At 41.1% G+C, this 124,379-nt stretch overlaps 2 protein-coding genes and 2 long non-coding RNA genes across 6 annotated transcripts; 2 read left to right on the forward strand and 2 right to left on the reverse strand.

Moving 5' to 3' along the window:
* The first annotated feature begins 9,638 nt into the window (after positions 1–9,638).
* Positions 9,639–11,319, forward strand: LOC139434125 (uncharacterized). The gene is made up of 2 exons (XR_011643555.1): positions 9,639–9,727; positions 11,005–11,319. It is a non-coding gene; the product is annotated as an uncharacterized lncRNA (long non-coding RNA).
* A 359-nt stretch (positions 11,320–11,678) lies between these two features.
* On the reverse strand, positions 11,679–13,210 carry LOC139434124 (uncharacterized). Its single transcript, XR_011643554.1, has 3 exons — positions 13,123–13,210; positions 12,315–12,393; positions 11,679–11,776 (listed from the first exon to the last, which is right to left on the reverse strand). It is a non-coding gene; the product is annotated as an uncharacterized lncRNA (long non-coding RNA).
* Positions 13,211–40,652: 27,442 nt separating this feature from the next.
* hdac7a (histone deacetylase 7a) lies at positions 40,653–109,042 on the forward strand. 3 transcript variants are annotated; one of them, XM_034086533.1, is made up of 26 exons: positions 40,653–40,843; positions 60,292–60,360; positions 81,428–81,618; positions 81,724–81,814; positions 83,015–83,132; positions 83,672–83,769; positions 84,083–84,205; positions 84,383–84,492; positions 85,784–85,885; positions 86,169–86,340; positions 86,830–87,026; positions 88,613–88,816; positions 90,188–90,413; positions 90,786–90,919; positions 91,094–91,214; positions 91,720–91,769; positions 92,290–92,397; positions 94,203–94,258; positions 96,479–96,566; positions 98,465–98,584; positions 98,711–98,808; positions 104,754–104,872; positions 105,281–105,414; positions 105,815–105,896; positions 106,098–106,236; positions 106,459–109,042. In XM_034086533.1, exons 1-26 carry the CDS (start codon positions 40,825–40,827, stop codon positions 106,499–106,501), a joined length of 3,012 nt encoding a protein of 1,003 aa, XP_033942424.1. In that variant the 5' UTR covers positions 40,653–40,824; the 3' UTR covers positions 106,502–109,042. The 3 variants fall into 3 exon arrangements, with proteins under 3 accessions (XP_033942424.1, XP_033942425.1, XP_033942427.1); XM_034086534.2 differs by lacking the exon at positions 40,653–40,843 and adding an exon at positions 59,053–59,286; XM_034086536.1 differs by lacking the exons at positions 40,653–40,843; positions 60,292–60,360 and adding an exon at positions 73,037–73,706.
* A 3,139-nt stretch (positions 109,043–112,181) lies between these two features.
* On the reverse strand, positions 112,182–115,611 carry LOC117449775 (twist-related protein 2-like). The gene is made up of 2 exons (XM_034087647.1): positions 113,532–115,611; positions 112,182–112,674 (listed from the first exon to the last, which is right to left on the reverse strand). Exon 1 carries the CDS (start codon positions 115,249–115,251, stop codon positions 114,625–114,627), a length of 627 nt encoding a protein of 208 aa, XP_033943538.1. The 5' UTR covers positions 115,252–115,611; the 3' UTR covers positions 112,182–112,674; positions 113,532–114,624.
* Between the last annotated feature and the right edge of the window lie 8,768 nt (positions 115,612–124,379).

Genomic DNA, 124,379 nt, shown 5'->3' on the forward strand with positions numbered 1-124,379 from the left:
CCGTTTTTTGGGGGGTCGAATATACATTTGCTTTCAAATTCCCATCCCTACTATCCAGACTGTACTCTCCTGACTCTCCCGAGTCCTCTGCTGTTTCAATCCTGCCCAATAGTTGTGTTGTAGGCGCCCTCTCTTGGGAGATTGATAACACCATCCAGGAGTCGTTGAGAGAGCAACCAGACCCGGTTAACGGTCCTCCGAACCGTCAGTTCGTTCCCGATGCTGCTCGCTCCAAGGTCCTACAGTGGGTCCACAGTTCCCGGTTCTCCATCCATCCCGGAGTAAACCGCACATGTTCCTTTCTTAAGAGACACTTCTGGTGTTTGGCTCTACGCTCTGCATCAGCCAAACGACTCGCTGCACCCTCGCTGCGAGGGGGACCCAAGTTCCCATCAGCAAAAACACGTGGGTTTGCTATCCTGGCTCCAAAATGGTGGAATGAGCTCCCCATTGACATCAGGACGGCAGAAAGCTTACACACCTTCCGGCGCAGACTGAAAACTCATCTCTTTCGACTCCACCTCGAGCGATAGAATTACTAACAAAGAACTGCTAACAGAGCACTTATATACTAATAAAGGACTGGCTTATCTATAGCCAGTTGAGTAGCACTTGAAATGCTTGGCTCTTTGAAACCTGATGTACTTATATGATTCTGTTTTCTTCAAGGTTCTGTCTTCCTGGTCGAATGTACTTATTGTAAGTCGCTTTGGATAAAAGCGTCAGCTAAATGCAATGTAATGTAATGTAATGGTGGACAACTGTCAACAAGGACACTCAGGATTTTGTTTCTTCCTGTCCCACGTGTGCTAGGAGTAAGTCCTCCCACCAAACACCTGCAGGATTGCTCCAGCCTCTACCCATCCCTAGTCGTCCCTGGTCACATATCGCCTTGGACTTTGTTACCGGCCTGCCTCCCTCCCAGGGTAACACCACACTTCTCACCATTGTCGACAGGTTCTCTAAATCTGCCCACTTTGTAGTTCTTCTTAAGCTCCCTGGAGACCTCCCAACTCCTCTCTGTACACGTTTTCCGGCTACATGGAATCCCTTCTGACATAGTCTCTGACCTCGGCCCTCAATTCACCTCTCGAGTAGTGTTGTCACGATACCAACATTTTGGTTTCGATACCGATACCAAGTCAAGAATTGCGATTTCAATACTTTTCTTAAAAAAAGGGAAACAGTCTTAAATGTAATTATTGTGCTTTATTTCACACCAGAACCATAACCGTAACACAAACTTTTAAACAATGAGACCAATAAACGAAATAAATGACAAGAATTCGTATTAAATCCAATTAAGCATCATCTCAAACAACTTTTTTGTTTTATAAAATATAATTTTTTTTATATTTTATTAACATGTAATATAAATAATTATTGACAAAATGTATATTGCAGATGTTAGCCACATTGGTGTTAGCTAAAAATATAGCCATATTAGACAGTTATCATTTCCATTAATTGCCTCGTCAAACTACGAAAACGTTCGTTTGTCACAAAATAAATTACACTTGTTTGACTTAGATTTGAAGGCATGATGTAATTATGTTATCTATCACATTCGCTAACCTGTCTGTCTTTAAATTCTTTAAACAGCTCTGGATGTCGGTCGGCGAGGTGCTTAGCCAAGTTTGATGTGTTGGCTCCCTTGGTTTGCAGGGATCTAAAACATTTCTCACGTGGTGTCCGTAGGCTTGCCCTCACTGTCAGAGATATAGCTCAAATACTTCCAAATTTCGCTTCTGGCGTCTTTTTTGTACAAGCCGAGGCGCAGCGGCAGCTGCACTCCCACTTGCAGCCATGCTTCTCGTTTTCTCACATGCTCTGGCAGCTAGTGCGTGGCCGCGTACACGAGAGAGGGGAGGCACTTAGAGCTTGCTTGAGAGGGGCAGGACTGCAGGCACGGCTGCAGTGCAGGGAGTGGAAGCAGAGCGCTGGACACACACGGCTCTTATTAAAATGGCGCTTTCTCACCGGAGTACTTTTCCCCGTCATTCTGAAAGTACCGATACTAATGAAACGGAGGAATCTTGCCGTTTTTAACGGCAGGGTATCGCGGTACCTTTCATGTATCGGTACACCGTGCAACACTACTCTCGAGTGTGGAAGGAGTTCTGTCAATCCCTGGGAGCTTCTGTCAGTTTAACATCCGGATATCATCCCCAGTCAAACTGAGCGAACCAACCAGGACCTGGAATTAGCCCTCCGCTGCATCGTTGACCGTAACCCCTCTACCTGGAGCACCCATCTTCCCTGGGTTGAGTACTCTCATAATGCCCTAACCTGTTCTGCTACTGGTCTCTCCCCGTTTGAGGCCTCTTTAGGGTACCAGCCGCCACTGTTCCCTGAAGAGGAAAGAGAACTAGCAGTCTCCTCGGTCCAGCAGCATGGTCGTCGTTGTCAGAAGATCTGGAGAGACACTCGCTCTGCTCTCCTCCTGACTTCAGCTCGGAACCAACGGTCAGCCAACCGCCACAGACAAGCTGCCCCTCCTTACGTCCCAGGTCACTCTGTCTGGTTATCTTCCAGGAACATTCCTCTCCTCTCTGAATCTAAGAAGCTGTCCCCACGCTTTATTGGTCCCTTCTCCATTCAAAGGATTATTAACCCCTCTGCAGTTCGGCTGAAGCTTCCCAGAACATTGAGAATCCATCCCACCTTTCATGTCTCCCAGATTAAGCCTGTTCACACCAGTGACCTGAGCCATCCAACCGTTCCCCCTCCTCCCCCCCGTATCATTGATGACCATCCTGCCTACACGGTGCACCGTGTCATGGACGTCAGGCGTCAGGGTAGGGGCTTACAATATCTGGTGGACTGGGAGGGCTACGGCCTCGAGGAGTGATGCTGGGTCCCTCGCTCCCGAGTCCTGGACCCTGTGATGATAATGGGGGGGGGGGGGGGGGGGGGTACTGTGAGGATCTGCAGTACTTCCTCCTTCTTTTCCCCCTTCTGTTTGATTTGTCTGTGTCTGTCTTCCTGGCTGGGCATGTCTGTCCTACTTTCGATTCCCGCCAACTCACCTCCTCAGCTGCTGCTTGCCACTACTCACCTGCACCTGCTTAAAACCCTGGTTCCCATCCTCAGACTTCGCCAGCTCTTCGTTTATTCTTCAGTGGTAAACTATCGTCCAGGCCTACTAGTGTTTTTCCTAGTGACTTTTTGATGCTCCTTGTGAAAGGAAATTCTTTCCTAATCCTGCTTGTTTTTCCTGTTCCAGATCCACATACTCCAGCCGCTCTGCCTGCCAATTCCAGCCCTCCCTCCTGGTCAGCCCAGCTCCACGTCTCCCCTCTATGTGCTCACGTCAACTCCTTGCCAGTGTCGTGGACAAAATAAAGCCTTTTTTTGACACTTCGCCACTGTCTCAGTTTTAGTGCTTGCATAGCGCGTTCTCATCTCCAGTCACTTTTCGGGAAGCCTAACACTATGCATTGGTGTGTAAATGGTCTTCAAAGGATATAGTGACATCACAATATAACACTCGCTCTTCTATTGGCTATAGCCCTCCAGTGGGGCTCTGGTTTCAGACAGAGGGTGACAAGAGGTGCTGCAGCACAGGCAGTATGACAAAAATAAAGACCTTTTTGAACATTAAAGCATAGCAACATGTCACAGTAGAGGCACAAAATACAAATACACACCTGAAAATGAGCATAATGGGCCCCTTTAAGTTATGTTTTGTGTATCACTGCCCCTGCTCTTCAAATTACACATTTCTAAAAGGGTGAACTAGTCTTTAAGGTATTGTAGACCAGTGGTTCGCAAACTTTTTTCAATAATGTACCCCCTTTGAAAAAAAAATTCAGTGAGGTACCCCCTGATCAGCGCCAAAAAAATTGTTAGGGAAAAAATGCCTATATAAAGAGGTACAGTACAGCGCTGCACCATCAGTGTCTGATTTATTAAAACAACAACCTTGTTAAACAGCATTAACATATGCATAATGCTATACTTTGCGGCCACACGCCATTGCCAAGCAACGCTTATTGTTTAGGTCCTTTGATAAGCAGGCAGTCATATCATTAACCAGAATTAGCTAGATCTGATAGATTTGGACATAAACGCGAGTATAACCGGACTCTCGAGAGAGATATCAGAGATCAGATCAGCTGCTGCTGACGGAGAACACGCAGCTCTGCTGTGACGGACCGTTGAGCGGAGCAAAATACACTAAGAGTTACACCTAACACACTTAGCTAGTGTTTCTACTCTGGAACTAGCTAAACTTGTTATACATATATTTATTCTTTACTGTCGGGTCACTTATTACAGGTTCAGCGATCTGCACGAGACTGACGAGCTGTCAGGAGAGGGAGAGGAAAAGAGAGCGCCCCGTTTATTGTTCCCATTTTATTATCCAGAATTACTGTAAACCTTTGAATAAAGTAGTTAATCTTCTATTAGTACTTTGTTTAAATGCATTAATTACGTTTTTTCCATTAACATAAAATAAATCTCACGTACCCCCTGCAGTACTCCAACATACCCCTAGGGGTCCGCATACACCCATTTGAAAACCACTGTTGTAGACCCTCACTCAACATATGCACAGACCCCAATCATTATTTGGTTCAGGTCTCTTGGCTTGATTTCCATAGTGTCTTCACCAGTTCTGATAACAGCTGCAAAACATTTCCCAAAAAACTACTGTTCACCCCAGATTTCAGGCTCAGTGTCATTGCATAATCTCTCTATAAATCCCCCCACGGGTGTCGTGACTGCAGTGACAGAGCTGCTTTACAGCCCTGTCATTTTAATGGACTATCTCAAATGTGCATGTCATATCCAGATGTCTAAATTCACACATGCAAATGAAATGTAGCTTAACACAGTTAGTGCACAATGCAGCAGCACACACTTGAATGCCCATTTCTCATTTGACACTTTGGTTTATAAATACTCAGCTGTTATAAGCTCTACAGGTAATAAGTTAATAGCTATCACCTCATGGTGATAGCTATTAACTTTGAATGCCATTTAAAAACATGCGCTTCCTGGATTTGCTTGTTTTCTTTAAATATTGAATTAATTTCATCCACTTTTGTTCATTCAGTCTTCCTTATGCAGAGGGTTGTAACTTTTATTTGTCAGTTTAGTCATTTCTGACACTGCCGTATGACTGTGTGGCTGTTATAAACAGTTTTAATGAGCTGTACACAATGAACTGTCTACACTGAGGCTTGTATACTTCACTGGCAGCATCATGTACACACTGATGTTTGGACGAAACCAGGATTTATTTACAGTCAAGTAAATCCGTAAACACAAGCTGTTAAACCGTCTGAAATATGACTGTTTATGCAGGAAGTGCACTCCTAATGATGTGCTGTTAGGGGCTGCATCATAGCTGTTTTGATCAGATCGTCATGCTGGTAAATTAGCTTTTTTTTGTAGTATAGCAGATTGGCACATAAATAAAAATGATATCAACTAATATGATCAAGCATAATCAGCTGGATATCATAAGGCTGTAGTTGACATTCTTAAAGGTCCCACACTGTTACAAATGATTTGTTGACTCAACTTGACTAAGTCAAGTCATCTTGTTGCTTTGACTGAGTTAAGTTGTGTCAAGTTGATTCAACATTTATTGTCAAGTCTATTACTGTACACTTCAATACATTAGTTGATACAACTTGTAGTCTGTTGACTCAACTTCATGTGTCAAGTTATTTGGACTAGAACATATTAGTTAAGATAACTTAAGAAGATGTTGGTTAAACTTATTTGATTGAGTTCTTAAAAATGTGTTAATAAAGTTGACTCAACATGTACAACTGTGTTTGTTCAACTTCTAGTACCAAGTTAACTTACCAGGACAAGCAAAGTAATAGCTACAAAGTTATACTATACATCAACATGAGAACTAGCTTAGTCTAAACTGTATTAACACGTGAAAAAATAGCTGAAAAGACATTTCAATCAGGACTGTTATTACAATATCAATAACTGAAGAAATGAAGAACTCTAACCCACACACTCATTAACTGTTCAGTGTTGCTTTTTAATTCAAATAAGTGTGTCAATGGATGTCAACATATCATAAAGACCTTCCTTGGGACATGCAGACCAAACAAAAAACACCCTCTAACACACCATTGTTCTTGCTCTGGGCTGCTCAAAAACTGAAATTACACTGTCCCATAGATACAACTGATTGAGTGACTTGTTAAACAGAGTCCATTCTGAGGAGTAAGTTTTCAGGGTTGCTGCAGTAAAATGCATATAAAATGGTATCTCTCTTAACTTAACTGTCAGTCAGAAAATTCAAACATTCAAACAGTACTGAAATATCCACTCTGTTCATGGTTGCTGTACAACATAAAATACACACTAGTGTCTCTCAGAGACTTCCTCAAAATAGAGCAATATAAAATGAAAATAAACGGGTGTGACCCACAGAGGGGCTATACATCTTAGAACAGTGGACAAATGACAAAAAATGAAAATGCATCCTTTGGGACGGATGCAGAGACATCTTCCTAGGCCATCTCTCTAACTGAGCAATATATTCTTTAGAGAGTGGACCCTGGGAGTGCACGAGTCCAACCCAATTCCCATGAACAGGCGCTGAATCACCTCAAAGGTGTATTTCAAGTCTTTTGGATAGTCAAGGTTCTGCATGTACTGCAATCCCATCAGGTTCACAAAAGCATTGGGTACATCACCAAGGTAACGTATGACTATCCTTTCCTCGATCACGAGGGCGACATCGTTGTAGGAAGCTGGAAGAGGTTCCTTCACATCTTCAACGACTGAAAGGACTCCAATCACCATTCCCTTGATGACGTCCTCTTCAGGATCCGTTGGCTTCAAGCAAAAAGAAACAAAAAACAACAACGAAAGTGCTTTAGAGATGCTTTGTCATATGTGCATACACAGACGAAGCCTGAAACGACTAGTGTCACCATGTTCATTGTGAACTCGTTTTTGTATCATCTTGAACGACATTTCAGCGCTTACCTCACACATCTTCATGATAGTTGAAGGATTCTCCCTCATGTACCATGGTAGGCCCTGCAACACTGCCGTCCTCTTCCTTTGGTTTGATGCCTGCCAAAACACATGATAAATTAATATTGCTCGTTGCTATCAGAATTATATAACCGCCTCACAGCTAACTTAATAGATTCCTTCATAGTCCATGTCCGTGTGTGGCCTGCCTTCTCTGACCCTTGCTTGCCTCACTATCCCTTAAGCCTTTGTACCACGATGTTGTTTATTAAATCATTGAACTGCATCAGGAGCCTGCTTTTGGGTCCTTCCCCTGTATCCCGTCGTAACAATTACATTGAGTTTACACGAGAACAAATGAATGAATGTGGAAAGGCAGCTCTATTGCCTCAAAGTACTTTAAATTAAAGAACTGTACTTACATCCTTGTCGAGGCTCTCCATTAAGGATGTAATTTATTTGATCCCCTCAAAGCGCTTTGACCTGAACAACTGAAGGAATTTCTGCAGGTGGCTGTCCAGACCCTCATAGAGCGAATTGAGGTCCATCGACATCAGCCTGGTGAAGTCCTTGACGATCTATATGAAGAAGTGACATTACATCATTTTAGTCCAAGTTAAAAGTGACCTACGTTTTCACATTTCACAAGCTGCCCAGATGTAATATTTGGTATTGCACAAGCATATATATTTCAAACCATATACAAATGTTGAACATGCCAGTGGCGAGCCGTGACTTTTATACCTAGGCCCTCTGACCCCCCTTCCTTAAAAAAAAAGAAGAGATATTACGTCTCAACGTCGACTTCAGCGGAATATCAAAACAGTGGCCCGGGGTGCAAAACGCATCAATGACAGCGACCCTCTACCATACAGAACAACACCATTTATATAAACACCTATCATGACAGGGCACCCACAGCCAAGTAACAATTACAAATGAATTAAGTCGGCACGGCGGCCCACATTGAAAATGACTTAGGCCTACCTTTGATGATCAAATCACTGAAACACAAAGTCCATCCTCCTTTCCTTTTGGATGAAGCACTTGATGGCGGGTCATTCAGCTGATCCTTTGCCACTCCAGTTTATCATTGTAACTCAATCTTGAAAATGACTCGGTTAATAATTTCGCAACGATGTAATCCCTATCACTGAAGTGAGCCATCATGAACGAACTTATGCTAATCATAAATCGATCGATCATAAATCTATCGTTTAGATTTATGATTCGAAAATAATAAAAGTAGGGTAGACATGTGGATATTATCCGTCTGAACAAAACGTGCATTTATCTAACAGGTTCGTTTTCCACAGACCTTATTTCGAGCTATTTTCCAAAACCTTATGGAGAAATCCAACTGCTTTCTGTCGAGGGAATCCGAGCGCAGCTTACTTCCGGGTTTTAGGACGCGTCACTGCACCACTTGCATAGACCTCACAGCGGCGGAACTTGTCATAAAGTCCGCGAAAAGAAAGCCCGCCCATTTAGAGGGAAGATATGATTGGTCAATTGTACTGTCATTTGACATTACTCTCTCATTGAGTTACTATAGCGGGCCCTCTGTGAATGTAGAGAGGGACCAACAAGCTCTCCCGTCTTCACATAACTCGCAGAGACGGCATTTAACCCTTCACATTCCAACAGAAACTGAACAGGCAGATTCGAAGGATTTATTTCTTTGGAAATATTATTTTACATACAATTAAATAAAGTTATTTTAGTAAAACTAATGAAAAATATAACAACAAAAACAAATATAAAAAAATATTTTTAAAAAAATGTTTTTTTTTAATGTTTTCAAATATTATTTCTTAGAATATCTTAGGCCCTCACAGAGGGCCTAGAGGGCCCTGACGGCTCGCCACTGGAACATGCAATACATGAAATAGAAGAACATTATTACGATTTAACAGCTCTGTCAAGACTTTCAGAATTGGAATGTAAACAAATGTACGTCTGGAAGATGCATCTAAAACATATTCAATCGGCTCAATCACTTTAAAATTATTCTTGTAAAAAGTTTCTCTTTTGTATTCAGAGCCAAAAGGTCCTCCCTTTGACAGGAAATGTAGGGCGTTTGCTTTTTTAACTATCTCTGTTATAGCAGTGGTGACTGCACTATTTACTGCACAATTGTGTTTGATCAGTACACGTCCAATTATTTTTGGTGTGCACTCTTCCACAACTGAGCTAATACTATGAAGGTAGATATGGTGCAAAATGTGAGAGCGTGTAAAACCTGATGTGAGCATTGCAGAAAAAAAATCTGAGCTTTTGTGCATACATTTACACTTGTATAAAATATCCACGTAACTGTGAACCAAATTTACACTTGTAAAAAATATCCACGTAACTGTGAACCAAATTTGAAGTCACAGAAGAAAAAAAAAAGTTTTGTAGCTTGTAGAAAAAAAATGAATTTAGTGATGAAATGTTCACTTGCAGAAAAATACATATTTTTGAAATATATTTTCCATTACAACTGCAACTTTATTTATTACAACCTCTCAAATCAGTCATTACAACCTGACGAATCTGCTCTGTGGCAGTATAAATCGACGAATCTGTGGTCTTGACTTTTGCTACACTTCTTGCGATAAATGTGTCGCAAAAGTCATTTTCACCTGTATATGTGGGGGGAGGGAGGGGGGTTGGAGCGAAGGGGCGGAGCTATCAGAAGGACCAGGCTCGGGTGACTGGAGACTGCAGGGCTAACGGTTCGTGTCGCTACCAGTCCGCTGACATGGCGCATCAATCAATGGTAAATTTTGCCCATTACTTGCCCAGTATTACTTTGAATATTATTATTGTGATTGAGGATTAAATCCGCTTTGAAGACCACCGTTTTATATCGTGCAGTTTAGCGGCAAAATAACGTCAGTTAGCCAGCTAACGATAGCTTTGTTGAGTTTATGTTAGCTAAACAAGTAGTGGTTGTAGTCTATACAGCAGTAATTCATATATTATAGCCTACTGCTTTGGCACTAACGGTTGATAACCGTTTATGAAAATAAAACCAATTGAACTGTACTGAAATAATGACAAGTTTTATAATTGTCTTGGGCTCCTGCTGTGTTTTTAAAGCCTTTGTAAATTATCCATGCTATTTTATATTTAGAACGAAGACTTCAGAATCTTAAAATCCCTTAACGTTTGTATGCAATTGTGCTAAATTCAACTCTGGAATCAAGCAAATATTAATATGTTTGGATGACATTAGTTATTTATATTTTGCCATCACTGAACTATACGTTTAATACATTTAAGTCAAGGTAAGGTACATGTTGGAGCTATATATCTTTATATTATTTAATAGTTTAAACATTTATTTTCTTGCTGTTTATAGTGTTTATTATTATCATTTATATGTATTCTTAATTAGCGTCATAAGTTAAAGTAGTTTCTATGCTTTTATTTTGAAGGCATGTTTTGGGCACTGGGTGATTAGAGCACCTGGTGTAATTGTATATATTGGAGACAGGTGGAGGTGGGGGCAGAGCACTAGTAGGCAAACGGTTTTTTACCAGGGTTTTTCCAACCACAAGATAGGAAAGCCATAGGAAAGGCTTAAAGGAACCAACCATAGGAAACCTGTTCATTGTCAATGATATTGGATCATAATAAATGCACAAAGGAGAATCTTGTCTGGACCTGGATCATTGCCCTGCGTAATATCCGCTAACTAGTGCCTCAGCGGCTGTTTTAGTTCTATATGATTTTGGCCGCTACAGTACATGTGTTACATGTGTACAGCTAGTTAGTGCTCTTACCTGTGAGGCCTCCTCCAAACAGCATAATAACCAGACTGTATCATTAAAACTAAGTACCAGTTCTAGATCCTTGACTTTAGACAAACAATTCAAAAGACAAAATGTATTTAAAGACCAATCTTTATTTGAAGGTGCCTCTTAACCTGAGATATTAGTTATACAGTAATAGTATTGACAATCTAAAAAAACGGAGCAACTCAACAGTCAACTTTATATTTCTTATTGTCTAAAGCATTTATTATTTTCATTTTTCCCCTCTCATATTCAGTGTGGACGGATTGAGACAGCGCGGTGTCCAGAGAGCTGCAGAGACTTCAGGGAGAAACCTCCGTGTGATGGACGTCCTGTCTGTTGGTTAGGAGAGGACTGAGGGTCTTTCCTCAGCGAGGAGGACCAGGGCTGATGAAGGAGCCCATGCTGGGCACAGCTGATACCAACTGCACAGGCCTAGTCTGTCACATTATTTGACTAAATGTGTTTACTTATACATGTAATAGGTTTACACCTTCTGTCCATATGTGCTTTTTATTTAAAACATTTGATTAACTTTTGGTTCACATTTCAATAAATTGTATTTGCATTCCTTTTGTCCATTATTCTTACTGAAAATGTTAGATTACACATTCCCATCTGACTGAAGATTGGCCCCATTTATTTGTGACGTTGCAAACTCTGCGGTACAAGGCACAAGTGATGTGAAGCTCATAAAGCGAGGCAAATAGAAATAATCAGCTGATGGAGTATAGATGTGGAAATAGGTGCATTCGATCAGCTGACTATTTTTTTCGCACACTTTATAAGCCTGACTATAACCACCCCTTCTCTGAGGTGCAGGCAGCGTCACAAACAAATGATGGTCCTGATAGACTACAAAAATATTCGGTGTGCAGATCTTTGTTTTCACAATAAAAGTAGTTTCTTAGTGAATGTCCTGTACTGGTCTTAAAATCTCATAACATCAGCTTTTAATGTTCCTCTTGGATGTTCTTCTTGACCCTCAGAGAAGGACAAGATGTCGTATCTTTCGGGCATGTCCTTTCCTAACAAAAATTACAGGAAACATAAAACATTATTGCAGCACAAGTGTGTTATTTATGAAAGAGGTGTGTTTGTGTGTTATGGGGCTGTTGATATAATTATTTTTTAATTGTAATCAGATTATGAATGAACAGTATGAAATTCATCAACATTGAAATATGTTATTATCAAAATAATATTTAACTGTTATCAAAACGTAGTGCAACTGTAGAAGCTTGCTCTGTTGTCTCTGAAAGAATAACCTTTACCACGTGTTTTACAGACAATATTGAGAGATAAATAGTAGCAGTTCTCACTATGTGTTAAATATCTTTGCCTTCAATACATTCAATTAGAAAGCTGACAAAGTCATATTGCTTGTTAACATCTAAATGTGACTTTTTGCATGGAAAAAACCCTCAACTTCACTGATGTGTAGGTGATCTAGTATTTAGTATTGTTTAATGGAATGTATATCAGTGTATTAAAGTCAATACTTCATTCATTTAAACCAATATCTTTCTTGATTCTTTGTACAGTATGAAAAAATAGTCTTAGTACCTGTGCTGAAGTTCACTGCTGTGAGGAGTCCAGTTCTGTCTCTCACTCTCTGGTCCAGCCTGTCTGCATCACCTGGACACTTTAAACAAACAGATATATATATATGTAAAGTACCATGTGTACAAACAATATAACTGATTCTCTTCTGTTGAACATGTTTTGTGTATTGTCCGAGTCAGGGTCCTTTTTATTTTACTGTAACTTTGGAAATTGTGTTACCAATGCTTACTGTTTATTTGATATCAATTTGTAATACAATTAATAAAAACAACAAGGTTTGGGTTCGTTCTTCAGATGACTGTGACGTTAACTTGTAAGCTCAATAATGAACTCCAGCTCAACCAACCATATTGTAATATCTAAGTAATCATCTTGAAATATGACATTAATAATTGTAATATACACACATCTTATTGTGAGGTTGATTTCACATACACTAGTTCGACGTTAGCTAAATAGAAAATAGCATGGATAATTTACAAAGGCTTTAAAAACACAGCAGGAGCCCAAGACAATTATAAAACTTGTCATTATTTCAGTACAGTTCAATTGGTTTTATTTTCATAAACGGTTATCAACCGTTAGTGCCAAAGCAGTAGGCTATAATATATGAATTACTGCTGTATAGACTACAACCACTACTTGTTTAGCTAGCATAAACTCAACAAAGCTAGCGTTAGCTGGCTGACTGACGTTATTTCGCCGCTAAACTGCACGATATAAAACGGTGGTCTTCAAAGCGGATTTAATCCTCAATCACAATAATAATATTCAAAGTAATACTGGGCAAGTAATGGGCAAAACTTACCGTTGATTGACGCGCCATGTCAGCGAACTGGTAGCGACACGAACCGTTAGCGAACAGTTAGCCCCGCTGTCATCCGGTTCGACCTGACTGTGACTGTGACTGACCCAAGCCTCGTTGTTCTGATAGCTCCGCCCCGTCGCTCCAACCCCCCTCCCTTCCCCCACATCTACAGGTGAAAATTACTTTTGCGACACATTTATCGCAAGAAGTGTAGCAAAAGTCAAGACCGCAGATTCGTCGATTTATACTGCCACAGAGCATATTCGTCAAGTTGTAATGACTGATTTGAGAGGTTGTAATAAATAAAGTTGCAGTTGTAATGGAAAATATATTTAAAAAATATGTATTTTTCTGCAAGTGAACATTTCATCTCTAAATTCATTTTTTTTTCTACAAGCTACAACACTTTTTTTTTTCTTCTGTGACTTCAAATTTGGTTCACAGTTACGTGGATATTTTTTACAAGTGTACATTTGATTCGCAGTTACGTGGATATTTTATACAAGTGTACATTTGGTTCACAGTTACGTGGATATTTTATACAAGTGTAAATCTAAGCACACAAACTCAGATTTTTTTTCTGCAAGTGCTCACACCAGGTTTTACACGCTCTCACATTTTGCACCATATCTACCTTCATATCTAACCGCCTTCTGGAAAAGCTTCACAAGTACGTCGGTACGCAAATGCGCTTTGTGACACAAGTGCCGGTGCGCATTTCAGATTACGCACATAACCTGCACCAGTTATGTGCACCCCTGTACTATAGCAAAAGTATTCTCCGTATTCTTCCTGCAACAACACCACGCCGTTATCTTGATTCTGATTGGCCAGAAGACATTATCAAAGATGTTCTATTGAGAAGACGATCACTACGTGACAAAAGTTTTCAAAACCGTGGCTACTGAAATCAATCTTACTAACTGCTGTCTGTGCAATTTACTCCGTGCGAGTTGGCAGACTTTATTTTGCTTATTTTAACATCATTTTTCATGGTGGGGCTAAGCCATTTGTTGGTATGGGTGTAGCCTACCCCAGCCATACCCTGGCGCTGCCACTGGTGGCACGTATGGGGCGGGCCATTCTGCACATGCACAATGTGTTAAATATTTTAACGCAATTAATTCAAAAAATTAATTACCGCCGTTAACGCGATAATTTTGACAGCACTAATATTATTATACAGTTCCTACTGACCTTACTGTTTAAATCAGATGTATATTATACAGAAAGTTCCTACTGACCCTATACTGTTTAAATCAGATGTATCTTTATACAGAAAGTTCCTACTGACCTATAGGCCTACTGTTTACAAAAGATGCCTGATGGCCGCGATGTCTATCCCATGTCACTCTATTATTGATTTAGGGGAGGGGGCGGGGCCCCATGGTCCAACCTGCGGGGGAGCCCCGAAATATTGCGCAACGCCACTGATCACTGCACGTGTGTGTGCTTGCGCTTTCGACTTTTTACTCGTGAAAAGTACATTATCCGTATCGGATACTCATTTTAGCCGAGTTTTAGGCTCAACCCTCCTTCGCTATACACTATATACTTGCTATTTCACTCGGGCAGCTCTTAAGTTCCAACCCACTGCTAGCTAGCTAGCTCGCTAACATGCTAACGTTTTTCCTAAAACTAACTAACGTTAAATATGAAATATGCATCAAAAAGTGTGGCGACAGTCAGTCTGAGACAGAGACTAACGTTAGAGGATTAATTTGCATTGTCTGCTGATGAACTAGATTACATTTGAATGTACTTACTTGATAACTCCAGTCCGGGCTCTGAGAGAGGAAGAAAGATGGCAGCCAACTCGGATTTCAAATTCATTTCAGTTTTGGGACACTGTGTGTGACGTCATATTGTGGGCGCATGCATGATACATACAATGCCGAGGCTGACTCATGTTATCAATTTAATGCAACGGATTATTCTGAGTTTACAAATATTTTTCAAATTGAAGTTTTTGTAACTCGTCTTAATGAGTTGTAATGGGCAGTGGGTTCACTCAGCATGATAACATTTGCCCATCTGACTAAAAACCAATATCCTTTTTAACAGTGCATGTCATGCTTTTCCGGTTATTACCCGTCCCCTTGTGTGCTATGTAGCTTTTTATGCATGTAAACGGTCTGTAAAATCACAAACCCTCAAAGTACACCCTGTAGCGAGTAAAACACAGAAAAGACCTGTCTATGCTGCCTCAGAACGCCTCGTTGGAGATTTTTCTTTTTCCATTTTCTTCTTCCTGGGTATAGTGATGTAACCATACCGAGGTCCAAATGGACCAATCCGTAGAGCTCCTCACACACACACACTCACTCACTCAGCCTTATCTTTTCTCAGCCGCAGCTCCGTGGATCTCCACTCACAGTTCGCCACACACTCACGTGTGTGTGCTCAGGCTGAGTTCCGCGGTGTCTCGCTGTCTCACAGTCTCGCAGACCCCACGCAGCAACCAGGAAACAACACCAGTATCCAGCTCACACTGTCCGCTCCACGAGCCCTACAGGGCGGAGCAGCGAGCCCCGCACCCAGACCCCATGCACATCAGAGAGCACAGTGGGATCATGGGGGGGGAGTGAATACACATGCTACAGAGATGCTGTATGAGAAACCAATGTGATTTTGGAACATTGTAAATCTATTCTAGTGGACCTCAACAATGGAATTATGATCAGTAGAAATGACCATGACATGGGACCTTTAATATACTACTAAAACAATGCAAGCATATCCATAATCAATATTTCACATAGTCAGCAATTCACATTATGTATCAGCAATTTTTTTGCTCAACCATTTACCCAAATGCATGCGCATTAACAGCGTAGTTTATCATCTCATGACCAAAATAAAGCAATATCAACACACTTTCACAGCTTTATTTTAACATCTTAATGGGAAAAAAAGAGACAGTTGGTACAGGAGTCAGGCTTTGATCGCGGCCAAAACACACTTTTACTCAGACTTGTCATCCAAGGGTGGGTGGATTGGTCACTGCTATTTGTGTCCCATGTGAAACCAAAGTCAACTTATTTGAACTACAATACGTTGCTTAAATTAGGTCACATGGATAACATACCTAAAGGAGCCTAATTAGGCTCATTTTCAGGTTCATATTTCATTTTTACATGCTTTAATGTTCAAAAACACTGCCTGTGCTGCAGCACCTCTTTTCACCCTCTGTGTGAAACCAGAGCCCCACTGGAGGGCTATAGCCAATAGAAGCGCAAGTGTTACATTTGCGGCTTTCACACCAGCGCTTTTCAGTTTCTAGCTCCGAGCGGGAGCTTTTCTGGTTCAGCTCCGGTTTCCCTTTTCAGCTCCCGCTCTGTGCACACCGCCCACCTGCGCCCCAGAGCTGCCCCTGCTGCGTCATGACGTCACCGTTTACATCGCTGATGTGCCCCCCAAACGGCAGCCATTACGGCGCTCACAACAACAACAACAACTGCGTCGGGTCGATGATCGTGTTGCTTTTAATCACACGAAGCCAGAATAAATTGAATAACGACTTCTCCAACCTTATACTTTGCTCCAGAGTGCCGTGGTTCATTGTTTATTAATGTGTTTTTGCAGCATTTACCGACCGCTGCAGTGCTGGCTGCTCTTCCACGGGAGTGTATTCTCCCGTTAGCTCCCGGTTAGCTCACACTGCAGCGGCCGCTCTAAAGTATTCACTGTCCGACTCACACAAGCAGATGATGCATATCCCCAGTTCCCCTTAGCCTAAGTGAATGTGTGTCAGTCTGAATTGACACTGTTTGGTATCACAACGCTGTTATGAAAGTTTCTCTGGTATAAAACGGGTGATGTTGGCATAGCAACCGAAGCTAAACTGACTACTTGCATCCGATAGCTGCAATAATACAAAACAACACGTCTGCCTCTCTCCACAATGATCGATAACAGTGAACGGATGGTCAAAGTAAGGCACAAATAAACAGAATCACACGAAGCCTGGTTAGTGTTGCCTGACTTTATAAAGTGTGTTTATAGGCACTACTGCTTGTAGGCAGGCATAACAGTCGACCCATGTTCAAGGGAGGTGGGTTTAGTTTCCTGCACGCCTCGACGTAAGAGAGACGTAAGCGACGTCACCTCTTAGCTCCAAAGCTCTTGCCTCTGGACCGACAATTTTTTGGAGCTGAAAATGAAGCGGATTCCGGAGCTAAGAGCCGGCGCCGCTGCGGTGTGAACAGGAAAATCCGGCGCTTTTCAGGCTCTAGCTCCGAGCCGGAGCTGAAAAGGCGCTGGTGTGAAAGGGGCAATTGTGATGTCACTATATCCTTTGAAGACCATTTACACACCAAAGCATAGGGCCCCTTTTATGGTCTCTGTCTGTCACAATGGAATCGGTGTTTGCCCCAGCGCACAGGTTTACCCAGCAAGCCTATTGTATTGCATTCAGATGTAAACAGATAAAAGTGACAGACATTGTGTGTGGAGTCCATTGGTGGCGTTTTAGGCAGAGAGGAGTGTGTTGGGGAGAAACTCCCTCTGAAAGGACACAGGGATTTTAGCCTTTGCAGATCATTTACATGCACAAAAACCTATAGAACACACTACAGGAAAGGGTAAACCTGAAAAAGCACAATAGATTATCTTTAATTTACATACATAACATAAGTAAGGTCAGAAATGATTTGACCTAACCCCAACCTAAATGATCTTAAAATCAAATCAAGTTTTATTTATATAACACATTTTTTAAACGATTTTTGGTCGAGCCAAAGTGCAAAGTACATACAGTAAAAATACTTTGCAATAAGGACACTTTACAACAAACACAACAGCACAGTTTGTACAGAATATCAGTATGACAATACGACACCCTCTGTCCTTAGACCCTCACATCGTACAAGGAAAGACTTCCGGAGAAAACCCAGTTTAAAGGGAAAAATGGGAGAAACCTCAGGGAGAGCAACAGAGGAGGGATCCCTCTCCCAGGACGGACAGACGTGCAATAGATGCTGTGTGTAAATCGAAGAGATAATACATTTACAACATAGGTAGACCAAATGTTTGGAAATGCACATGTCTATAATAAGAAGATGAATCCACGAGGATGTCAACAATCCTGTGGAAGCCATCAGGGAAGTAGTATGATGAGAGTCAGACAGGACCGCAGAGACAGGTTCAGCCACGACTCGAAGTCCAGGACTCAATCCAGAACTCAGGATAGAGGATCCAGGACCACAGCAAGAGGATCAGCCTCGACTCAGGATCCCGGCGTAGATATAGACACAAAAAAAGAAATTGGGGGGAGGCTGGGTTAATCGGAACATGAGAGTGCACAGGTACAGACAGAGAGAAGGAAGAAGCAAGGTGTCCCCCGACAGTGTGAGCCTATAATAATAATAACAATAATAATAAATGGAATTTACAAAGCGCCTTTCACGGGACCCAAGGTCGCTGTACATGATGGACAGACAAAACAAAACAGACAATGAGGAGCGAACAAAACAAGAAAAAAAATTACAAAGGAAGCCAGGGGACCAGTAAAGGACTAGGGTCCGAAGGCCATGGTGAACAGGTGCGTTTTTAGTGAGGATTTGAAGATGTCCAGTGAGGCAGCGTTCTGGATCTCGGGAGGAAGTGCATTCCAGAGGGTGGGGGCCGCAACACTGAACGCCCTGTCACCAACAGTACGAAGGCGAGAGCGGGGGATGGAGAGCAGGCCTGTGTTTGAGGACCGCAGACTCCGAGAGGGGGTGTAGGGATGTAGGAGGTCAGAAGTACTGGGGGGCGAGGGTATGGAGGGACTTGTACGTGAGGAGGAGTGTTTTATAGTGAATCCGGGACTTGACTGGCAGCCAGTGGAGGTGGATGAGGGTGGGGGTAGCAAGTAAGAAGTAAGAAACAGAGGTGGAGAGGCACACGCAGGGAACAAGGTCCCCGCTGGAACCTTAATTGGAATTGGTGAGAGGTAAGGAGGTACGCTGTGACTACGGTCATAACACTCCCCGGCCGGAATAGGCCTCTCTGCAACCTGTTACCCTCTAATAGAACCTCGAGAGGTCAGAGAGGGGAAAGGTGACCTAAATCTTGACCTAAACAGGAAGTTACACAATAAAAAAAACACGTTTCAAAGTCCATCAGCCTACCCTAGCCTGCACATTAAAGAGAAAAGTGACGACAGGAGGGACCTGACCAAGCTGCCGTGTGTGACGAGTTCAGAGTGTGAACATGTTGCAGGGACAGCCTTTTCTTTATGATGTCATCAGGAGATTAATCCTGGGAACGCCTCATTAGAGGTGTATGAATGAGTGTACCGCAGCTTTGTTGCTACAGCAACAGCACCCATGGGTGTTTTGGACACACCCTTTGTTTCATAATTCACAGTCAAGCAGTTACTGGCGTTGCATAGCAGCTTTACATTCTTGATGATCTCATAGGTGTGTGTGTTTGTGTGTGAGCAGCAAGTGTGTGTGCCCTATGTGAAGAAAAAGACATGACCTGTGTTGGAGGGCTGCTGTATGAGAGGCCGTCTAGCTTACAACTCATACTTGGTCTTACAAACAATATCAGAATCTCACACATACACCATTAAACTCTTTTATACATATAGCTAAACACTTTTACACACACAATCATGCTCTCTTTCACACACTTTTGTCTGGGCCATAAATCAAACTTACTTACATACCAAACTGTACTTTCTTAGAAACACTATTATTCCCACTTACAGACAATATCATACTACAATATAATAATCTAGTAGTGTATGCAAGATAGAAAACTTTGTGTCTGAGAAAGAATGATAGTGTATAAGAGAGAGGAATTGTAGTATGTACGAGGGTATAGTAGTGTGTATATGAAAGACAATGCTTGTGTTTTTGAGAGCTTATGAGAGGACATTGTACTGGTTCCAGTTTGTGTTCGGGCGGCAGACACCCTATCCGTTTTTAAGAGTGCGCTTAAGACCTTCGTTTTTGATAAAGCTTATAGTTAGGGCTGATTAGATTCAGCCCCTAGTTTTGCTGATATAGGCTTAGTCTGTCGGGGGACATCTTACTTCTCTCTGTCTATACCCGTGTACCCTCATGTTCCGATTAACCCAGCTTCCCCAAATGTCTTTCTTTTTGGTGTCTATATACGCTAGGATCCGGAGTCATGGATGATCCTGCGGTCCTGGATCGCGAGCGCTGGATCTTGAGTCATGGCTGTGGTCCTGGATGGATATCCTCGTGGATTCATCTTCTTATTATACACACATGCATTTCCAAACATTTGGACTACCTATGTTGTAAATGTATTATCTTTTCAATTTACACACGGCATCTATTGCACGTCTGTCCGTCCTGGGAGAGGGATCCCTCCTCTGTTGCTCTCCCTGAGGTTTCTCCCATTTTTCCCTTTAAACTGTGGGTTTTCTTTGGAAGTTTTTCCTTGTACGATGTGAGGGTCTAAGGACAGAGGGTGTCGTATTGTCATACTGATATTCTGTACACACTGTGAAGACCACTGAGACAAATGTAACATTTGTGATATTGGGCTATATAAATAAACATTGATTGATTGATTGATTTTCATTTCATTTCATTTCAAACCTTTATTTAACCAGATTGGTCCCATTGAGATCATAGATCTCTTTTTCAAGGGAGACCTGCAGCATATAGGTTCCACATGAAACATAAAACAATAAAGGACATTATACATTATATTTACAGGATACATAGTTATAGACATTTACAAGTGCCCATTGTATCGGCAAGCATTTCATTTACCCTAGCTTTAAAAACATGCAGAGGAATGAGATTGCTCAGTTTCAATTCTTGCTGAAGATTGTTCCAAGCAAGTGGAGCTGCGCACATAAAAGCTGTCTTACCTGAGACAGTCCTTGCTCTTGGCACATCCAACAAGACTACATCATGTGACCTCAGACAATAGCTGCTTGCAACTCTCTGTGTTATCAGCGAGCAGATATAATACGGGAGTTTACCCAACAAAGCTTTATAGATAAAAGTGTACCAGTGACTGAGCCTCCGTACAGAGAGTGATGGTAAACCTGCCTTGGTATACAGTGTACAGTGATGTGTAAGCGCTTTACAATTTGTGACAAATCTCAGAGCACTGTGATACGCAGCATCCAATTTGCTCAGGTAATTGGCAGGTGCATTCATATACAACAAATCCCCATAGTCCAGCACAGGTAAAAAGGTCACAGTGACTAGCCTTTTCCTGGCCTCAAGCGAGAAACAGGACTTGTTTCTGAAAAAGAACCCTAGCCTAACCCTCAGTTTTTTTAGCAGGTTATTGACATGAAGTTTAAAAGAGAGACAATCATCAAGCCAGATACCCAGGTATTTGTAACAGGCAACAACTTCAAGTTTTGTTCCTTGCGTAGTTACAATATCTAAAACAGGCTCTGGAGTCTTTTTAGCTTTTGAAAAGAGCATTACCTTGGTTTTCTCAACATTTAAAAGAAGCTTTAGTTCAGAGAGCTGAGTCTGAATAGTGTTAAAAACAGCTTGTAATTTAACAACAGCCTCTTTAATGGAGGGACCTGCACAATACATTACAGTATCGTCCGCATAAAAATGTAAAGTAGCTTCATCCACATCATCACCTACACTGTTAATATATATGGAGAATAAAAGTGGTCCTAAAACAGAACCTTGTGGTACACCATTAGAAATGTTTAACCACTCAGAAGACAGCCCATCAAAGTGAACACATTGGGACCTTTCAGAGAGGTAGTTCACAAACCACCCCACTGCATGGCTGGATATGCCTATACTGAGTAGCCTCTGCTTTAAGATGCGATGATCAACGGTGTCAAACGCTTTGGAAAGGTCAATAAACAGAGCTGCACAACTCTGCTTATTATCTAAAATAGTAGTAATGTCATTTACCACTTTCATCGTGGCAGTGATGGTGCTGTGTTTCTTTCTGAATCCTGACTGATGTTTAGACAGGATATCATTTATACATAAAAACTCCTTTACCTGTTCACTCACTAGGCGTTCGAGCACCTTAGCCAGAACTGACAATTTAGAGATTGGCCTATAGTTATTTAAAATAGTTGCCTCCCCTCCTTTCAGTAAAGGCAAGACGTAAGCAGACTTCCATACTTTTGGAATTGTGTTCGTGCTGAGGGAGAGGTTAAAAAGAGAAGTAAGAGGTGGAGCAATAAAATCTGCAGCTATCTTTAAAAAGAAAGGTTCTACGTTGTCCGGGCCAGCCGGTTTCCTAGGATCTAACTTGGATAATGCTTCATGAACAATACCAACAGTTAAAGGAGTAAAACTGAAAGGGTTTTCCAGACCACATTGTTCAGAGTCAAGGATTGGAGCGTTCACAGGAGCCACACAGCCAAACAGAGAGCCACAAGACACAAAATGCTTATTAAAGCAATTTAGCATAGTAGCCCTGTCTGATATAGTGCCAGATGCTGTGGTAAGGCACGGAGGTAGCTCATTTGGGATATCACCAGTGGAAATCGATTTTATGGCTTTCCAAAATTTCCTAGGATTATTCAGGTTTTCTGTGGTAACCGACAAATAGTACTTTGATTTAGCACTTTTTATTTGGGATGTGAAGCTATTTCTTAGCTGCCTAAAACGTAGCCATTCTACCTCTGAGCCTGATTTCCTAGCCTTAGCCCAAGCATTATTTCTCTCATGAAGGAGACTGGACAGCTCAGCAGAAAACCAGGGATTGTTTCGTCCCTTCACTCTAAATTTACGCAGAGGTGCATGTCTATCTATAATTTTCATAAAACCAAGATAAAAATAAGACTTGCAGTTTCTACATCAGCACACAAATTGATTCTACCCCAATCAAAATCAAACAGATCATGTAAAAAACCCTGCTCCACAAAGTGTTTTTTGTCTCTCTTTGTGATGACACGTGGTTTCACCTTTTGGACCTTAGTGTCCCTAATTGTGGCTACAACACAGTGGTCACTCACATCATTAGCAAATACTCCCACAGATGAGTATTTATGTGGAACATTTGTTAAAATTAGATCAATTAAGGAGGATTTATTTGGGGACTTAATATTTGGGCGAGTAGGACTGTCTATAATCTGGGTAAAATTCAAAGAGGTACACAGGTTTTTAAAATCCTCTGACACAGAAGTTAACCAGTCCCAATTAAAATCACCAAGCAGCACTATTTCCTTGTAGGAAAGTTGCGATAACAGTTTTGCCAATGACGATAAAGAGTCCTTGACAGCCGAAGGGGCCCTGTAGCAGCCCACCACCATGAGCTGTTGACCCTTTGTTACCTCAATATTCACGGCTAAAAATTCTAGCTGTTTACTAACAGATTTGGAAACCATATTAGTTACACAAAACTTATTTTTCACATAAATGGCAACGCCACCACCTTTTTTAGGCCGGTCAGTACGATATACACTGTAACCATTTATGTAAATGTCAGAGGCCAAAATGGATTTATCTAGCCACGTTTCTGATAAGACAATGACATCAGCATCAGTAGAACTCGCCCAAAATCTAATTTAGGTAACAGACTACGCACATTTAAATGAATTAAACCTAGCCCAGATCTAGATATAAAATCAGCAGGAGTAGCTATTTGACTAATACTGCTCGGTGGACCTGGATTTGGCTGTACATTTCCTGATGGTAACAACAATAAAAATACCAAGCACCTTTTCCTCTTAATCAACACACATACATTGTCAGCTGTTCTAGAGTCACCAGCAAACTTCGCGAAAGTGAGATTAGAGTTTAAAAAACAATTCTGAAGGACCATCGTGGCAGGCATGTGAGAAAGACAAACATTTTCCGAAATGAATGTCCGCGACAGTGCAACCAGCAATTGTTTGTGCAACACCTCCGAAACTGTACAGGGGATGTCCACAGCGGGCGGCAGAACATACCCGTATCCAGTAGATTGTTCAGGACGACTAGCGATCTTCTCCTTGTCCAGCACAGCCAAGAAAAGGCACAGCAGAAACACGACACCCGCCATTCTCCCAGTCCAGCACAACAGTATCCACGCTGTTCCCGGAGCAAGGTGGAGCAGGCCTCAGCTACAGCAGCACAGCACAGCAGAGCAGAGCAGGTGGAACCAGGCCTCAGCGGGCGGCAGCACAGCAGAGCAGGTGAAACCAGGCCTCAGCGGGCGGCAGCACAGCAGAGCAGAGCAGGTGAAACCAGGCCTCAGCTACAGCAGCACAGCAGAGTAGAGAAGGTAATCCCACCGCGTTACACCGGCTATTTAATCCACTTTACATCTCCGCCGGTAGCACAGGCTCGGAGAGGAGCGGCGATACGCGGTGTGAGTAGCGGCGAGAGGAGCAGCAAGAGGAGCGGCAAGAGGAGCGGCAAGAGGAGCGGCGAGAAGGGCAGCGAGAGATGATTGATTGGTTGTGAGAGAGTATACTTTAAAAGGAAGTCAGGTTGATCCAACAGGAAGCCAGTTTAAATATTCATTCCTTGACTGGTTTACAGCCTTGAAAACAAAGCCTGAAGCTGCTCAGAGCACTGCTAGCTAAATTTGAGCTGCAATAATAACTTTTGTTAACACTTTATATTAAGGTACACAAATTCACCATCAACTAGTTCTTAATTAACATGCTTATTAGCAGTATATTGGCTCTTTATTAGTCATTATAAAACACTTATTAATGCCTTATTCTGCATGACCATATTCTACAAGTAATAGGCCATTAGTTGCGAGTTTTTCCTCAATAACCCTCTAATTGGTGCTTATTTATTGCAAGGAAGGAAGTTGTTTGGTCTTATTATGCTCAATATGTGCCTAATAAGGCAGTAGTACCACAAGAATAGTAATTCTCCCATAATAACACTTAACAAATATGATCTATCCTTATGTAACAAGACATGAAACTATAAGTGTTAATTAAGTCTAAATAACTGGGGGGGGGGGGGGGGGGTGGGTAACATTTAAACATACTCTTCTTTACTTTCTCCATCTTTATAGATGAGAGTAACACCTACGTCACTTCCGGGCGTAAATTACGGCCCCGCCCACTTATGGGGGAAAACAACGCTGTCATTTGAATACAAATTACATTAGCATCTGCAATCTTTTCTACGTCATGCTATCTATACAAATGCTGGTTACATTGAACATTAAAAAGATCAGGGAGTTCAGGGAGAATCGAAGGAAGGCAGGCAGCTTTGCATGACATTCTTCTGGACGTGTTTCATTGTGGTGATAGTGAGGGTAGTCAATTGTTTTGTTGACAAGACAGTAGTGACGGCCATCTTGGTGACGTCTGTTGTTGTGCGAGACCAGAAATGTAGTTCATTGAGCGGTTTCACACAAAAAAAGTCTTACTTCAAAGTTTTACGGCAAAACCTTCTTTTAAAAATTATCTTTTAAATTGACAAACATCATATTTGTAATTCATGGCACAATTCAAACGGGATCGAAAGATAACTTTTCTCTCGCCATTGACTTCAATACATAATCTTTCCGAAATAAGGTCCCATGGAGGTCCACCGGAAGGGGAGGGACTTCGCCTCTCTATAGAGGATATTTATTTTCGCAGTCATGTTTTTTCCCAAGCAACAACAACTTCCTGTCAACAGCGTAAACTCGCCTTCATCTAAATAAAACAAGAAGTTAACCTAAATTACATTTAAGACATATATAAAACTGCAACGAAAGCAACAAAAACAATGCAACATCCCCTTCAGTCTCACAGAATACAAATGGGGTTATTTACAAATGGGGTTATTTACGATAGCTGCGCAATAAGCATGTGTACGGTCTAGTAAGGCTAACGCTCAGAGACGTGCACACATAGACTCTAGGTAGTGCTTGAGCACTTGCCCGTTTTGCCCTCTGGACAGCAATGTGCCCTTTTGAAAGTTCGTTTTTTACAGTTTTTTATTTTATTTTTGTACAGTGTACTGTATGTGGCTCATGGTAACATCGATCAATTCTGGATTAAAAGCTTCTAATATATACAGCAATGCCCCAAATGCGCGTTGTAATTTTGTCAGACATCCCCACACGTGCCCCGCGGCACTCCCGTACGTGCCCTGGCTGCAGCCCCTCCCTTCCCTGCTCTCAACGTGAACGCGCAGCGCGCAGAGCATAGTCACTCAGGCTGCGGCCCCACGAGGACGAAAACGGCTAAACGCATAGGATTAACGCAAACGCAATCGCAAACGGCTTCCGTCCACATGCAATAATTATCTGGATAGTGTCTGCCCACACGAGACCGCTCCGTTTAGCTCCAACCGCTGGAGAAGCTGCAGTACATATGCCGAGCCTGTACGTGGCGCTGTAACTTCCTCCACAAAAGCAGCGAAGAAGCATGGTTGTCATGGTTGCCCTTCTGTTTATTCTCCGCGGTGGGGGCCGAGGGAACCGGGCAGAGTTTTTCGCCAGTCAGCGTGTATTAAAGTTGAAATCTTCCGGGGGCGGAAAATGTAGCGTTGTACCCTGTACCCATAGATATATATATAAACACGTGTTTATATCATAGGTTTATATATATATCTATGGTTGTACCTACACTTCCTACAGCGTAACCTGAGACCAGGGCCGGCCCGTCGCACTGGCGTTATAGATCTGTGGAGGCGCCGCGCTGACAGCTCTGGGAGGAAAAAAAAATGTTTTGACCGTTGGTGCTCATCCTAATTTTCGGCCTTGATGTAACAACATTCATAATTAAGTAAATGTAGCACCCTTTTCATCCCGGTTACACTTTTCATTTGCCCTGTACGATGGGCGCTGTAAGTGATGAAAATGGGGGATGTTGGCTTATCTGGCACCCGCAGCTCACAGCCAAAGTGCGAGGGAGAAAGGGAGGGCGCTGTTGTTATTAGCATCTGGTGTTAGCTGCTCTAACGGAAGAAGAAGATGTTTCTACAATGATGTGGAGGGAGAGTCCTCTCTAGTCAGACTGAGGCTGATAACTACAGCTCAGTGAGGTAAAGGACTCTTGAGTGTTAGTTAACTTTAGTCTAAGTTATCTCAGTTGGTCTCAAACGTTTTGATCACAATTTATGTAAACACATATTTCCAAGGCACTCCTTTATAATTATTGGGATAAAACAGGTTTGAAATCATTCCAATGTAAACTATAGGACAGTAAACCAGACATATCGTTTTAAACTGAAGAGATAAAAAAATATGCATAAATAAAATAGTAAAATAAGATATGAATGAACAATAAACATAAAATACGTTACATGTAGTTGTTATTGGCTATGGGTTATTGGTTATGTTCACATACTTATTTAATTCTGCTTAAAGTGCACCAGATTGAAGCATTTTACTTTAAAATGTTCAAACATTTCTTCCCGGTATCCCTGAGAAGGCAGATATGCTTGTTTTTCTCAACAAGAACTGTTTTTAAATGGGGGGGGGGGGGTTCCTTTAAAAGTTGGACTGTTGCACTGTTGTAGCTTCAGTGGTTCTCAGGTTACAGTTACATAGCAGTGAATATAAACCGACTGATTAATGTGAATATTACTGTAAACTAACCTGTGTAAAAGTTTCTCGATTAAATGTAATTTTTTTGGTGGAAGAAGCAATTTATAATATTTTCCCCTGCCCTTCAAAGAATCGGAATTGAGAACCATTAAGAACCGGATTCGAAAAGTAGAATCGGAATCGGAATCAGAATTGTGGAAATTCAAACGATACCCAACCCTACTCATAACTATTCTTATGCACACACCCTATCATTCTGTTTTATACACCTATATAGTCATTCACATGAACTATTATTACCTCTTATAAGCTATTATTCGGCCTTTCATTCACTGCTATTCTGTTTTACATATATGACTATTATTATTAACATGAAATACTATTCCCTCTTATAGCCTATAGGTTATTATTCTGTTTTACATAGATTGTTTACCGATTACACACATACTACTATCCTCTTTCACATACACTATTATAATGTTCTATTAGATTATAGTTGTTTGTGAAAGACGATAGTGGTGTGTACGAGAGTATGATGGTGTGTTTACGATTTTGTTTTTGTGTGTGAGAGAGAATAGATATTTATGTATGATAGTATGATAGTAAATTAATAATTTACAGTATGACAGTACGTTAAAGACGGTATGATACTGTGTGTGAAAGAATCTGGTGGTGTACATGTGAGATTCTGATATTGTTTGTAAAAGCGCGTTTCCACTACACGGCCTCGCTCGTTAGGACTGGCTCACTTCGTTAGGACTGGCTCGCTCGTAGGACTGGCTAACTTTATGGCGCGTCTCCATTACAGTTTAGGAACTGGGGTAGTATCTATAGTAACGCAGTGTAAACAATAGCTCTAGCTAATGCTATCTGCCTAGCTAGCTAGCTAGCCTTCGGTGCTCCATACAAGCATGGGTTGTCGAACATAAATGTAAGGATAAAATAGACTTCTTTGTTAGAAGTGAGCTTTAGAACAGATAGGGACACAATGCTTTCAAGCAAATAACAGAGTGTTAGCAACAACTTACCACGCAGAGCCTCCAGTAACGCCGTTGCTGAGTCCAGACCTCCCTCCCTCCCAATCAAGGGGCAAACTCTGGGGTAGAGCCGGGACGCCAATACGGAAGTGCCACACACTGCAGTTCATATATTGGCCGACAGGCGATGGCTGCAGAAAGGAGCAATTTCCATAGACCCCAGAAAAAAACATGTTTCTACCCCTGGCTCCATACATTTGATTATCGATATAGTTAGATTCCACCTTCATGATTATGGATCTGTGAGTGAATTGTTTTCTAACACGACCCTGCTCCGTGAAGCTAGCTACAGGGACTCTGCCTGCTCAGCTCATCCAGGAAACACAACTTGAAGCGTTAAGTGGGATAATACTGTTGAACAAACGGCTTCTGTTTGAGGTTGATAAAATAAGGTCATCCTTGTAACTTAGAGATATTTTATTATATATGTAGGAACTGAATGCATCGCTAAGGTTAATTTAAATTGGCTATGCTCAAGTATGTAGACAAGCTAATGTCGAAGTAGTATATGTGAAATCAACCTCACAATAAGATGTGTGTATATTACAATTATTAATGTCATATTTCAAGATGATTACTTAGATATTACAATATGGTTGGTTGAGCTGGAGTTCATTATTGAGCTTACACCTTAACGTCACAGTCATCTGAAGAAAGAACCCAAACCTTGTTGTTTTTATTAATTGCATTACCAAATGGGTATCAAATAAACAGTAAGCATTGGTAACACAACTTCCAAAGTTACAGTAAAATAAAAAGGACCCTGACTCGGACAATACACAATCCAACATGTTCAACAGAAGAGAATAAGTTATATTGTTTGTACACATGGTACTTTACATATATATCTGTTTGTTTAAGGTGCCCAGGTGATGCAGACAGGCTGGACCAGAGAGTGAGAGACAGAACTGGACTCCTCACAGCAGTGCACTTCAGCACAGGTACAAAGACTCTTTTTTTCGTACTTTACAAATAATCAAGAAAGATATTGGTTTAAATAAATGAAGTATTGACTTGAATACACTGATATACATTCCATTAAACAATACTAAATACTAGATCACCTACACATCAGTTAAGTTGACGGTTTTTTCCATGCAAAAAGTTACATTTAGATGTTAACAAGCACTATGATTTTGTCAGCTTTCTAATTTAATGTATTGAAGGCAAAGATATTTAACACATAGTGAGAACTGCTACTATTTATCTTTCAATATTTTCCGTAAAAAACGTGGTAAAAGTTATTCTTTCAGTGAGACAACAGAGCAAGCTTCTACAGTTGCACTACGTTTTGATAACAGTTCAATATTATTTTGATAATAACATATATTTCAATGTTGATGAACTTCATACTTTTTATTCATAATCTGATTGTCTTTGTAGCTCACTGTTGAAATAAAAAAAAAAACATTACAATTTCAAAATAATTATATCTACAGCCCCTAAACACACCGCTTTCATAAATAACACACTTGTTCTGCAATAATATGTTTTATGTTTCCTGTCATTTTTGTTAGGAAAGGACATGCCTGAAAGACACGACATTTTCTCCTTCTCTGAGGGTCAAGAAGAACATCCAAGAGGAACATTAAAAGCCGATGTTATGAGATTTTAAGACCAGTACAGGACATTCACTAAGAAACTACTTTTATTGTGAAAACACAGTCAGCTGATCGAATGCACCTATTTCCACATCTACACTCCATCCGCTGATTATTTCTATTTGCCTCACTTTATGAGCTTCACATCGCCTGTGCCTTGTACCGCAGAGTTTGCAACGTCACAAATAAATGCGGCCAATCTTCAGTCCGATGTGAATGTGTAATCTAACATTTTCAGTAAGAATAATGGACAATAGGAGTGCAAATACAAATACAATTTATTGAAATGTGAACCAAAAGTTAAATAAATGTTTTAAATAAAAAGCACATATGGACAGAAGGTGTAAACCTATTACATGTATAAGTAAACACATTTAGTCAAATAAAGTGACAGACTAGGCCTGTGCAGTTGGTATCAGCTGTGCCCAGCATGGGCTCCTCCATCAGGCCTGGTCCTCCTCGCTGAGGAAAGACCAAATCAACAGACTGGACGTCCATCACACAGAGGTTTCTCCCTGAAGTCTCTGCAGCTCTCTGGACACCACGTTGTCTCAATCCGTCCACACTGAATATGAGAGGAGGAAAATGAAAATAATAAATGCTTTAGACAATAAGAAACATAAAGTCGACTGTTGAGTTGCTCCGTTTTTTTATATTGTCAATACTATTACTGAATAACTAATATCTCAGGTTAAGAGGCACCTTCAAATAAAGATTGGTCTTTAAATACATTTTGTCTTTTGAATTGTATGTCTAAAGTCAAGGATCTAGAACTGGTACTTAGTTTTAATGATACAGTCTGGTTATTATGCTGTTTGGAGGAGGCCTCACAGGTAAGAGCACTAACTAGCTACCATCACATGTACCTTAGCTTGACTTAAATGTATTAAACGTATAGTTAAGTGATATCAAAATATAAATAATGTCATGCAAACATATTAATATGTGCTTGATTCCAGTGTTGAATTTAGCACAATTGCATACACACATTAAGGGATTTTAAGATTCTGAAGTATTATGCTAAAAACTCAATAACTGAGATTATTATTTATAGTTTTGCTGAATAGTTTCATGTCCGCTTACCTTAGAAACGTAAAATGCCACGGCAGTGTGCAGATGGGGAGCATGATAGCTTAGCTTGGTAGCTTCAGCTAGCTCTGGAACTTCCAGCTTGGTGGCAGCAGGTCCCGCCTCGGCTCCGCCTCTTTGCCCTTATTTGGAGTAGGCGGGATTTGAACTCTGACGTCACTGTCGAGCCGTTAGTGGCCGACTCCGCCTAGGGCTTCTCGGCAACTCTGCAGAATCCTATGGGTTACGTCACGGACCCTACGTCCATTTATATATACAGTCTATGCTCTCAATGCTAGCCGGTCTTTGGCCATAAATGGTGTCCATTAGGTCAAACCACTTCCAGTTTTTCCTACTGGCACCACTCGTGTTGTTGTTGTCCTTCACTATGCGATAATCACTCTTCATCTTTTTCAGTTTTTCCCCTACACTGCAAGACAGTCCTCGAGTAACCGCTTCCGCACATCAGTGTAGAGACCTCCTGAAATACTTTCATATTGCGAGTTGTCCCGTCGAGCTCCCGCTGGATCTTGTCATCTGCAATAAAGTGTAGGAACGTCGTAACTTCCTCGGCGGACCACGGTGTGCTTTTCTTTGCCATTTTTGTTGATCATCTGTTAACAAAAATGCTGTTTATAAAAATGCTGCAAGCTTCGCTATATATATATACATATATATATATGCGACGAGTCGCATATATTGCGACGATTCTCTCTGACCAATCAGCAGTCGAGAGTGACGTCACAGCCTGGTTGTTCCTGGCCCTAGAACCCCGATTTTATGGGGCCAGAAAAACTGTGAATTAGGACCCGCTAGCCGGTACTAGGCCAAGTGGAAACGCAACCAAAAGCGGGCCGCTGACGTCACAGCCCTCTTAAACGGGGCTCCGCGCTGTAGTGGAAATGCGCCATAAGACCAAGTATGAGTTGTGAGCTAGACGGCCTCTCATACTGCTGCTTTAGAGGCCAGAACCACACCACTTAACCTCTGCACACACACACACACACACACACACACACACACACACACACACACACACACACACACACACACACACACACACACACACACACACACACACACACACACACACACACACACACACACACACACACACACACACACACACACACATTCATTCACTGTTAAAGCCCCAACATATGGATGCTATAAATTCAACAGACCCATAAATTCTTGAGCAACCTTCTTCAATGTTTCAGTAGAACAATTTGGCCTCCTTTGGGTTTGATGCTGGTTTAGAAGTTAAAACCATAACTCTTAACTAAAAGACAGCTGGTGTGTTAAATTGACCATGATATTGCCGAGCCGTCCACTCTACCGGCTGGGGGGGGGGCTCTGTTACATTTTTGATAAGAAGTTTGAAGTGTGGGCTGAGATATTTTTTAAACAGGAAAAACACTGTGAACTGTGTTGCTTTTTTTGAATGAATACATCAATGACATTTCGCCCTTTTAATAATAACAATAATGTGGCTATAATAAAACTGCTGGAATAAAAAAGTTTAGAAACTCAAAACAATTCACCCCGCCAAAGTCTGGAGAAATGTTAAGGCCCTGCTTCCTAAATTACAACTGCAACTACAATTAGCAACTGCTAATAAAACAAGATGACAAAACAAAATGCGTTGCTGAAAATCGGTTAGGAAGTGAGTGAGTGAGTGAGTGCTGGCAAGCCGGGGAGTATTGCATGTCATCTAACACTAACATTCTTTAAGTAGGTCAAGTAGAGAAGTGATTCCCAGCCTTTTCCGTAAACCTACTGATGTAATGCTGACCTACAAAACAGCAGCAGCTGCTGGGATCAGGGGTCTGGACCCCATCTTTCCCCTCCTTCCTCCTCCTGCCCCTCCTACTTTTTCTCCTCCTTTCATTTCCTTCTATTAGTAACACCTTTGCTCCTAAAAGTAGCCACGTGATTTTGCTGTCAACATATGTTTGCCTTAATCTCAACTTTTACCAACTTGACTTATCTTAACACTAAACATTATATTTACTCGTCTAAACTTCAACTTAAGCAGCAAACATATGTTTAGCTTCCATATTTTACTCCTGCAGAGTTGGCTATAAGTGAAGTTTACATGTGTCTGTGTAATGTTGATAGCTTAACAAAATGAAGCCTCAATGTTGACTTCTGGGTTTCATTGCAGTGATTATGTAGAGGAGCCTCCCATCTCTTCATAGAGTGGTGCAGTGATGATGTATTGTCGTAGGCCGACCCTGAAGTTAGCATGGCAAATTGTTCCCTCGACAGAGAGCAGTGGGATTTTCTCATTGGATTTCGGTATATTGCAGGATATAAGCTCTATGGCAAACATGCATGATACTTAACACGTTTTGTTCAGCAGGATAATCTCCACATAGTCATGCTCAATTGCCAGAAGTAAAAAGCTAACGCAAGGCTATAAATGAACTACATCACAGTCGCATGGCTGCACATCATCACCGCTAAGCTAAAGGCTAATATCTGGCGTGTTGACGTGTTGTAGTCTCTGCAGTTTGTATGTCACTTAAAAACGTTGGATATTCACGAGTGGGGTAATTACTGACGTATTATATATCAGAGAACAAAACAGGAACATTTCTTAGACTTGTTTTAACCACAGTCCTTATTTCAGGATTCTATTGTCAAAAAGTGTCGAGTAGCACTGTGCTCAAAGTTCAAATTATATCAACTTTGACCTTGATTGCCACTAAAAGTCCTGTTCCTCTTTTGAATCCAACTACATTAGCCAATCTGTTGTTTTGTGGAGGATTGTCTAACCCTGCAAATACTACTTAGGGCTGAAAAAAGCACTTCACCACCTTGCATGTTTTATGTGTTTAAAGCTCAAGGAAAGTAAACACACAGTATGTACAATATTGTGTGTGTAGGTGTGTGTGCTCGTGTAATGGGTCACAACCGTAAGCGACCTGTTATCGATCAGGAAACGACAGCGAAGCATCTGGGTATCTTTTCTGGCATTTATTCTGAGAACAAAAATAATATTCTCTTTACATCCGCGTTGCAAATCCTCAGCAGTGATCACTTCAATGTCTTCTAGTATTTATTTATACATTGAGAAATTATTAAATTACCAAGAAAATCTTATTTATAAGTAATAATGCAAAATAGAAACATACCTGAGAACAAAAATAATATTCTCTTTACATCCGCGTTGCACATCTTTACAAAAGAAAATAAAGAAAACTCAGAAAGTGTTGACATGTAAACAAAGAAAATGACACAGATCGCGTCTATTTCCCGCCAAAACCACACCGTTGGGTATCACTCAAAAATACAATTTCTTTCGGTGGAAACTTAACAAAAACGGGTTAATAATATACCCAAATTGACACTTAACAACATACGTCACTTTCATAAATTTAAATAGCCGGTTTACCACACAAAATTGTAATGAACTATAACACAATTCCTAGCACAGCTTACCCTCAGCACGCAGTGATCACTTCAATGTGAGGAGAAAGCAGAAATGACATACAGGAAATGGGAAAAGATGTGCAACGGGAAAGTGTTCCCACCAGAAACATAACTCAAAAATATCAAAAGGAAATTCACAACCTATTATAAATCTTAATTTATAACTAATAATTATGTCTACACATTTTTAACTCCGTTACACCCGTACCAAACCTACAGCCATGTCTTATATTTTGATGTCATTTTCTCACATTATTGAGAAAACCCTTGGACTTCAGGCTTCGCATGTTTCCAATAAAAACAATCAGACATGGCTGTAAAATGTAAAGCCTTGACCTCGCTGAATAAGTCCTCTTGTTTCAGTTTGAACCACCACTGTGCCAAATTAAATCTGATCTTCTTTCCAGAAAATGTCATCAACAAGCCGAAGCCCATAGTTTTCTCAATCACTGGCAACTCCACACGGCTGACCGTAAATCTGAACAAACATTTCTTACTGTAACTGATTTGATTTACTGAAAACTCATGGTTAGCCTGTATCCTGAACAGTAGCTGATCATGTAACGTAAAATAAAAAAGTAAATCATCACATATTCTAGTAACCTAATTGTATAAATACCTAACTAAAGTAATAATCAAGTACATTTTCTCCGGGGTTGTGATTTTACTGCACTTGTTACACTCTTTGGGTACTCTTGTGATTAACAGGCTAGTCCATTGTATGTGATTGTTCTGCATGTGTGTGTTTCTTCTGTTGACTAATTAGTAAGGCATAGCAGAGACGCTGGTAACTAAAACAGAGGAGGGGAGGTGGAAACACACAGCACGCTCACTGATAGTACCAACATCACACCCACATCTGGAGACATCTTCCCACGTGTGAGTGAGAGACTGCGAGTGTGAACAGGAGTTTAGTCACAGAAAGAATAACAGATAAGGTGTGTGTGTAGGACAAATACTTATGTGTTATTGCTGTTACACAGAAGTCAAAGGGGTTGCTGGTTTGATTCTAAGTAGTGACGTTTCCAAAGGCAGATGAGGACAGATGAGGCCTTGTGTGTGCTCTTATCTTGTGTGTGCTCTTATTGTGTGTGTGTGTGTGTGTGTGTGTGTGTGGTGTGTGTGTGTGTGTGTGTGTGTGTGTGTGTGTGTGTGTGTGTGTGTGTGTGTGTGTGTGTGTGTGTGTGTGTGTGTGTGTGTGTGTGTGTGTGTGTGTGTGTAGATGGAGCTACCCACCCCTCTAGAGGGACCTCGCCCTTGTATTCAGTCATTTTAATGATAAACATATTATCTGTTTTTGGATACAAACACATACTTTCTTATTTTGCCACACACACTCATTTTCACACACATGGACAGACACTCCTTATGTTTGCCATGCATTTGACAGTGATGCACGCAATTGTTTTCATTGGCTGAAATGAGACTCAGATGTGTTGAACTGGTCCGATAAACAACTTGCAGCGAGCCAGCCGCTTCATCATGTGCACATCTGACCTTTTGCTTCAAATTAAATATTATTAAAATGTTCATCCCCGGGATCTAAATGAGAATTTTGTGTCTTACTGCCGGACCCCGGGTTGAATATTGCTAGCTTGTGTTCTGGTGGGATCTGCCAGAAAAAAGCTCTGTAACCTATTTTGGGTCCATGCCCCCAGTTTATGAAACCTGGGAGGGGAACATAATAGTACCACAACTGATTCTCATCATAAAAAACTGATGTTCCTCTGCATCTCAATTTGACCTCTGATTTGAGTAATTTAGACTCATAGTTTTCTTTGGATGCTTGAAGAAAAACCTCCACAGAGAGCTCCACATGAGAAAAAAGTTCTGCTTTAATTAGTGTTTTTACAACGGGACCGTAATGCTAGATTTGAGTGTTGATGTAATTTGTATCTATGGTTTTAATATATATGTATCCAGCTCACAACAAGGCTATGCAATACTTCCCATACTTGTCACAAAAGAGCTTGCAAAAATATATCAGTTAGAGCATAATCAGTTTAACAAGAGATCTGTCATAATCTCAAACATCAAACTCAAGAGTATTCAAGAGAAAAGGCAACATGTAGTGCAGTTAGACTTTTGGCTCAACATTGGATATTTGGAACGTCCACCCTACTTGAGCAACAGTGGACTGCATTGTTACGTTACAGTATGTGCAATAGAAACGTAGTTAAAACGTATTTTAGGCTAATTTGTTTTAGGGTTATTCTCATCATCTTAACACCAAAATTAGTATATTTTGACGCTTAAATATAAATGGCAGTTAATGAAAAATAGAAGCCTTGATATATATGTTTCATCGCTTTCGAGCCACAATGCTTAAAGGACACAAAAGTGAAGTATTATTTGAAATTATGTTAGCATAAGAAGCCAATGTTGAAGCGTGTCAAACTTGCATTCCTCCTAATGGCCAAGACTCTACTCGTTGCAAAAAGAAGGTTGTATAGAAGTCTAGCAGATACAAAACCTCTTCTCACTTAATTTAGCACTTCTGTTAACATCTTCCTGATGGGATGTCGATCTCAATCAATCGCTGCAGAAAAGTGACTGCAGAAAAGCCTCTTCGTTGTGGCACTGCGAAAACGTATATTATATTTAGGTTATTTTGATGCGCTAACCGAGTAGTTCCAGTTGCTGACCAGTCTGAAATGTGTAAACAACTTTTGGATTAGGCTGTTCACAGCAGTTTAAAGTCAAATCTCCAGATAGAAAGGATGATGAGTGCTGAAACAGGAACATGTAGAGTTAGTACGGCAATGTGTACATCAAGGTCTTACATCAAACTGTTCAAATACGGCAGCTTGGCCTGTTGCCCTTTGCGTCAAATTGTGATGTTTGAGTAGCGCTCTAACATCAGTTTGAATGTTCAAGCCTGCCTCTAGTGGCCGTAGTGATTATAATGGGAATAAACGGAGTCAATGTAGTTTAACGAGAGACAAACATCGCATCAGCAGGAAATGGGCAAAAACCAAAGTCAACATTGACTTATTTCAACTTGCATTACAAAATTACCCTTACTTACGTTAGTTATTTACAATAGCTACGTAGTAGTTTTGTTTGATTCGGTACGTTTCAGGTAGTCTCAATCATCAATCATCCTTATGTGACAAGTTTGCAGTGAGGATATTTTACAACTATTGTACCTGAAATATGTTTCCATACATCCCTCATAACCAGAGTTGGGTGTTACTATAATAATATTACTTTTGTCGGTAACGGAGTAGTGTAACGCGCTACTTTTATAATTCAGTAATCACACTACAGTTACTAACATTGCCCCGATACGCGTTACTTCGTTACTTACTAAAATCACACTGACAGACAAGAGGGGTTTTCGCCGCAGGTTATATGGTTTATATGTACGTAATCTTCGCGATTTGCGCGTCCACATCTCCACGTGCAGTGCGAAATACACATGGCTGAGTCAGCGATAACTTTCGAGGGGTGGAGGGTGCTAGGGTGACCAGACGTCCCCGTTTTCCGGGGAGAGTCCCCGTTTGTATAGGCCTGTCCCCGGTTGAAACTGTCCCCGGAAATGTCCCCGTTTTTTTAATATACGTTAAAAACACATAGCAAGGTGAAATAAAACGTTTCATGTCAGGAAACACTGGGTAAACAGACTGTGGTCAAGCCAGCCCCCACTTCGGAAAACACAGTCAAGCCAGCCCGCACGTTGTATTGCGGTGCGCGAATATCCTATGCATTACGGCCCGTCCACACAGCGGCGTGCGTTGACGCTGAAGCTTGGGGATTTTTTGCGAGCAACACGACCAACAACCAATTCTTCAGCTCTTTCTCTGAAGCACACAAATAAACGATGTAAGCATTGTGGCTAGTTAGCATGTCCAATTCATATCTATATGCAGTGCCAAACTGCACAGCTAGCAACAGCTAGCAACAAGATAACAACAAAACACAAGGTTGAAATAACAAATTACATTTAACGTTAACGTCACTGTACGCTGGCAAACAATAAAAAGCCAACAGTATCTGCTAAAGAGCTCAATTGATGAAAAAGATATTCTTATCCGAGAAACCAAGTTGCGTTTCAATCTCTCGCCAGAGTCCGGTTTTCACTACTCGGTTCGAGTACCTTTTCTCTGTGATGTCGTACAGAGCTGGCCTCTCCTGGATCAAGGTGATGAGCAGGTCTTCGTTTGCGTCATTCCAGATCGCCATGATTAGATGAAAATGAATAGCAGTCTGTGTGTGCCTTCTTAAATCGTTTGTTTACGTCCCTCACTTCCGTTTCGCTTCTCATGCACTGATTCGCTAGCTGAACAGCCAATCAGAGTGATTGTTTGGTCCGACTGCCTGACCCGATGCATGGCCGATTCAACATGTTGAATCGGCCATGCATCGGGTCAGGCAGTCCAAATAAGGCGTGTCACGGTCGACGGTGCGGGACACACCAAATTGAGTTTGGGCGACAGGACAAGCTTCGTCTTCCGACTTACGAAAACAGCCGAAATCGGCCTGGTGTGTCAGGGCCTTTAAGTAGCGAGTAAAGTAACGAGTAAAATAACGAGTAAAGTAACAAGTAAAATAACGAGTAAAGTAACGCGTTGTGTTTCGTTTCGTTATTGCAGCACATGAAATGTTACTTCCCAGAAAGAACAGCCAGAAACCTGAAGAACTCAACAAACAACTCCAGTATTGATTGACTATATCAACCCCCCACCGATTATTACAGTCAGCTTTTGTACAAGCAGCTTGTTCCCTTCAACAACTGCTTAATCAGTTCCTCCTTACACACACACACACACACACACACACACACACACACACACACACACAGGTTGACCCAGAGGGGAGGAAATTGAATTAGCGGGGTGTAATGCAGCTTCTTGTGTGTGTAATCAGAGCAGGCTTAGAATACAGAGCCATTGTAAGTCACTGTGGTCGAGTCTGAGAGCCAGCGACCGCTGGGGGAAGCTGCCCTTATCACTAGATATGATTACAGCTGGGGGGAGTGTGTGTGTGTGTGTGTGTGTGTGTGTGTGTGGTGTGTGTGTGTGTGTGTGTGTGTGGTGTGTGTGTGTGTGTGTGTGTGTGGGTGTGTGTGTGTGTGTGTGTGTGTGTGTGTGTGTGTGTGTGTGTGTGTGTGTGTGTGTGTGTGTGTGTGTGTGTGTGTGTGTGTGTGTGTGTGTGTGTGTGTGTGTGTGTGTGTGTGTGTGGGAGTCATTGCTGACTGATTGCATGGGGAATGTGCGTCTACATGCTTGTGATCATGGGTATGAGAGAATATGTTGAAATCGTGAAGTTTGCCAAAAAAGGTCAACGCTTTTCTTTTTGGCACTTACAAAAATAATCATCACTAAGTCCTCAGATCTTTCTGGATTTGGGGTTTTTATATCTTGTTGTAACAACAAGAAAAAAGCTTTTTCTGCGCGTTGTTTCCACTATCATTGTTCGCCGCAGGCTGCAGCCTGTATTTTCCACGGTGGATGGCATTGTTTTTCGCTGTCTGTTAATAATGTTTGTGCTGGTATTTTGCCTCCTCCTGATATAGTGTTTCCTGCTATTGTCTTGTTTTTCTATCAGGCTGGCTGCCTCTGGACTTGAGCCAGCCGGTCCCTCCTATACACACACACACACACACACACACACACACACACACACACACACACACACACACACACACACACACACACACACACACACACACACACACACACACACACACACACACACACACTTCCATGTCCATGAATACACACTTTTCTCTCCCTTCCTCCTCCTGGCACTTGAGAGAAAACACAAAAAGTCAGTGATACGGCAAACCAACTGTGTGTGTGTGTGTGTGTGTGTGTGTGTGTGTGTGTGTGTGTGTGTGTGTGTGTGTGTGTGTGTGTGTGTGTGTGTGTGTGTGTGTGTGTAACAGAGGGAGAGAGTCCACCAGTCAATTCAGAGGGGTTAATCTCTCTCTCCCTCCCTCCCTCTCCCCCTCTGTTGCCTTTTGTTGCGGCCCCTCACTTTCTCAACACTTGGACAGAGGGAACTGATACTGTGCCTGCGTTTGAGTGTGTTTTATGTGTGTGTGTTTGTGTGTGTGTGTGTGTGTAGTTTGGGCATCCTCACCACTCTCAATCTTTCTGGACTGAACTGTACGTGAACATGACTGACGGGACTTCCTATCACACTGCTCATTCTGAATGTTCACACTACAGACTGGTAAGACAGCGCTTGGCTTTGGAAATGTGTCTGACTTCATGTGGGAGTGTGTTGCAGAGGGCTGAGTGTGTGTGAGAAAATGCCACTTTGTGTGGCAAATGCTGTCTGGAATGCAACAGGTTGTCAGTAAATATGCGTTTCTTTATTCCATTTCAAATGTCAAGATGTGGGGACATGAAGATGTGAAACTCTGTCTTTTTCCTGCGCTCCCCGTTCCACTTCTCCTCCTCATCCCCCCTCTCCCTGCCCGGCTCGGAGTTACTCAAGTTACCGGCTTCCTCCTGTTGTTATGAGCCCTGTGGTTTCTGTGCAGCACTCTGAGGGCGCTCCCACGCTCTCCCAAAGAGAAAGAAAGGAAGGAAAACAGGGATAACCATTTCAGAGCCACAAAGGGAGTGGGAGAAGCATTTGCTCTGTTTCTTCCCGTGTCTCCCCTCGGCATCTGCATGCACGCTTTGGTCCCTTTAACACTTAGCAACTCGGAACAAATGTCTTTGCCCTTTTGCTCGTCTGGTTGTCTTCTTTTTTTGGTTTGTTTTTTGGACCTGAGTTTTCTCTTTTCTTCAGAGGTGGTGAGAAAATTGGAAACAGAGCCACCCACAGTGGAAGTGAGTCAGCCAGGCATTTAGTGCAGTGTTGACTTTGGAAATGGCAGAGATGTGGGGGGTGATATAGCTGCTGGGGACACATGAAATTGTCAGAAGAAAAACAGTAAAGTGTCAGTTTGTTCGTATTTTCTGCTGAGGGTCCCAGAATCCCTGCGAAGAAGAAGAAGAAGAAGAAGAAGAAGAAGAAGAAGAAGAAGAAGAAGAAGAAGAAGAAGAAGAAGAAGAAGAAGAAGAAGAAGAAGAAGAAGAAGAAGAAGAGGTTGAGTGGTAGAAGCCAGAGGCTGATAATAAAGGGAGGGAGCGGCTTGTGTCCATCTGGGACAATCCCAAGTGCTGAAAGCTTCCCCACCCAGATCCCAAACAACCCTCTCCCCCCCTCCCTCTCTGTCTTGCTCCTCGTCTTCCTCTTTTGCTCCTTCACAACAACGTGCAAGTGGCTACATTTTGATCAGCAACATGTTTCTAACTTGTTGCATGTGTTCTTTTTACAGATACATTCTGCGTACTTTCCTGACATTAGTTGTCACTTTTCCCTTATCTATTTGTGCATGCTGCTCATCTGTAGCCGTATGCAGGCACATGCACACAAAAAACACAAGTTCATGTCTGAGTGCCCTATGAATATAGAATAATTGTAGTCCTTAATGTGTGTTATTTCAAACATAAATAGCTAGTGTGACGTGTGGCTAGTTTAAACTACAAAAAGGATGCAACAAAGCGTTGATTACGTTTTCGATTGAAGTTCCCCACTGAATACTCAATATTTTCTCCTGGATTTTGGTCCCAGTTTTTTAACACGTGGTTAGGGTTGGTCATTGAAACATATTTACTTATTTAGATTAAGGCAACAAACCTACTTTTAGTAAGGTTTAGGATCATAAAAATATATTTGTTTTTTAACTCAAACACATAGTTAACAATAACTTTTCGGACATGAACAGTGATCTATTGGATACAAATCTGGTGTTTATTAGACGTTTTTTCCATCTCTTACACTTTACGCTTTTACTTTTTTGTGATGTCTCAACACATGCATGTCTGATGCTTTGTTTTCTCGCAGAATACATTTCACCCATGTTCTCGACCTCCTAGTCTTTGCCTTTTTTAACTAGAAACCAGAAAATCAAAAAACAACAACTGGTGAACACAGCCATATCTGCCTTCAGTCCTCTCCCTTTGTCTAGCCTGTTTGACCATCCTCCATCTCCTTCTCCTCTTCCTCTACCCTCCCTCCCTGTCTTCCTCTCTCGCGCTGCCCGCCTGTGTATCCAGCGATAAGGGGACAGCGACGGTAGCACTTCCTCTCGCCACAGGAAGCAGGAAGTGTTTATTTCCACCGCTGCTTTCCTGGGCAAACTCAGCGCTCAGTCCGCTGGGATCCTCACCGCTAGCACACATGCACACTGTGACATGTAAGTGCATGTGTGTGTGTCACCTGTCTGCAGACAATGACTCCACTATATCTGCACTGCATGGTGGTTTTCATGGGAAAGCACCTGGGAAGCAGCCCACTCTGTGTCTCTTTGACCTTGGGGTTGCCTCGCAGGTCAGAGGATGATTGGGTAATTATTCCTCTAATCACTGCCAATGTTTTGATATTACCCTATTTGGCCACACAGGCCGTGGGTGGCGCTGTTGAGCTTAAAAAAAGACAAACAACCATTCATCAGCTAATGGATTCCAGTTACAGTGCTGGGTGGGTGTTGGTGGAAAGAGGGAGGGAGAGAGGCTGACATTAAGAGAAAGACGGGAAAGACAAAGAATAGGGAGAGCAGAGAGCATGAAACGCTATATGATGGATTAGAACATCGAACATAAGATTTAAAAATGGTTGTGGTTGGTTTTGCCACTTTGAAAAAAAGAGCTGTAACATTGTGTTCAGTACCATGACACTTGTTGCAAATGATGGCAGAACACACCATAAAAAATGACTTTATACCAGAAAAATGTGGAAAATAGTAGGGCTTCCTAGTTCAGCTCATGACGCACATGAACTCAGCACGGTCAGAAACATACGAGTGAAGGCAGGATGGATGGAACTCAGTTAAAAATAGAGGGATTAAGAGAAGAAGTCTGAAAGCAGGAGTGGGACAGTCAGAGCGAAGAAGAAGGAACAGGGTTAGAAGGAAAGTGACAAAGAGGATATGCAAACATTTTCAACACATTTCTTTTCAATCCTGTTTTACGCCTCTGGCTGAGACATTTCTGAAATGTCTCAGCTGTCATTGAACACCCCTTGTATGTTGAAAGAGTAGTCGGTCACAAAAACAACAGATCTCAGCGTGTTTTCTTTGACCAATTGTACAATGCACTTAAAGTTCATAGTTATCAAGTGTGATGTTTACTCAACTTAGCCATATGTAAATAATGTGTACAAAAGTCAAGTCAAACTTATAAGTGATAGCTGTTCGAGAGCATTTGAAGACAAATATGTTGGTTATTAAATATACTGTTTTTGTTTAAACAAATTAAAAAAAAACAACGATTACATATCTGCATCAAATTTCAAAACAATCATGTTTGCTCAAACCTTTTTTAAATTAAATATAATAGAATGATTTTAACATATTACTAGAATGAAATGTTTTCAGAATTGATAAATATCTGAAAACACTTTCAGATAAATTGTTGAATCTATTAAACACATCGGAATATTCGAATCGTAATTTTGCAAGGCCAACGTTGATCAAATCAAATGTCTTATTATGTTTAAGTGAATATCCAAGACCCTCAGACATTACATTTGGTATGGAGTAAATTCAAGCAAAGGTGGCTCATTTTCAGATTTGAAAAGCTGTATCTATTTTTTATACAATATACTATATTTTATTAATAATAATGAATGTTATTTGTATAGCACACTTTAAAAACAACGTCATCTCTAGGCGCTTCACAAGTCGATGAAAAAACAAGATATCTGAAACAGACTTGCAAAGAAAAGGTTCATATCTTTCAGAACAACGGACTTCATGACTCACCCTTAAAGAGGTCTATCGCTGGCACTTGACTGGCTATTGCTATTAGGCCAATTTCTTTAGAAAAGAGAAAACCACATAAATAAATGAGGACGGCACTTCATTGAGTAGCTGAGGAGATTAAAAATGACACCTGTGAGTATGACAGAGGACTGGGGTGAGGAGAGAAAGGAAAGGGGACTATGGGAAATTGAAAGAACACGGAGAGATTTGGGGCGATTAAGAGATGTGAGCCTAAACTCTGAGCGGGTCAGGGGTCAAGAGGGGTGAGGAGGTCAGAGTGGGCCCAGCAGCTCTACTTAGAACAGGATATCCTGCGAGGAAAAAGCCATCTGTCTCCCCCTCTTTCTCTCGCTTCGTCTCCTAAATTCCCACAGAGGGCACAGCGGAGAGGAGAGGTGTAACCTTTCACTCCAAACACCAGAGAAAACACACGTTCCCCTCCGAGGGGCTTCACTTTCATCAATCATCGTGACTGAGACAGATAGCAGATATAATGCACGCCCGATGTGTCTTGACCTGGCAGGCTGAGAGTGTATGAAGTGTGTGTGTGTGTGTTTGTGAACAGCTGTATGATGTTTCCATCCTGTGCTGCTGTTTGTTGCTGTTCGCTCCAACTCGCTCCAACTCGCCGTAGGGGCGACAACCACCAAGATCAAGTTCCCTGCAGGGACAATACAGTTTATCTTACTAGGTCTTATCTTAGCCAGGCAGACAGTTTGTAAGGATTATGCAACTTTTTATTTTAAATATAATGAGGGTTATTGTTAATATTAGCTGGACGATGTAAAAACCTTAGAATTGGTGGTATTGGACCTTATGTAAGATATGTATGCAACAATTAGGGTTATTCATACAATAATGCCGTTTGAGGTTCAAGTTTGGGTTTCCAGGTATAGGGTTAAGCAAAATATGTGATTGCTATACGCTAACTCCAAGTTTAATAATTCAACAGAATAAACCTCAAAGGATGTCAAGAAAGCAAGTATTTTTACACCAATTCTCACCAAACTAGGATTGGCTGTAAAGCATTGTTTTCTTCATAAACAGACTATTAAATTAGGAATACAAATTAGAAAATTGTACTCAGCCAATTACCGATAGCCAATACATTTATCCATTCGTCCAGAGTTGCCTAAAGGTTTCATAGTCTCTATTGTAATTCTCTTTTCCATGTAACCTGTTCTCAGAGCGATGCCTTGACTACCTGTGGCAGAGGGTTACGTTATTAGGGGAAACAGATCAGGTTCTTATCTAGATGTGATTGTACGCTGTAGTCGAGGAATGAAGTGCCTTTGACATGGTATCAAACCAATTTTAATTAAGTTGTCTATTTCACTTGGCCCTTTTGAGAACAAAAACATTTAAACTCAAATGTCACAAAATCATAGTACAAAGAAGGCAGAAATGGTTCGGCTCTATAAGGAAACTGTGCTGTGGTCTTTCAAAACTGAAAATAATGTCACCTTATAATTGAAATGACCCATAGAACAATTTGTTGTGTTGTAGGTGTGGACATCTGAGAGCCAACTTCTCTGTCACATGTGGCTGTGAACACTACGCAGTGGATGTGTCAACGACTATTCTTGCATACTACCAGATTGATCTCATGGTTGTGTTGATTCAACGTATCAAAAGAAACTTGACTGTTATACCGTCAATTTCTGCTGACTACTCACTCCTCTTACCTCGAAGGTAGGGGCAACAGCTTTTTGGAATTTTGTTTCTGTTAGGGATTAAGAATTGTTCCTGTCCAGATTTACTTGCAAAGTTAGGACAGTGATGGTTTGTATCCATTTAATCAAACAGTATAGGAGTGGTCAGCCAAAACAGACCTTGTTGACTTTTCTATTCACAAAGAGAGTTTATTTTTGCCATCATTTCAGTCAGTAAACCCTCCTTATTTACTCAGTATAACTCTTTTTGGAAATTCAAGGTTTGATTGTTGCCATCATTCCTACAGTATAAGTAAAGGTACCAGCACATCAAAAAAGCTGAATTTGTATTTACTGTCCAAAGTTGTTGCTTTAAAGCAGTCAGACAAGACAAGAACACCTAGACCATAGAGATGAACAGTACCATTACTACCCAAACTGCAAACATCCGTAACAGTTTACAGACTTTGCTGAAGGGGTGTCGACTCATTCCCAGATATCAGCAATTACTTGAGTGAATGCAATGTTATTGTTACCGTACTGCAAAAACTATGAGAAACAGATCCTTAAAGCACACACTCAGTCTTAATATAGCTCAGGTTGATATTGCCAAGTCCATGCCAATATGCTTTGCTTATTCAACTGCAATTACATTTGTTTAAAAATCTCAAACCTTTCAGGATGACAGGTTACTAAGACCGTCCAGTAAACACGCTCTGTGTGAGTCCATGGACTTCTGTTTTGAAGCCCTGCTTCACTTGTAATTGGGGATTTCGGAGCTAAACAAACTGACAAAGTTGGCACCATGGTTTGGACCCAGGCAAAACATCTGTGGGTGTGACAGGGTCGTAAAGACGGAAAAAGATGCAGGACACTGAAACGTGTTGGCGGTATTTTCATTTGATTTTAAAGGAATTTTATTTAGATGTAAAAACCGGTGTTACAATTGTCTCAAGGACTGTCTTATTTCTCTCATCGCCTCTATGTTTCAGCTACATTTCAACCTACTAATGTTTCCCCTTGTGCAACGGTTCTGCCAACATATTAATTATTCTCTCCATACACTCAGTCATATACTCAGATTTTCTCACATTAATGTGTGGTCGTAAGTGGGTAATATTTTCCGTATAGGATGTATTTTTGTTCCTACCAGTGGTACATACAAGCGAGACATATTGAGAGAGAAAGAAAAAAAGAGCGCGAGGCATTGAAAGCGAGAGATGAGGAACGAGTGTTGAGCTATTTTTGGCTTGTCTGGGTGTTTCCTACAAACACACACACACTCACGCTTCTCCGCTTGTTGTTGTTCAGACTAGTGGGTGTTGATAGGGTGAGTTTTGATTTGATTCGTCTTTAAGTTTCGATTAGTTCTTATGTGTGCACTGTTGATGTCGCTGGAATTTCCCTCTGCTTCTTATGGTTTCTTGCTGTGTTTTGAACAACTTGCCACAACTCCAAACATCCTTGGGGGTGTAAAGATCCGTAGCCCATCATTACACACTTTGATAGCCCTGTCGCCGGGGTTGACCTCAGCTCACTTTCAATTTAAGATCAAACGTCCAGAAGAGGCTGCATTTCATGTTGATACGACCATCTTTGAATTGAAGTCTCAATCTCTGTATTTGCTGTGGCGTTTCTGCATAACACTTCCCATAATCCCACTGTCTGGAAAACTGTTTTGATTTGTCTAAAGACTGGTTCATAGAAAAGTGTTTTGAACTTTTGGATCAGTGCTGCCGTCTGCAGTTACATTTCTTAAAAGCAATACAGTCATTTATAAAACACCATTCTTAGTAATGAGTCGTGTAAAAGCGGGATCCTGATTGCCCTGTCAAGTTATTTTATTAGTAATAACCCACTTGCTACACATTATCTCTTAATTGTTGTACTTGTTTTTAGGGGGAAATGTCCAAATATTTAACCTCTCTTTAGACCTGTGTAGTGATGACTGCACACATGACACCTTTGCTCTGTTGTGGAAAATGTCTGTCAGCGATCCATTGTGTTTCTGAAGACTGCACATGTCACTGAGACTTTCTGTGAAGCTCTGTCTCTCTCACTCACATACCGGGGAAACATTGTGATCATGTGTACGGTCTGTAAGGGAACTTTGTGTTCCCATTCTATATGCAGTGAAGCGTTGTGTGATTGTGTGCGATATAACAGTATTTATTAGGTTATCATGCAGGCATATGATGTGTGGGACATTGAATCCTATTCAGACAGTATTAAGTCAAAGCTAACATGTATCAATATGATCTTTAAAATAAACTCATATAACTGACAACATTGTGCATAAAAAATGCAGGATTTTATACTGGGAGTAATCATTAAATACAGAAGCTTTTCTTATTAATCAAGAAAAAAATTCTAAAATGTACCCACTGACGCTTCCCTTGTTGTGAAGTCGATGTTTTTTTAACAGGTTTTTGACTAGACGGCGGAAAAACATTTCTGTGTTTCGCACAAGCCATGAGAATTTCACATTTTGTTATACGACATTGAATCAGCCTGTCCTCCTCCAAAAAACGACCAAATAGGTCGATTGTTCAGCAGCTTATTACGACCTATAGTCACGTTTTGAAAGTTTAGCACCTCTAGTGGTTGTGTAAGAAACAACAATTTTGCGGCATATGGGCTGATGCTCCCGTTGATTGCAAACGCTCCGGAGGGTCGTATATTCACAAATAACCCTCTCTGAAAAATCCTAAATTGTAGAATAGTTTGGCCATTAAAATGCTTAGATTTCTATCAAGAAGTGTGTATTGTACTTTTAGAATCCACGCCCAGAGGATTCATTTCTGTTGACGGCAGCGTCCATGTAAAGTTGGCGTCAACCCTCACGGGGTGAAAACAGTATTTCCGGTCCCAAAATGTTCATAATAAAACCGGAAGTATTCCCCTCACTGTCAAATGATTACACAGTTATATCTGCACTACTCATCCACTAAAGAACATCAGTTTATCCTTGTTAATTACACAACATTGATTGGTTTAAATTGTGTACAATGCTTTTGTGTTTTTAACCTTCGATTCGGAGAAACAAATAGTTTTTTCGGAGTTTAGGATGGCCGAAGACACTACACTACCCATAATCCTCAGCTATCGTTTGGGACTACAACATCCGCTTTGCTTGACAAACCCCGTGATTAGTCCTCAAGCTCTGTGATTGGATGTTGGAGTGGCAGTGCACCAAGGTTACGCCAAGCGTCAAACTGCTCTTTGAAATGGAATGGAACCACGGCAGACTATCCAAAACTGGACTCGAACGGGTCCAGCCCCACCCCCCACCCTCCAGAACAACACATGCTGGCTAATTGTGTTTCGCAACATGTTCTATGGCACGTCTCTACTGGGAATTGTAGTTTTAAAAGACGTTTTCGTATTTCCCACAATTAGAAGTTGCCAGTATTAAACTGTGTACATCCCTGGAGGTTTAGGGGATACGAAACACAGTGGTGTTATCACATTTAAAACTAAATTAATAAATGGGTGAAAATTGCTTGCGTCCATAATGGACAGCATTAATACTGTATATACCCACATGACAGCTAAGGTCAGAATAGCTTTATTTAACAGCTGGTCTTATGTCTGTGACCCCTCCTGTTGTAAATTGATGAGCCTGCCCTGAAACATGTACTTGTCAAGGTTCAGAGGCAATTTTTTCAAATATGGTAGTAGCCATCGATCATCTTAAGATAAGATATACTTTATTGATCCCAAGTTGGGAAATGTTTTTGTTACAGCAGCATGTACTACTTTGTTCTACTCCACTACAATTCAGAGGTTAACCTGGTATTTTTACTCCACTACATTTATTTTAGTACTTTTCAGATTCTGATTAATGATGTGAAATATATACAACCCTTAAATCAGACTTTAGTTACACCTGAGTCAAATTCAGGGAAGGTGATTGTCAAGTGCCAAAATAAACTATGCAATATATTCAGTGTTGGGCAAGTTACTTTTAAAAAGTAACTAGTAATAGTTATAGTTACTGCTCTCAAACAGTAACTAGTTTTAGATGGTGTTGCTCCATCTGGGTCACTGCCGGTGGTTGAGACGGTGGGGTCTTTGGCGACTAGTTTTATAGCCCCATGTACATTACTTAGGTACTTCAGGAGATTGGCATTGCTGTTTTTCGATTTGGACAATGCTTTCTGTCCTGCACACAGTTTACATTTTACCGTAATATTTTTTGCATCCTTTATCCCCACAAATTGAAAATAGTGGTTATCAATCAATCAATGTTTATTTATAGCTTTCTGTCCCCAGAGTCAGAACTAAACATGGTAAAGCAGCGTTCGGTTATTATGCTCCAAATATCTGGAACAAACTCCCAGAAACCTGCAGGTCCGCTGCAACTCTGACTACTTTTAAATCCAGACTGAAGACTTTTCTTTTTGTCGCTGCTTTTAATTGAACTATCCATATCTTAAACTGCACTGTAACTTTTATCCATGTATTTTTCCTTTTAATGTTTATTTTATTAGCTATTCTTTTTTAATGCTTAATGTCTTTCATTTTTTGTAAAGCACTTTGAATTGCCTTGCGTTGAAAAGTGCTATATAAATAAACTTGCCTTGCCTTGCCTTGCCTTGCCTATATAGCCCAATATCACAAATGTTACATTTGTCTCAGTGGTCTTCACAGTGTGTACAGAATATCAGTATGACAATACGACACCCTCTGTCCTTAGACCCTCACATCGTACAAGGAAAAACTTCCAAAGAAAACCCAGTTTAAAGGGAAAAATGGGAGAAACCTCAGGGAGAGCAACAGAGGAGGGATCCCTCTCCCAGGACGGACAGACGTGCAATAGATGCCGTGTGTAAATTGAAAAGATAATACATTTGCAACATAGGTAGTCCAAATGTTTGGAAATGCAGGTGTGTATAATAGGAACATGAATCCACGAGGATATCCATCCAGGACCTATGATCCAGGACCACAGCCACGACTCAAGATCCAGCGCTCGCGATCCAGGACACAGGACCGCAGGATCATCCATGACTCCGGATCCCGGCGTATATAGACACCAAAAGAAAGACATTTGGGGAAGCTGGGTTAATCGGAACATGAGAGTACACAGGTATAGACAGAGAGAAGGAAGAAGTAAGATGACCCCCGACAAACTAAGCCTATATCAGCAAAACTAGGGGCTGAATCTAATCAGCCCTAACTATAAGCTTTATCAAAAAGGAAGGTCTTAAGCGCACTCTTAAAAACGGATAGGGTGTCTGCCGCCCGAACACAAACTGGAAGCTGATTCCACAAATGTGGAGCTTGATAAGAAAAGGCTCTGGCTCCCATTGTACTTTTAGAGACTCTAGGAACAACCAACAACCCTGCATTCTTGGAACGCAATGCCCTAGTAGGCCAGTAGGGTATAATGAGTTATTTAAGGTAAGATGGCGCCTGCCCATTAAGGGCTTTGTAGGCGAGAAGAAGCATTTTAAATTCTATCCTGTGTTCTATAGGGAGCCAGTGTAAGGCAGCCAGAACAGGAGTAATGTGGTCCCTTTTCCTAACTCTGGTTAGTACACGAGCTGCAGCATTTTGAATCAGCTGAAGCGACTTGACTGACTTCTTGGTACTCCCTGATAATAAAGAGTTACAATAATCCAGCCTAGAAGTAACAAATGCATGGACTAGTTTATTGCAAATGTGACTACTTTCACAAAATGTAAAGTTTCCATAAAAAATGTTGATATGCTAAAGGCAATCCCAACGATAGGCCTACTGATCCTGACCCGATGTGTTGTGGTTGTAGGGCAGTAGCCTACCATATCTTCACTGAGCTCAGTCTCTGGAGGATAAATGGAGTTCAGTAATGCAGCTGACCACACCCTGATTCTTTCTCTCACGTATACATATGCAAACACATGGATATCCGCACACGCAAAAATAAAAACACGCTTTTCCTCCCAAATATTTTCCAGCCTTATTATTTGTATCCTCTTTGTTCTGGTTTTTAATCCGCCTGCTAAAGATAATAACCCTTTTCCACAGTGTCTCGTATTTCTCCCTGCCTTCATCTCCCCATCTCCCTCTTTCTATTTTCATCTCGCTTCCCCACTCTCCTTCCTCCTCCTCCTCCTCCTCCTCCTCCTCCTCCTCCTCCTCCTCCTCCTCCTCCTCCTCCTCCTCCTCCTCCTCCTCGGCCTTTCTTTCTTTCCCATCACCCTCCCCTGTTTCTCCTCCGCTCCTTCCTTTTTCTTCTTAGAAGCATTCCTCACATTCCTGCTGGCTTCTTAAGGGGAAGGACCCCGCTGGCAGCACAAGGCCAAACATTATTACAGCGCTCTCAGCTTCTCTTCTCTCATCCCCTCTTCTTCTGAGTGATCCTCCATTCACCTTCTCTTTCTGACTTTACTCTTCCTCAGTCACTTTTATCTTTCAAACCCCCCTTGTTCTTTCACTCGTTCATTTCTCCCCTCTTAAACCTCAATCCCCTCTAATTCCATGTGAGTATGCTTGAGACCACTGTGTTTCATAATTAGTGGAAACACAGGTCATACCCTTGTCTGTTACGTAAAACTCATTCATGTTTATACAAGCGTGTGTGCTGTGTTTCTTTCACAATGACACACGCTGCGCACATAGGAGATAAAGAATCATACACAAACTTGCTTTCAGAAAAGTCACAGTGACACTATAAAAGTGGATTGAGCATATCGAATCTTCCATAGTGTCTGAATGCATGTGAATGTGTCATGAATGAACTTAGATACCGACATTACATTTCCAAATTGTGTTTTGATTTGTATTCTAAGAGGTACCACCTCATTCATCAGCTCAGTAATATCTTATTAATACTGACACCACTGTGTATAATCTGATATACAGTACAATTTACTTTAGTTTATTTCGTTTTTTGAATTCAGTTTTATTTTTACATTAAGAAAACGTAAGTATTCTTAATGTAATTGATTAAAACATACACGGATGAATACGTTTATTTGGAGTCAATATTTTGATCATGAATTAGATAACTGACTTTCTCTATGTGGATCAATAAAGGGTTCTTCTTATCTTATCTCATTGAAACAAATCTTAAGCCCGCTGATCATGTGCAATGTATCATGGGACTGGGAATCTCTTTAATGCTCCAATGTATGTGAAAATGTCCTTGTTTATGTGAGAAGAAACACACACACATGTATGCAACTGGTTGGAACTCAAAATCTAAAAGATATATTGGCATCTTCTTTTTTTTAATATATATTACTTTAATCAACATTTCCAATGTAATGTGGCGCAGTGGGCTACCGGCACTGCAGTTAACATGTCGTTGTGTCCTTGGGCAAGACACTCCACCCTAATTTGCTCCCGTGGGTATTGTCCACAGTGTTGATCCCATTACATTACAAAAAATATATAATATTACCATTGTGATTTAATAAAAAATATTTAACGATCTGTTACTCACCTTTGTACCACATACATAAAGACATTAAAAGAAAACACGGGTTATATAATGTTTTGGTAGTATTTCTACCAAATTCGACACCTTTGTTTTGATATGACACCTAATTTTGGGTACTGATACCAAAATAATACTTTATTTCAATAGCTTACTTTCATAAATATGATCTCCAAAACATTTGTATTCATATATTCAATTTCAGCTGTCTTGTGAGTATGTCAGTTTCGTTTTGTGAACCTTTTCTTACGGGGAATTCTTGTGTCTAATGTTGTGTTGTAACAGAAGTACGTCTCTGCAGGTGGGAGGCAACTGCTAAGCATACAGTTGACCACATCCTGCCCATATAGCACTGACACGTCGCACTGACACGTCACACTGACTGTTTTTAACTGTGTCATTTCAGCATGATTTACATTAATTTACACTGGTTGTTTTTCTGAACACTTTATTTTGGCTCTGAGAAACGTTCTATACTGGCCTCACTTCCTTTTTATAAAGTTTTGAATTAGCAGCACTATATTTGTATTTGCAGTGCACACTCACAGCAGACATTTGATGTATCATTAAAGGTCAATAGCCTCATAAAAAACGAACCTATATAATGAGGTGGAAGAAGTACTCAGATAAGTAAGTAGAACAAATGTGGTCTTAGAATACTCAATTACAGGTAAAAGTCCTGAATTTAAAGTGTTACTTACACTAACTATGTGTTTAATAAATGTAGTGGAGGAAAGAGTATAATATTTGCCTCTTACATGTAGTAGAAGTCTAAAGTACCATCAAATAAAAATACTCAATCAATATGTCAAATAACTACATTTTTGTCACAGTTGACTACTGCCAATATTAATTTGCCTAAAAAAGCATTTCTACAGGGTAGAAATTGTGTGTTTGTTTGCCAATTCATACAGATTTGCTCCAAATTGGTGTGTTCCTTCGCCCTTCTTCCAAGATCATGAAAATCAAGCCAAAAATGTGTTTGTGATTCCGAAATATACCTTTTCTCAGTTTCGGATAACATTTAGTACTTTTATGTTTTTAGTATATTCGGGGGTAAGGGTTTGATTACTAAGGGTTGTTAGTGAAGCCCAAAATACAAAATATCTGCCAATGGTGGCAGCTGCACTGTTGTTAGTTCTGTGTGGAAATGACAATGAATGTAAAAAACAACATAACCACCTAAATAAAAAGACTGAACGGCGACTCAAACTGTATAATGCCGATTTAAAATGTCCTAGACCATGTATTAATGTGTGGCTTTAAGTATACTTTAAGTACCAAAACTCATTATGCAGAATGGCCATTTTCAGAATGATATATTATATCACTCAAGTATAACTTGTGATCCATTAACATGTTCCTCATTTACATTTTGCAGAGTTACTTTTTATCATGCCACTTAATCCATAGTGTATGAAAATTAGATTTTCGATTTTTGTGTTTTATGTAAATATAATATGTTGAAATGAACCCAGGAAGCTTTGGAGAGGATTTTTTTTATATATAAAATAGAAGTTTGCGGATAGTACTGACCAGCTCCTAGACTGTGTGTGTGTGTGTGTGTGTGTGTGTGTGTGTGTGTGTGTGGTGTGTGGTGTGTGTGTGTGTGTGTGTGTGTGTGTGTGTGTGTGTGTGTGTGTGTGTGTGTGTATATGTATGTGTGTGTGTATATGTATGTGTGTGTGTGTTCCTCTCTCCTGTGGGCGGTTGCCTGCTGCGCTGCTTTTCTGTCACCCTGTGGTTTTGTTATTTTCAGCTCGAAACCGGATGTGATTCATACACACGCACACACGCACGCACGCACGCACGCACGCACACACACACACACACACACACACATACACACTCATACAGACACACAAAATATCTTGCACACACACACTTTATGTCAAGGCACATAGCTATCACACACACACACACACACACACACACACACACACACACACACACACACACACACACACACACACACACACACACACACACACACACACACACACAGTTATGTAGCTTGTGCGCCCACACACTGAGGGTTTCTGGGAACGGCGCTGGGCTCCCCCCTGTTCAAAGAGGCACCCGAGGGTGAGCGAGCGTACGATGGAGCAGCAGCAGCAGAAGACACACACGCATGCTTCTTGGTTTCAATATTCGTCTGAAACATCAGTCATTGACCTGGCTGATGCCGAGATCGGAAAAAAGGAGAAAACGCACAAACATGCTTGTGTTCCGTGGAAACAAGCAGACAGTTGAAAGTGGGGGGAAACACTTAAAAATACTTCTGTGATAAATACAAAATAGATTATAAAAAGGCCTTTTGTTAAGAATGTAGCAACGAACTTGAGCCTTTAGCCATTTCCCGTCTTTTTTATAATTGCGAATGAATTGCAGCACGTATATATATTTTTTATTTGATGTTGGAGATGGGTATCATTACAGAGACTTTTAGCATGCTCACCTTACTAAGGTATATTCGACGTGTTAATAAAGGATGTACATGACTCAGATCATTCTAGGAAGGCCATAGACCAGAAAACTGACAAAGCCATGGTCCTGCGTCATGCGAGATACAACATTAACGTATGTGCTGTAGGTGTGTGTGTAAAAACGTGTGTGAAAACGTTCATAGGCAGGAGGGTCTGCTTCCTCATGGTGCACATGGTCAGAGAAATGAAGAGAATTAACTAGCGTTTATGCCCGTACAAAGTAGTTACAACCAGTATAACATAAAAAAGTGTTACATGTATTTGACCTCCAGTCTGTCCTTATGACAAGGAAAGGAAAAACCATAACCATATTATGAAAAGCATCCAATTCAAATTTCTTTCCACAGGATCAACTGCTATTACTATTATAACTTAAAGGGTCCTCATTATGCTAATTCGCCCGTTCATTTAAGTATTTTATGCCTCCACTGTGACATGTTTACATGCTTTATAGTTCAAAAAGGTCTTTCTGCCTTTACTGCAGCACCTCTTTTCACCCTCTGTCTGAAACAAGAGCCCAGTCTGCTCTGATTGGTTAGCTGGCCGGCTCTGTGGTGATTGGCTTAGAGATGTCCCGCCCCTTAGCCTATCACTTAAAATGTGTTGGAGTGCTATACTGTATAAGCGAGGTTGTTACAGAGTGATATCATTTTGTTACGGAAGCAAATCTTCTCAAGCAAATCACCTCAGAGGTTTCTCGTATTGTTGAGTAGATTTAGTTAAAATATTGTACTGCTAGATATCTGTTGATTTTCACAGCAATTAACAGGTAGTAATGTACTAATACAAACATTTAAAGTAGGTTTACTGTGTTTATTATTTACAGTGGTAACCAAAAGGCACTCGGAGAGAACGCAAACCTCTGCCAAGGCTGCTACCATAAATGAATGAATGTATCCACCCTCTTATTAGGATCCTCTCCAAAATGTAATTGGTTAATTCTTGGCTCTTGCTACGTCATTCAACCAAGTTATATAAAAAATAAGACCTATATTTATTTCTGAATCTAGCTGACAACAAACCAAAACCCAACATAACCTCCATTTGCGGAAAATTGGAAACACAATAATGTTATTGTGTTTAAAAGTATAGTAACAGGGTGTCCGCGGGGTCTTAAAAAGTATTGAAAGTTGATAAATCAATTAAGTGAAAATTAGGGCTATTAAAAAGTATTAAACGGCATTTTCCAAGGTATTACATTTTGTAGCTTGTTTTCAATAAGTATATCCATTGTCCAAAGAGGTTGTGTTCTACAGTCTGCCTGAATGTAATCATTGCGTAGGTGTGTAGTGTGATTCTGTGGAGTTTATTTATGGCATCCCGTTGGGTTTGACGTCATCTGAACAGGACATGGCACGCTCACTGCTTGATAGCGGGCGAAGGCCCGTTTACGCCGGTTGTTAAACATCGTTATGGCGAAATGCAAGTCTGCGTCCAAATGGTTGGAAGATAAGGAGGAAGGACAATCAATACTGAATATAGTCAATGTGAGGTAAAGTGTGTCGCCAATGTAACCGGTTAAAACTGAAAGTGTCGATGAGGTCTTAAAATGTATGGAAAGGGTCTTAAAAGGTCTTACATTTGACTTCAGGATTCCTGCATATACCCTGAGTAAGGATATTAAACATTTTTCAGGAAATCTACAATGCTGATGTGGTACTGTAAAATACATTCTGATAAAAATGTAAAAGCAACAAAAGACGTATTGCTGTACAATACAACAGCTATTCCCCTGTGGGTTTCCAATATTTAAAACTAGTCTGCTAACCAAAGAGCGTAAAAATGCCCATGTGTTGCTTTGAAGAATGTTTTGGTTTCATAACACACTTAAACTAGCTTTGATTCTATGCTGATATCATCTTTATCCTAAATATGATCAAATCAGTTGCACTTTTAATCTGATGCATTACAACTGCACGGTTGCGTATTGTAGTGTAGGCCTTTCAGTGAATGAAGAGTACAGTAGGGAGTAAAGCTGTTTGTATAATCTGCTCAACAATATATGACATTGTTGCCCACAGAAGGTATTTCCTCACAAAAGCCCACCCAACAGATTTTCTTCTTCTGTTGTTGTTGACGACATAAACACATTGTTCCAGAGTGCGGTTGTCAATCAAATTATTGAAGTTGAAGCATACACACCTATATAATAAAGGTAAATGTGTTGTAAAAGGCTTATAAGGTTAGGCTTTAAAGTGAACAAATATTGCCGAAACATTCAAGATAACAACCAAAGGCACTAAAACATGTTCACTGCAAGACATTCAAATTAGAAAAGGTTTATAGACTAGATACATGGTTTTGTGCCAGAAACCTCATTATCTTTCCCAAAATATTTAGGATAGAATATATTCTAGTATTTTTTAGTTGTTCCTCATTGTTCTCAAGGTTGGCCCCCAACAAAATGTAAATGTTTTAAAGGTTACATTAGACATTTGGTAGACATGTGACTCCCTTAAGAGATTTTCTTGTCAAAACCTACATTACAGTGAGGAGTAGTATTTCATATGCATACTTTCAGACTTATGCATTATGTTATTTAGAATGTCACAAGCTCAGGAACCAATACAATGGACACATCATGGGAACGTTACATTTCCAGGTGAGAGCCACATGCTGGTCTAAAAGATACTGTTTCGACCTTAAACAGTGAACACACTGAGTGTAACAGTAGCCTATAGGTTGTTTGTAATCTTTGGAAACATTTCTCTACTAAAAACGCTTGCATATCAGCACTTTAAGAGAGCCTGTGCAAAAGGAGAAGTTGAGCATTCAAGGGCTTAAAAAAGTGAAACCAAACTTGCTCACAACATTTATGTGCCTGGTGCTGTTGGTGGTTTTGAGTGGTTTGACAGCAGATGGAGCCACAGTGTAGGGGCCATTTTCTTTAATTGAATCAAGTTAACGTTTTAAGAAGCCAAGCGCTGATTGGCTGCAGAATTCACCCAATGGCAGTGAGTCGCTGCGGGAAAACAATAGTTCTGAAGGTCCGTGTGAAGTCAAGGCTATTTTTGGTGGAGCCCGCCTAGCTTGCTATTTCTGTCAGAAGGAGAGCGGAGGGGGCAGGACTTGAGGGGCCGGACTTTTCTTTTCTGCAACTTGCCTCTGAGAAGTCTCTTTTCGTTTCCTCCTCCTCTGTACTGTCTGCTGACAACCCCAGCGGAATTCACCATCACCTCCAGTCGGCTTTTCGCAGCTCTTTTCGGATGTACGAGGTCTTGTTTGGCTGGATTATTTTCAAGATTTTGGACTTTTAAGAAGCAGTTAGGTGTTGCTGTGTTGTGTCTTACAAGGTAGGAACACGATGTGTGTAGGAAACAGCTGGGAGTTCGTTCTTTGCTCTTTACTTGTTAATGTTAATGTGCTGTTTTTGTATGGGACTTTTGAATTGCTACGTTAAAATATGCTTGCGCAGGTGTTTTAATTGCTCAGGAGCGCACCGAAGTGAAACGTTTAATTGCGTCAGAAAAAAAGAACTCCGAAGAAAATGGCACATAATATCTCATTTGTATTAATATAATTGTTTAAGTGTTTTTATTGTGATAAATGGGTGTACAACTACCGGAAAGTCACGATTAACAATGTATAACAGACATGATGTTACCACTGCAATATTAGGGTAGAACATTAAAGAAATTATAGAAATGAAATAACCCTATCCAGTTTGGATTTGGATTAAGTCACCGGAGACACTCCGTAGGTCCCAGTAGAAATATCTTTATTTTGTGGTTTGGTCCCTTAGCAGAAAACTTGTTGTTGAAATAGCTTTAAGTGCTAGCTCCAACGCTGTCATTTTTAATCAATGACATAGAAGATAAGATACTTTAGTTACATTATTATTATTACACACACACACACACGCACGCGCACGCACGCACACGCACACACAGGCATGCACTAGTTGCCTACTTTTCTACTTTCTTTGACTCAATTGTGTGTGTTAAGTTCTGCCAAGCCACCTTTTCCACACACATTTTGTGATCCTTCTATACAGATCCGTGTGAAATATTAGGGATTAATCACGAGATTGTGCCCAGCCGCACCCATCAGGTGGCCAAGTCTGCTAATACAAACATTAAAGCAGTATTGAGTCATCTATGACTTGTATCTGCCTCTGTTGGCCACTAGCAAGAATTACAGCAACTTCTCTGGGATAGTTTATGTTGTTGAAATGAGAATTCTAGACATGCAACAGCATTGTTTTGTAACTCAGAGCTAACACGTTTGCTTGTTTTATTCATAAAGTGTTATGTTGTTTATTTTTGCAGCATTTCACTCTTTTATTTTTGTCTCCACAGATGGAATCAGCACCGACAGGAACATCATAAAGACAGACATACAGAACAACATATTTCTTGCAGTGGCAGGTAGGACTGTTAAGCTCTAAAGATAGCACACTAAATACCAACTAGGGCTGCTCGATTATGGCAAACATCATAATCTCCATTATTTGGGTCAATAATTGATATCACGATTATTAAAAACGATTATCCATTTACTTTGAAAACATCCATTTATTGAAAAAAAACATTTGAACAGTATGTTTTGAACAGTTGATTACCCTGAACTTGAAGTATAATTCAACTGAAAAACCAATAAAAAAAAAAAAGAATTCAAATAAATAATCGTTTTATTTCGATTATGTTGTTTTCATAATCGGTGCAAGCTAAAATCATAATTGCGATTAAAATACGATTAATTGAGCAGCCCTAATACCAACTGGAACTACATGAGTAGTTGTGTTTAGGTTAGTAGGTTTTTTATATTTGACATGTTAAAGTTAGACCACCGTCCACCGCCAGTAGCTCTGAAACATTCGTATTGAAAAATGCTGCTAGTCTACAATCAACCCCCTCAGGACTACATCTTGTCCTCTTTACAACATGTTTACAGCGAACACACATAGACATTACACAGCCTTGGTGACAGAAGTTTTTCCAGTGAGAATGATCTAAGCTAAAGAAGTGCAGTAAAGTGCAGAACAGGTGTTGGCCTAGTTGGAAAGACGTACTCGGCCCGCTGTGTTTCTTTACGTGTGGGTTTAGAAATGCTGCGGGTCATGCATAAGTGTGGTAATAAATGATGTGTCAGACTTCACATTTATGTTCAACGTAAGATCTTTTCCGTTAAACGTGTTCGGTAAAAAACACATCCTGTTTTAAAAAGTGATGTAATCCTGAGTTCTGATAAGTCATGTGGGAAATGATGCTGATATGTATGTAGGATTAACTTCAAAATAACTTTCCGATTTCTTCCTTGTGGTCTGGTATACTTCAAATCCTGGCATTTCATCTTTCAAATGTGTTCTTGTGCAATTGGAACAGACATTAGATCTGGAAACATAGAAACCTATTTCCTGCAAATATTCCCCCAAAAATGTCCAGTTGCGAGTGTTTTTCATTTGTCACGTAACTGCTGTGTTTCCATTAGGATGATGTTATGGTTAGACAATAAAGATGTCTACTCTACATTGATAACCGGTATGACGCAGGGTGTAAAGACCCTTTGGTAACCCCCAAACATTTCAACTTATTATGAAACTTAGCGCTGACTCTTCCACCTGAGATAAACATGTATTTGATCCGCTGCTCCACCCATCAGGAACAAGTCACCCGGCTGTTTCTTTGTGTCCTGCCTTTTTAGTTTAGATTAGCATTCTCCACTGTGTGATCACACTGTGTAGGATTACAATGCATGACTCTCTGAATGGGAGCCGGCTCGCGCTGTGCCAGGCTCCGCTGACTGTATGCTAACCAAGGCCCCGCTATGTGCCCTGTGTGTGTACGTGTGTGTGCGGAAAAACCCGGTGAGGTCATGGCCGTGGCTGTAGGGTCTGGTTACATGTGTGTTGTCCACGCAGGGCAACTGACACTGGCTCTTTCTCCTTTTGTCTTCCTTTCTAATCTGTCTCTCCTGACTCCATATAACCTCACATTAAAGGTGGGGTAGGTACGTTTCAGAAACCGGCTCGAGTGCACTAACATTTGAAAGTACACAGCCGAAAAGAATCCGCCCCTTCCTTCAGACTTCCTTCCAGAGCACCTCCTCCAACACACATGAACGCGCACATGACGTCAGCAGACTGGTGAAAGTGGCCGCCTGTTGCTGGCGAGTCATTGAAGTACTGCTGCAATGCACGCCCAATGACGGCACGCCCAATGAGGGCACGAGATACATTTGTGGGTGCACGAGATGGAAGGCTGACAGACAGGGCGGCAACCAATCCGTTTAGCCGGGCCGGCTAAACGGATTGGTTGTACTTTTTACAGTATTACGGCTTCCACAGATGACATTTTTTTTATGGATTTTTTGTCAAAGCACTTCAGATATTCATTGCTATCGGGATTTTAAGAGCATTCCATGGAATATAAGAAAAAGTGTATCTCGAGCCGGTTTCTCAAACTTACCTACCCCACCTTTAAAGCTTCTATTAACTAGTGCCGGGCGCAGCCGTCTCTGAAGTTGTAGACTGGTTATCAGTCTAAGGAAGCAGCAGTCTGGGCCAGATGTGTTTTTTTAAAAGCTTCTACAGCCTTTTAAATTACCCAGACTGCTATAATAGTCCTGCAGGCCACCAGGATTTGCAGTAACCGCAAAACTCTTCCCAAAAAAGACTCAAACACATGTGTTTTCAGGAAGTGTGCACACTAACAGTACCTGTCTGGCTCACTTAAGTAGGGAGAAACTGTGGGGCCAGATAACAATATCACATATCCTCTCCCTGGTCTTGCTTTCCAACCACTTGGGTCAGCTGATTCAGGCTCTTTGTTTTTCTTTGTCACTGATTCGTGCTAAATGTGAGAGCTGAGGAAGTGTTAGTTACAGTCGATGAAGTGGAAATGCTGGGGAAAAAGAAAACCAAACAACTATTGATTATTTAAATAGTCAAAATGTAAGTTCATTAAAACCTACATGAGTTGACTTATTGTTTCCAGATTTACATACATTCTTTTTTTTCTTACAAATGTTCGAGGCAGAGCTTCTATGTTAAATGATTTTCATATGTCACTATTGTGCAGGATTGACCAAAGATTATTACTTTTTTGTGGAAGTATCAACATTTAATCATAAAGAGTTGATGAAGTGACAAAGCTTTATTCAACAAATCTCCTGTAAAACTTTTTTCTTCCTCCTGCCACTTCTCTTCCTCCTGCCACTTCTCTTCCTCACTGCTTTTATACGTTGCAGTAACCTGACCACACTTCAACAGTGTTGCTCTTTATTGAGCGCTGCTGTTATATATATATATATATATATATCACTGAACAGCATACAGGAATGGTAACACTGCTGCTACTACTATCCTGTTTATCCAACACTAAATAACGCTCCATATTAAATTCCTTGTGTGCGTAGTGTTTTTGTTCCACAAGTCATTAAATTCCATCTGCGGCCCCCTCCCCCGAAAAGAAAATCACCTATTTGTACTGATCAACAACCACAATGACCTCTGAAGAAATATTGTGGTGCTTTTTGACCTATGGGACCCCCTAAAGCCAAAAAGCAGTGCAGACGCAAGCTGTGCTGCAGTTGTGGTAGTAATGGTAGTAATAGTAGACGGCAGGGAAGGACGGGGTTATTTCTGACTCGCTGAACAAATGGCTCGATTGTCCTGCCTCGAGGTGCATGAAATCACTTGATATGTCAGGGGTAATGTAATATAATGCGCTCCAAGGGGGCCCATGGCACTGTTTGTGTGTATGTGTGTTATTTTCATTGCGGTTTATTGTGTGTCTTTTTCTGTCTCTCTGCACGTATAACTGGGACACAGAGGCTTGTGTGTAAGTGTATGCGGTGTGGCCTGAGGTAACATTGTCCTTAACATTTTAGTAGTGTGTCAAATCAATTTATGTTGCGTTAACCTTTGAGCTACAGGCTCCTTGCTGTGGTCAGCTGGGTAATTGGTGTGCTGTTGGCCTCCAGCTGCAGTCTGCATCCAACTCGCTCTCTGGCTCTCTCACACACACAGGACCATCACGTAGACAGTGACACACGTCATCCTAAGGATTTATTCCTGTGGCATTTGGGGGGGGGTGGGCTTTAATTTTCACCCACTGCTCGAACCAGAAACCTTGGACAAAAGTTCCCACGGTCATGGAAAGCTTGGGAGAGTCATTGAATTTAAAACTCATATTCCAGGTCAATAAATGTCATGGAATTCTGTTATGCTTAATGTAAATAATTGTTACAGTTATCTCCCTTGGGGTTTGAATCTGAAATGTTAAATAATGTAGAGCAAGTGGTTATTACATTTGAGTACATGTTTAATATTATGCATTATGTAGGCTACTTGTGGTGCTGCATTGCTTCTCAGATGTTCATTCTAAATTAGTTTGTAATCAAGTGCACTAAGTGTACACAGGAAGTATAACCAGATGACATTTAGCTTATGCTTGATACTCGTTCTTGATAATAAAGGGAATCTGCTTTTAGTTTACAGTATTTTAAATACATAGGAACATAACTGACTATAAGAAATTTGAGAAGTTTGCAGGATATGTTTTAAACAGTTAGGATTTGAAATACAATATACCATGCAGTTCTGATGTGTAATTATATGATGGTCATGGACATTTTGATAATCGGTCCTCGAAAAGTCATGGAATCATTTTGAAAATCTTTTAGAAAACCTGCATGGATCCAAAACAGCATTTTGAGTCTCAGGTTATACACTTCAATCCGATTTTTTTTTGTATTTTTGTATAGCTTAATTCCACCAAACTATGTGAGGCCGCAATGTTGAGTAGCTCACGATTGGTATTCTGACCAAACCGTATTCATTCAGTGACGGGATCATGTTGGGTGCCTAAATAGAAAGAAAACATCTTTTAAATTAAAATCCTAATTGAATTTGAATCATTTATGAAGCTTAGTTTTTCTATGTTAAGCATCAAGCTCTGTGAGGAATGCACATCCGGTATTATGCATGCTTGAATGCTTCCATTGATGTAATGATATCTAATTTAAAGCCTGCCCTATATATCAGTCTAGCTTCAATCACAAGTTTTCCAACCAGACACCTCGCAGAGAGTAATGGACGGCTCACATTCACTCCAGAGCACTGAGGTTACTGCCACTGACCTCGGATCAGATAGCTTGTCGTTGGCACAGAGGCAATAAGATCCTGTCTTGTCTCAACGGGACCCTGCCTTTAGATTAGACTGTGAGTGTGTTGATGGGGAATCGCATCCAGTTATGTTTGCAGATTCAAGCTGATCTCAACAGCCAGGTGACGTGAAGGAGGAGAGACACCATGCATGTTTATTTCATTATGTATTGTCTGTCTGGGTGTGTGCACACCACTTTGCAGAACACAGACAACACTACTGCAGAAAGCTGGAAATATGAGGGAATAGTGAATATGTTCAATATCACAAGGAGGTGGTGTAATAGATAGCACAATGCATGCAGCGATTTATCAGCATGCATGTTTGGTATCATATTTTTATCATATTCAGATATGTTGATGTGGTCATTTCACTTATTACCATGTGTTACATTATATTTAATGTATGACATTTCTAACTAATGTATGCCACATGAGCTCACTGTAAAACAGAACTATCATCAGCTTCAAACATGAACTGTTCACTACCAAATAGTGCCATTAATAGAACCATTTAATATGGTGAAAACAACTTATCTGAAATCTCAAGAACCAACCTAATGCTACTGTTTTCTGCTCATATCATTGTAACTTCTGTCACGGCATAGCTCTAGGAAACATCAACAGCCTCTTAATTTATCCGATTACACAATCAGAAAAAAACACTTTGAGACTCTTAGCTGAAGTTTTTCAACTCGAGGTAGCGTGCTCCTGCAAATACACAAGGCATTGAAAAGAAAATGAGAAGCGATCAGGAAGCAAACGCTGGGGTCGAATTCTTTACTCATATTGAAAACATTTACTTAAAAGTTGCCCTAAGCTGCTAAAACACGCTCTGTCTGATATATATAGCAAGTGGTGTTGGTCTACCATAAACCAGAGCGCAAACCATTTTCTCTTCTGCTTCTCTTTCTATCAAGCCTCTTAAAAGTTCATAATGGCTAAGGATTTCACAGAAATGTAACTTCTTAGAAAACCAATCCCTTGGTTTTCTTAGAGTTATGTCACGGGTAACAACTCAGTGAACAAGGAAACATAGTGCACAGGGCCCCAGGCCATTACAACTCATGTGCTGAGTTATGGTTGTTGTGAAGTCTGGGAGAGTGTTATTTATGTTACTATAAGCTAACTCTCACATGAAAAAGACGTTCAGATTGAAAACGACTTGATTTATCCGAGCAACAGTCCAAAAACTCAAAGAAATGTAGTTTGCTATCATCTACGAAGACACATAACAAAAACACCAAATAATCACATTTCAGATATAAATGATAAATCATTTAGCAATAGCTGTTTACCAACCTGTCGCTGAATCAAAAGAAAATTGTGAATAGTGTTTAAACTCTGTTACAAATCAAAACTAGAATGGCACTCGACCACAGACCTCCACCAAGCCAATTCACACCCTAAATTGGCCTTCAAATTCTGATGTTCTCCACAATTGATATGTTTTCCCTTGGCCCACGCTACATCCTTCCACTTAGATTCATGAACATTGGGCCATTAGCTTTTCCGCTGACGGACAGACAAATAGAAAAAACCGAGCCAAAACATATCCGCCTTGGCAAGGTAACTATTGATTTTCCAGCTACTTGAAGCCTTCCTAAATGCAGATAATGTTATTTCTGCTCAAAGCCCTTCACATCTTGTGTGTGTGTTTTCACCCCTGACCAGAGTGCAGAGCATGTGCAGGAATGTTAATGTCTTCTGCCTTTGTTGTCCGTGCAGACAGCCGAGTGTGACTGTGCATATTCATGAAGCTTCCTTCCTGGAACACGTTCACTTTTACCGAGGAATGAAAAATAAGATGAGAACAGTTGAACAAAAGGCAGAGAGTACAGAGATAGATTCCCAGTGTGTATGTTTATATAGATGAAATGTAGATTAAAATAACAACAGGAAGTAAGTAACAGAGGCAGATCAAAGACTAATGTTGATTCATTCTACATCAACACTTGAGATCATTCATGTTTTGCAATTGCAAGAGGAACATTGTTTTTCCGTTGTCTGAGAATGTGTTGTCCCAAAAACAAAATCGCCATGTGATAAGGTCATACTCTACAGCGAATACATCATAAGTTATTGGAGTTTCTTGCCCCTTTTTGAGCGGGGAGGTCAAGGTGCAGGTCTTTACTGTTAGTGATTTCTCTTTTGCATTTATTAAATTCCATCCATCCATCTTCTCCCGCTTATCCGTGGTCGGGTCGCGGGGGTAGCAGTTCCAGTAGAGAGCCCCAAACTTTCTTTTCCCTGGCGACATCAACCAGCTCTGACTGGGGGATCCCAAGGCGCTCCCAGGCCAGCGAAGAGATATAATCCCTCCACCTGGTCCTAGGTCTACCCCTTGGTTTCTTCCCAGCTGGACGTGCCTGGAACACCTCCCTAGGGAGGCGCCCAGGTGGCATCCTAACTAGGTGCCCGAACCACCTCAACTGGCTCCTTTCGACGCGAAGGAGGAGCGGCTCAATTCCGAGTCCCTCCCTGATGACCGAACTTCTCACCTTATCCCTAAGGGAGACACCAGCCACCCGGCGGAGGAAACCCATCTCGGCCGCTTGTATCGGCGATCTCGTTCTTTCGTTCTTTATTAAATTACATTTTTTAAATATTTGAAACCAGTTTATTGAAATGAAAGGGAAATGGGGAACTTGTCTTTGTTTCATAGCACAATTTATAACCAAAGTTGTGTTCAACTTGACCAATGTTTTAATATGAGCTTGTGCTAGGCTAGGCTAGGCTAGGCTAGGCTAAGACCTAGCTGCTCTGGTTGTTATCAGCAGAAAGGCCTGTGCTGCTGATTGTAGTCTTTGTAGCTACCAATCTCTCCTCCACTCACACAGGCTATCAGTGTGTCAGTCACCAAGTCACCACTGTTTTCATGACTCACGGTTTTCACCACTGATAACAGCAAGATCATTCAGCCCATTGGAAATCTTTTCCCTTTCAGCTTTGCAATACATATGTGTGAAGAGCTTAAGCAATGAACACTGAATCATGGTGTGGCATTTGTCTGTGTAATCCAGTATTTTGTTTTCAAGTGTCAGTGTGAGTATCCCGTGTGTTTGAGTGTGTGTTATACAAGACAAAGGGGGGGAGCATCCCTTTCAGTGAGCTGCTGTTGCGTTGAGCGGCTTTATCTGTGTTTGGAAATGTGGAGAATGTGTTTGATGTTAAAAGCAGAAGTTCGTGTTCAGGTAAAGTGCGACACTGCAGTGATTATAAAAATGTTTTGAGACCTGGGAGAAAGTGAATCGGGAGTTTGACTAAGCACATACATTTGAAGCAAGTGTATTTTTAATGTGTAATGTGGAAAATACTGGAAACGTAATGCAAATGATGTTTGGTTGAAGCGAGGTGTGGTGCATGAGTCAATATACCGTCACACAATGTTTCTTATAATTCTAACGGAAAGATTTTCCTGCTGTCAATTCGCTGCGTGTTGCATGCATACAGAAATAAACTACTTCTCTCTTTACTTGAAACAACATGTTATGGAAAAAAGTGGGATTTGGTTAAAGTAAAAAAAGTGGTAAAGTTTAGTCAACATGTTGTTTATAATAAGTGTATCTCTTGCGTTTGAATTGACAACTTTGGTTACTTACAGACAGATCCTTAGTCCGGTCGTCTCATCAATCAGACGCTCTTACTGCCTTGTAAACAACCAATCTCCTTCACTCACTGATGCTTGTTGTCCTCTAGTTCCACCAAGCCTAGAAACATTAGAATGATCCCAACAATGCGCCCATACACGGACTAGAAAGCTAACGGGGTATTGTCAGTTTAGTATCTGGCCTGAATGCTTTGGACATGTGCACTCTCACATCTCTTAAAAATGTTTTCAGAAATGCAATGCATGTGTGAAAGAGGCTTTGCAGATCACTTCAGACACAGAACACCGCCTCCTTTTTGACACTGCTGAAGTGTCCACGGGCCAAACAGTGAATGCCATCTGTTTGTAACCAATCCAATAGATCACTTGTCAATCAGACATGGTGCTCATGTCCCTGTCTGTGTAGTAACGTTACCGTCAAGGCTAATGTTCCACCGCTTCTTCTGTTCACTCTCAACACACGAGAACCACCATGTCTCATTGTATTTTCCCTTGAGGATTGTTCCCAACTGATAATAGAGATATGTTTGTTGACTGGAGTAACACCAGATTGCCGAGCAGTGACTGAGTGGTGACTCTTAGAAGGTGCCTTTGAAGTCGGTGCAGGAGGAGCATTGTCCGTCATGTGTCAAGCTGCACAATACACCTGGTGTCTCCTCTCTCCGACAGACATTCACTTATTACCTGGGTGTAAGGAATGAGTCCTTCTAAACGTCCAGCTTCAGGCCAGACGCAACACCAAGTGGAGCTAAAGATGACAGACAAGCGAGGAATGTTAATGCGTGCGTGCGTGCGTGCGTGCGTGTGTGTGTGTGTGTGTGTGCGTTGTGACCTGTGTGTGAGTTATGTAAATAGCTTTATTATTGGCATGCAGACCTAAGGCACTTGTTTATTTGAAGCAGAGCAGGATGCAACCGCTTACTAGGATTCCTCTTGAACGAGCTCGCACCACGTTCATAAATCTCTCTGAAACGACCAACAGGCAGCCACATATAGAAGCCCGTCGTTTGGTAACATTGTTTCCTGTGATCACTTTTTGTCAAAACATAGATTTTCTCCAGATGTTTAGAATGACCCTAAACAAAAGCTCTATTTGAATTTGATAAGACACCAAAAATAAAAATGACATCATTTCTGATTCTTCTATGACTATTGTGCATTTCTAACATTTCAACAACACGCTAATTCTTGGTAATGTCTAGCTTCTTAAAATGGAGTACTGTTGGTGCAGAATCTGAAAGTCAAGCATTAAAACAAGTACATTTCATTGTAAGTGATAATATATGGCTTATGCGTTGCCATTGTCCCAGTGTTCAGTCCTTCTGATTGCAGACTGTAAACATCAGTATACAGAGTGCTGATGTGGCATAAATGGTGATAATGGTGCTCGTTAAAAGTGCATCGTTGAGTCATCAAGGAATAACTCATCAATCAGTTTGACTTACTTTGCATACATACATCCTACTGTTGCTCTCTCCCGACACATTAACACCCATTGCGTTTCTGCAAAAATCTCCACATGTCAGTATAAAGAAAATGGGGAGAAGAACATCATGTCATCCTTCCTTTGAGCAAGGCTTTCATAAAGGGGGACATACATATTACAAGAAACACGTGGATGCTGTAGGTGTCCTCACTTAACCCTCCGAGATGTGAAGGCCAGCTAAATGTTCCCACTTAAGAGGGTCATCTACATCTCGCTACCCTTGTTACACACACAGACACACACACACACCCTACAGAGACTGGTTGTTAGACTTGTCAACAGCCACACACACTACCATTTACACTTGAACACACTCAAGTATGCACCAGCGGAGCAACAACACAAATATAGACATAGTTGGGTGACAGCTGTAGGCAGTCAAGCCGTCACACGCACGCACGCACGCAGGCACACACACACACACACACACACACACACACACACACACACACACACACACACACACACACACACACACACACACACACACACACACACACACACACACACACACACACACACACACACACACACACACACACACACACACACACACACACACACACACACACACACACACACACACCACACACACACACACACACACACACACACACACACACACACACACACACACACACCGCAGTCAGGCCAGCTGCTATGGGCAGAGGAGAGGTTCTGAATGGGAGTGACAGCTGTGGATTCCTCAGACTGAGGGAGGGGGGGAGAGAGATTGGAGATAGAAAGAGCAAGTGAGCGGGATAGTCTGCAAAAGGAATGAGTGAGGGTCAGCGGGAGGTAGAGTGAAAGCAACAATGAGAAAGAAAGAAAGAGCATATTTAGAAGTGAAGTATAGGAGAGGGAACACTAAGGATATATTCTTCTTGTCTCTATGTAAAAAGAGATGTAGACTTATTTCATGCAATAAAGTGGATTGAAATACTTTTATTTCAACTGATACAAAGAAAGGGTTTATGACAGGAAGTAGGACTGGTTTTCAACACACACACATACATACACACACACACACACACACACACACACACACACACACACGACAAAAAACCCTTTGCTTTCCCTTTCAACAAATGAATTGAATGTAGATACTGCATACAATTAACAAAGTTATGATTTAAGTCAATACATATTTGATGTTAGAGTGACTGGCGTTGTGTTGGCTCTGGATGTTACACACACACAGTTGAGTTATGTGGAAGTGTTGAGGTCTGATGACAGAGAGCTCCCAGAGTAACAAGCATGTGATCCTAACTGTCAGTCCCACACTATTCATAGAGATCCTGTGTTGCGCAACGCGGATTTAGCAACTCTGTGGAATAGTTTTTTAGTTCGTGCACCCGTACCTCCTGCCCCATTTATGCTAGAGTCATCACTTTTTCACTGAATCATGCATTTAGCCCTACAGGACACACTTGTTGCGAAACACATGAGGTCAACCTATGACATTCCAGATGGAGGGACTGTGTGTTTGGGGAAAGCTGTGTGTTATCGTGAGCTGCTACACCCTACGTGGTTAAACAGAGACATACTCACAGAGCACCACCTACCTGCATCAACAGGAAGCCTGGCAGAGAGCTGTCGATTTGATTGACTGGTGGTCGCTGCAGGAACATCGCACCACTACACTTCCCCAAAACTCAACTATGAATACTGTAGCGTTACAAATCAGTCAGTCAGCTGGAATGACCCATGCTGGGAAATTCTAACTGACCATAGACTTACAGTAATGTGTGTCTTCACGCAGCTTTGTATTAGAGAAAACACAGTTGACGTTGTTATGTAATGGCACATTTACTGTAAAGGAATAGTTTGAGAAATACATTCATCCTCTTACAGGAGCTCACCTTAGCTCGCTCAATTGCATGTTAGGCTGTAGCAGCATATTTTAATCAAATTGCTTGTAGGTAAATGATCAATTGGCAATACTGCTTCTTATTCTCATTTGTTGTACAGACATTTTCAATATACTTTTAACGTAAGATTTTTGAAATGTTAACATTGAGGCCATAACAATTAAATGGTTTAATACAAGATAAATACAACATGGCTGTAACATCAAAAGAAAACATCTACGTGGCTGGCAGCAGAGGACTGCATACCAGCTAACAATCATTTCAATATAACATGTGTTTTTATTTCAATACAATTATTATTGAGGTTTTGCACATATTTAAGAGCCCCTTACATAACAAAATAAAAGAGAGTTGATAATTATTATAATTTATAGAAACCCATTGTTGTAATCAGGTTCCTTTGTTTTTTGCAGGTGCTAGCATCAAAACTGTGTTCCGCTAAGAATGATTATTTACGACCGATGCATATTCAGAAATGTTTGTTTTTTATAACATGAATTCTCATGTAACGAATACCAAAAAAAGCCAATACGCTTGTTTTCCCAAAATGATCTGTTATCACTTTCGATACAGTAAAAAGAGAGATGTTAAATGACATTATCCTAAGCCTCAATCCTCTCAGCTTTGGTTCTTTTGTGTGTTTTACTCGCAAACAAGTTGTCTAACGTGCCTCCATGTGTTGCAAAGTTATACTGCATCTATTCTTGGAACTTGTTTTAAATATACAAACAATCACAACAGAATAGACACACTATAACTGGATTGTCAATAGTTTACTCAGTAGTTTTCCATGTCCCTGTAAAGCCTGTTTGTGTGTGTTGCCTTCAGGGCCACAGTGTTAGTCATTCATCTGACGTGTTAATAGATGACAAGCCCTCAGCTGCTCACTAAAGCCATACATTGAGAGGAACAGTGATTTGGGAGTGTGCGAGGGATAGAAGCTGCAGTTGTTTTGGTTTGACCGTCCGAACGTTTAGTCCGGTGGGGGAACTTTACTGCCCCGGGGCTCAAGGGCACTGCGGCAGCAGCGTCACAACAGCAGCAGGGGGGGGCAGGGGGAGGAAATGGGAGTCTAAACTCAGCTCCTAAACAGGAAGCCACCCTGGTTCTCTCATTGTCGTGTTTTTATAGACTCAACTTCCTGCAAGCCTGTCCACCCCTGTTACCATGGTTACGATCCCTGTTGTTTATGGGATGGATTGTAAAGATCCCGCACTGGGAAAGACTGAGGCACTGGGCAGAGTGTGACAGATTTGTAATGTCAGGGAAGACACATGTTCGTGTAGTGCTGAAAGTGTAAAGGCGTGTGCAGTGTTTTCATTGGCCTGCATTGTTCTTAATTCAGCTTTGATTGTCTTACATGTGAGCGGTGTCATGTGTGCAGTCAGCAGATTCCTTCATCGACAAGGTGCTTCTACGAAATGAAATGCTGCAATCGACAAACAGCCACAGAGATAGAAAGAGGCTGGAAGATGAAGAAAGAGAAGGAGTTAAAGAAAAGAGGATGTGGCCGACAGTACAAAGATGACTGGAGGGGAGTGGAGCTCTCTGTCTAATTATAGCTCCCGCTGTGAGCTGGCCGAGGCAGAAGTGCTACTCGGGGGTTTCACAGAGCTGGATATTGACAAATACAAACACGGGTATGTGCTTTGACTTTATTTCGTGTGTCCCTGGGTGTGCAGAGCATTGCTTTGGTGGACTTTAAGAATGTGTGAATGAGAGATGAAACCTGCTGTGTCAAACTCCTTGGAACTTACCGCTGCGGTGGGTGCTTTGAGAATCTGTGAGGCTGATTGGAGCAGAGGGGCGGAGAGAAGTAGAAAGAAACTACTTCTGTTCATTATTTAGTGTGCTAATTATTTCCTCCTTTGTCCATCTCACTACTGCTTCTATTGCTATAGTACAGTAGCTTAAACATCTGATACACTGTGTGTGTGTAAAAGACAACGACCTCGGATGTTTATGGAAACTTAGTGAGGACTAAGGAAACTGGACCCACGCTGCATTATATATCAACCTAACCCTGATGCTTTCACAAACACACACACTCCCATTCATCTCCGTCTGTGATACACACACACACACACACACACACACACATGCAAACACAATTTAAACATCTACACAAGCATCTTTAACACTCTTATCCTTTACTCTCACGCACGTGCTCGTTTGCAAAGTCTATCTGCTAATTCATTTGAAAACTAAACTAATCCAGTTTTTAGCAGTCACCTCAATTGTTGCCCAAATAGTTGTCACGTGAGCCCTATGCAGTTATTTAGGAGTTGTCTGTTCTTTATTCAGATCCATGAACACTTCCTGCTTCCAGGATTAATAGAGGCGGTATTTTAGTCACCGGTCTTGAAAACAAATGAGGTTAAAAATGCCCTTTACGGAATGGTTTTGGTATTTGTTTCACATTTCTAATTCAGGAAGTGCGGGTTATTAACGTCTTGACAATATCCAACAATTAGTCCCATGAATATTTCGTTATTGGCTCTGTTGCCCTCCTAGTCTTGTAATACTTAGTGCTATTTGCTTCCTTTGTCCAACCAATACCTTGGGCTTCAGGACAATAATAACAGTGCTTTCGCAATCCTTAAAAACTCTAATATTGAATTGTTTTAAATGTAGGCCTTTAAAAGTCTAAAACTGGTCTGAAACCTGATTGTTGGAATTAAAAAATGTTTGTGCTCATCGAAAATAAAGTTAACCCTAACCCTAACCCTAACCCTAACCCTTCCGTTGGCATTTCCATTATATGGTCTAACCCTAATATATTCATTGCTATTTCACATTTAACTAATGTATTGTTTAAACATGTCCTTTTATATTTTATGTAAAGTGAGCATTAGGAAAAGCGCTATAAAAATCCAATGTATTATTATTATTTCTAAATGTATGACCGCAAGATGCATGAAAATAAATAAATCGCTGAATCTAATCTCGATAATGAAAGGTTGCTTTCAAGAATCTTTCTGTTACTTAACTCATTTGCCCAAACTGTCTTGCGTAATGTGGGTCCACGAGAGCTGAGGATCTCACATCAAGCCCTATCATTCCTGCTACTTGTTTTCTTTTTCTTTTTCTTTTGGAGATCTGCTTGCTTAAGAAAAGCCAGACGTGAACCTGCGGCTTTGACCCGGCGTTTGTTTGCTTGAAATGAAATGGGAACTGTTTTCTTTGGCAAAGAGCTGGGAAGACATGCCATAAACTTGGATCAGTCATTATTTTGAACACACACACAAACACCCACACACATAGTGATTTGTAATGTGTTCCAAGTATGTGCAATCTTTTTTTAATTGAATCTACTAGGAAAAAAAGCTGATGTTTTTCTTGCCGGGGAACACGTGGAAAGATAAGAACGAGACGAGTCGGGTGTAGTCGCAGTTCATTCTATGCAAATAAGCTTTTCAACACACACACACATACCCCGTAGTAACACAGCTGCATTCTACTCCAAGCAGGAGGAGACATGGATGAAGGGAGGGATGGAGATGGAGTCAAGAGGAGAATGCTTGACTTTCTCAGCAGTGTCAGGTTGTCCAGTCCTTTCCACTCTGTCTCCTGCTAAATCCTTTACCCTTTTTCTTGTCTTGTTATTTTGGTCTGACTTTCCGCTGCCTAAAACAGCCTTCATTTGCATCCGACTGTTATTGTACTCACAGACCCCCCGAGGTAACAACATCTTTATCTCCTGAAAGTATCTTAAGCCTCTAAAAGGTGTCGTGTGATTTTGACACACTGGTGGACACGGTACAGTCAAAACAGAAGCAGCTATATTTGGACCTGTGAGAAGACACTGAGTGGTGGCGTCTGCACGGTGGGTTGTTGACTTTGAACAGCCTGAGTGTCTACACCAGTAGACACTAAGCTCGCTGTCAGCTCCCCTTCACGTAGAGAGAGGGACTTATCTGCAGGTCGATGCAAGGTTGCTGACCGACAGGACTTTCTTGTTTTTTTTATGATGGTCTGTCCATTTTTTTCCAACCAGATTGTGCATTATGGAAAAACTACTGGATCGCTTTGTATGAAACTTAAAGGTGGGGTAGGTAAGTTTGAGAAACCGGCTTGAGATACACTTTGTTATATTCCATGGAATGCTCTTAACATCCCGATAGCAATGAATATCTGAAGTGCTTTGACAAAAAATCCATTCAAAAAGTGTCATCTGTGGAAGCCGTAATACTGTAAAAAGCACGACCAATCATCTGAGCCGGCCCGGCTAAAGTAACTGGATGGCCTACCTGCCTGTCAGCCTTCCATCTGGGCACAAACTTATCTCGTGCCCTCATTGGTCATGTGCGTGTTCGTGTGTGTTGGAGGAGGGGCTCTGTGAGGAAGTGGCAGATTTTTTCCTGCTGTGTATTTTCAAATTCTAGCGCATTACTTACCCCACCTTTAATGGAAGGGTGTTGCATGGGCCAAGGAAGAACCCGTTGCAGATGATGGCGTTGATGCACAAATGATGATTAACTTGTGTAATCATTGGTCAACATTCAAAAGTGTTGAAATAGTTAATGACACTAGAAACACTCAGTTTAAGAAGCAACACAGACTCGAGGAGCTATCAACGTCTGTTAGCAACAAAATACAACTTGAATTCATTGTAGCTTTTTTGTTCGCACAGAAGTCAGAAAGCACTCTTAATCTAACTCTGGAGATGGAACCCTCGCTCCCTCAGTGCCATTCTAGTTTTTTAGTTCATTATTATTGGGTATTTTTTTGCAGTTATTTTGCCCTTGTTCTCTTAACCTTCATCCTGTCAACATCTGTCCATATAAGGGAATAAAGGGAGTGAGAGATAGAGGAAAATAGAAGAACTTTGTATATCCTCGTCTTACCTGTCGAACGAGTCCTGACTAAGCAGATGACAAGTTACAAATAAAAGAATGGAAAGGGGAGGAATCCGTATGAAGGGATTACCTAATGTCTGGCCGCTCTGTCAGTCAACACACACACACACACACACACACACACACACACACACACACACACACACACACACACACACACAAGAACATGCACAATTATTTCATGTAGTCTGTATGGAGAACATGTTCCTAATCTACCTAATCTTTCCGATAAATCGGCAACTTCCCAACGGTCTCGTTAACAACTGCACGCTTTATCTCAGTGCGTCGTTGGTGATTTCCATAATGATGCATTGAAAGACACACACACACACACACACACACACACACACACACACACACACACACACACACACACACACACACACACACACACACACACACATCGCATTTTGATAACACAACGCACAGCACCTAAAAGGACCAAAAGGACACACCTTGAGCAGCTAACACTTGAACAGTCTCTCTAATTAACTGTTGTTTACATTGCTTTAGCGTTACAACAATGTTTTTGTATATTATAGCAACTCTAGTGAAGTTCTATGAGTCTCTATACCCACTTGTATATGGTGGTCAAAAACAAAAATGAATACATGTAATTCTATGCACACTCCTTTTGTTGCTGTGACATACTGCTTTTGAAAATGTATGAAATAATGTCATAATGAAAAACAAACGCCATTTTTAAAGAATACATCTTAAACGCATACTAATGTAACTTAATGAAACCTTTCTTTGTTAATGTTATCTCCATTATTTTGCCAAGCAGGTCTGTGTTGTTATAAAGCTAATCTATTGTCGATTTCACCGCAGAATAGTTGTGTACAAATGATTACATTATCATCAAGAACATTACCAAGGGAAATGAAGGGACAGCTGGTTCTCAAGCCCGAGAAGCAGTGTAAAAACTCCCATCACAGAAAGTAGTCACGGACTTGGTCTGTGTCTGCACTCTGCACGTGCACGCATGCTTGTGTGTGTTATTCCAGTACATGCCTTCCCACATTTTCTTTCTGCACATGAAAACAGTGCTATTTAAATGCAAGCAACACAGAATCACAACCACAGGGTCAAAATGTGTTATTCTTCCCGGAGTATGGCACGCAGATGTAATGAACCTTGACATAATATCCTTGTTTAACAGAACTAAAAACATTACAGCCTCACATTACTCGGAGAGACCCAAGAGAGGAAGACTGTGAGGGATTAAATGCGGTCGCAAAGGTCCAGAGACCTAACCGCTACACTGTTGCTGGACTTAAAGTCATGCTGGCTACATGGGAACCTTGTTATTATCAGTTATTCTGAAAGACCTCATGCTTCCACTGACGGGGCAGCAGGGTGGCTCTGCGGTCAGACGCGCTGTTTCTCTATTGAAGGACCCAGTTTTATGTACAGCAAAGAATCATTTGCAAAAGTATCAGAACACACAGTGTTAAGTGAGAAACCTCTTTACAGCAGTGTTACATTTGTGAATGGTAAATGGACTGTACTTATATAGCGCTTTATCCAGTCTTTAAGACCCCTCAAAGCGCTTTACATACTACATGTCGTTCACCCATTCATACTGAGCAGTGTATGTTAGGACAAGCACTAACATACACACACATTCACACACACCGTTGGCCATCGGGAGCAACTCAGGGTTAAGTATCTTGCTCAAGGATACATCGACATGTTGACTGCGTGGGCTGGGATCGAACCCACAACCTTCTGGTTGAAAGACGACCGCACTCCCTCGCAGCCACAGTCTCCCTCGCAGCCACAGTCGTGAAGACAAACTATGACTAAGTTTGTCTTCACACATTTATTCCAAGATGAAGCTATTATGACATTAAATCCACTGAAATTAGAAGACACGTAATACTCTGTATAATCAGATGAATAAATATCAACAGTTTCCATCAAGATAGTCCTCAAATGCCAAGACATTATTAACAACTTAAAAAACAGGACTATTGTACTAGTGATGATCAAAACTACCAAGTACAAGCACCAAAGGACTAAGTCACTAAGACTTAAAAAGAAATAGGAAACTGGTGTTTCGTCTATACCGTAACTCACGCTCTCACCTTTGTGGACATATTAGAGCCCTCCTCAACACAATACATTCTTAGTTGACTAACATACCAATTTGTTAACTTTAATCAATTATTTACAGAAATGTAAAACGGAGTCTCTTCACAAAGAATCACGAAAAGAAAACCAACATGACCTATTTAAAAAAAGGGGGCACCCATATGACATACTTAATAATATTACTGCTAAGTCCTTGTACCCTGCTTCCTCAGCACTTCCATTATTACATCCATTTCTGTCGGCTTAGCTGCAAACTGCAGGTGACATTACTGGGTTGCTCCAAAGTGTGTGCTTTCCCCTGGAGAAACAAAAGGCCCTGTGTAGGTAAATGTTGGACTGGTGTATGTTTTGCTATTTATAACCCCTGGGAGGCAAGGCATAAGATACTGGTGTTCCCGACTGTGTGTGTTTGTCTGTACTGTAGCAGCCTTTGTTTCCTTGTATAAGCATGTTCTCCTCTCCTCTTCCTCCGAATAATAGCTTTGTTATTCCTTACTGTCATTCTGGAGAATGTGTGTACATAGCTGCTGGTGTGTGTGTGTGTGTGTGTGTTTGCCAGAGGATTTCTGTCATTCCTGCCACGGCCGGCATTCAGACTGTCTCTGTGAATTCGTACCTCCTAATATGGAGGAGGAGTTTTGACACTGCACACACACGCTGCCGTGTCACATGACCCAAAGCAGGGATGCTAATGACACCAGTAACTCAAGCTCATTGTGTGTTTCCACAGGTGGAAGCAACACACACATCCCTCTTTTGTATATTCTATTCTTTTATTTTCTATCCCCTCTCAGCCATGTCCAGTGCTGCTGTTGGCATCAGGCCGAGCCCCTCAGTGAGTGACATGTACTTCGCACACTGCAGCCTGACATCTGAGCGCCAGGCACAGCAGCACGGAGATGATGTCACACAGAGTTATTTCAAGGCCCGCTCTGTGTGTGTTGTAACGTGTTGGTTTGAGGCAGGTTTGTGCAATAGGTGTTTGCTCAAGCCTGTCTTGGGTGTGCAGCTGTGTATAATGTAACACATGTGGAAGTGTGCAAGTGTTTGAAGGTTTATTGTAGTGTGTGTGTGTGTGTGTGTGTGTGTGTGTGTGTGTGTGTGTGTGTGTGTGTGTGTGTGTGTGTGTGTGTGTGTGTGTGTGTGTGTGTGTGTGTGTGTGTGTGTGTGTTGTGTGTGTGTGTGTGTGTGTGTGTGTGTGTGTGTGTGTGTGTGTGTGTGTGTGTGTGTGTGTGGTGTGTGTGTGTGTGTGTGTGTGTGTGTGTGTGTGTGTGTGTGTGTGTGTGTGTGTGTGTGTGTGTGTGTGTGTGTGTGTGTGTGTGTGTGTGTGTGTGTGTGTGTGTGTGTGTGTGTGTGTGTGTGTGTGTCTCAGAAACCACCCTCAGCCTTTTCCCAAGCTGTCCCCTTCCTGGATCCTGTTTTTAGCACTGGATGAGGCAATATTTCCCATTGACTCAGACATGCGATGCAAATCACCCCAAGAGCATGCAAAACACATGGAAGTGTGTGTGTGTGTGTGTGTGTGTGTGTGTGTGTCAGACGGAGTTAACGATAGAGTTTCTCACACAAGGAAAAGAAAGAGAGAACTTCTCAATGTGTAGCTGTTCTCTGTCTCAACATGTACATTTCCATTTGATCTCTTTTGGTTTGATCTGCAGTTTGTAATTGCTGTCAGGAAGTTACTTTGTTGGTTTGAAATCATTTTGAGCTAATAATGTTGCAAATGTGTGTCATGGTTTTTCTATTGCAGAAGGAACAACACCAAATAAAAAAATATATATTTTTAGACCTTATATTTTTTACAACTGTTTCATATATTTAAACAAATGTTTTTTAAGCACACAATATAAATGAAAAGAAAAATACTACACCAAATAGAAACCTTAAACAAAACAGGAAATGAACAATGAATACACAAGCAACCACGACAGAGGAGACAACACAGTGTGACAAAACAGTTAAGGAGATTTTGGGAATTAAGAAAACATAAAAGCACCGGAAAAAATCACATTCATGGATTTCCTTTACGTGACAATGGCAGGGATATTATTCTCCATCATTCTGAATGTATTGTAATCATGATGACTGAAACATAGTTGACCCAGTAAACTGTCTTAAGTAAGGTCACAGTATATTCAATTGAAAGTCTACTGTGTCAGATCATTCACTGATCTTCAATTGTTTTGGATCTACAACAATAACACAACATTTTGAATGAGCTTTGTCTCCTTATATACTTGTTCTATTAGTTATTTATCACATCATTCTGTTGTACTCAACTGTGGTTTGTTTAGCCTCTGTTTACATTGTTTCTCAGGTGGGGCTTCCCTCGGAGTGTTGTGTATATCCACCGCTCTTTGTTAGGGATGAATCAACTTGACACCACCCTCTCCTTCTGTCCCCAGACTCCCCGGTAGCAGTGCCGGTGTCGTGTGCGGCCTTGTTTCCCATGGACCTCAGGGTGGGAGAGCGGGGGATGCGCCCTGGATCGGACACGGCGCTCCTCACCCCTCTGCACCCGCCTCTACTCCTCACCCCCTTCTCCCCTCAGCCCCGCACCTCCTTCTCACAACAGCAACTGCACCAGCACATTCGGGTAAAGGATGTAAAAGATAACATACCCTATTCTGAATAAAGACCCATTAGTTTGGAAAAGGTCCAGAGATGATGTTGCTATAAATGAACGTGTGTTTCTTTTCAGTTTAATATGGAGCAGAGGAGGCGAGAGCAGGAGCACCACGAGAAACAGCACGAGCTTCAGCAGCTCAAGCACAAAGACAAGAGTCAACAGAGTGAGTCACACACGTATTTGACGTTGAGTATGTTACTACGCCTTTCAGTTTACATCTCAAGTTGTAATTTAATATCCACTGCACGCTATATAAAGCTATTTCCATGGTTTTAAAAGTCATCATGGCCCAGAGTGCTAATCTTAACCTCAGAGGAAAGTCCCCGTAAGAGTTCATGTTCATCTTTATTTAACGGTGGTACTCCACTTTCAACCGGCTTTGCTTTGAGATGAGACCCAAACGTAACCTGACAAGTGGAGCTCCAACAGTGGAGTTAAATTTAGCGCTAGGTCTGGGCAAATAATGTCACTGGGTCAATATTGACTTGATCACTCCTAGCACCTCCTGTCACCTCCGTGTGCACACAACGGCTCACACAGAAATGGCAGCAAACATAAAGTCCCTTCCGCACTGACATTTCCTGCTTGGGGTCATGTGTGAGTACGAGCAGGGATTCATATTCAGAGAAATCCTGTGCTGCCAATTTCCCACCTCAAGACCTGGTCACCTCAGCCAGTGCAATACAACAGTGACATGACAGAGACGTGCACTTAAAGGTCTTCGTCACATGGAGCAAGCAAACCAATCACAACATGCCAGTACTTGTTAATTGTCTTATGATGAAATAAATAAATGACAAGAGCATTGCTAGCCATGTTCCTGAAAGTAATAAGAGACAGCTTCCTTAGTCACTGCTGAGTCTCGCATTGGCCCGTTGGCCATTGGCCCTGATTGAGAGATGCAGACTACAAATCAACAATCAAACCAATGTCACATGATCTTGTGCTGACATGTGACATGTAGCATTGGCCATACATACACATACATCTTCTCCTTCTCTTTCTTCTTTTTCTTCTACTACTACTACTTTTCTTCTAATGATTTTTAGTACAGACTTCTACTGGTTGTACTGCCATGGCATGTGTTGAAAGGCACATGAAGGACATGTTCCTGAATATAGGGCATCTGTGAGTAGTGGAAATCCCCAACGCTGCCCTAGAGGTGATCCCAGTCATTGACAGGGACACATGTGTGATAGGCTTCAGAGGTGGCAGTGACCGAACCCTTCATCCAACACTAATGTATCCATACTCTGCATAAGCTCTCCCTAAGTATTGTTCTTGTGATCTTTGACCTGTGTTTTATAACTGTGATGAAGCAGTAGGTGCGTCCTTCGTCTGAGTGTGTGTTTGTGATTGACAGGTGCAGTCGCTAGTTCCCTGGTGAAACAGAAGCTGCAGGAAGTGATTCTTAAGAAGCAGAAACAAGCGCTGGAGAGAACAACCTCCAACACGCTAAATGGAACTCCTATTGCTTACAGGTAACACACAATGCACATCAACTGAGCATTATCAAAACACTACTCACAAAGACATCACGAACACATTGATTATAACACAAGTCTGAATCGACACTCCACACTCTGATCATTCTTACATTTCCCTTTGATTCCTTGTCAACTCTAAAATCTGAATTTAAAGATTTTTCACTTGGAAAGTACTTGGATGTTTGCCTATATCTGATACGCCTGGATTTTGCAACTTGTTTTAGGCGATTGCCAATACTGATGCAAATATACATACTTTTGTTCCACCTAATTGCAGAGAACAGGAATTCTCACTTTTCAAAATATACACTTTCACCGAACAAATAAAGAAAAATAACCTAAACGTAGGTAAAATGATGACATGCTGCAATTATGTGTATGCAACAAACCAAAGGCCCTGCTCATGTTTGGCCAATATTGATATTTCCTTTTAAAGCCTTCTTCTACCAATGCCTTGCTGATATCCTCATGCGCCCCTGTGTCTACGCCCTAATGGTTGTATGTTCAATTGTGTGTGTGCCTTGTGTTTTCAGAAAGCTGGGCCCAGACCCCAGTTTGTCCTCCCAGGGTCCGGGCTCCTCTCCATCTCAGCCTTCTGAGGGATCCGAACGGACGCCACTGCGCAGAGCAGGTACACATCTAACATCCAACTGTGACTGAATCAGACTGAATGTTCAGGATAGACATTTAAAAAGTATGAATTGAAAATGTTATTATTCAAATGGGAAATCTCAGTCTTTGCCAACCGACTTGTTACTGTGTTTGAGAAGTTGTTCAGGAACCTTTCGTCCCCCTCCCTACTTCATACTAAAGGGTTGCAGCATGGATAAACTAACCAAAACACAAGACACATTTTTCTTGCGTAATCACATCTTTTTAGGGTCAACTTTATGGTTGGCAAGAAATTCAAAGTAACATTCCCCCTGTTGCTTTACTTTGTTTAGCGTCAGAGCCCAATCTGAAGGTGAAACACAAGCTGAAGAAACACCTGAACACACGCAAGAGCCCGCTCACCCGCAAAGAGAGCGCCCCGGCCACTGTGAGGCACCGAGTGCCTGACACACTGGGTAAATACACTCACACACATCGGAGGGCTGATGCACGGATGTGTTATTGTTCAGTGACTTTTCCTTTGTTCCTCCTATTATTTGAAGACACGATGTGCTGATCTGATCAAATGTAATTGAATGGAAATATGATAAAGATGCAGACCCATATTGTCCACGCCGCCTGTCTCCCTGCAGACTCGTCCCCCAGCAGCAGCAGCACTCCGGCCTCCGGCTGCAGCTCCCCCAACGACAGCCTGCCCCATGAGAACGGGATGCTGCCCTCTGCAGGCGGCCTCTCGCATGAGGTGAGCAGCAAACATGTTGTTGTTAATACAATACAACCAACTAAAACACAGTGATGGACAGTAACTACGTATATTTACTCAAGTATTCTACTGACGTTCACATTTGAGGTACTTTACTTGAGTATTTCCTTTCCATGCCACTAAATACTCCTACAATTCAAAGGATAATGATGGACATGTCCTGCACTATATTTATCTTACAGCTGTATTTACTAGTTACTTTAATAATTAAGAGTTTTTGCATAAAAAACATTGTTGTTATGTATTTAAATATCCAACAGTGTATACAGTTAAAGCTACATGATTAGACATATGATCAGTTGGCAGACTGAGTTGTAGTTTATTGGAATCTATTTACATTTAGGTATTTTTTTGCATGAAGTACATTTTGCAGATTATGCTTAATTACCTTTACTTAAGTAACATATTAAATGCAGGATCTTTAATTGTAAGAGAGTATTTTTACACTGTGGTATTAGTACTTTTACTTAATACCTTGAAGTCCATGCGTATAGTGTTAGAAGATAAAGTCATCTTTACCTGAGCCAGATGCATCCTGCTCTCAGTTTCTCCTTGCCTATTTTAGTTTACATGTGTAGGCAGTTAGTAGTGCAGAGCACACCTCGAAACATTGCATTTACTAAGGATTCTTTACCGGAAACAAGAAAGGTACATCACTCAAATAGAAGTTTCTCTTTCAATAGTTACGAAATCAGAGGAAATGGATAGATACAAAGAAAAATCTAATAATCGGACAGACTTTTTATTAAACAACGATTTAAGTAAGTAAGTACACGGTGTGACCATGCCAATGAGCTGCACCCAGATGCTGAGTAATGACATGTTTAAAACTACGACATTGGAGCACATTGAGTTTGTCAGCTGTTCATACATTATTCATGTAATCACAACCAGTCCACCTGCTGTGTCACACCTGCCGCAGATTGCTGACTCGTCATTCTACAGTGTCGAGACAGCCCACCCCGTTCAATGCAATAGGCTCTATCACATGACATTTGACACATGTGGCCGTGCTATTAAACAAACTAATGGAGCAATATGGCCAAATAATTATTTAATGCTTTAAACAATAAAAACTAAATGAGAAGTTTAAATTGAATATTTCTTTATTTTAAGATTTTATAATTTACCTTTACAGTTTAGCGTAACACGATTTAAATGTAATTATGTAAATGAGTTTAACATCTTTTTTATAGGATACATAACCAGCTCATGTCTTTAATGCTAAGTTTGGATTTGAAGATAAAGGTTGGATGTTTGTCATCTGCAGGCGCAGAGGCTGCTGCTCAGAGACGGCACTCTGGCTAACTTCACCATCCAGAGTCCCTCCACCCTGCCCACCATCACACTGGGACTGCCAGCCAATGCCCGGGTAAACACTCAACTGAAACTAATGTGTATAGTTGTTTCGTAAAAGTGATTTATTTCATGATATGTTTACTAGACTAACGCAGTGATCTGCTCCATTTAAGGTTTGGATACTACAGGCAAAACAATGTTTTTTCCAACACAAATCCATTAAGCCACGCATTTAAAAAAAAAATCTTCATTCACAAATTTGAGAGTCTCAGTCCCAGACCAACTGAAGATCGTCCATCAAAGCTCAAATCAGGAAGTTATCTGTTGCTATAAAAGCTGTCTATCTGTGTGTGCAGGCTGAAGGAGAGATGTCCTCTCTCAGGCTGGGCCGGGTGCCCGTAGTTACAGCCGGGGGCTCAACGGTCTACCTCCCCCTGAGCAGAGAGGACCAGGCTGGGCAGCTGAACCCTCACCTGCCTGTCATCATCCTGGAGTCCTCGGGGCTGGTACACACTCCGCTTCTCACAGGTGAGACAACACACACACATACAGTCTACTGCACACCACATACTGTATGTATACTGCCAGAAGCTCACCAGTTTAGGATGTCGGAACTCTGATAAGGAAACCATATGTTTGCATTCTATAACAGATGTTAATATCAGAGTAGGATTAAGTGCACATGAAAAAGATACAATACAAAATGTTAATAGCCACAAAGGGAAAGTTATGAGTCAACTCTCACTATTGTCTCCGGTTTTAGAGCACTGTCTAGTGGTTACTAGTGGTAACTACTTTTTGACAAAGCAACACATAAGTAAAATGATCTGTTATATTTTGAAATAAATGATATTGAAAGGTAAGTATAGAAGATTCAATTCAATTGATTTACAAGGCAGCAGGTGCAATGTTTACATTGCTATAGCTATTGGTTGTTCATGTCTGTGTACATACATGTTACTCTGTTTCCATTTGCAGAAACTGATTTGGTTTCTTCTCCTTTTTGTCTGCAACCAGTTCAAGGCTTAGACTCCGTCCCACTACAGTTCGCCCCCCAGTTAGATCACATGGGCTCTGGAGGCGCTCATCCTCACAAGCCACTGAGCCGAACACGCTCGGAGCCCCTCCCCCAGAGCACGCGGACCCTTCACTCACATCTCCTCCAACAGCAGCACAACACACAACTACTGGAGAGGCTATCTCACCTGGGCAAGGTATGGAGTAGTGAATACACAAACTCATGAAGAATAATCAAAAAATCCTTTTAAGAAATAGTCTTTATTGTCCCAGAGGGTAATTAGTTTTCCCACCTTTTACAAATTCCATACAGAAATACGTAAAACATGCACATGGTCAAATCTACACATATCAATGAATGTCCCTCACACTTGCACTCACACACATTAGGCAAGGCAAGTTGATTTATATAGCACCTTTCAACACAAGGCAATTCAAAGTGCTTTACAAAAATGAAAGACATTAAGAGCATTAAGAAACATATTATAAAATGATATCTAGAAACACTCTTTTAAAAGTAATGATATAAAATGACATTTAAAAACACACAAAGATAATAAAAGTTTCAGTGCAGTTTAAGATGTGAATAGTTCAATTAAAAGCAGCGGCAAAAAGAAAAGTCTTCAGCCTGGATTTAAAAGTAGTAAGAGTTGCAGCGGACCTGCAGGTTTCTGGGAGTTGGTTCCAGATATTTGGAGCATAATAACTGAACGCTGCTTCTCCAGGTTTAGTTCTGACTCTGGGGACAGAAAGCTGACCAGTCCCTGAAGACCTGAGAGATCTGGATGGTTCATAATTTAGCAGGAGGTCAGAAATGTATTTTAGGTCTAAACAATTCAATGCTTTATAAACCAGCAGCAGTATTTTTGAAATAAATTATTTGACACACATTAAGATGGATTCATCTTCTTATTATACACACATGCATTTCCAAACATTTGGACTACCTATGTTGCAAATGTATTATCTTTTCAATTTACACACGACATCTATTGCACGTCTGTCCGTCCTGGGAGAGGGATCCCTCCTCTGTGGCTCTCCCTGAGGTTTCTCCCATGTTCCCTTTAAACTGTGGGTTTTCTCCGGAAGTTTTTCCTTGTACGATGTGAGGGTCTAAGGACAGAGGGTGTCGTATTGTCATACTGATATTCTGTACACACTGTGAAGACCACTGAGACAAATGTAACATGTGTGATATTGGGCTATATAAATAAACATTGATTGATTGATTGAAGATATCTTCAGAGGGTCCTGTATCTATGACCCAATGGCATTAATGGGAAATGTGTTTATTTATTACTATTATTCGTAGGGACTGGGAGGCAAATTAATAATTTTCAAATTGTAACCCTTTAACTGGCAGTTTGTTTACATATATCACTGTGGTTATTGGTTAAACATTTTTTTTTTATAAATATTAAATGCCAGTATTGTAATTGGAAAAAATCTGGAAATGGCCGACTATAAGTTTGAAGCCAGGACACTGTAATAATAAAATGCATAATTGTTAAGCTGCAATAACCTTGGGATTCAAAGTTGTGGTTTCGGTAATAGGGCCACACAGATTATTATAAATGTATTTCAGGAACTATGACTGAACTTTCAAAATAGAACAAACAACTCAAACTCTTGCCAGCATGTGCACCTTAAACTTGAACACAGCGATGATATATCCTGAATATTGCCTTTTAGACTGCCTTTGCTTTGCTTTGTCTTTCGAATGAATTGTTAACTGTTTTTGAAAGTGTCATTTAAATAAAATGTTCCTTTTTTCAATCTATAGCTGATGTCTAAGTCCAGCGAGAAGCCCCGGCTGCATCAGATCCCCTCTGAGGACATGGACTCAGAGGACGGCGGAGAGACGTCGCCCACTGAGCCAAACTATCAGAGCAGAGTGAGGGCGGAGTCCCTGAGGGAGGCGGAGTCAACAGCATCCAAGAGCCAGGAAGAGCAACTGAACCTGCAACATGCACTCATACTCAACCAGGTTAGTATCTCATGAGATACACAGCAATGAAACTCCACCTGCTCTTCATCAAACTGTCCTGTAGGTGGCAGCCTAACACCAGCATGATCCTCTTCCATGGTTCTGTGGTTTCACAAGCACTCATTACATCAAGTGATTATTTCAGCATGGTACTATGGATACAGGTTACTGTTACTCTTTCATAAAATGTGTCAGTCACTGATCAGACAAACCACACAGTGAGGAATCAGGCTTTGTTGGAAGCTAGTGAATAGTTTTATTAACCTGTTTTCAAGGGAGAAAAATTACTTCCAGATTCAGAGCAACTTGATATTGAGAGACCCAGACTGCTCTCGATGGAGCAGGTCCGATCAGAGCGGCTGAATAAAACCATCTGAGATTTTATTGACATTAAGCTGGAGGGAGTTATGTGGCTTCCAGCACTGTATATCAGTCTTGAATACAGATCACTTAGAGAGCCATGTGCAGCTGCATGCCACATGTGTAGCGATGGAACTCAATGTTATCCTCATAACATTCAGAGGTGGCCAAACCTTCAGATTTTTGGCCATACAGAAAAATGTAAGGCGTCATTGGCCACGCCTTAGTAAATACATAGTTCTGTACCATTAGCACTAGAAGGAATTTGTGTTTTTAGACACAAACAACCAATTTATCATAGAAATGTATAAAAGTGTCCATCAACATTACTATGCAGCGCTTACAGACAGGTACATAGTATTTTATTGGTGAGCCAATCCAATCCAATCCAATCCACTTTATTTATATAGCACAGTTTAAAAACAGAGGGTTTTCCAAAGTGCTTCACAATGAACATAACATTATAATAAAATATAATATTACACGAATAGATAAAAAAAAAAGCGCACATAAGAATAAATACAAGGCACATAAAGGCTATGGACAGACAGTGAAAGCATACAAATAGGTATGACATAGCTCAGCTCAGACTGACTGGTAAGCGAGGGAAAATAGCCCACACACATGTGGGTTAGCCCACACATACTTATAAGTGTTTCTGTATCTGCTGCTGTTAGAATCAATTTAAATTTAAATAATGTAATACTTTTTAACTCTAATACCATGCATAGTCTAAGAGGCCACACAAAGTTAAGTTAAAACACAAATGATCAAATATTGCTTTCTGTGCCAGAAAGCAAGACAGAGATCATTTCACTTAATAAAGTCCACATTTAGTTTAAAACCTACATATGAATGTGGCCACTCCAGGCTAAGAAGAACAACGTTTTAACTGTTTCTGTTCTACACTTTCATATTAACTGTGTCTCGTTTTATTTGTATGTTATCAAGTTATATTTTTATTTATGACTTGACTCTTTTTCATCTGTATCACACTTGCTCTTCTTGTAGTCGTTGCTGTGGGAGCAGCAGAAGCAGCTGCAGCAGCTGCATCGACAGATGGAGACCCTGGCAGTGCCCATGTTACGTGGCGGTGGGGGGGTTGGCAGTGGGTTGGGGGTCCATCGCCCCCTGTCACGTACACAGTCGTCCCCGGCCTCCACCTGTCTCACTCTGCCTGAGAAAACCCTGAGCCTGGCTACACAGGAGACCAGCAGCAAAACACGCTTCACCACCGGTGAGTCACGTATGTTAATATGGTAATAAAATACATAATTATATGATTTTCTTAAATATATTTAAATCTGGGTGACCCTATGGCTCAGGGGTTTAATCACAGATTAGATAACTGCATTCACGGTGCGAATATGGACGTTGTAGCTTGTGTTTACCCATCCTAAAAAAACGATGTCCCAAATAATTATCACATTAATAACAATAATGACTAATAAATACATTTGATTTTGTTCTGAAAAAAATATGCTTTGAACGCCAACAAATATGCTAAACTATAAATAGGAAATAATGTCACCTATCGCAACTTCGATATACTCTATATTGCTTGTACAAAATGAATGTGGAAATGAATTCAGATTGTGTGTGTGTGCAGGCCTGGTTTACGACTCTCAGATGCTGAAGCACCAGTGTACATGTGGAGACAACAGCAGTCACCCAGAGCATGCTGGGAGGATACAGAGCATCTGGTCCAGACTGCAGGAGAGAGGCCTGAGGGGGCAGTGTGAGGTACGACCAGAAACTTATTGTTGTATATATCTGTCTGAAAATAGAGAGGTTGAAAGATAATCTTGCTTTCTGTCTAGTTTAACATTATGACTTTGACATCATTGATATGCATAGTATGATGGCTTATGTTATGTCACGTTTATATTACTAACCTCAGTTGTTGTGTTCATACAGACTATTCGTGGTCGCAAAGCCACTCTGGAGGAGCTGCAGTCGGTGCACACTGAGCGCCACGTGTTGCTCTACGGCACCAACCCGCTCAACAGGCTCAAACTGGACAACCGCAAACTGGCCGGTACGCAGACCCTCACACTGATACGTCATGTCTTAATGTGTTCGTAACGAGTGCCTCACTTCCCAGACAGTGCTCTGATGAACGATAAAGGATTCATATTATTATTATCCATCAGACTCTTACTTTCCTTCTACCTTTTTTATTCTTTATTCTCACAAAACAACATTAAAGAATAATTGATCATGAAATATCATCGATTAAGCTAAAACCATTCTTGAGGAAGTAGATACAAAATTGTAAAAATATGCTTTACCTTAACAAACTGACACATTAATGCATTGTATTATAAAATCCAGTAATATAATATATATAATTATAGAATTGGCTGTTGTGCCAAATTAGTGTATACTTGTTGTACTTCAAGAATGTTGTCTTAACTAAGAGTATGAATGCAGTACTTTATTCACAACTGTCTTCTTGACATAAAACAATGATGTAGAAAACCATAACATAAATAAATGAGAGTCTGAATACACTTAAAATGTTTTCTGTTTCTGTTTCTCAGGAATCCTCTCTCAAAGGATGTTTGTGATGTTACCATGTGGGGGAGTCGGGGTAAGAGAAAACACACACACACACACTCACACACATATGAATCTATTTTTGATCATACTGTTATTCGCAAAAGCTCTTAATGAAAGCTATGCAAACCTGCATTGATGAAAGATGACATTTCTTCAAAGCAAAGCAACAGACGAGAGAGAGAAGCAGACAGGAAAGGAAAGAGGAAAAGAGAGTTGGCTTATGTTTGGCTGACAGTGCGTGTCGGACCATGACAACTCAGAACTAATGAGAGCAACATGTCCGTGACCGGGGATAAAAGAAATGCCTCAGATTTCATTGTCAAAGCCAGATGGACAATATGCTAGTTTGTGAACAAATAGAGAAACTAAATAAAAAAGGATTTACTTTGATCTGGACCCCACATCTGTGTGTTTGGTCCTCCTTGTCCAAGAGAAAGCCTTCAGTTTTCTGTTATTGTCCCACAGGGATCAGATATTATAAATATGTCCACGCTGTTTGTTTTTACTCAGTCACTCAGTGGCCTTCATCATTTGTCTCTCACATTTGGCAGGTTGATAATGACACCATCTGGAACGAGTCGCACACTTCAACAGCGTCACGCATGGCAGCAGGCAGCGTGGTGGAGCTGGCCGTCAGAGTGGCCAAAGGAGAGCTAAAGGTGAGGAACAGAAAGCTCCCCACGTCCATCTGTCATCTCCAGACTACATGTGCTCCATCTAGAGGCAGTGTCCCTCCCACACACTCCCCCCCCCTGCCTTCAGCGTCTATTGGCTAGCGCTCCAACACATAGTACGTGATAGTCTAAGGTGTGTGACATCGCTTAGCGGTTGACCAATCACAACAGAGCCGGCCAGCTAGCCAATGAGAGCAGACTGGGCTCTGGTTTCAGACAGAGGGTGAAAAGAGGTGCGGCAGTATGAGAAAAATAAAGAGCTTTTTGAACATTAAAGCATGGAGACATGTCACAGTATACATTGAACATAATAGGGCCCCTTTAAGCACTGTCGTCTCAAAGGCATGGGGTAATTTAGAGATTTCAAACTAGGTTTAACAGATGTATTTTTCAAACAATTTACCACGGACTCAATGTACTGTTTGCACAAGTTTGTAAGTTAAAGTACACAATAACATTTCTCCAAATTATTTCTACACCAACCATGTGTTCGCTAAATGTAGGTTTTGTTCAAGTGGAATACTGGGTAATTCATTAAAGATTTGACATTTACCCTATTGCACAAGTGTACACTTTATAAAGAATATTTTTACCACCATACCGTGTGTCGGACAGCCGATGGGGAATTACAGCCGTTATCTATGATGTCTTCAAAGCCACAAGACTGTAGGACAAAAACCTTTACCCTCTTTAGACCAGGAGCTGCTGGTCTACCGCTTGCTTGATCACTTATTTTGTTTGTGTGACTTAGTGTTTTAAAGGGTAAAATACACCAGAGTATTACTCGTCCCACTAGCCCACTTCAGTTTTCCTGTCTCATCGTGGCTTTCCTTTGCTAAACTTGTTTTCTTATTTAGATTGGTCAAAAATATGATTGACTTGAAGCTTCAAACCAAACAGTACTAACTTAAAGAAATAACAACAAAAAGACGATGTAAAACAAGGCAGGCCACTAAAGCGCAGTCTATACCGAGCAGTGGTCGAACACAACCACAGGATCAACCACTCCACTTCAGAACAGCTGTTTCCTCCGAGCTATACATATGGCAGGGAATGTATACTCTATACTTATTTACAATGCAACATAATAAGTAACTTGAATGGCCTCCATGATGCATTGTCTTTACATTGCAAGATGTCATGTATTTGACAAAAAAAGGAAAGAACATTAAGAACTCTGTGGTGGAGTGACAAAAATGACAGCTTAACGTAATTCTTATTTTTGGGCAGGCTCAGTAGGGTTAGTGGTTCAATTCCCAGCCCCATGTTGACAAGTGCTTGGGCAAAATGCTTAACCCCTTATTGCACTAGTAGGCCTATCTACGGTATTGAAGTGTAGCTGTAGTTACATAATAATAATAATAATAATATAAATATATATAAATTATAAGATTTGCAGTCATACTGTATGTGAACCGTCAAAAATAACAAAGAACCTACAGCATGTGTTATTTTAGTTAGAATATGTTTTTTGCCATTTAATTACAATGGTTTTCCGTTATATTATTGAATAAAGTTCTAATAAACTACTTCAATTACTACCCCATCTATCTAATATCTAAATAATATTTTAATATGTGTTTTCTTTAATGAAGATTTATCTTTATTTGTGCGCCAAACTTATTATGTTCCTATACATCATATAAGCTTAGTTTCTTACCAGCTTAACTTTGTATCCTGTCAAACATTGATTAATAGAGTCTTCTTCTTCTTCTTCTTCTTCTTCTTCTTCTTCTTCTTCTTCTTCTTCTTCTTCTTCTTCTTCTTCTTCTTCTTCTTCTTCTTCACAGAACGGCTTTGCTGTGGTCAGACCGCCAGGGCATCACGCAGACCCCTCCAATCCTATGTAAGTGTGTGTGTGTGTGTGTGTGTGTGTGTGTGTGTGTGTGTGTGTGTGTGTGTGTGTGTGTGTGTGTGTGTGTGTGTGTGTGTGTGTGTGTGTGTGTGTGTGTGTGTGTGTGTGTGTGTGTGTGTGTGTGTGTGTGTGTGTGTGTGTGTGTGTGTGTGTGTGTGTGTGTGTGTGTGTGTGTGTGTGTGTGTGTGTGTGTGTGTGTGTGTGTGTGTGTGTGTGTGTGTGTGTGTGTGTGTGTGTGTGTGTGTGTGTGTGTGTGTGTGTGTGCGCGTGTGCGCATGTGCATGTGCGCTCTATGGGTGATACTTATGATGTGACAGAGAAAAGGGACACGATAAGGAAGATGAATAGTTTGTTTGTGTATGTGTTTTCCCTTTGCTATACTTTTTTATATTCTTCTTACTATTTATCAGTACAATCATGTACAACTACTCTACTGTTTGCCATTTCACATTAATGACATAATATACATTAGTGGATGAATGCTCTGCTGAAGAACAGTTCTGGGCCACATTAAAACAAAATAAGATTTGTAAAGTTATCAGACACATCAGACAGCCAAAGCTTAGTCATCCAGTATTCCTGACTGTCTGTACATCCCTCTTTCTATAATTGAGCAAAAAAACAAGACGCTATACATATAATAATTACCTTACAGTAAGGACACTATACAGTAAATACAACAGCACAGATTGTACAAAATATCAGTATGAGAAAACGACACCCTCTGTTCTTAGACCCTCACATCGTACAAGGAAAACCTTCCAGAGAAAACCCACAGTTTAAAGGGAAAATGGGAGAAACCTCAGGGAGAGCAACAGAGGAGGGATCCCTCTCCCAGGACGGACAGACGTGCAATAGATGCCGTGTGTAAATCGAAGAGATAATACATTTTACAGCGTAGGTAGACCGAATGTTTGGAAATGCATGTGTCTATAATAAGAAGATGAATCCACGAGGATGTCAACAATCCTGTGGAAGCCATCAGGGAAGTAGTATGATGAGAGTCAGGCAGGACCCCAGAGACAGGACCGCAGAGACAGGACCAGCCACGACTCGAAGTCCACGACTCAGATCCAGTACTCAGGATAGAGGATCCAGGGCACAGGACCACAGCAAGAGGATCAGCCTCGACTCCGGATCCCGGCGTAGATATAGACACAAAAGAAAAAGAAAAATTGGGGGAGGCTGGGTTAATCGGAACATGCAAATACACAGACAGGCACACGCAGGGAGCAAGGTCCCCGCTGGGGCCTTAGATTGGAATTGGTGAGGGATAAGGAGGTACACTGTGACTACGGCATAACACTCCCCGGCCTTGGATAAGGACCCCTCTGCAAATCCAGGTCATGGAGGGAAAAGGTTTTGGATAAAGAAAAAATAGAAAGAGTAATAATAACCTTAGTTTTAAATATAAGATCCAAGTTTTTAGGATTTAAGTGAAAGAGCAAGAACCAAAATGTAGGTGAAGAGGCACAGCGTATCTGCGTCAAAGCACTCTCATTAGGTTATTTTATCAACTATAAGCTTTACCAAAAGGAAGGTCTTAAGCGTACTCTTAAAACGGATAGACGGATAGTCAGCCGCCCGAACACAAACTGGAAGCTGATTCCACAAAATATAGCTAGTAACTATAGCTATAGCTACTGTAGCTATAGTAAGGCAAGACAAGGCAAGGCAAGTTTATTTATATAGCACTTTTCAACACAAGTTAATTCAAAGTGCTTTACAAAAAATGAAAGACATTAAGCATTAAAAAAGAAAAGCTAATAAAATAAACATTAAAAGAAAAAATACATGGATAAAAGTTTCAGTACAGTTTAAGATATGAATAGTTCAATTAAAAGCAGCGACAAAAAGAAAAGTCTTCAGCCTGGATTTAAAAGTAGTAAGAGTTGCAGCGGACCTGCAGGTTTCTGGGAGTTTGTTCCAGATATTTGGAGCATAATAACTGAACGCTGCTTTACCATGTTTAGTTCTAGTATAGCTGTTGTTATTCTGAGGTACTTTAGCATATTTCCTGCAGTAGATGGTGGTCTGCACACCACAAGTTTGGAGAAATAGACAGTTGGTTATAGCACTGAATAATATTACACTGGCTGTAGTTAAGTACATCATACAATCATACTTTAAACAATCTAAACTATCCTTTTAAAGTATTTGCTTTCTCAATCACTGCCTTCAAACTTCATCCTGTCTTTCTGTGTCCATCAGGGGTTTCTGTTACTTCAACTCTGTGGCCATAGCCGCCAAGCAGCTCCAACACAAGCTCAGTGTCAGCAAGGTCCTCATCGTGGACTGGGTGAGTAGGCCTCTTTCTGGAGGCTTCACTGCTGTTGTTTATACTGTGAAATCAGAGATCCTATATTTGTCCTGCAGTAAAAGTATTCAACATTTAACATACAGTGGGGCAAAAAAGTATTTAGTCAGCCACCAATTGTGCAAGTTCTCCCACTTAAAAAGATGAGAGGCCTGTAATTTTCATCCTAGGTACACTTCAACTATGAGAGACAGAATGGGGGAAAGAATCCAGGAAATCACATTGTAGGATTTGTAATGAATTAATTGGTAAATTCCTCGGTAAAATAAGTATTTGGTCACCTACAAACAAACAACATTTCTGGCTCTCACAGACCTGTAACTTCTTCTTTAAGAGCCTCCTCTCTCCTCCACTTGTTAACTGTATTAATGGCACCTGTTTGAACTCGTTATCAGTATAAAAGACACCTGTCCACAACCTCAAACAGTCACACTCCAAACTCCACTATGGCCAAGACCAAAGAGCTGTCAAAGGACACCAGAAACAAAATTGTAGACCTGCACCAGGCTGGGAAGACTGAATCTGCAGTAGGTAAGCAGCTTGGTGTGAAGAAATCAACTGTGGGAGCAATTATTAGAAAATAGAAGACATACAAGACCACTGATAATCTCCCTCGATCTGGGGCTCCACGCAAGATCTCATCCCGTGGGGTCAAAATGATCACAAGAACGGTGAGCAAAAATCCCAGAACCACACGGGGGGACCGAGTCAATGACCTGCAGAGAGCTGGGACCAAAGTAACAAAGGCTACCATCAGTAACACACTACGCCGCCAGGGACTCAAATCCTGCAGTGCCGGACGTGTCCCCCTGCTTAAGCCACTACATGTCCAGGCCCGTCTGAAGTTTGCTAGAGAGCATGTAGATGATCCAGAAGAGGATTGGGAGAATGTCATATGGTCAGATGAAACCAAAATAGAACTTTTTGGTAAAAACTCAACTAGACGTGTTTGGAGGAGAAAGAATGCTGAGTTGTATCCAAAGAACACCATACCTACTGTGAAACATGGGGGTGGAAACATCAGGCTTTGGGGCTGTTTTTCTGCAAAGGGACCAGGACGACTGATCCGTGTAAAGGAAAGAATGAATGGGGCCATGTATCGTGAGATTTTGAGTGACAACCTCCTTCCATCAGCAAGGGCATTGAAGATGAAACGTGGCTGTGTCTTTCAGCATGACAATGATCCCAAACACACCGCCCGGGCAACAAAGGAGTGGCTTCGTAAGAAGCATTTCAAGGTCCTGGAGTGGCCTAGCCAGTCTCCAGATCTCAACCCCATAGAAAATCTTTGGAGGGAGTTAAAAGTCCGTGTTGCCCAGCGACAGCCCCAAAACATCACTGCTCTAGAGGAGATCTGCATGGAGGAATGGGCCAAAATACCAGCAACAGTGTGTGAAAACCTTGTGAACACTTACAGAAAACGTTTGACCTCTGTCATTGCCAACAAAGGGTATATAACAAAGTATTGAGATGAACTTTTGTTATTTACCAAATAGTTATTTTCCACCATAATTTGCAAATAAATTCTTTCAAAATCAGACAATGTGATTTTCTGGATTTTTTTTTTTTTTTTTCTCATTTTGTCTCTCATAGTTGAGGTATACCTAGGATGAAAATTACAGGCCTCTCACATCTTTGTAAGTGGGAGAACTTGCACAATTGGTGGCTGACTAAATACTTTTTTGCCCCACTGTATCATAGTGTTGGAGTTCAGTGCCTTGTTCAAGGGCACTTTGACAGTACGTGGTCTTGAACCGGCAATACTCCGGTTCCCTAGACATGTCCCTTTGAACAAAGCTGCTGCTTCCCTAATTTGAATGTATCTCCTTTGGTATTGCTATGTGTAATATTCAAATGTGTTCCCTCTTTCTGTTTGCTAGGATGTTCACCATGGAAACGGCACCCAGGAAGTGTTTTACAATGACCCCAGCGTTCTCTACATCTCACTTCATCGCTATGACGATGGAAACTTTTTCCCTGGCAGTGGGTCACCAGTGGAGGTGGGTGTTGGCCAGGCCACGTTGTAGTCCTTCGTTACAGCTGACATGGGAGATACATATATGTATTTTGATTAAACAATTGCCCTGCATGAATCAAATACAACATGTGTTTTATTTTGGGTTCAGGTTGGGTCTGGAGCAGGCCAGGGCTTCAATGTGAATGTGGCATTCACAGGAGGCCTGGACCCCCCCATGGGAGATGCTGATTACCTCGCTGCATTCAGGTACAGCCAACAGCTCTGTTCAAAACACTGTAACACAAGCTGACATTATAAGAGATACATTTAAGTTGTTACGAATTGAAAGGGTTCATTCACAAAAAATGCTTGATTCTGTTGGGCCTTGTATGTCGTCAGGATTTAAGCCCCGGTAAACTGTGCATCAAAACAGCCGGGATGACGTATTGGCCACAAGTTTATTTAAACCCAGCAACCTCGATCATTTCAATCAGGCGCAAAAAAAAAGAACAACTTACACTTCTGCCAAACTTTATGGCTGTGTTTGTCTTTCTGTCTCTGCATTTCTAAACGTTAGCCCAAAAGTTAACCCAATAAACATTGAAGCAGATTATCTATGTTTGATGATTGTGAATTATAATGAGTGAGCGAGTAATCGCACAATTCCTCTGTTTTCCTTTACACTGAGCCACAGCAAACACAGGTCGATGATCAGAGGCTCAGCGACACAGCGCCTCTGACACACTTCCTGCGTAATTAATAATCCTCCTCATTTGGAGAGCATGTGTCTGGCGCACCCTGTTTCCAATAACTTGCCGTAAACGGTCTCCAGGTCCCTTGTTTGACAGACTGCGGATCTTTACTTCCTGTTTGTGGGTTGGATAATTGTCATCAGGGTGTGTTTGGCTCCAATAAAGTTACAGCAGTGTGGGCTCTTTGGTCGTCTGGTGCATGACCGCAAGGTTACTGGAAAAGTCGCAGACGTACAGTAATGGGGGTAAATGTGCGTATGCTCACAACAAGGCATATGTTTATATACAGTAGCATACTTGGGGACCAACACACAAGTTCACACACATGCATAATGTGTAGGCCATGATCTTAAAGCCCGCGTCACACTATCCCGAAATTGACACCAGATGGACACACGATAAAGGAAATGTTCAAATTGGGCTCTGATCATAACAACATCGGGCCATTCGTGAGGGCATCTTAAGCCATCGTATGACCGCCAGTGGAGTTTCTCAGGCTCCAGCAGCAACTTCGTGAGCGGTGGCAAAATCTTTGGCATGCCAAAAAATTGGCGAAAGACCTTGCGAAGGTTCATTTTCGTGTTGAATTCATGTGTCCATTTTGTCCTTTGTAAGGCCATCGTGAGGGCATCGTGTCAAATCGTGTCATCTTCGTCTTTACTTCGTGTGATCATCGGTGCCATCGGGCATTTTTCGCCTCACGAAGACAATACGAAGGAAACAAGAAGCTGCCCGATTGTCTTAGGAAGGCAACACGACTACGTGAAGCCCTCGCAATGCCGTCGTGTAGCCATCGTATTATAGTACGATTTGTGTTCTGTGAAACTGAAAAGGATATTACATTGTTTTTGTTACTTTCGTTGCAGTTGTATGTCTTAAATGTAATTTAGGTTAACTTCCTGTTTTATTTAGATGCTTTTATTTTGAAGGCGAGTTTACGCTGTTGACAGGAAGTTGTTGTTGTTGCTATGGAAACAACATGAGAGTGTGTGGTTCGGGTGCCATCGTGTGGCCTTCTGTAGGCATTGTACTTGCTTCGGCTGTTGCTTGGCTGTTGACCAAGTTCGGAGCCATCTTCGTGCGAAATTCACAATTCCATATTCGTGTGTCCATCTGGTGTCAACTGATGTTTCCTTTTCTATTTTCGAATTCAATGTTCTAATATTACATGTGTACACCCTAACGTGTCAACAGACCAACTGTTCTCAGACATGTTCTCTTGTGCAAATAACTCTCTCAAATTTATAAAGTTTTTTTTATACTTTTAGGATTTTTCTTCAACATATTATACTTTTGCAACGTATTTTGGCCAAGTTCGGTAATTTCAAAAAGGGGTGGCAACATGTCTCCAGCGTCCCAAACTTGATTGACACCTATGATTCACATGATCATTACCACCGAGTGTGAGATTCATTCAGACATACAACTGCTAATTTGAAGGGTTTTAGATATGAAAAAAGTTAGAAGGGGCCCTTCTTTCTTAAGTGTTCCTGAGCAAAAACACTGATTCCCTCTCAGGCCTGTTATTTTGCAGCGTGAGCCTGACCTCTGACTTTTCCGTGCTAGACATTCCAGTGAGAATAATTCTAAGCGGGGTGGGAATGCACCCAGTGTTTTTGAGGGGGAAACCTCCATGGCAGTGTCGTGGAATTGTATGCCAACACTAAAAATGTTCTGTGTAAAGCTGGAGAAAAGGGTTTGCATTCTTGTTGGGTTTTATAAAAGAGAAGGACTACAGAAGGTCCAGCTGTGATAGACACGGTTCGCCACTGAGTTTTGGACGGTGTAGAGTTTCTGTGTTTCTCCTAGAGGATATGTTTTGTAGGTTTCTGTTTCATATCATGACAAAATACAATAAAAAACAGTCTCCTAAGTAATCAGATCTGGGGAGAGTTGAGCGGGATGGGCCTCCTCTAGTGCAATGGAAAACCACAGAAGTGATTCAAAGTATCATTTGTAATGCCAAATGCATGGCAAGATCTGGATCTAATATTAGTTCTAAGTTATTCTCTCTTTGTTTGAATCTGCCTTGAGCCCCAGATGGTGAGAGTTTACCACAACACTTTTTCATAGTTCTCTGCACAGATATAGAAAATAACACACAGTTTTAAAATGTGATGCAAAAGTTGAGATCACAGATACCAGGGGAATCCCGAGCTGAAAATAAAATGCACCATAATAATAAATTAAAATGCTATATATATATATATATATATATATAGAAACAACTAGACACCTCAGCAGTTCTGGGTCATGTTATGCCTTTATTGGATATTTTTTTTATCAAAACAATAATATTTGTTGATTAGAGGGTGCAACTAAGGTGGACCTAAACAGCATATTGTGATTACATGGTCAGCACATTTGCTGCTGAAGGCAGGTTCAAAATGTGTGTACTAATAAATGCGTTGGTTTGACAAATTATGACATGAAAGCATAGTGGTGTAAAACAAAAGTTAATCTATATGAAAAGTCGTATCAACTGCAATAATGTTAACATGCAAAGGCAAACTGTAACATTTTACTCATGCTAAACTTCAACTTTTTTTTTTTAAACAAACATTTTTAAAAAGACTTAAATTCAAGTTTGTCAAAAAAATAAAGAACGCTGTAAAATAAAATATAAATGACGCAATAAATCTTGACACAACTGCTTGGTGTATATAAGTACCGTCCATTATTAGCAAGTTAGAATGTGATCATAAGGAAGACTTAAGCAAACAGGGACATACATTACATTAATGTAGCAATTTGATATTCATTAAGTAAAACAAATAAACAGTTTAGTTTAAGAAATATGAAAAACACATGTTTTAATGCAGGTTCTTGTTCAGAAGTCAGCACAGAGCTGACATAATCTCATGTTAGGTCATATTGTGAAGCCACTTTGCCTTAACCCTTTAAAAAGAGCATTTTCCCTTTCATGCAGTCAAAATCCAAACGGCCCCCTTACCTCCCAACAAACACTTATGCCTCCTCTTTGTAATTAATAAAGTTTGCAAATGCACAACGGTCTCTCGAAGTAAAAGCCATTGAATGGATCACATTTTATACGTTTTTCAGTGCTCCAACTTCAGAGGGGAACTTTGTTGCGTTTTCACCTTATCCTTCACTCTCACCCTGCCCGCCCCCCCCCCCCCCCACTCCTTATTTTTCCATCACCCCGACCCTCACCACCACACACATCCTCCCTCTGCCTCTCCTCCCTTGATTGATCTTTAATAAGCGTTCCCTCCTCTCCCCTGCCCCCCCTCCGTCTTTCCATTAGTTTGTCTGTAGTTGCTCTCCGTGGGGGGAGCGTGGCAGCTTTAATGGGTCTACAGGGGAGGTGGGTTTTCTGCGGTTAGGTGTGTGTGCGAGGATGAGTGGAGTGTGTGTGTGCTCTGCTTCATATGCACAGGGCTACGATAACGTGTTTTATGGATTGTAATGACTTTACTGTATGAATCAAAACTTAATACACCGCCAACAGGGCGACACAAGATTTCCTTCTTGCATGTGTGAAAATGAATCCATGTGTTGTATACATCACTGTGTATCTGCGTGTGTATGCTCATGCTGGAATGTGTTTGTGTGTTTTATCTCCGTTTCCTCATTTATGTCCATGAGCTCATGTTGTCCATCTGCATGCAGTCAGGGCTGTGTGTGTGTGTGTGTGTGTGTGTGTGTGTGTGTGTGTGTGTGTGTGTGTGTGTGTGTGTGTGTGTGTGTGTGTGTGTGTGTGTGTGTGTGTGTGTGTGTGTGTGTGTGTGTGTGTGTGTGTGTGTGTGTGTGTGTGTGTGTGTGTGTGTGTGTGTGTGTGTGTGTGTGTGTGTGTGTGTGTGTGTGTGTGTGTGTGTGTGTGTGTGTGTGTGTGTGTGTGTGTGTGTGTGTGTGTGTGTGTGTGTGTGTGTGTGTGTGTGTGTGTGTGTTGTGTGTGTGTGTGTGTGTGTGTGTGTGTGTGTGTGTGTGTGTGTGTGTGTGTGTGTGTGTGTGTGTGTGTGTGTGTGTGTGTGTGTGTGTGTGTGTGTGTGTGTGTGTGTGTGTGTGTGTGTGTGTGTGTGTGTGTGTGTGTGTGTGTGTGTGTGTGTGTGTGTGTGTGTGTGTGTGTGTGTGTGCGAGCGGGGGGAGGGAGGTCTCCAAAGTCCCCAGGCAGAATAATGAAGTTAAATGGATCCCAGATGGACAGTTTTTTCCTCTTTTCTCTGTGTTGTCAATGACGTGAGGAGAGTGACAAGCCTCTAATGGGAAACAGACTCACACACTCCCACTTTGATCTCTGCCGACAGCATCGTGCTGCAGAGTCAAGCCTCCCTCCGCCGCTCTCTTCCTAACAACAATAGCATTAAGGAAGTCTTCTGTTTGAAGTCCACAAACAACACTGAGTAGCAACAGCACTGTGTAAGAGCTGACTTGTGTAACTTAAGGCCTGCACAGCTTTTCCAACACAGAAACAATAGACCTTTGTCGGCTGCTGAGTCAAGCATCAGCCAAACCTTTTTTAGATTTGACCATGAATTTGTCATCTTAAGAAGGAAGAAGAAGTTTGGAAATGCCCAGTTGGATTTGGCAATATTTCACTAAATATTATGGACAGTCTTCACAAGCAAACTGATTCAATGAAACCAAGTTGACAACAAGCTGTGGATGAGGGCTGCAGAAAAAAAATGTTACAGCCTGAAAGAAAGGCCCACCATATAAAAGTTTTAGTTAAGGCTATATTTATAATATGTTCACTGCCGTCAGACAGGCAACTCATGCTGCTATCTATGCTGCGGTCAGAACAAACCAACATGAGAGTTTCTGGTTTACCGCTGCCTCAATGGGTTTGTTTGTGTCTGTTATTGTGTGACTTTTTGGATGCCAAACTAACCAAAGTCACAACATAACACAAATAAACTAGCTGAGCAAGGATGCTAGAACGTAGATAACAGCTTTACTTACCCAGCAGGCTGTCTGATGGCAAGGTCAATTGTTGGAAATATTCTTAAAACTGCAAAGTGTACACTTTAACAGCTTTATTTAGGTAGATAAAATACATGTTGCTGTTGCCACTCCACAGCAGTCGTTGAATCATTCCAGCACAGAAGCTAAGAAGCTTACATTTCTTTTTTAGAATCTTAGAGACTATATTTAAGACATTGACTTGTTTTGGAATGTGTTATCCCGTCACTGCATAGTTTTACTAAGGTATTCTGCTATTGCTTTTTATATCACGCCAAGCAAAAATGCCAGTTTCCTTTACAACTATTCTTTGAGTTGAGCTCTATAATAAGTCTCATAATGAAGAATAAAGAAAACTACAATACACACAGATTTAGTTTGTCCATGTGTGTCTGACATCTTGTGTTATATGATATACTGTATGCAGTTACAGCATGGAGATCACACACATGCAGTTGAACAGATATGACTGCATTAAGTGCAGCAACAACAACGTTTTTCAGTGGCCTATATTTGTGTTTGTGTGTTCACCTTCAGGTCCGTAGTGATGCCCATCGCCCAGGAGTTCTCTCCGGACGTGGTTCTGGTGTCGGCTGGGTTTGATGCCGCTGAGGGAAACCCCGCTCCTCTGGGAGGATACAAGGTCTCCGCCAAATGTAAGCACGGCTCTCCACCAGCGCCTATCCTGCAGACTTTACCTCCATCTCGATTTCAGCAACAAGAACTTTAAGCTGTTGTGGTTCACTATTTAGAGATATTGATAGATTAGTACAGCTCCTGTCAAGCACAGTGCAAGGCTTTTACCTTAACTGGCTGCATCACTGATGGAACCATAATTACAGTCATTAGTTGTTGGCATGTTAGCTGCGGGAGGATCCACAAGATAAAAATAGACATTTGTTTTCTTAGAGTATTGGAAATTATAGCGAGACTCGTTTTGGTCAGTCTTAAGTAAGTGTTCTCATGATGCAGTTGACCTGCCAAACTTGTTCTGCTCTGCTTTTGCATGGCTTATAATTTGTGTTAACATTTGCGTGTGTGTGTGTGTTTTGTGTGTGTGCCAGGTTTCGGCTTCCTGACCCGTCAGCTGATGTCTCTGGCAGGGGGTCGTCTGGTTTTGTCCCTCGAGGGAGGTCACGACCTCACGGCCATCTGTGACGCATCTGAGGCCTGTGTCAGTGCACTCCTGGACATACAGGTAAGGCATGCTGGGTAATGGAGTTCTATTTAAATGTTTACTTTAGATTGACATGTTTTACTAACCTTTCCAGGGTTAGTGGTATTTGCAATTGAAGATAATATGGTTTTCAAAAGTTGTAGGCAAGGACAGCTGGACAAAAACAGGGATTGATCCAAGACCAATTGAAGTTATTCCATATTGCAGGAGTAATCCTTTCAGTTGCTTATTAACTCAAGTATCTGTATTTTACTCATAAATGGTACCTTGCTGTTTTTCTATACATATAAAGATGGTCCTGATTACAATATAATATCACTTTTATTAACATATCTCCTAAGTCAGTATAACCAAGCTTTTAACCACTTTCAAACATGATCCAGAATAAAAGATTATCTTCAATGTTGCCTCTGTATTGTAGGACCCACTGTCAGAAGAAGTCCTCCTCCAGAAGCCCAATGCTAACGCAGTGCGCTCCCTGCAGACCGTCATTCAGATACAAAGTAATGAATCACTCTTTTATCTGTGAAAATTCTTGTGAATTCCTCTGAGTTTCATGTTTACTTTCTTCCTTCTCTCTTTTCTTCCTCCTACCCCAAAGCCCTCGAAATCGACATATAAATACGTGATGCTGATATTAAAAACATGATCTAGTCCTGTTTGCATTACAACAAGAGTAACCTGTTTCTCTGTGGTTGTTGCAGGTCAGTACTGGCAGAGTGTGAAGGCCTACAGTGGATCAGTGGGTCTGTCCTACCTTGCTGCAGAGAGGAGAGACTGTGAGGAAACTGATGCGGTCAATGCTCTGGCCTCACTCTCTGTGGGAGTGCTGTCCAACAAGAGGTACATCACACACACACAGTTATAGGTTTTCCTTTTTTTACAAATGATTTTTCCTTGTCCCACCCAACTGTCTTCTGATTTGTTAGTACCTCTTTTCACATTAGAGCAGGATTAGGTGTAACAAAAATGTGTTTAAAGAATCAATCAAAGACAAGTATCCCACGTTGTCGCTTCATGTTGGCATTCCTAGCATTTCCCTCACTCTCTGTTTCCCCCCTCCAGCCTCCCTGACGAGCCGATGGAGCATGACAGTGACTCCATGTAGAAAGATCAGACCAATCGCCTCACTGTCAGGATTTGGGCGCCCACCTGTAGCCTTGGATCTCCTGCGCTGTGACACAACCATGAATGGGGAGCGTTTGTAATGCCACTGAGCCCCACCCACCTGCCTTATTCACACACCATCAGACACACAATGCTGAAACCCAACAGGCCGGCAGTGTGAGCACGTCCAAGCTGGCAACCACTACCTTCTGAAACCTCACCAAAGAGCAATACAAGACAATGTCTTATTACTTTTGATGTCCTCTTACTGACAATGGATGGTGTGTGTGTTCAGAGGTCCAGGAACCTTAAAGGAACAGACAGAATTCAGATGTCCAGCTCTGAATCCTCCTGAAGCACTATGTACCAGCAGCCTTAACGTAAGGACCAGCAGATTTCAGAAGGAAAAGACTTTGGATCATGAATTCCTTTCTCTTCACGTGAAGATACACCTGATGGATCAACAAGAAGGAAAGAATATGGAAAATAGGACATGGAGATTGTCTGTTTGAATGATGTCATTGCATGCAGTTTAACCACTAGAAGAAAATGAAGACACAAACTGTGGTTTTGTAGAAACAAAAAAAAGGAACATTTCCTTTTATTGCACTGTTCATTCCATAATGTGAACCGTAAGAGAAATTCCAAAACCCTGGGATAAAAAACAACATCTCCTCTATAGATAATTAAAAAGGAGGATTTGGATGACATTTTATTCGCTCTATATCTGAGATGTCTTAAGTGAGGACACGTATCATCCTGATACTGTAGACTGTATTTTCTATGAAGTTAATCTAAAAAGTAGGCAATATTTTTCGAGCAGGATTATTTTTCCACTGCTGTTCAGTGTCTTGTACACACATGTACAAATCGACCATGACCTTTCAATGTACCACTAGTATTGAAGACTGGATATTATTGTTTATATTTGAGACTAAAGGAGCGTTCATTCCACCGTGGCACCACTGAGGACCATTCGTATTGTTCTATAGTTGCAATAATATGAATGCACTTAAAGGATATCACCCAAAGAAAACTGCCTTAAGACAGCACGCAACACAAGGGACCAGTTTGGATTCTGCTGGACTTTTCCAAGACAACCTTTGGATTTAGAAGAATATCTTGTATGCAGACTTTTGTATACCGTCTGTTTTGATAATGAATGTTTTCTTTATGATCTTCAAAAAACAGCTATGGAGATCCAGGCTCTCTCACAGTCTAATTAAGGAAACATTGTGTTTTGTTTGCAACTGTAGCAGCTCTTCCTGTCACGTTACAATCAAGCTAGACGGTGCCATGCTAAACAAGTCGGTCCCTCATCCACACGCAGGTCACGTTGCTCGTTCTTTTGAAGAATTGTTCTGACTGCCCAGCTGTAGGGGCATGTAAGGGCTCTGCATTCCAAAAGTAAAAATAACAAGATTGTGTTTCTTAGTTTGGAGGTTTTTGTTTGAATCCATTTTTCATGCACTCTTCCTTTGACCAGGTTTGGCTTTTGATGACCAATACTTGCATTGATTAGATTAAAGCTGCAGAAAACTGAGTCAAAATGATTACATTTGACATAATGTGGCCAAAAAACAACATAAAATTCCATAATAATTCCATATCTTATTTTCTAAAAGTGAATATACACACTAAACCTCTGTAAGGAAATTAATGTTTGACTGTTAACATGGTTTCAACATCCATGATTGGATTTAAAGCAGCACAATCAGTGTTTTTTATCTTATAGGAAATAAAAACGGCATGTAAAAGAAGCTTTTGTAAATAGATAAAATAGCTTGAGATTAGCACAGCAAGACAGCAAGTTAATGTTAATGGTCGCAGGAAGTGTCGGTTAGCATCCTGGTAGGAAACTGTAAGCGTTGCTTTAGTCGGACCCTGAGCATCATCTGCCCAACAGAAGGCCTCAACGCGTTTATAGGAAGCAAAATGACAGAAGAGCTAAAACATTTCTCCTTTGCAGAAGTCCCATTGAGAAATATTACAGGTAAAGGATTCTGTAATAGGTGTCATTTTTTGTTTGTATGTACATAGTATTCTTAACAGCAAGTGACGGCATTGAAACTAAATGCTGTGTCTCTATTATCCAGCAGCAGGTGCATGTTGTGTCTATGAAGTTAATGTTGAGTGTGTGTATGTCTGTCAAATACTGCAAATGACCTCCTGTATCATATCCCCAGCACCTGTTTTTTGCCTTAAGGAGAGGCCATTAGTGCCTCAACTCTTAATTCCCTTTAATACTGATAACATGTGTACCTTCTCACTGTAAATAGAAACTCCAAGACCAAAATACACATTTCACATATGTGCCTTGATGCATTCAGCAGGATGTGTATTGGTGTCTCTTGACTAACTGGACTTACAGTAACTCTGTGTATCTATAAATGTGACCTTGAAATCTTTATTTCATGCTATTCTATATTATTTACCTGTATTTTTACTGCACATTTCCTACCAAGTGTATGTATAGAAAGATTCTATTTTGTACTGTTATTTTCGTCTTTTCCTCTTGATTAAAACAACATAATTTCCAGTATTTAAGCTTATTTTTGTCTTCTTTGTCTAAACTTCATCATGATAAATAATAGATTATATTCGTTTATTTTTTAACACATGTTGAAATTGAGTAAAAGAGAATATTACCGGGTGTTATTCAAATATATTTAAAGCACATTTTAAGAAAATCACCAGTATAGGATTCTTCTTCCAAGTGTATAGTTTGTGGAGGAAATATTCTTTACCAGAAGAGTGTTGAAATTGAGTAAGCTTTTACTGTTATTTTTAAAATGTTAGCCTCCCCCTGACAACATGAATAGGCTAACTAGCAATATGAGTTCAGTTTTAATGACATCCTCCATCTTGTCTTTAGCGGCAAGCTAATTTGCTCAGTAAATTCTAATTATGCTGTTAGCAAGCAGATAATACTCTATGCTAAGTAAGTGGTCATAATTAGCTAAAGCTAGCATTAAAGCTAATGCTAGCTTTAGTTTATTATGACCACACTCAGATTTAATATTGGGCTTGAAAGTATGGTTACACCATCTGCTATAGCATTAGCTAGCTATCTTAGTGCTTTATTTATGAATATTGTAACCGGGTTAATGTATATTGTGGGTATCTATATCACATTTATTAAATTGTGTGAATGGTAGGAATAACAAGCTATGTGTTCAAACGACGCCTTTTCAGTCATAGCTAGTGTGTTTATTTTCAATGTCTTAACCCAGGGGTCGGAACCCGCGGCCCTTTAAGCCCTCTGCTCTGGCTCCCTTGATCTTATACAAAAATAAGAAGGAAATAAAATAAAAGTATTTGTAGGACTATTTATATTTTGTTGCATAGTTGAAAATGTTTCGTATCTTGTATTTTGAGGTGATACTGTGACACATAAATAAAAAACAAAACGGTTTTAATTAGGTCAACTAAAATATGCGTCACATCCTGCTACGGTCCCGCGCGAGCGCCTTTTCTTGGAGGCGAATAACCTGACCCCCGGCTCGATGAGCGAACTATGGATAAATCAAAGAAAAGTACCGGAGGAATACAGGATTTAATTCTGCGTGGACAGAGTTGTATGCTTTCACAGCAAACGATGCTGGTTTACCGGTATGTTTGATATTTAGAGAGAAGTTGTCAACGGTGGTGCAGCCTTTACGTATCGAGGAACAACAAGGGAGAGGAAGACAGCTGACGATCTTCAGTCATATTTTAATGGGGTATGTCATTTTTTTTCAGAAAACACTTTGTTATATTCCATGGAATGCTCTTAACGTCCCGATAGCAATGCATATATATATATATATATATACATACATACAAAAATGTATCTCTGGAAGCCGTAGCGCTGTAAAAAGCACGACCAATCATCTGAGCCAGCCCGGCTAAAATAACTGGATGGCCTACCTGCCTGTCAGCCTTCCATCCAAGCTTATCTCGTGCCCTCATTGGTCATGTGCGCGTTCGTGTGTGTTGGAGGAGGGACTCTGTAAGAAAGTCTGAAGAAAGAGGCATATTTTTTCCAGTTGTGTACTTTCAAATTCTAGCGCCCTCGAGCTGGTTCTCCATTCTTACCTACCTTTAACTCTTTTTAGGGTGCAGCTATATGTTTATTTATTTCAAAGTGGGCACATTTTAATAATATATTTATTTTATTTTGTTCCTTCAAATGTGCAAAGGACTCCCCAAGTGCTGTGTTTAATTTATTTTAAAGTAGGCCTGTGTATTATTTTTAATTCTCCTTATAAGAGTTCTTTGTTTCTTATTAGAGGTTAACAGTTTTATATCATGTAATAAATAGCCTAATAAATGCAAAAAAACTCTAGTTTTTGTCTGATATAACAAAAAACTATGAAATATGTTTTGCGGCTCCAGACAAAAAGATGTTTTGGAAAAAGGAGCAACATGGCTCTTTTGGTCAAAAAGGTTGCAGACCCCTGTCTTAACCTATTTCCTATCCATTCCCTGTGACGTTAGCAGCATTGATTGATCCCAGCTGTGAAGTCTGTGAGCAGTCAGCTGCTAGAAACCTGGATCTACAGAGCAAGCACACTTCTCAGGTCTGTGAACTTTTAATATTTATTAACGAGCAGCTAACTGACAAAGAGGCAGAAACTAAAACTGAATTGCACTGTTACAACATTAGGCCTATGCGTAGCAAAAATAGATTGTTTAATTTAAACATTCTGATAAAATAGCAGTTTAGTAAAGAACATGAACAATTGTTTTGTTTTGTTATTAAGACAATATTCACCTTTACATTCATAACTTGTACATCTTTGACTTCACATAATTTCCATCACAACCCCACTCCTACCTCAGCAGAGGTCTAATCAGATCAACTGGAAACCCCCCTTTGTGTTAGCAGTCTTAGTAATTTTTGAATTGTTTTGCTCATTTACTGAAAATAATGCACATTTCGGCAAACTCTTCGACCAAAGCATGCTGCATTTTTGAGAAGAAGATGAGCAACGGTTGAAATCAATGTCAAGTAACATCAAATGTAATATAAACCATATTCAAGCCATTTTATTGATCAAATCTATACTATATTTAAGTGAAACCCAAGCATATTAAAATCTGTGAGACTCAATCTTAGTCACTCATTTAGGTACTAATGTGTCTAACATTTCCACAGTGAAGAACACACAAGACAATTACAAGTTATTGTTTTATAATTTGAATAATAAAATATGGCCGGCAGTTTATACCAACTCTGATAACGGCCGTTATGCCACAATGTGACTTTTCCTGTGGGTTAACACTGTGAAAGCTTTAATGATCTAACTCCTGCTAAAGGATATGCAACAGTAAAGCTGGCTGCAGGCCAGTGTAGCATAACTGCAAAGATCAAACTAAAAACTATGAATTTGGGCCCAAACAGGCTATAAATATTCCTGGAGCCTTTAATTGCACATTAACTTGTTCTTTTTGGAGGAATTAACTGTTCCTGACTGACCAGGCAAAGGCACACAGACCTCATTAAAAAAAAGACCGGGGGAAGGAGGAAGGAAGGGAAAACAAGAGGCAGTTTAACAAGAGAGACAGGAGACAAAGAGGGTGTGGCGCTAGTATAAATCTTTGCACCGTTCATCATCCACTTTGAGCAAAACAACAAGAAACTTGTGAAAAAGTTTGAAGACAGTTTTATTTTTCAGACAAATGATTCATGTTGCATTACTACATCCATTTTGTTCTGCATGTGATATCCAGTCATGCTGTATCAGTGTCACTCCACACACTGTATATTCTTCAAGTAATTGCTCCTTAAAAACAAAGCCTTGCTTTGATTGTAAACTGGTGAACAAGAGATGAACATACATTCTGTCAGAGATTATAGTCTTGCTTCAACTGCAGGTGAAGTCTATTATACAGTGACAGCTAATATATAAGTTTCCTTTTATTATATACAGGGGAAATAGTGATAATCACAACATTTAAACAATCAAAAATGTCCAGCTATTGTCCAGCTAAAGCTCTTTGATGGTTTAGTTTGTCCAGAAATGTCCTCTTGCCCTATATCTGTCTGCATCCTGATCCGGATGCCTTTTGATATTCTTATACACTCCTATTGAGGTAACTAAAAATATTCCATTTGTATCAAAGTCCAAATGATTGAACCTTGATGGTAGCATGAACACCAGAGAAGATCACAGTCACTTTATTCAGCAGCTGGAAAGACAAAAAAGACAGACTGCTTATGAGTTTTTAGGCTTATCATTTTGAAATTGATCCTTGTTCCAAAAAAACATGACATCAATGGGGCAATGACACAATCAACGAGATTTAATTTCATATTTCCAAGTATACCAACAGGAAGAAAATCTATGGACAAATAACACAATTTTTGTATTCATAACAAGCTAGAATGAATACACTAATTCAGAATACTTCTTGATTTAAATATAATAATACAAGGTTATGCATGCGCATTCAACTGGGGTTCAGTATTGACACATATGGGGTGTTGGCAAATGCAATTCAGGTCATTAATGTTGCCATTTTTCGTATCAGTGGTAAAAAAGCAAAAAGTAGCTGTCATACCTAATCAGTTATTATCCAACTGCTGTTTTGTACATACAATGCATAGGGACTGCTTTTGTCTTTTGGCCCAAAACTTAAATAATTTTGAAATGTCAAGTGTCCTCTAACATGTCAGTGGATGCTGTTCCTCTGAGACCACACTGTGCTTACTTTGAGGCTCAAGTCTTCATTAGTGTTCACAGGAGCTGGCAACATTAGCTACCTCCCTGGGAAATGCTAATGATAGGTTGCAGGGCTTAATGCATATTGGCAATGAGCGAAGAAGTGGTTTGTCATGGATTTGTATCGAAACAAACAACATGTCATCTCTTTGGAGTTTTCTCCTTTCATAGGAATTGAAAGCTAAACTCTGTAGTTCATTCGATTGAATTCGGAAGTTCTTTTTCAAACCCAGACATTTAGAATGTGTGTGTTTCTTTATGGGTGCGTGCATAGGGCTACACCTATAGTTGTGCACATTTGTATGTGTATAAATCAGCTCTCACCTCCTCCATCACTTCCAGTGGTTTATGGGAGCCCAGCAGGGAGCCACATTGGGCTCCTCTTTGATGGTGACACGCATGATTCATGGCTTTTCAAGACCGTTTGTTTTCATTACGCCTCCTCGTCAGCTCGCAAGCTGCATCACTGTTTCGTGCAACGCAGGCACATTTGGGCCAGAATGAGAGGAAAGAATTTCAAGAGGAGAGTTTTTTTTGGCACTACTAGAAACAAAGGGGCTTGGTTTGGGTACGGAGAGAAGAAACTTAAATCGGGGCGACGGCTGCCCTGCCCACGGCTGCTTTTTCCACCAGCGCTTGGGTTCAGAGGTGGTCAGGGAATCATGTTATGTCTTGGAAAAGTAGGAGTTGAAGGCTTGGAAAAGTCAAAGGTCCAATCTCTGTTGGAACATCCAATTTGATCTTTCCAGTTCTTCTTTTCTTCTAATCCCTCCTCCTCATAGTGGCTCTTTATATAACACAAAAACTGCTAGCCCCAGGCTGAAATAAAGTTCAAATGTGGCTCCAAGTATGCATACCTATGAAGATGATGATAAAAACGATGCTAAAGGTGGAAGTTATGATGATAAAATCTACAGACATGACACATGAGGTCAAATTGCAAAACCCGAGAAAGCCAGGAGATTGAATGTTACTATCTGTCACCTGTCATGTCCTCCTTTGGGATTCATGTAACAAAGCACAAACGTTAAAAAAAAAAAAAATCCTTAAAAAAGCTTAGAATCATACGCTGAGCACAATGTCCCTGTTCTACCTCTCTTGAATTCTACTATTGGCATACTCAAGCAGTAATTGCTGCTTTAGGCAGACAACATACAGAAATACAGCAATCCATCTGGCATGTACAATAGCTTGTCAACAATAGTGGCTTTAAAATCAGCTTCATCCTACTGCAAATGTCAATGTAAATACGTCTTTCTGACATCATTGAGGCAAACCGAAGAAGTTGATGTGATAAATAGTCCACAGGTGAGCTGACACTCCTCCGCCCCTTTGCGTCAAGTTAGAGTATTTCCTTGTCAAGTGGAATTCATCATACATTTTACGGCAACAGTCAAAAGATAACCCTTAAAAGGGGCTAGTGGCCAGCCGACATGGATGACCAGGCCCCCTCCATCCTCCAGACCGAGAAGGCGTAGCTTAGTCTCTCGTGGGCCAGGTAGTTACATCCAGCCATCTTGGTGTCCATCTCGTCATTCTCCAGAACCTTGTACAGAAAGTCGATGTAGCGCGACGCCAATTTAAGGGTCTGGATCTTGCTCAGTTTGTCAGAGGGGAGTGTTGGGATTATTTTACGCAATGATGTAAAGGCGTCGTTCAGAGATTGCGTACGCTGTCTCTCTCGGATGTTGGCGATCACCCGCTGCCCGTGAGGGTCCTCCAGACTTCCGGGACTCAGGTCAGGAGAAAGGGACGTTGCCGAGGAAGGTGATCGATCTTGAGGACTCCTCTTGGGTCTTTTCGGTCTGGTTAGGGGGAAGGTCTGAATGTCCTCCCCTGGCTTGATCTTGCCATCGTGTGCAGATGTAGTCGGAGTTGTAAGTTGATCATCCGCATTTGAGCCCGTCTGCCGTTTACGCCCGGTGACCCCAGGTGTTGCTACGACAACAGGGCAGGCGTTAGAAGGTGTTCTTCCTGTGTTTTCCTCACTGGAAACCACCCCTCCCTCGGGGTGGTCATCATTGGACTGCTCCTCCTCTCGCATGATTTTCTGTCTTCTCTTGGGACTCTCAACCCTTCACTTTTCTGAATATCTCCAGTGCTTCTCTCTTGCCTTCACTATATCTTTCTCCACTCCCCCCCTTCTTCCCTCACTGTTTTCCTCCTGTCTGTTTGTCTTCAGGGAACTCCCCCTGTTACGTTTCTCCGGCCTTCTGATGTGTTGTTCTTCTTTTCCAAAAGTGATCAGCTTTGCCGAACATGCCAATTCGAAATGGGTAGGTAATCAGCACTCGGCTTTGGATTTCCACATTGCCTCTTCATCTACACATGTAGAAACGTGCCAATGGTATCTTTTCAGCTTCTGTCAGAGTGCACTGCATCGGCAAATCCAACCGTTCTCATGTCTCGCTCCTGTGGCTGCATGTGAGACAACAGCAACCTGAATCTGACTTTTTAAAGGGAGGGAACCATGAAACGTTCAGCTTCCCTCCCATCTGAGTCACCGATTGGTCCGGAGAACTTTTCTTGGACAGCTGAGCTGAAGACAACAGGAAGAATGAGCCATAAGCGATTGGTCGGATCAAAGAGACGAGGCGGAGACAAAGGTGCGTCATGCAGCCAACCAAATCAAACCCTGGTGACGCTCACTTCTTGTCAGAGAAGTTGCCCAAGTTTATAGGTTCCAGATTTCCTCCAAGGCAAGACGCTACCATCCCCCATCTCGCTGCCTGGCTCTCCGTCCCCCCTGCCTCCACAACTCAGCACCATCATCAAGTATAGTTCAGAGAAAAAGAGAAAAAAAAAGGATCTCCACAAATGTTTTTGTTTCTGGGTTGACAGTCATATCACTTCGTTCTGTCTTTATAAATAGTGAAACGTGGTGATTCTTTAACACGTAACATTTCATCTACATGTTGTAATGGTTAAATATGTGGGCAATAATTCTTTCATGGTTGATATTGTGGTTTTGAAGTTCTGAGAAGAAGCTACAATTGTGGTAGATCTGTCATCATTAAAGATGTAATAGGAATAGCCTAAATTACCAAAGGTAAATACAGAAATACTATAGTACCCCTTCTCACAATACCATCACACTAACTATGGCCTCCAATCAGACATCATCATAAGGCAAAACATCCTTATTGGTGTTCCAAGAAATAATTGGAAAAGTCAGCTCGAAATGTCACACCTTCTTCATGAAACAACAAAGACGGTGTGTTTTATTTCACTGCCAGTGAACTGGCTGTTGTTTTTCATGATAGACCTGGAGGGAGAAAAGATCTGGCACACAGTCAGCTCTGCAGCACTGAGGTCTAATCCCAGCATTAGGGAAATAATGAGTTGCGTGGATCAGTGGGAGGCCTGCTTCACTGAGCTACATCCAGAACAAGCCTCGGTCCAGGTCCAACGTGGACTTTGCTCTTAAAACACCTGGTCGAGACTCAAGCATGGCTAACAGCCACACATCCAAAATGAAATGGACTATTGTTACCGTTTTGCGATTCAGAGACAAAATGCTTCCCTCCGAGTAAAAAGGATTTTGTTCAGAACTGGAAGTGTCTTCTAGTGAACTTGAAGATGGCGCAAATCGAAATTAAGAATATACACTTCCATGTATCATTCCACTTATGTATGTTTTTGTTTAACCAACTAAAACATATATAATATGTACAGGTACAGCCCCATGTCAGAATGTGCCCCATTTGAGGTTCCAGGAATCCAGTGTTTGCTTTTTCTTCATTATCTTCATCTATACCCTTGTGCAATCCAAGCCTCCACACAGAACCTAGATTTTCCAATAACACACTGGAGTTTTAGACCTATCCCATTGTAAAAATATTGAATGCTTATCCGTTTTAAATGTTATCAGCCCATTAAAATGTCTGCTACCAATTTTCTAGGCTAAAATAACTTTGTGTTACTTATGGTTATTACGGAACAAACCATTATGTAAATTACGAACGCTATGTAACTTTCCTAACATGGATACGTCACTCAATATTGACTTTTGTTTTCACATGGGACTATGATCCTCTAGGGAGAAGTTCCTGTTGACCCAACCATCGTTTGTACATCTTCCACTAAACCTTTATTGGTTTTTATACTACTATCATATCATAATCAACCACATTTGTATTTGTTTCGGGAACATTTTTGGTGAATAGATGATAATGACATTCTGAACCCTTTCTGAACTTGATGTGGTGGTGATGTTGATGGATTGATGACAAACTTCTGATGAGCTCAACCTGGGAAGTGGATATGATGAATGGAGGTAAATCTAGGGTGCAGGAGGCCCGCAGCGTTAGCGTCTGAAATGACAGCTGACTACAGAGTGATTGATGATTGGCTGTTGCAGACAGCTGAGAGGGCAAAAGTACACACATCCTTTACTCAAGTAGAAGTACAGATACTAGTGTTTTAAAAATACTCTAGTAAAAGTACTGACTAAACTTCTTTACTCAAGTCAAAGTAAAAAAAGATGGGCTTCGAAAAAGTAAAAAGTTCCCATAACTACCAGCTGTTTCATAGAGTAGCTGGTAACTGGAGCTCACTTTATAATAGAACAATAAAGATCTTCTATTTGTTAGGTAACCAATATTTCAACACTGAACAACAACCATTTAGAACACAAGCAAAGAAAACAAGTGGGGAAATAAACGCCTACATTGTAGATTCTATGGTGACTCTACCTCTTCCTTGGAAACATCACAACAATTATTACCGTAATGCTTTAGAAAAAAAACTGAATTGAAGTGAGTTATATGGTGAACTTTATTTAAAATGGTGGGATCAATTAATGAAGAACCCAACTCAATAATTGTGTTGTGTGCACGCAATGACTCAAATAATATTGACCACGTCACCAAACACAGATTAAAACTAAAGTAACGAGCCTGTTTTGAAAATGTAAGAAGTAGAAAGTTGTGTCAAAAATGTAAGAAGTCAAAGTAAAAAGTAGTCCGAAAAATAAGTAGTGGAGTAAAGTTCTGATACCAGAAAGATGTACTTAAGTACAGTAACAAAGTATTTGTACTCCACTACTTCCCACCTCTGGTTAGAGATTGTGGCAAAAATAGGGTAACCTATAATCAGCTTATTAGAGGCAGCAGGAGGAGAGAGAGATCGTTTATATGGAAAAAAAAAGTAGGTAAACTTCTCTGAACTTGCACATGCTTCATATGGTTAAGTAATGTCTAAAGAATTGAGATGAAATAGGATTCATTCTCGACAGGGACTCTCATACTATTATTAGATATTATGTATTAGAACTCCTGAGTGACCAAGGTGCTGAATACTGTGTTTCATTGGGGCTGCCCATTGCTTCCAAAGGGTTATCAACATTTGTACCAAGAGACGTCACGTAGCAATGAAGATATAAATATGAATACAATCGATGTAGGAAAATGTATGGTAGTAGTCCTCAAGGATACATGTGTTTTGATGTGAATCCTTGAATTGAACATACATGTATTTGTTCCCAGGCAACCCAGAACAGCAAAATAAGTTACAATAATATAACCGCCATGTTGGAAAAGTTGTTTTTAAGTCCAGTCCTCACTCTTCTTTTAGCTCTATTTTGTTTATCTCTTATCTCCTAGATGCTCAACTATGTTCCCCACTACTACATGTGTTTGCTGTTTGGTGTTAGACTTGTAGTGTGTAATGTGTTTATCAGAGCTCTTTCACGGAAAACAGCTGGCTGGAAACAGGGTCAATGAGAGTCAAGTTGAAGTGCGGAAAACAACAACAATAAGCTAAAGGTGGCTTAAAGCAATATACAACAACATCTTTCACGCAGACATCGTCATTTGATCCATTATTAATATAAAGCATATTATTTAGTGCAGCTCTAACAAATGTGATAGTTTGAGGTTTGAGACATGAGTAACAGTTTCTCAAACTCTGACGAAACCAGGCGTGCAGTCACACAATGACCAAACGAATATAAACACAATCAGTCTAGTGTTGAATGACTAGAAATATTTACACCAGAGAGCCTGAGTCAAAGTAACAATCCTTCTCTCATGCAAAGCTTTGAGTATTTGTGGAAATTAGCGCCCATAAATACAGCTGAGCAGCCAAACTCATTGATTCCTTTTCATCTTATTTTCTGTATCCGTCATCAGACCGTGTGTCCTCTCCACGGGCGATGGGGCACCTGTGACGGATCACAACTATTTACACATCACAGCTCCCTCGAAACTCTTCCTTTCTCGCTAAAAAATAAATACCTCTTAGCAACGGGAGTGTGTGACGGAAAATGGATATCAGGTCTTGATATAAACACACGTATTGGGTCAGGGAAGAGTGGAGGGGGCGGGCCACGCTCACAATGCTTGGTCTTGTCTGGGAAGGCCCCCCGGAGGCTGACTCATTCAGAAAAAAGGGAAAGAACACCGGACCCCGTCTGTTTGAACTGCATGCTCAAATGAGGACTTAGCATAAATATTTCCACCCAGAGAAATGGGAGAATGTTATCACATGTGCAGCTTATGTATACACACACATGGCACACACACATGCTTGCAAATTCATGGGTTTACACTGTGGCATGCATTACACAGACGCACAAATAATGACAGTCCACTATATAAACAAATCAGTTACAGGATGTTAGGTACAGTACCTGGTTGTCATTTTATAATAGAGAAAACACATTTAGTTGTTTTCCATAAAAAAAAAAATTAATGGTAGAATTGGTTTACTTCAAAATATCCACCATGTGCAGATATTTCTTCGAAAGGGAAATAATATATTGTTAGTTTTTCTAGTGTTTTTTACAAAGAGTGTTCCTGACATCAGTGCTGATTACGGTATAGGTATTGTTTTTGTTTTTTTCGATTCACCTAACCCTGAAGGTCCCATAGCGTTTTAGCTTCTGTCAGCTCATTGTTTTAGGTTAAATGTAGTTGATTATTTTCACTCAAATAGCTCATTCAGAAAACCTCCTAATACACAATAGCATCTAAAAGGAGACACTCTGTAACTTACTAGCGAGTTAACAGCTAATTGTACAGAACCTTGACTGCATGTGAATGTTTCCCTGTATCTGTTAGATTACTGATTCCCAAACTGTGGCCCACGTAGGCCACTTGGTCGTGACATCTGACACAGCATCAACTCAGTGTTTGTTAAACGCTTGTTTTGGTTTTATTGCCCCGGACTTTACTGGTTTGCTTCGCTCTCACTTTTCCAGCTGTAGCAGGGAGACTTCTCCAGATAAACCAGCTGTATGCAGCCTGCTGAGAAACAAACAGCAGACAGACAAGGCTAGTGACTGTAGCCTTTACCTGAGATATGGCTAGAGAGGATCTGTCTCTGTCTGTGAATATGAAAAATAACCCCTGCGCAAAGGATTGTGGGCCAGGACAGCAGAAAAGAATGATGAATGATACATGTGACTCGATGCAGTATGACATCCTGGTATTTTTGGCATACTGCAATTGACATACTGTATATTGGGACAAACTAAACCTTTTCCTGGCTTACTAAATATGGTATTATGGGTATTTTAACACAAAGTTGCTGACAAGAAAATACCTATGCATGACAGCATGATACATGTTTGTCATTTTAAACTTCTCAAACATGTATATACCTTTTTCTGAGATGTTTTAGTATAACAAATGTTTTGAATTTTGAAACACTGATATTAACTATCAGAAGTTTTAAGGTTTAGCACAAAGTTAGTTAGTCCCTGTGGAGCTAACTGACTAATTTAGGCCAACAGATAATGGGATAATCCATAAGGATCCCAGACTGAAAAAAAGGGAAAAGTAGGGTTGTTCTATTTGCAAATATGCAGTTAATATATGAGACAGAATGTATTCATGTTTCTCATCGAAACATCAATCAATCATGTAGAACTATTTTAATCTTGAGGGATGTACGTTCTATAAGTCTCAATCATGTTAAGAAATAAGAAAAGTTATGTTTATCTCTGTAACTCCGCCCACTGAGCACATACGTCAGCAGCTTGCTCTGCAGCCGATTACTCAGCTTCAAATTATTATTGACAAATATTTTATTCACAAATCAAAATGGTCGGACTCAAAACCGTACTTTAATAGTTTCGTAATTGAACGTGAACAATATGGCACTTTAATGGACAAGATGAAAAGCAGAACAATTTGCAAAAAATCTTTATTTGAAAATGTCATCAAATGTTCGCCATAGTTACAGGTTATCACAAGACACATTGTTTGCAAAAAGCCGAGTTCACATTTGCCGTTACAACGAGCAACGTAAATACCGCTGTCAATTTGTAAACATTGTCTTTCACTGGTGTTAGCTAGGATAAAGCCATGAAAATAATAAGGTGAGTTTATATTTATTGACTTGTGTTTAGCGTGTTTTTATAGTGTGAGTATTTGTAGAGCGTAAGTCCGGCAGTTGCTTGCTTTACAATATTTAACACTATGAACCTTGCCCAAAGTTATGTACAGTAGGGGGAGTCATAGCCGATGGATGAGCTTGCGGCATGTTTGCGGCACGTCTTGTTTTAAATTATTGTTTCATGTCTGCTGTCAGGCGGTGTAGAACTTTACTGCGTCGGTCCGGCTCTGCATGTCTACTCTTGTGCCGACTTTTAGGGGCGCTGAGGCAGGTTGTACGGTAGTACGTTAAGCGACCATCTTTACCCATTTAAGGTGTTGATTGTTAAAGATATATTACAATATTGTCTGTGGGGCCGCAGTGTTTTCCCTAAAAAACGGTGTATATGTATCTGCTTTGATCCACTCTGTGTTCATGTAAATACACACAGAGCGGATCAAAACAGGGACACAATATTTTGTGTGGGGGTGTGTCCCGGAAAGCGACACTTGATACTGGAAAGTGGAGAGGATATTAATGATCGTGTTACATTTTAGCAGCAGTGGGGGGACATGCTGGACAGATCTTAAAGTCAGGGTTACCATCCACCCGCTGTGAAATTAACTTATCTTCCATATTTGCCGTACACTTGTGTTTACGGAAGTTGAGATGTTTCTTGGTTGTGATTGGTTGTTCCTCGTGCTGCTTGCGGTCCCAAAGTTGAAAGCCGCGGCCAGAAAAAAAATACCTTGGCAGCCAGTGCACGTCTCCAATGGAAATGAGCTTGCAACGCTGATGTGTATATCTCCGTACAAAGTTGTACTCAGTGGCGGCTGGTGGAAAATATTTTTGGTGGGGCTATGGAAATGGCTGTGACCAAACCATACTAGGGCGGTCTGGTGGACGATTTTTTTGAGAAATGACCCCTTAAATTATTACTTCTGGTGATGTTAGAGGGGGGGAGGACAAATTGAGGCTTAATAATATGAGATAATCCATAATCTTCAGTGTGGTTAGCTATGAATCTTCCAAAACTGTGCAACACTACAGTAGGCCCACACAAACTGCAGAACACTGGTGCTTTGGGAACACTCAAATGATTTAATTCGCATTTAAAATCAGGAGACTGAATACGAACATTGTGTGTGTGTGTGTGTGTGTGCGCGCGCGCGCGCGCAACACGTTCTCACTCCCAACCCGTCACATATTGACGGATGGTCAGGGCCCCTCCCCGTCGCCATATTACGTACAGGGTACCCCTTGCCCGTCAGGCTTCTACGGGCAGGGCGTCCCATAGACCTTCATTGCGGACAGCGGACCCCTTGACCGTCAGGCTTCTACGGGCAGTGCGTCCCATAGACCTTCATAGCCCACGTGATCAACAACAATGGCTGACCTTCGTGTTATTCTCGGTGGAAAATGCCTATTTTAAGGTTCATTTGGCCATTAAAATGTGTTTTGATGTCATTTTATGCGAGTAATGAGTTTTTATTTCTGATTATTTGTGCAGTACATGTACATGATGTTTAGTTTGCTAGTTATGACGAAGATTACTTCATGAATGTGTACACATTCATGGTTGCTAAGGTGGTTGCTAAGGACGCTGCAACAGCTCCCAGACCACGTGATCAACAACAATGGCTAGCCTTCGTGTTATTCTCGGTGGAAAATGCCTATTTTAAGGTTCATTTGTGTCACGATCTGTCTCTATGGTGTCTATGGTGCGTTGTGTTTTGTCTTGTTTAGATCTGTCTGTGATTCCCTGTCGTTAGTTTCCCTGGTGTGTCTAATTTACCCGATTGTGTTCACCTGGTGTCCCTGTGTTTTCTCCTCCCTCCTCACCTGTGTCTTGTTTGTATGATTAGTCTTGTGTGTATTTAAGTTCTGGTTTTTCTGTCTGTCTTTGTCAGTTCGTCTTTTGTTGGTGACTGAGTTCACCGGTGAGTGTTCTGTTTTGTCTGTATTAGTTTCATTATCCTTGAAATAAAGGTTTATCAGAGTTATCTGCATTTGGGTCCTGCTTCCTTCACTCAACCGTGACAGTACGAACCGACCAGAAATGGACCCAGCAGATGATCCTTTTGAGGTGGAACTACAACATTTTTCCTTTTATTTGGCTTGCTGCTATGATTGGTGGAAGGGAGCGTCCAGTGTTCGGCAGAAGGAGGCCGCTCTGGTAGAGGCGCACCGGTTGGCTATGGAGAAACCAGACTTGGTGAAATTCTTACCTGGCTGGATTTTGAACTTCCTCTGGGTGTGTGATTTCCAGCCTGCTGACTACAAACGTCTCGGTGTGTTCCGTCTGGAGTCAACCCATGCTTCTGCCCCAGTTCCTGCTCCTGTCCAGGAGTCGTATTCTGGAACTCGTCTGGCTTATGGAGGTCCACGGAGTATTCAGGCGGCTGCTAAGAGGAGTCGCAAGGCCAAGCTAGCAGCCCGAGCCCCAAGAGCCATGGTTCCAGCCCCAGTCCTGGCCCCAGCAACCATGGTTCCAGCCCTGGTTTCAGCCCCAGCAGCCATGGTTCGGGCTCCAGTACAGGTCCCAGAAGCCATGGTTCCGGCAACAGAACTGGCCGACACAGCCATGGTTCCAGCCTCAGTTCCGGCCCCAGCAGCCATGGTTCCGGCTTCAGTACCGGCCCCAGAAGCCATGGGCCCGACTCCAGTTTCGGCTACAGGGCTGGCTCCCCAGCCGACGCCAGCTCCCCGAGTCTTGTCGGCGTACCGGCCGACTCCAGCACCTCGTCTCCTGCTGGCACTCCAGCCGACGCCAGTTCCCCGAGTCCTGTCGGCGTACCGGCCGACTCCAGCACCTCGTCTCCTGCTGGCTCCCCAGCCGACGCCAGCTCCCCG

The sequence above is a fragment of the Pseudochaenichthys georgianus genome, chromosome 7 (assembly GCF_902827115.2).
Source record: "Pseudochaenichthys georgianus chromosome 7, fPseGeo1.2, whole genome shotgun sequence".
NCBI classification, from domain to species: domain Eukaryota; kingdom Metazoa; phylum Chordata; class Actinopteri; order Perciformes; family Channichthyidae; genus Pseudochaenichthys; species Pseudochaenichthys georgianus.

What these genes read in the sequence shown, in the direction of transcription:
- LOC117449775 (XM_034087647.1), bottom strand. Translation starts at nt 115,251, where the DNA reads ATGCGAGAGGAGGAGCAGTCCAATGATGACCACCCCGAGGGAGGGGTG.
- hdac7a (XM_034086533.1), top strand. An exon ending in CCGAGTGCCTGACACACTGG is followed by an intron (nt 84,206 to 84,382) that starts GTAAATACACTC and finishes GTCTCCCTGCAG; the next exon opens with ACTCGTCCCCCAGCAGCAGC. An exon ending in GACTGCCAGCCAATGCCCGG is followed by an intron (nt 85,886 to 86,168) that starts GTAAACACTCAA and finishes CTGTGTGTGCAG; the next exon opens with GCTGAAGGAGAGATGTCCTC.